General features: G+C 42.3%; 55 non-coding genes and 8 pseudogenes across 55 annotated transcripts; 21 read left to right on the forward strand and 42 right to left on the reverse strand.

Moving 5' to 3' along the window:
* Positions 1-25939: 25939 nt before the first annotated feature.
* LOC135008557 (U1 spliceosomal RNA) lies at positions 25940-26103 on the forward strand. Its single transcript, XR_010208212.1, has one exon. It is a non-coding gene; the product is annotated as a U1 spliceosomal RNA (small nuclear RNA).
* Positions 26104-26255: 152 nt separating this feature from the next.
* On the forward strand, positions 26256-26418 carry LOC135008711 (U1 spliceosomal RNA). The gene has a single exon (XR_010208362.1). It is a non-coding gene; the product is annotated as a U1 spliceosomal RNA (small nuclear RNA).
* Positions 26419-27091: 673 nt separating this feature from the next.
* On the forward strand, positions 27092-27255 carry LOC135008562 (U1 spliceosomal RNA). Its single transcript, XR_010208216.1, has one exon. It is a non-coding gene; the product is annotated as a U1 spliceosomal RNA (small nuclear RNA).
* A 152-nt stretch (positions 27256-27407) lies between these two features.
* On the forward strand, positions 27408-27570 carry LOC135008721 (U1 spliceosomal RNA). Its single transcript, XR_010208370.1, has one exon. It is a non-coding gene; the product is annotated as a U1 spliceosomal RNA (small nuclear RNA).
* Positions 27571-28244: 674 nt separating this feature from the next.
* LOC135008903 (U1 spliceosomal RNA) lies at positions 28245-28408 on the forward strand. Its single transcript, XR_010208506.1, has one exon. It is a non-coding gene; the product is annotated as a U1 spliceosomal RNA (small nuclear RNA).
* A 152-nt stretch (positions 28409-28560) lies between these two features.
* LOC135008829 (U1 spliceosomal RNA) lies at positions 28561-28696 on the forward strand (annotated as a pseudogene).
* Positions 28697-29531: 835 nt separating this feature from the next.
* On the forward strand, positions 29532-29695 carry LOC135008818 (U1 spliceosomal RNA). The gene has a single exon (XR_010208462.1). It is a non-coding gene; the product is annotated as a U1 spliceosomal RNA (small nuclear RNA).
* A 670-nt stretch (positions 29696-30365) lies between these two features.
* Positions 30366-30529, forward strand: LOC135008766 (U1 spliceosomal RNA). The gene has a single exon (XR_010208412.1). It is a non-coding gene; the product is annotated as a U1 spliceosomal RNA (small nuclear RNA).
* A 152-nt stretch (positions 30530-30681) lies between these two features.
* LOC135008877 (U1 spliceosomal RNA) lies at positions 30682-30845 on the forward strand. The gene has a single exon (XR_010208490.1). It is a non-coding gene; the product is annotated as a U1 spliceosomal RNA (small nuclear RNA).
* Positions 30846-33269: 2424 nt separating this feature from the next.
* LOC135008915 (U1 spliceosomal RNA) lies at positions 33270-33433 on the forward strand. Its single transcript, XR_010208517.1, has one exon. It is a non-coding gene; the product is annotated as a U1 spliceosomal RNA (small nuclear RNA).
* A 152-nt stretch (positions 33434-33585) lies between these two features.
* On the forward strand, positions 33586-33748 carry LOC135008722 (U1 spliceosomal RNA). Its single transcript, XR_010208371.1, has one exon. It is a non-coding gene; the product is annotated as a U1 spliceosomal RNA (small nuclear RNA).
* Positions 33749-34422: 674 nt separating this feature from the next.
* LOC135008927 (U1 spliceosomal RNA) lies at positions 34423-34586 on the forward strand. The gene has a single exon (XR_010208528.1). It is a non-coding gene; the product is annotated as a U1 spliceosomal RNA (small nuclear RNA).
* A 152-nt stretch (positions 34587-34738) lies between these two features.
* On the forward strand, positions 34739-34874 carry LOC135008830 (U1 spliceosomal RNA; annotated as a pseudogene).
* A 701-nt stretch (positions 34875-35575) lies between these two features.
* Positions 35576-35739, forward strand: LOC135008662 (U1 spliceosomal RNA). Its single transcript, XR_010208314.1, has one exon. It is a non-coding gene; the product is annotated as a U1 spliceosomal RNA (small nuclear RNA).
* A 152-nt stretch (positions 35740-35891) lies between these two features.
* Positions 35892-36054, forward strand: LOC135008815 (U1 spliceosomal RNA). Its single transcript, XR_010208459.1, has one exon. It is a non-coding gene; the product is annotated as a U1 spliceosomal RNA (small nuclear RNA).
* Positions 36055-36728: 674 nt separating this feature from the next.
* On the forward strand, positions 36729-36892 carry LOC135008632 (U1 spliceosomal RNA). The gene has a single exon (XR_010208285.1). It is a non-coding gene; the product is annotated as a U1 spliceosomal RNA (small nuclear RNA).
* A 151-nt stretch (positions 36893-37043) lies between these two features.
* Positions 37044-37206, forward strand: LOC135008687 (U1 spliceosomal RNA). Its single transcript, XR_010208339.1, has one exon. It is a non-coding gene; the product is annotated as a U1 spliceosomal RNA (small nuclear RNA).
* Positions 37207-37880: 674 nt separating this feature from the next.
* On the forward strand, positions 37881-38044 carry LOC135008563 (U1 spliceosomal RNA). The gene has a single exon (XR_010208217.1). It is a non-coding gene; the product is annotated as a U1 spliceosomal RNA (small nuclear RNA).
* A 152-nt stretch (positions 38045-38196) lies between these two features.
* LOC135008851 (U1 spliceosomal RNA) lies at positions 38197-38359 on the forward strand. Its single transcript, XR_010208476.1, has one exon. It is a non-coding gene; the product is annotated as a U1 spliceosomal RNA (small nuclear RNA).
* An 828-nt stretch (positions 38360-39187) lies between these two features.
* LOC135008730 (U1 spliceosomal RNA) lies at positions 39188-39350 on the reverse strand. Its single transcript, XR_010208379.1, has one exon. It is a non-coding gene; the product is annotated as a U1 spliceosomal RNA (small nuclear RNA).
* A 152-nt stretch (positions 39351-39502) lies between these two features.
* On the reverse strand, positions 39503-39666 carry LOC135008646 (U1 spliceosomal RNA). The gene has a single exon (XR_010208298.1). It is a non-coding gene; the product is annotated as a U1 spliceosomal RNA (small nuclear RNA).
* A 674-nt stretch (positions 39667-40340) lies between these two features.
* Positions 40341-40503, reverse strand: LOC135008712 (U1 spliceosomal RNA). The gene has a single exon (XR_010208363.1). It is a non-coding gene; the product is annotated as a U1 spliceosomal RNA (small nuclear RNA).
* Positions 40504-40645: 142 nt separating this feature from the next.
* On the reverse strand, positions 40646-40809 carry LOC135008641 (U1 spliceosomal RNA). Its single transcript, XR_010208293.1, has one exon. It is a non-coding gene; the product is annotated as a U1 spliceosomal RNA (small nuclear RNA).
* Positions 40810-41483: 674 nt separating this feature from the next.
* Positions 41484-41646, reverse strand: LOC135008839 (U1 spliceosomal RNA). The gene has a single exon (XR_010208466.1). It is a non-coding gene; the product is annotated as a U1 spliceosomal RNA (small nuclear RNA).
* A 152-nt stretch (positions 41647-41798) lies between these two features.
* On the reverse strand, positions 41799-41962 carry LOC135008679 (U1 spliceosomal RNA). Its single transcript, XR_010208331.1, has one exon. It is a non-coding gene; the product is annotated as a U1 spliceosomal RNA (small nuclear RNA).
* Positions 41963-42636: 674 nt separating this feature from the next.
* LOC135008752 (U1 spliceosomal RNA) lies at positions 42637-42799 on the reverse strand. The gene has a single exon (XR_010208399.1). It is a non-coding gene; the product is annotated as a U1 spliceosomal RNA (small nuclear RNA).
* Positions 42800-42951: 152 nt separating this feature from the next.
* On the reverse strand, positions 42952-43115 carry LOC135008640 (U1 spliceosomal RNA). The gene has a single exon (XR_010208292.1). It is a non-coding gene; the product is annotated as a U1 spliceosomal RNA (small nuclear RNA).
* A 698-nt stretch (positions 43116-43813) lies between these two features.
* LOC135008868 (U1 spliceosomal RNA) lies at positions 43814-43949 on the reverse strand (annotated as a pseudogene).
* Positions 43950-44101: 152 nt separating this feature from the next.
* On the reverse strand, positions 44102-44265 carry LOC135008672 (U1 spliceosomal RNA). The gene has a single exon (XR_010208325.1). It is a non-coding gene; the product is annotated as a U1 spliceosomal RNA (small nuclear RNA).
* A 671-nt stretch (positions 44266-44936) lies between these two features.
* On the reverse strand, positions 44937-45099 carry LOC135008807 (U1 spliceosomal RNA). The gene has a single exon (XR_010208453.1). It is a non-coding gene; the product is annotated as a U1 spliceosomal RNA (small nuclear RNA).
* A 152-nt stretch (positions 45100-45251) lies between these two features.
* LOC135008598 (U1 spliceosomal RNA) lies at positions 45252-45415 on the reverse strand. Its single transcript, XR_010208252.1, has one exon. It is a non-coding gene; the product is annotated as a U1 spliceosomal RNA (small nuclear RNA).
* Positions 45416-46089: 674 nt separating this feature from the next.
* On the reverse strand, positions 46090-46252 carry LOC135008739 (U1 spliceosomal RNA). The gene has a single exon (XR_010208388.1). It is a non-coding gene; the product is annotated as a U1 spliceosomal RNA (small nuclear RNA).
* Positions 46253-46404: 152 nt separating this feature from the next.
* Positions 46405-46568, reverse strand: LOC135008586 (U1 spliceosomal RNA). The gene has a single exon (XR_010208240.1). It is a non-coding gene; the product is annotated as a U1 spliceosomal RNA (small nuclear RNA).
* Positions 46569-47266: 698 nt separating this feature from the next.
* LOC135008831 (U1 spliceosomal RNA) lies at positions 47267-47402 on the reverse strand (annotated as a pseudogene).
* Positions 47403-47554: 152 nt separating this feature from the next.
* On the reverse strand, positions 47555-47718 carry LOC135008570 (U1 spliceosomal RNA). The gene has a single exon (XR_010208224.1). It is a non-coding gene; the product is annotated as a U1 spliceosomal RNA (small nuclear RNA).
* A 3239-nt stretch (positions 47719-50957) lies between these two features.
* LOC135008566 (U1 spliceosomal RNA) lies at positions 50958-51121 on the reverse strand. Its single transcript, XR_010208220.1, has one exon. It is a non-coding gene; the product is annotated as a U1 spliceosomal RNA (small nuclear RNA).
* A 670-nt stretch (positions 51122-51791) lies between these two features.
* LOC135008713 (U1 spliceosomal RNA) lies at positions 51792-51954 on the reverse strand. Its single transcript, XR_010208364.1, has one exon. It is a non-coding gene; the product is annotated as a U1 spliceosomal RNA (small nuclear RNA).
* A 142-nt stretch (positions 51955-52096) lies between these two features.
* On the reverse strand, positions 52097-52260 carry LOC135008629 (U1 spliceosomal RNA). Its single transcript, XR_010208281.1, has one exon. It is a non-coding gene; the product is annotated as a U1 spliceosomal RNA (small nuclear RNA).
* Positions 52261-52934: 674 nt separating this feature from the next.
* Positions 52935-53097, reverse strand: LOC135008845 (U1 spliceosomal RNA). The gene has a single exon (XR_010208470.1). It is a non-coding gene; the product is annotated as a U1 spliceosomal RNA (small nuclear RNA).
* Positions 53098-53249: 152 nt separating this feature from the next.
* On the reverse strand, positions 53250-53413 carry LOC135008665 (U1 spliceosomal RNA). The gene has a single exon (XR_010208317.1). It is a non-coding gene; the product is annotated as a U1 spliceosomal RNA (small nuclear RNA).
* Positions 53414-54087: 674 nt separating this feature from the next.
* Positions 54088-54250, reverse strand: LOC135008781 (U1 spliceosomal RNA). The gene has a single exon (XR_010208428.1). It is a non-coding gene; the product is annotated as a U1 spliceosomal RNA (small nuclear RNA).
* A 152-nt stretch (positions 54251-54402) lies between these two features.
* LOC135008680 (U1 spliceosomal RNA) lies at positions 54403-54566 on the reverse strand. Its single transcript, XR_010208332.1, has one exon. It is a non-coding gene; the product is annotated as a U1 spliceosomal RNA (small nuclear RNA).
* A 698-nt stretch (positions 54567-55264) lies between these two features.
* Positions 55265-55401, reverse strand: LOC135008883 (U1 spliceosomal RNA; annotated as a pseudogene).
* A 152-nt stretch (positions 55402-55553) lies between these two features.
* On the reverse strand, positions 55554-55717 carry LOC135008666 (U1 spliceosomal RNA). The gene has a single exon (XR_010208318.1). It is a non-coding gene; the product is annotated as a U1 spliceosomal RNA (small nuclear RNA).
* A 674-nt stretch (positions 55718-56391) lies between these two features.
* Positions 56392-56554, reverse strand: LOC135008808 (U1 spliceosomal RNA). The gene has a single exon (XR_010208454.1). It is a non-coding gene; the product is annotated as a U1 spliceosomal RNA (small nuclear RNA).
* A 152-nt stretch (positions 56555-56706) lies between these two features.
* LOC135008549 (U1 spliceosomal RNA) lies at positions 56707-56870 on the reverse strand. The gene has a single exon (XR_010208204.1). It is a non-coding gene; the product is annotated as a U1 spliceosomal RNA (small nuclear RNA).
* Positions 56871-57544: 674 nt separating this feature from the next.
* Positions 57545-57707, reverse strand: LOC135008740 (U1 spliceosomal RNA). The gene has a single exon (XR_010208389.1). It is a non-coding gene; the product is annotated as a U1 spliceosomal RNA (small nuclear RNA).
* Positions 57708-57859: 152 nt separating this feature from the next.
* On the reverse strand, positions 57860-58023 carry LOC135008667 (U1 spliceosomal RNA). The gene has a single exon (XR_010208319.1). It is a non-coding gene; the product is annotated as a U1 spliceosomal RNA (small nuclear RNA).
* A 674-nt stretch (positions 58024-58697) lies between these two features.
* LOC135008809 (U1 spliceosomal RNA) lies at positions 58698-58860 on the reverse strand. The gene has a single exon (XR_010208455.1). It is a non-coding gene; the product is annotated as a U1 spliceosomal RNA (small nuclear RNA).
* A 152-nt stretch (positions 58861-59012) lies between these two features.
* On the reverse strand, positions 59013-59176 carry LOC135008550 (U1 spliceosomal RNA). The gene has a single exon (XR_010208205.1). It is a non-coding gene; the product is annotated as a U1 spliceosomal RNA (small nuclear RNA).
* A 674-nt stretch (positions 59177-59850) lies between these two features.
* On the reverse strand, positions 59851-60013 carry LOC135008741 (U1 spliceosomal RNA). The gene has a single exon (XR_010208390.1). It is a non-coding gene; the product is annotated as a U1 spliceosomal RNA (small nuclear RNA).
* Positions 60014-60165: 152 nt separating this feature from the next.
* On the reverse strand, positions 60166-60329 carry LOC135008587 (U1 spliceosomal RNA). Its single transcript, XR_010208241.1, has one exon. It is a non-coding gene; the product is annotated as a U1 spliceosomal RNA (small nuclear RNA).
* A 698-nt stretch (positions 60330-61027) lies between these two features.
* On the reverse strand, positions 61028-61163 carry LOC135008859 (U1 spliceosomal RNA; annotated as a pseudogene).
* Positions 61164-61315: 152 nt separating this feature from the next.
* Positions 61316-61479, reverse strand: LOC135008597 (U1 spliceosomal RNA). The gene has a single exon (XR_010208251.1). It is a non-coding gene; the product is annotated as a U1 spliceosomal RNA (small nuclear RNA).
* Positions 61480-64424: 2945 nt separating this feature from the next.
* LOC135008878 (U1 spliceosomal RNA) lies at positions 64425-64588 on the reverse strand. Its single transcript, XR_010208491.1, has one exon. It is a non-coding gene; the product is annotated as a U1 spliceosomal RNA (small nuclear RNA).
* Positions 64589-64739: 151 nt separating this feature from the next.
* LOC135008777 (U1 spliceosomal RNA) lies at positions 64740-64903 on the reverse strand. The gene has a single exon (XR_010208424.1). It is a non-coding gene; the product is annotated as a U1 spliceosomal RNA (small nuclear RNA).
* Positions 64904-65567: 664 nt separating this feature from the next.
* On the reverse strand, positions 65568-65731 carry LOC135008798 (U1 spliceosomal RNA). Its single transcript, XR_010208444.1, has one exon. It is a non-coding gene; the product is annotated as a U1 spliceosomal RNA (small nuclear RNA).
* Positions 65732-65883: 152 nt separating this feature from the next.
* Positions 65884-66047, reverse strand: LOC135008618 (U1 spliceosomal RNA). Its single transcript, XR_010208271.1, has one exon. It is a non-coding gene; the product is annotated as a U1 spliceosomal RNA (small nuclear RNA).
* A 671-nt stretch (positions 66048-66718) lies between these two features.
* LOC135008788 (U1 spliceosomal RNA) lies at positions 66719-66881 on the reverse strand. Its single transcript, XR_010208435.1, has one exon. It is a non-coding gene; the product is annotated as a U1 spliceosomal RNA (small nuclear RNA).
* Positions 66882-67033: 152 nt separating this feature from the next.
* LOC135008605 (U1 spliceosomal RNA) lies at positions 67034-67197 on the reverse strand. The gene has a single exon (XR_010208259.1). It is a non-coding gene; the product is annotated as a U1 spliceosomal RNA (small nuclear RNA).
* A 3761-nt stretch (positions 67198-70958) lies between these two features.
* On the forward strand, positions 70959-71137 carry LOC135008898 (U1 spliceosomal RNA; annotated as a pseudogene).
* A 15245-nt stretch (positions 71138-86382) lies between these two features.
* LOC135008732 (U1 spliceosomal RNA) lies at positions 86383-86545 on the forward strand. Its single transcript, XR_010208381.1, has one exon. It is a non-coding gene; the product is annotated as a U1 spliceosomal RNA (small nuclear RNA).
* A 2083-nt stretch (positions 86546-88628) lies between these two features.
* LOC135008894 (U1 spliceosomal RNA) lies at positions 88629-88807 on the reverse strand (annotated as a pseudogene).
* Positions 88808-137390: the final 48583 nt, after the last annotated feature.

Here is a 137390-nt window from a genome sequence, read left to right on the forward strand (position 1 = left end):
AAACGTTATAGCCCTGAATTTTCCAATGCCTATCTCTTTGCAAAAGAGAGATATCGGCAAGGAAAAACTGTATTGTACCTTTGCATTTTTCTCCCAAACGAAAGACACTAGAATGAAAATTTTAAAGCCTCCTGTTAGTGCTTCATCTACACGTTATAGCCCTGAATTTTCCAATGCCTAGCTCTTTGCAAAAGAGAGATATTGGCAAGGAAAAGCTGTATTGTACCTTTGCATTTTTCTCCCAAACGAAAGACACTAGAATGAAAATTTTAAAGTCTACTGTTAGTGCTTCATCTACACGTTATAGCCCTGAATTTTCCAATGCCTAGCTCTTTGCAAAAGAGAGATATCGGCAAGGAAAAGCTGTATTGTACCTTTGCATTTTTCTCCCAAACGAAAGAAACTAGAATGAAAATTTTAAAGCCTCCTGTTAGTGCTTCATCTACACGTTATAGCCCTGAATTTTCCAATGCCTATCTCTTTGCAAAAGAGAGATATCGGCAAGGAAAAGCTGTATTGTACCTTTGCATTTTTCTCCCAAACGAAGGACACTAGAATGAAAATTTTAAAGCCTCCTGTTAGTGCTTCATCTACACGTTATAGCCCTGAATTTTCCAATGCCTATCTCTTAGCAAAAGAGAGATATCGGCAAGGAAAAGCTGTATTGTACCTTTGCATTTTTCTCCCAAACGAAAGACACTAGAATGAAAATTTTAAAGCCTCCTGTTAGTGCTTCATATACACGTTATAGCCCTGAATTTTCTCATGCCTATCTCTTTGCAAAAGAGAGATATCGGCAAGGAAAAGCTGCATTGTACTTTTACATTTTTCTCCCAAACGAAAGACACTAGAATGAAAATGTTAAAGCCTCCTGTTAGTGCTTCATCTACACGTTATAGCCCTGAATTTTCCAATGCCTATCTCTTTGCAAAAGAGAGATATCGGCAAGGAAAAACTGTATTGTACCTTTGCATTTTTCTCCCAAACGAAAGACACTAGAATGAAAATTTTAAAGCCTCCTGTTAGTGCTTCATCTACACGTTATAGCCCTGAATTTTCCAATGCCTATCTCTTTGCAAAAGAGAGATATCGGCAAGGAAAAGCTGCATTGTACTTTTACATTTTTCTCCCAAACGAAAGACAATAGAATGAAAATTTTAAAGCCTCCTTTTAGTGCTTCATCTACACGTAATAGCCCTGAATTTTCCAATGCCTATCTCTTTGCAAAAGAGAGATATCGGCAAGGAAATGCTGTATTGTACCTTTGCATTTTTCTCCCAAACGAAAGACACTAGAATGAAAATTTTAAAGCCTCCTGTTAGTGCTTCATCTACACGTTATAGCCCTGAATTTTCCAATGCCTAGCTCTTTGCAAAAGAGAGATATTGGCAAGGAAAAGCTGTATTGTACCTTTGCATTTTTCTCCCAAACGAAAGACACTAGAATGAAAATTTTAAAGCCTCCTGTTAGTGCTTCATCTACACGTTATAGCCCTGAATTTTCCAATGCCTATCTCTTTGCAAAAGAGAGATATCGGCAAGGAAAAGCTGTAATGTACCTTTGCATTTTTCTCCCAAACGAAGGACACTAGAATGAAAATTTTAAAGCCTCCTGTTAGTGCTTCATCTACACGTTATAGCCCTGAATTTTCAAATGCCTATCTCTTTGCAAAAGAGAGATATCGGCAAGGAAAAGCTGTATTGTACCTTTGCATTTTTCTCCCAAACGAAAGACACTAGAATGAAAATTTTAAAGCATCCTGTTAGTGCTTCATCTAAACGTTATAGCCCTGAATTTTCCAATGCCTATCTCTTTGCAAAAGAGAGATATCGGCAAGGAAAAACTGTATTGTACCTTTGCATTTTTCTCCCAAACGAAAGACACTAGAATGAAAATTTTAAAGCCTCCTGTTAGTGCTTCATCTACACGTTATAGCCCTGAATTTTCCAATGCCTAGCTCTTTGCAAAAGAGAGATATTGGCAAGGAAAAGCTGTATTGTACCTTTGCATTTTTCTCCCAAACGAAAGACACTAGAATGAAAATTTTAAAGTCTACTGTTAGTGCTTCATCTACACGTTATAGCCCTGAATTTTCCAATGCCTAGCTCTTTGCAAAAGAGAGATATCGGCAAGGAAATGCTGTATTGTACCTTTGCATTTTTCTCCCAAACGAAAGACACTAGAATGAAAATTTTAAAGCCTCCTGTTAGTGCTTCATCTACACGTAATAGCCCTGAATTTTCCAATGCCTAGCTCTTTGCAAAAGAGAGATATCGGCAAGGAAAAGCTGTATTGTACCTTTGCATTTTTCTCCCAAACGAAGGACACTAGAATGAAAATTTTAAAGCCTCCTATTAGTGCTTCATCTACACGTAATAGCCCTGAATTTTCCAATGCCTATCTCTTTGCAAAAGAGAGATATCGGCAAGGAAAAGCTGTATTGTACCTTTGCATTTTTCTCCCAAACGAAGGACACTAGAATGAAAATTTTAAAGCCTCCTATTAGTGCTTCATCTACACGTTATAGCCCTGAATTTTCCAATGCCTATCTCTTTGCAAAAGAGAGATATCGGCAAGGAAAAGCTGTATTGTACCTTTGCATTTTTCTCCCAAACGAAGGACACTAGAGTGAAAATTTTAAAGCCTCCTTTTAGTGCTTCATCTACACGTTATAGCCCTGAATTTTCCAATGCCTATCTCTTTGCAAAAGAGAGATATCGGCAAGGAAAAGCTGCATTGTACTTTTACATTTTTCTCCCAAACGAAAGACACTAGAATGAAAATGTTAAAGCCTCCTGTTAGTGCTTCATCTACACGTTATAGCCCTGAATTTTCCAATGCCTATCTCTTTGCAAAAGAGAGATATCGGCAAGGAAAAACTGTATTGTACCTTTGCATTTTTCTCCCAAACGAAAGACACTAGAATGAAAATTTTAAAGCCTCCTGTTAGTGCTTCATCTACACGTTATAGCCCTGAATTTTCCAATGCCTATCTCTTTGCAAAAGAGAGATATCGGCAAGGAAAAGCTGCATTGTACTTTTACATTTTTCTCCCAAACGAAAGACAGTAGAATGACAATTTTAAAGCCTCCTTTTAGTGCTTCATCTACACGTAATAGCCCTGAATTTTCCAATGCCTATCTCTTTGCAAAAGAGAGATATCGGCAAGGAAATGCTGTATTGTACCTTTGCATTTTTCTCCCAAACGAAAGACACTAGAATGAAAATTTTAAAGCCTCCTGTTAGTGCTTCATCTACACGTTATAGCCCTGAATTTTCCAATGCCTAGCTCTTTGCAAAAGAGAGATATTGGCAAGGAAAAGCTGTATTGTACCTTTGCATTTTTCTCCCAAACGAAAGACACTAGAATGAAAATTTTAAAGCCTCCTGTTAGTGCTTCATCTACACGTTATAGCCCTGAATTTTCCAATGCCTATCTCTTTGCAAAAGAGAGATATCGGCAAGGAAAAGCTGTAATGTACCTTTGCATTTTTCTCCCAAACGAAGGACACTAGAATGAAAATTTTAAAGCCTCCTGTTAGTGCTTCATCTACACGTTATAGCCCTGAATTTTCAAATGCCTATCTCTTTGCAAAAGAGAGATATCGGCAAGGAAAAGCTGTATTGTACCTTTGCATTTTTCTCCCAAACGAAAGACACTAGAATGAAAATTTTAAAGCATCCTGTTAGTGCTTCATCTAAACGTTATAGCCCTGAATTTTCCAATGCCTATCTCTTTGCAAAAGAGAGATATCGGCAAGGAAAAACTGTATTGTACCTTTGCATTTTTCTCCCAAACGAAAGACACTAGAATGAAAATTTTAAAGCCTCCTGTTAGTGCTTCATCTACACGTTATAGCCCTGAATTTTCCAATGCCTAGCTCTTTGCAAAAGAGAGATATTGGCAAGGAAAAGCTGTATTGTACCTTTGCATTTTTCTCCCAAACGAAAGACACTAGAATGAAAATTTTAAAGTCTACTGTTAGTGCTTCATCTACACGTTATAGCCCTGAATTTTCCAATGCCTAGCTCTTTGCAAAAGAGAGATATCGGCAAGGAAAAGCTGTATTGTACCTTTGCATTTTTCTCCCAAACGAAAGACACTAGAATGAAAATTTTAAAGCCTCCTGTTAGTGCTTCATCTACACGTTATAGCCCTGAATTTTCCAATGCCTATCTCTTTGCAAAAGAGAGATATCGGCAAGGAAAAGCTGTATTGTACCTTTGCATTTTTCTCCCAAACGAAGGACACTAGAATGAAAATTTTAAAGCCTCCTATTAGTGCTTCATCTACACGTTATAGCCCTGAATTTTCCAATGCCTATCTCTTTGCAAAAGAGAGATATCGGCAAGGAAAAGCTGTATTGTACCTTTGCATTTTTCTCCCAAACGAAGGACACTAGAATGAAAATTTTAAAGCCTCCTGTTAGTGCTTCATCTACACGTTATAGACCTGAATTTTCCAATGCCTATCTCTTAGCAAAAGAGAGATATCGGCAAGGAAAAGCTGTATTGTACCTTTGCATTTTTCTCCCAAACGAAAGACACTAGAATGAAAATTTTAAAGCCTCCTGTTAGTGCTTCATATACACGTTATAGCCCTGAATTTTCGCATGCCTATCTCTTTGCAAAAGAGAGATATCGGCAAGGAAAAGCAGCATTGTACTTTTACATTTTTCTCCCAAACGAAAGACACTAGAATGAAAATTTTAAAGCCTCCTGTTAGTGCTTCATCTACACGTTATAGCCCTGAATTTTCCAATGCCTATCTCTTTGCAAAAGAGAGATATCGGCAAGGAAAAGCTGCATTGTACTTTTACATTTTTCTCCCAAACGAAAGACACTAGAATGAAAATTTTAAAGCCTCCTTTTAGTGCTTCATCTACACGTAATAGCCCTGAATTTTCCAATGCCTATCTCTTTGCAAAAGAGAGATATCGGCAAGGAAATGCTGTATTGTACCTTTGCATTTTTCTCCCAAACGAAAGACACTAGAATGAAACTTTTAAAGCCTCCTGTTAGTGCTTCATCTACACGTAATAGCCCTGAATTTTCCAATGCCTAGCTCTTTGCAAAAGAGAGATATTGGCAAGGAAAAGCTGTATTGTACCTTTGCATTTTTCTCCCAAACGAAGGACACTAGAATGAAAATTTTAAAGCCTCCTGTTAGTGCTTCATCTACACGTAATAGCCCTGAATTTTCCAATGCCTATCTCTTTGCAAAAGAGAGATATCGGCAAGGAAAAGCAGCATTGTACTTTTGCATTTTTCTCCCAAACGAAAGACACTAGAATGAAAATTTTAAAGCCTCCTATTAGTGCTTCATCTACACGTTATAGCCCTGAATTTTCCAATGCCTAGCTCTTTGCAAAAGAGAGATATCGGCAAGGAAAAGCTGTATTGTACCTTTGCATTTTTCTCCCAAACGAAAGACACTAGAATGAAAATGTTAAAGCCTCCTGTTAGTGCTTCATCTACACGTTATAGCCCTGAATTTTCCAATGCCTATCTCTTTGCAAAAGAGAGATATCGGCAAGGAAAAGCTGTATTGTACCTTTGCATGTTTCTCCCAAACGAAGGACACTAGAATGAAAATTTTAAAGCCTCCTATTAGTGCTTCATCTACACGTTATAGCCCTGAATTTTCCAATGCCTATCTCTTTGCAAAAGAGAGATATCGGCAAGGAAAAGCTGTATTGTACCTTTGCATTTTTCTCCCAAACGAAGGACACTAGAATGAAAATTTTAAAGCCTTCTGTTAGTGCTTCATCTACACGTTATAGCCCTGAATTTTCAAATGCCTATCTCTTTGCAAAAGAGAGATATCGGCAAGGAAAAGCTGTATTGTACCTTTGCATTTTTCTCCCAAACGAAAGACACTAGAATGAAAATTTTAAAGCCTCCTGTTAGTGCTTCATCTACACGTTATAGCCCTGAATTTTCCAATGCCTACCTCTTTGCAAAAGAGAGATATCGGCAAGGAAAAACTGTATTGTACCTTTGCATTTTTCTCCCAAACGAAAGACACTAGAATGAAAATTTTAAAGCCTCCTGTTAGTGCTTCATCTACACGTTATAGCCCTGAATTTTCCAATGCCTAGCTCTTTGCAAAAGAGAGATATTGGCAAGGAAAAGCTGTATTGTACCTTTGCATTTTTCTCCCAAACGAAAGACACTAGAATGAAAATTTTAAAGTCTACTGTTAGTGCTTCATCTACACGTTATAGCCCTGAATTTTCCAATGCCTAGCTCTTTGCAAAAGAGAGATATCGGCAAGGAAAAGCTGTATTGTACCTTTGCATTTTTCTCCCAAACGAAAGACACTAGAATGAAAATTTTAAAGCCTCCTGTTAGTGCTTCATCTACACGTTATAGCCCTGAATTTTCCAATGCCTATCTCTTTGCAAAAGAGAGATATCGGCAAGGAAAAGCTGTATTGTACCTTTGCATTTTTCTCCCAAACGAAGGACACTAGAATGAAAATTTTAAAGCCTCCTATTAGTGCTTCATCTACACGTTATAGCCCTGAATTTTCCAATGCCTATCTCTTTGCAAAAGAGAGATATCGGCAAGGAAAAGCTGTATTGTACCTTTGCATTTTTCTCCCAAACGAAGGACACTAGAGTGAAAATTTTAAAGCCTCCTTTTAGTGCTTCATCTACACGTTATAGCCCTGAATTTTCCAATGCCTATCTCTTAGCAAAAGAGAGATATCGGCAAGGAAAAGCTGTATTGTACCTTTGCATTTTTCTCCCAAACGAAAGACACTAGAATGAAAATTTTAAAGCCTCCTGTTAGTGCTTCATCTACACGTTATAGCCCTGAATTTTCCAATGCCTATCTCTTTGCAAAAGAGAGATATCGGCAAGGAAAAGCTGCATTGTACTTTTACATTTTTCTCCCAAACGAAAGACACTAGAATGAAAATTTTAAAGCCTCCTGTTAGTGCTTCATCTACACGTTATAGCCCTGAATTTTCCAATGCCTATCTCTTTGCAAAAGAGAGATATCGGCAAGGAAAAGCTGCATTGTACTTTTACATTTTTCTCCCAAACGAAAGACACTAGAATGAAAATTTTAAAGCCTCCTTTTAGTGCTTCATCTACACGTAATAGCCCTGAATTTTCCAATGCCTATCTCTTTGCAAAAGAGAGATATCGGCAAGGAAAAGCTGTATTGTACCTTTGCATTTTTCTCCCAAACGAAGGACACTAGAATGAAAATTTTAAAGCCTCCTTTTAGTGCTTCATCTACAGGTTATAGCCCTGAATTTTCCAATGCCTATCTCTTAGCAAAAGAGAGATATCGGCAAGGAAAAGCTGTATTGTACCTTTGCATTTTTCTCCCAAACGAAAGACACTAGAATGAAAATTTTAAAGTCTACTGTTAGTGCTTCATCTACACGTTATAGCCCTGAATTTTCAAATGCCTAGCTCTTTGCAAAAGAGAGATATCGGCAAGGAAAAGCTGTATTGTACCTTTGCATTTTTCTCCCAAACGAAAGACACTAGAATGAAAATTTTAAAGCCTCCTGTTAGTGCTTCATCTACACGTTATAGCCCTGAATTTTCCAATGCCTATCTCTTTGCAAAAGAGAGATATCGGCAAGGAAAAGCTGTATTGTACCTTTGCATTTTTCTCCCAAACGAAAGACACTAGAATGAAAATTTTAAAGCCTCCTGTTAGTGCTTCATCTACACGTTATAGCCCTGAATTTTCCAATGCCTATCTCTTTGCAAAAGAGAGATATCGGCAAGGAAAAGCTGCATTGTACTTTTACATTTTTCTCCCAAACGAAAGACACTAGAATGAAAATTTTAAAGCCTCCTTTTAGTGCTTCATCTACCCGTAATACCCCTGAATTTTCCAATGCCTATCTCTTTGCAAAAGAGAGATATCGGCAAGGAAATGCTGTATTGTACCTTTGCATTTTTCTCCCAAACGAAAGACACTAGAATGAAAATTTTAAAGCCTCCTGTTAGTGCTTCATCTACACGTTATAGCCCTGAATTTTCCAATGCCTATCTCTTTGCAAAAGAGAGATATCGGCAAGGAAAAGCTGTATTGTACCTTTGCATTTTTCTCCCAAACGAAGGACACTAGAATGAAAATTTTAAAGCCTCCTTTTAGTGCTTCATCTACACGTTATAGCCCTGAATTTTCCAATGCCTATCTCTTAACAAAAGAGAGATATCGGCAAGGAAAAGCTGTATTGTACCTTTGCATTTTTCTCCCAAACGAAAGACACTAGAATGAAAATTTTAAAGCCTCCTGTTAGTGCTTCATATACACGTTATAGCCCTGAATATTCCAATGCCTATCTCTTTGCAAAAGAGAGATATCGGCAAGGAAAAGCTGCATTGTACTTTTACATTTTTCTCCCAAACGAAAGACACTAGAATGAAAATTTTAAAGCCTCCTGTTAGTGCTTCATCTACACGTTATAGCCCTGAATTTTCCAATGCCTATCTCTTTGCAAAAGAGAGATATCGGCAAGGAAAAACTGTATTGTACCTTTGCATTTTTCTCCCAAACGAAAGACACTAGAATGAAAATTTTAAAGCCTCCTGTTAGTGCTTCATCTACACGTTATAGCCCTGAATTTTCCAATGCCTAGCTCTTTGCAAAAGAGAGATATCGGCAAGGAAAAGCTGTATTGTACCTTTGCATTTTTCTCCCAAACGAAAGACACTAGAATGAAAATTTTAAAGCCTCCTGTTAGTGCTTCATCTACACGTTATAGCCCTGAATTTTCCAATGCCTATCTCTGCAAAAGAGAGATATCGGCAAGGAAAAGCTGTATTGTACCTTTGCATTTTTCTCCCAAACGAAGGACACTAGAATGAAAATTTTAAAGCCTCCTATTAGTGCTTCATCTACACGTTATAGCCCTGAATTTTCCAATGCCTATCTCTTTGCAAAAGAGAGATATCGGCAAGGAAAAGCTGTATTGTACCTTTGCATTTTTCTCCCAAACGAAGGACACTAGAATGAAAATTTTAAAGCCTCCTGTTAGTGCTTCATCTACACGTTATAGCCCTGAATTTTCCAATGCCTATCTCTTAGCAAAAGAGAGATATCAGCAAGGAAAAGCTGTATTGTACCTTTGCATTTTTCTCCCAAACGAAAGACACTAGAATGAAAATTTTAAAGCCTCCTGTTAGTGCTTCATATACACTTTATAGCCCTGAATTTTCTCATGCCTATCTCTTTGCAAAAGAGAGATATCGGCAAGGAAAAGCTGCATTGTACTTTTACATTTTTCTCCCAAACGAAAGACACTAGAATGAAAATTTTAAAGCCTCCTGTTAGTGCTTCATCTACACGTTATAGCCCTGAATTTTCCAATGCCTATCTCTTTGCAAAAGAGAGATATCGGCAAGGAAAAGCGGCATTGTACTTTTACATTTTTCTCCCAAACGAAAGACACTAGAATGAAAATTTTAAAGCCTCCTTTTAGTGCTTCATCTACACGTAATAGCCCTGAATTTTCCAATGCCTATCTCTTTGCAAAAGAGAGATATCGGCAAGGAAATGCTGTATTGTACCTTTGCATTTTTCTCCCAAACGAAAGACACTAGAATGAAAATTTTAAAGCCTCCTGTTAGTGCTTCATCTACACGTTATAGCCCTGAATTTTCCAATGCCTAGCTCTTTGCAAAAGAGAGATATTGGCAAGGAAAAGCTGTAATGTACCTTTGCATTTTTCTCCCAAACGAAGGACACTAGAATGAAAATTTTAAAGCCTCCTGTTAGTGCTTCATCTACACGTTATAGCCCTGAATTTTCCAATGCCTATCTCTTTGCAAAAGAGAGATATCGGCAAGGAAAAGCAGCATTGTACTTTTGCATTTTTCTCCCAAACGAAAGACACTAGAATGAAAATTTTAAAGCCTCCTATTAGTGCTTCATCTACACGTTATAGCCCTGAATTTTCCAATGCCTAGCTCTTTGCAAAAGAGAGATATCGGCAAGGAAAAGCTGTATTGTACCTTTGCATTTTTCTCCCAAACGAAAGACACTAGAATGAAAATTTTAAAGCCTCCTGTTAGTGCTTCATCTACACGTTATAGCCCTGAATTTTCCAATGCCTATCTCTTTGCAAAAGAGAGATATCGGCAAGGAAAAGCTGTATTGTACCTTTGCATGTTTCTCCCAAACGAAGGACACTAGAATGAAAATTTTAAAGCCTCCTATTAGTGCTTCATCTACACGTTATAGCCCTGAATTTTCCAATGCCTATCTCTTTGCAAAAGAGAGATATCGGCAAGGAAAAGCTGTATTGTACCTTTGCATTTTTCTCCCAAACGAAGGACACTAGAATGAAAATTTTAAAGCCTCCTGTTAGTGCTTCATCTACACGTTATAGCCCTGAATTTTCAAATGCCTATCTCTTTGCAAAAGAGAGATATCGGCAAGGAAAAGCTGTATTGTACCTTTGCATTTTTCTCCCAAACGAAAGACACTAGAATGAAAATTTTAAAGCCTCCTGTTAGTGCTTCATCTACACGTTATAGCCCTGAATTTTCCAATGCCTATCTCTTTGCAAAAGAGAGATATCGGCAAGGAAAAACTGTATTGTACCTTTGCATTTTTCTCCCAAACGAAAGACACTAGAATGAAAATTTTAAAGCCTCCTGTTAGTGCTTCATCTACACGTTATAGCCCTGAATTTTCCAATGCCTAGCTCTTTGCAAAAGAGAGATATTGGCAAGGAAAAGCTGTATTGTACCTTTGCATTTTTCTCCCAAACGAAAGACACTAGAATGAAAATTTTAAAGTCTACTGTTAGTGCTTCATCTACACGTTATAGCCCTGAATTTTCCAATGCCTAGCTCTTTGCAAAAGAGAGATATCGGCAAGGAAAAGCTGTATTGTACCTTTGCATTTTTCTCCCAAACGAAAGACACTAGAATGAAAATTTTAAAGCCTCCTGTTAGTGCTTCATCTACACGTTATAGCCCTGAATTTTCCAATGCCTATCTCTTTGCAAAAGAGAGATATCGGCAAGGAAAAGCTGTATTGTACCTTTGCATTTTTCTCCCAAACGAAGGACACTAGAATGAAAATTTTAAAGCCTCCTGTTAGTGCTTCATCTACACGTTATAGCCCTGAATTTTCCAATGCCTAGCTCTTTGCAAAAGAGAGATATTGGCAAGGAAAAGCTGTAATGTACCTTTGCATTTTTCTCCCAAACGAAGGACACTAGAATGAAAATTTTAAAGCCTCCTGTTAGTGCTTCATCTACACGTTATAGCCCTGAATTTTCCAATGCCTATCTCTTTGCAAAAGAGAGATATCGGCAAGGAAAAGCAGCATTGTACTTTTGCATTTTTCTCCCAAACGAAAGACACTAGAATGAAAATTTTAAAGCCTCCTATTAGTGCTTCATCTACACGTTATAGCCCTGAATTTTCCAATGCCTAGCTCTTTGCAAAAGAGAGATATCGGCAAGGAAAAGCTGTATTGTACCTTTGCATTTTTCTCCCAAACGAAAGACACTAGAATGAAAATTTTAAAGCCTCCTGTTAGTGCTTCATCTACACGTTATAGCCCTGAATTTTCCAATGCCTATCTCTTTGCAAAAGAGAGATATCGGCAAGGAAAAGCTGTATTGTACCTTTGCATGTTTCTCCCAAACGAAGGACACTAGAATGAAAATTTTAAAGCCTCCTATTAGTGCTTCATCTACACGTTATAGCCCTGAATTTTCCAATGCCTATCTCTTTGCAAAAGAGAGATATCGGCAAGGAAAAGCTGTATTGTACCTTTGCATTTTTCTCCCAAACGAAGGACACTAGAATGAAAATTTTAAAGCCTCCTGTTAGTGCTTCATCTACACGTTATAGCCCTGAATTTTCAAATGCCTATCTCTTTGCAAAAGAGAGATATCGGCAAGGAAAAGCTGTATTGTACCTTTGCATTTTTCTCCCAAACGAAAGACACTAGAATGAAAATTTTAAAGCCTCCTGTTAGTGCTTCATCTACACGTTATAGCCCTGAATTTTCCAATGCCTATCTCTTTGCAAAAGAGAGATATCGGCAAGGAAAAACTGTATTGTACCTTTGCATTTTTCTCCCAAACGAAAGACACTAGAATGAAAATTTTAAAGCCTCCTGTTAGTGCTTCATCTACACGTTATAGCCCTGAATTTTCCAATGCCTAGCTCTTTGCAAAAGAGAGATATTGGCAAGGAAAAGCTGTATTGTACCTTTGCATTTTTCTCCCAAACGAAAGACACTAGAATGAAAATTTTAAAGTCTACTGTTAGTGCTTCATCTACACGTTATAGCCCTGAATTTTCCAATGCCTAGCTCTTTGCAAAAGAGAGATATCGGCAAGGAAAAGCTGTATTGTACCTTTGCATTTTTCTCCCAAACGAAAGACACTAGAATGAAAATTTTAAAGCCTCCTGTTAGTGCTTCATCTACACGTTATAGCCCTGAATTTTCCAATGCCTATCTCTTTGCAAAAGAGAGATATCGGCAAGGAAAAGCTGTATTGTACCTTTGCATTTTTCTCCCAAACGAAGGACACTAGAATGAAAATTTTAAAGCCTCCTATTAGTGCTTCATCTACACGTTATAGCCCTGAATTTTCCAATGCCTATCTCTTTGCAAAAGAGAGATATCGGCAAGGAAAAGCTGTATTGTACCTTTGCATTTTTCTCCCAAACGAAGGACACTAGAATGAAAATTTTAAAGCCTCCTTTTAGTGCTTCATCTACACGTTATAGCCCTGAATTTTCCAATGCCTATCTCTTAGCAAAAGAGAGATATCGGCAAGGAAAAGCTGTATTGTACCTTTGCATTTTTCTCCCAAACGAAAGACACTAGAATGAAAATTTTAAAGCCTCCTGTTAGTGCTTCATATACACGTTATAGCCCTGAATTTTCCAATGCCTATCTCTTTGCAAAAGAGAGATATCGGCAAGGAAAAGCTGCATTGTACTTTTACATTTTTCTCCCAAACGAAAGACACTAGAATGAAAATTTTAAAGCCTCCTGTTAGTGCTTCATCTACACGTTATAGCCCTGAATTTTCCAATGGCTATCTCTTTGCAAAAGAGAGATATCGGCAAGGAAAAGCTGCATTGTACTTTTACATTTTTCTCCCAAACGAAAGAAACTAGAATGAAAATTTTAAAGCCTCCTGTTAGTGCTTCATCTACACGTTATAGCCCTGAATTTTCCAATGCCTAGCTCTTTGCAAAAGAGAGATATTGGCAAGGAAAAGCTGTATTGTACCTTTGCATTTTTCTCCCAAACGAAGGACACTAGAATGAAAATTTTAAAGCCTCCTGTTAGTGCTTCATCTACACGTTATAGCCCTGAATTTTCCAATGCCTATCTCTTTGCAAAAGAGAGATATCGGCAAGGAAAAACTGTATTGTACCTTTGCATTTTTCTCCCGAACGAAAGACACTAGAATGAAAATTTTAAAGCCTCCTGTTCAGTGGCGTAAGTTCGTCCCAGTCGCCCGGAGGCATGATACATTTTGGTGCCCCCCTACACATACACACACATACCATATGTAGCTATCCCGCACCCAGGGTGAACAGTAGAAGGGTGCTCAGGTACCTTTCCCAATAGTAATATAGATACACATAGAAAGTGGACGCACTCCAAGTCAGTCATTACAATAAAACAGACACCAGCATACCATTATAGTACACCTACAGTGCTCCCTCACCCACCAGGTCTCCATGGAGATGCTTTGGCGCAGCGGTGTGCCAATATAATTAGTGTTCACTGTAGTATTTTTTTTTTAGGGCAGGGTGCTGATCACGGGGAGGGCACATTTTTCATTCGTGAGAGTAAATTTTTAAGTTAAATGGGCAAACTTAGGTACATACTATAATGCTTGGTGCTCCCATTCCTATGGGCAAAACATGGACAGTGCGCACCGAAGGTGCGCAGCAAAAATCTAGGGGCGTTGTTTCGTGGGGAAGGGGCGTGGCCACATAATAGTGTCAATTCACATTACACCACACGGTAGTGCCCCTAATACACATTGCACCAGTTAGAACCTCCTATACACACTGCGCCAGGTAGAGGCTAGAGCACGTTATACATATTGCGCAAGATAGAGCACATTATACACATTGCGCCAGATAGAGCACATTATACACATTGCGCCAGATAGAGCACATTATACACATTGCGTCAGGTAGGGAGCACTGAGGCACATTGCACCAGGTAGAGAGCACTGAGGAACACTGCACCAGGTAGAGAGCACTGAGGCACACTGCACCAGGTAGAGAGCACTGAGGCACACTGCACCAGGTAGAGAGCACTGAGGCACACTGCACCAGGTAGAGAGCACTGAGGCACACTGCACCAGGTAGAGAGCACTGAGGCACACTGCACCAGGTAGAGAGCACTGAGGCACACTGCACCAGGTAGAGAGCACTGAGGCACACTGCACCAGGTAGAGAGCACTGAGGCACACTGCACCAGGTAGAGAGCACTGAGGCACACTGCACCAGGTAGAGAGCACTGAGGCACACTGCACCAGGTAGAGAGCACTGAGGCACATTGCACCAAATAGAGAGCACTGAGGCACACTGCACCAGGTAGGGAGCACTGAGGCACACTGCACCAGGTAGGGAGCACTGAGGCACACTGCACCAGGTAGGGAGCACTGAGGCACACTGCACCAGGTAGGGAGCACTGAGGCACACTGCACCAGGTAGGGAGCACTCAGGCACACTGCACCAGGTAGGGAGCACTCAGGCACACTGCACCAGGTAGGGAGCACTCAGGCACACTGCACCAGGTAGGGAGCACTCAGGCACACTGCACCAGGTAGGGAGCACTTAGGCACACTGCACCAGGTAGGGAGCACTAATGGCACACTGCACCAGGTAGGGAGCACTGAGGCACACTGCACCAGGTAGAGCACTGAGGCACACTGCACCAGGTAGAGAGCACTGAGGCACACTGCACCAGGTAGAAAGCACTGAGATTAATGTTTACAGCTGCAAAATACTTACAAGGTTAATTTAGCCCAGGGGGACTCTCATGTACGTACCGGGTCCGGCGGCGCACGGCTGGATCCGGCGACGTGGCGGGGTCCGGCAGGCAGCAAACGGCGGGGCGGCAGGGCGCACAAAAACGGGCAAGGCGGGATTCAGCTGTCTAAAAAAGGGGCAGACACCTAGCGTGAACACTAGATATATATTAAAAAAAAGACAAACGCCTCATTCACTTAAACACACGTCTCACTTAAACACACACGCCTCTCACTTACATACACATGCCTCTCACTTACACACACCTCTCACACACGTGCCTCTCACACACACCTCTCACATACACATGCCTCTCACATACACATGCCTCTCACTTACATACACATGCCTCTCACTTATAGGCCCTACACACATAGCGATTTCACTGCACGATATGAACGATCTTGTTCATTAATGAACGAGATTTCGTTCATATCGTGCAGTGTGGAGTCCCCAGCGATGAACGATGCGCGACCCCGCGCTCGTTCATCGCTGGGGCCATGTCGGCTGTGCATGCCGGCCAATATGGACGAGATCGTCCATATTTGCCTGCAAGTCTACGGAGCCGGGTGACGGGGGGAGTGAAGAAACTTCACTCCCCCCGTCACTGCACCCCCGCCGCTGGGTCGCTCGTCGGCCGTCGGGCACCTCGGCGGCGCATCGCCGAGTGTGTAGGGCCCCTTACATACACATGCCTCTCACACACACACACATGCCTCTCACTTGCATAAACATGCCTCCCACTTACATACACATGCCTCCCACTTACATACACATACATGCCTCTCACACACATGCCACTCTCACACACATCACACACACACATGCCTCTTTTACTTGAATGTACAACTTTCCTTAAAAACACACACACCTCACTTAAAAACAAGCACACACAAAACACAGTACTTCCCCCCAAATACACCTCTCCCCCACCCCCCACACAGTGCCTACCTTTGGCTATCATCCAGAGCATGGAGGAGCAGAGAGTTCTGAGCTTCTCTCGGCTGGCTTACTAAGGGCCCGGGAGGAGCTGTGCTCTGGAGCTCCCCCTAGCTGCAGCCAGTGCCATCTCTCTCTACAGGAGGCAGCTTCCGTGTCATTGACACAGCTCCTCCATCTGCAATAGCAGCGCAGTCCTCAGGCTGCGGGAGACAGTGGAGGAGATGCGCCCCCTTGTGGCCAGGAGCCCGGCGGCAGCCGACTCCACTGCCTCCCACAGTTCCGCCCCTGCTCCTGTTAGTGCTTCATCTACACGTTATAGCCCTGAATTTTCCAATGCCTAGCTCTTTGCAAAAGAGAGATATTGGCAAGGAAAAGCTGTATTGTACCTTTGCATTTTTCTCCCAAACGAAAGACACTAGAATGAAAATTTTAAAGTCTACTGTTAGTGCTTCATCTACACGTTATAGCCCTGAATTTTCCAATGCCTATCTCTTTGCAAAAGAGAGATATCGGCAAGGAAAAGCTGTATTGTACCTTTGCATTTTTCTCCCAAACGAAAGACACTAGAATGAAAATTTTAAAGCCTCCTGTTAGTGCTTCATATACACGTTATAGCCCTGAATTTTCCAATGCCTATCTCTTTGCAAAAGAGAGATATCGGCAAGGAAAAGCTGTATTGTACCTTTGCATTTTTCTCCCAAACGAAAGACACTAGAATGAAAATTTTAAAGCCTCCTGTTAGTGCTTCATCTACACGTTATAGCCCTGAATTTTCCAATGCCTATCTCTTTGCAAAAGAGAGATATCGGCAAGGAAAAGCTGTATTGTACCTTTGCATTTTTCTCCCAAACGAAGGACACTAGAATGAAAATTTTAAAACCTCCTATTAGTGCTTCATCTACACGTTATAGCCCTGAATTTTCCAATGCCTATCTCTTTGCAAAAGAGAGATATCGGCAAGGAAAAGCTGTATTGTACCTTTGCATTTTTCTCCCAAACGAAGTACACTAGAATGAAAATGTTAAAGCCTCCTGTTAGTGCTTCATCTACACGTTATAGCCCTGAATTTTCCAATGCCTATCTCTTTGCAAAAGAGAGATATCGGCAAGGAAAAGCTGTATTGTACCTTTGCATTTTTCTCCCAAACGAAAGACACTAGAATGAAAATTTTAAAGCCTCCTGTTAGTGCTTCATCTACACGTTATAGCCCTGCATTTTCCAATGCCTATCTCTTTGCAAAAGAGAGATATCGGCAAGGAAAAGCTGCATTGTACTTTTGCATTTTTCTCCCAAACGAAAGACACTAGAATGAAAATTTTAAAGCCTCCTGTTAGTGCTTCATCTATACGTTATAGCCCTGAATTTTCCAATGCCTATCTCTTTGCAAAAGAGAGATATCGGCAAGGAAAAGCTGTATTGTACCTTTGCATTTTTCTCCCAAACGAAGGACACTAGAATGAAAAATTTAAAGCCTCCTGTTAGTGCTTCATCTACACGTTATAACCCTGAATTTTCCAATGCCTATCTCTTTGCAAAAGAGAGATATCGGCAAGGAAAAGCTGTATTGTACCTTTGCATTTTTCTCCCAAACGAAAGACACTAGAATGAAAATTTTAAAGCCTCCTGTTAGTGCTTCATCTACACGTTATAGCCCTGAATTTTCCAATGCCTATCTCTTTTCAAAAGAGAGATATCGGCAAGGAAAAGATGTATTGTACCTTTGCATTTTTCTCCCAAACGAAGGATACTAGAATGAAAATGTTAAAGCCTCCTATTAGTGCTTCATCTACACGTTATAGCCCTGAATTTTCCAATGCCTATCTCTTTGCAAAAGAGAGATATCGGCAAGGAAAAGTGTATTGTACTTTTGCATTTTTCTCCCAAACGAAAGACACTAGAATGATAATTTTAAAGCCTCCTGTTAGTGCTTCATCTACACGTTATAGCCCTGAATTTTCCAATGCCTATCTCTTTGCAAAAGAGAGATATCGGCAAGGAAAAGCTGTATTGTGCCTTTGCATTTTTCTCCCAAACGAAAGACACTAGAATGAAAATGTTAAAGCCTACTGTTAGTGCTTCATCTACACGTTATAGCCCTGAATTTTCCAATGCCTATCTCTTTGCAAAAGAGAGATATCGGCAAGGAAAAGCTGTATTGTGCCTTTGCATTTTTCTCCCAAACGAAAGACACTAGAATGAAAATGTTAAAGCCTACTGTTAGTGCTTCATCTACACGTTATAGCCCTGAATTTTCCAATGCCTAGCTCTTTGCAAAAGAGAGATATCGGCAAGGAAAAGCTGTATTGTACCTTTGCATTTTTCTCCCAAACGAAAGACACTAGAATGAAAATTTTAAAGCCTCCTGTTAGTGCTTCATCTACACGTTATAGCCCTGAATTTTCCAATGCCTATCTCTTTGCAAAAGAGAGATATCGGCAAGGAAAAGCTGTATTGTACCTTTGCATTTTTCTCCCAAACGAAGGACACTAGAATGAAAATGTTAAATCCTCCTATTAGTGCTTCATCTACACGTTATAGCCCTGAATTTTCCAATGCCTATCTCTTTGCAAAAGAGAGATATCGGCAAGGAAAAACTGTATTGTACCTTTGCATTTTTCTCCCAAACGAAAGACACTAGAATGAAAATTTTAAAGCCTCCTGTTAGTGCTTCATCTACACGTTATAGCCCTGAATTTTCCAATGCCTATCTCTTTGCAAAAGAGAGATATCGGCAAGGAAAAGCTGTATTGTACCTTTGCATTTTTCTCCCAAACGAAAGACACTAGAATGAAAATTTTAAATCCTACTGTTAGTGCTTCATCTACACGTTATAGCCCTGAATTTTCCAATGCCTAGCTCTTTGCAAAAGAGAGATATCGACAAGGAAAAGCTGTATTGTACCTTTGCATTTTTCTCCCAAACGAAAGACACTAGAATGAAAATTTTAAAGCCTCCTGTTAGTGCTTCATCTACACGTTATAGCCCTGAATTTTCCAATGCCTATCTCTTTGCAAAAGAGAGATATCGGCAAGGAAAAGCTGTATTGTACTTTTGCATTTTTCTCCCAAACGAAGGACACTAGAATGAAAATTTTAAAGCCTCCTGTTAGTGCTTCATCTACACGTAATAGCCCTGAATTTTCCAATGCCTATCTCTTTGCAAAAGAGAGATATCGGCAAGGAAATGCTGTATTGTACCTTTGCATTTTTCTCCCAAACGAAAGACACTAGAATGAAAATTTTAAAGCCTCCTGTTAGTGCTTCATCTACACGTTATAGCCCTGCATTTTCCAATGCCTATCTCTTTGCAAAAGAGAGATATCGGCAAGGAAAAGTTGCATTGTACTTTTGCATTTTTCTCCCAAACGAAAGACACTAGAATGAAAATTGTAAAGCCTCCTGTTAGTGCTTCATCTACACGTTATAGCCCTGCATTTTCCAATGCCTATCTCTTTGCAAAAGAGAGATATCGGCAAGGAAAAGCTGTATTGTACCTTTGCATTTTTCTCCCAAACGAAAGACACTAGAATGAAAATGTTAAAGCCTACTGTTAGTGCTTCATCTACACGTTATAGCCCTGAATTTTCCAATGCCTATCTCTTTGCAAAAGAGAGATATCGGCAAGGAAAAGCTGTATTGTACCTTTGCATTTTTCTCCCAAACGAAAGACACTAGAATGAAAATTTTAAAGCCTCCTGTTAGTGCTTCATCTACACGTTATAGCCCTGAATTTTCCAATGCCTAGCTCTTTGCAAAAGAGAGATATCGGCAAGGAAAAGCTGTATTGTACCTTTGCATTTTTCTCCCAAACGAAAGACACTAGAATGAAAATTTTAAAGCCTCCTGTTAGTGCTTCATCTACACGTTATAGCCCTGAATTTTCCAATGCCTATCTCTTTGCAAAAGAGAGATATCGGCAAGGAAAAGCTGTATTGTACCTTTGCATTTTTCTCCGAAACGAAGGACACTAGAATGAAAATTTTAAAGCCTCCTATTAGTGCTTCATCTACACGTTATAGCCCTGAATTTTCCAATGCCTATCTCTTTGCAAAAGAGAGATATCGGCAAGGAAAAGCTGTATTGTACCTTTGCATTTTTCTCCCAAACGAAGTACACTAGAATGAAAATTTTAAAGCCTCCTGTTAGTGCTTCATCTACACGTTATAGCCCTGAATTTTCCAATGCCTATCTCTTTGCAAAAGAGAGATATCGGCAAGGAAATGCTGTATTGTACCTTTGCATTTTTCTCCCAAACGAAAGACACTAGTATGAAAATTTTAAAGCCTCCTGTTAGTGCTTCATCTACACGTTATAGCCCTGCATTTTCCAATGCCTATCTCTTTGCAAAAGAGAGATATCGGCAAGGAAAAGCTGCATTGTACTTTTGCATTTTTCTCCCAAACGAAAGACACTAGAATGAAAATTTTAAAGCCTCCTGTTAGTGCTTCATCTACACGTTATAGCCCTGAATTTTCCAATGCCTAGCTCTTTGCAAAAGAGAGATATTGGCAAGGAAAAGCTGTATTGTACCTTTGCATTTTTCTCCCAAACGAAAGACACTAGAATGAAAATTTTAAAGCCTCCTGTTAGTGCTTCATCTACACGATATAGCCCTGAATTTTCCAATGCCTATCTCTTTGCAAAAGAGAGATATCGGCAAGGAAAAGCTGTATTGTACCTTTGCATTTTTCTCCCAAACGAAGGACACTAGAATGAAAATTTTAAAGCCTCCTGTTAGTGCTTCATCTACACGTTATAGCCCTGAATTTTCCAATGCCTATTTCTTTGCAAAAGAGAGATATCGGCATGGAAAAGCTGTATTGTACCTTTGCATTTTTCTCCCAAACGAAAGACACTAGAATGAAAATTTTAAAGCCTACTGTTAGTGCTTCATCTACACGTTATAGCCCTGAATTTTCCAATGCCTAGCTCTTTGCAAAAGAGAGATATCGGCAAGGAAATGCTGTATTGTACCTTTGCATTTTTCTCCCAAACGAAAGACACTAGAATGAAAATTTTAAAGCCTCCTGTTAGTGCTTCATCTACACGTTATAGCCCTGCATTTTCCAATGCCTATCTCTTTGCAAAAGAGAGATATCGGCAAGGAAAAGTTGCATTGTACTTTTGCATTTTTCTCCCAAACGAAAGACACTAGAATGAAAATTGTAAAGCCTCCTGTTAGTGCTTCATCTACACGTTATAGCCCTGCATTTTCCAATGCCTATCTCTTTGCAAAAGAGAGATATCGGCAAGGAAAAGCTGTATTGTACCTTTGCATTTTTCTCCCAAACGAAAGACACTAGAATGAAAATGTTAAAGCCTACTGTTAGTGCTTCATCTACACGTTATAGCCCTGAATTTTCCAATGCCTATCTCTTTGCAAAAGAGAGATATCGGCAAGGAAAAGCTGTATTGTACCTTTGCATTTTTCTCCCAAACGAAAGACACTAGAATGAAAATTTTAAAGCCTCCTGTTAGTGCTTCATCTACACGTTATAGCCCTGAATTTTCCAATGCCTAGCTCTTTGCAAAAGAGAGATATCGGCAAGGAAAAGCTGTATTGTACCTTTGCATTTTTCTCCCAAACGAAAGACACTAGAATGAAAATTTTAAAGCCTCCTGTTAGTGCTTCATCTACACGTTATAGCCCTGAATTTTCCAATGCCTATCTCTTTGCAAAAGAGAGATATCGGCAAGGAAAAGCTGTATTGTACCTTTGCATTTTTCTCCGAAACGAAGGACACTAGAATGAAAATTTTAAAGCCTCCTATTAGTGCTTCATCTACACGTTATAGCCCTGAATTTTCCAATGCCTATCTCTTTGCAAAAGAGAGATATCGGCAAGGAAAAGCTGTATTGTACCTTTGCATTTTTCTCCCAAACGAAGTACACTAGAATGAAAATTTTAAAGCCTCCTGTTAGTGCTTCATCTACACGTTATAGCCCTGAATTTTCCAATGCCTATCTCTTTGCAAAAGAGAGATATCGGCAAGGAAATGCTGTATTGTACCTTTGCATTTTTCTCCCAAACGAAAGACACTAGTATGAAAATTTTAAAGCCTCCTGTTAGTGCTTCATCTACACGTTATAGCCCTGCATTTTCCAATGCCTATCTCTTTGCAAAAGAGAGATATCGGCAAGGAAAAGCTGCATTGTACTTTTGCATTTTTCTCCCAAACGAAAGACACTAGAATGAAAATTTTAAAGCCTCCTGTTAGTGCTTCATCTACACGTTATAGCCCTGAATTTTCCAATGCCTAGCTCTTTGCAAAAGAGAGATATTGGCAAGGAAAAGCTGTATTGTACCTTTGCATTTTTCTCCCAAACGAAAGACACTAGAATGAAAATTTTAAAGCCTCCTGTTAGTGCTTCATCTACACGATATAGCCCTGAATTTTCCAATGCCTATCTCTTTGCAAAAGAGAGATATCGGCAAGGAAAAGCTGTATTGTACCTTTGCATTTTTCTCCCAAACGAAGGACACTAGAATGAAAATTTTAAAGCCTCCTGTTAGTGCTTCATCTACACGTTATAGCCCTGAATTTTCCAATGCCTATTTCTTTGCAAAAGAGAGATATCGGCATGGAAAAGCTGTATTGTACCTTTGCATTTTTCTCCCAAACGAAAGACACTAGAATGAAAATTTTAAAGCCTACTGTTAGTGCTTCATCTACACGTTATAGCCCTGAATTTTCCAATGCCTAGCTCTTTGCAAAAGAGAGATATCGGCAAGGAAAAGCTGTATTGTACCTTTGCATTTTTCTCCCAAACGAAAGACACTAGAATGAAAATTTTAAAGCCTCCTGTTAGTGCTTCATCTACACGTTATAGCCCTGAATTTTCCAATGCCTATCTCTTTGCAAAAGAGAGATATCGGCAAGGAAAAGCTGTATTGTACCTTTGCTTTTTTCTCCCAAACGAAAGACACTAGAATGAAAATTTTAAAGCCTCCTATTAGTGCTTCATCTACACGTTATAGCCCTGAATTTTCCAATGCCTATCTCTTTGCAAAAGAGAGATATAGGCAAGGAAAAGCTGCATTGTACTTTTGCATTTTTCTCCCAAACGAAAGACACTAGAATGAAAATTTTAAAGCCTCCTGTTAGTGCTTCATCTACACGTTATAGCCCTGAATTTTCCAATGCCTAGCTCTTTGCAAAAGAGAGATATTGGCAAGGAAAAGCTGTATTGTACCTTTGCATTTTTCTCCCAAACGAAAGACACTAGAATGAAAATTTAAAAGCCTCCTGTTAGTGCTTCATGTACGCGGTATAGCCCTGAATTTTCCAATGCCTAGCTCTTTGCAAAAGAGAGATATCGGCAAGGAAAAGCTGTATTGTACCTTTGCATTTTTCTCCCAAACGAAAGACACTAGAATGAAAATTTTAAAGCCTCCTGTTAGTGCTTCATCTACACGTTATAGCCCTGAATTTTCCAATGCCTATCTCTTTGCAAAAGAGAGATATCGGCAAGGAAATGCTGTATTGTACCTTTGCATTTTTCTCCCAAACGAAAGACACTAGAATGAAAATTTTAAAGCCTCCTGTTAGTGCTTCATCTACACGTTATAGCCCTGCATTTTCCAACGCCTATCTCTTTGCAAAAGAGAGATATCGGCAAGGAAAAGCTGCATTGTACTTTTGCATTTTTCTCCCAAACGAAAGACACTAGAATGAAAATTTTAAAGCCTCCTGTTAGTGCTTCATCTACACGTTATTGCCCTGAATTTTCCAATGCCTAGCTCTTTGCAAAAGAGAGATATTGGCAAGGAAAAGCTGTATTGTACCTTTGCATTTTTCTCCCAAACGAAAGACACTAGAATGAAAATTTTAAAGCCTCCTGTTAGTGCTTCATCTACACGTTATAGCCCTGAATTTTCCAATGCCTATCTCTTTGCAAAAGAGAGATATCGGCAAGGAAAAACTGTATTGTACCTTTGCATTTTTCTCCCAAACGAAAGACACTAGAATGAAAATTTTAAAGCCTCCTGTTAGTGCTTCATCTACACGTTATAGCCCTGAATTTTCCAATGCCTATCTCTTTGCAAAAGAGAGATATCGGCAAGGAAAAGCTGTATTGTACCTTTGCATTTTTCTCCCAAACGAAGGACACTAGAATGAAAATTTTAAAGCCTCCTATTAGTGCTTCATCTACACGTTATAGCCCTGAATTTTCCAATGCCTATCTCTTTGCAAAAGAGAGATATCGGCAAGGAAAAGCTGTATTGTACCTTTGCATTTTTCTCCCAAACGAAGTACACTAGAATGAAAATGTTAAAGCCTCCTGTTAGTGCTTCATCTACACGTTATAGCCCTGAATTTTCCAATGCCTATCTCTTTGCAAAAGAGAGATATCGGCAAGGAAAAGCTGTATTGTACCTTTGCATTTTTCTCCCAAACGAAAGACACTAGAATGAAAATTTTAAAGCCTCCTGTTAGTGCTTCATCTACACGTTATAGCCCTGAATTTTCCAATGCCTATCTCTTTGCAAAAGTGAGATATCGGCAAGGAAATGCTGTATTGTACCTTTGCATTTTTCTCCCAAACGAAAGACACTAGAATGAAAATTTTAAAGCCTCCTGTTAGTGCTTCATCTACACGTTATAGCCCTGAATTTTCCAATGCCTATCTCTTTGCAAAAGAGAGATATCGGCAAGGAAAAGCTGCATTGTACTTTTGCATTTTTCTCCCAAACGAAAGACACTAGAATGAAAATTTTAAAGCCTCCTGTTAGTGCTTCATCTACACGTTATAGCCCTGAATTTTCCAATGCCTAGCTCTTTGCAAAAGAGAGATATTGGCAAGGAAAAGCTGTATTGTACCTTTGCATTTTTCTCCCAAACGAAAGACACTAGAATGAAAATTTTAAAGCCTACTGTTAGTGCTTCATCTACACGTTATAGCCCTGAATTTTCCAATGCCTAGCTCTTTGCAAAAGAGAGATATCGGCAAGGAAAAGCTGTATTGTACCTTTGCATTTTTCTCCCAAACGAAAGACACTAGAATGAAAATTTTAAAGCCTCCTGTTAGTGCTTCATCTACACGTTATAGCCCTGAATTTTCCAATGCCTATCTCTTTGCAAAAGAGAGATATCGGCAAGGAAAAGCTGCATTGTACTTTTGCATTTTTCTCCCAAACGAAAGACACTAGAATGAAAATTTTAAAGCCTCCTGTTAGTGCTTCATCTACACGTTATAGCCCTGAATTTTCCAATGCCTAGCTCTTTGCAAAAGAGAGATATTGGCAAGGAAAAGCTGTATTGTACCTTTGCATTTTTCTCCCAAACGAAAGACACTAGAATGAAAATTTAAAAGCCTCCTGTTAGTGCTTCATCTACACGGTATAGCCCTGAATTTTCCAATGCCTAGCTCTTTGCAAAAGAGAGATATCGGCAAGGAAAAGCTGTATTGTACCTTTGCATTTTTCTCCCAAACGAAAGACACTAGAATGCAAACTACAGGTAGTGCTGCAGGGCCCACACCCTTTTACTTGCCTTACAGAGCAGCTCTGGAGCTGTTACAGTGCCCAGCTGCTGCAAGAAATCAGCTTGAATGCTTCAGGGGATGGGGCATGGCCAACATGAGCCCCACACCAAAGGAGGGGGGAGGTGTTTAATGCGAACTAGGGGTCATCCAAGCACTGCAAAAGGCCGCCATGCCCTGCATGCCCCTTTTCTCTTTTCATATGCAGATGAGGGTTCCAGTCAACTTTGGCCCACTGCTTGGATAACATCACCGTATGCAAATCCGTCTGCTGCAGACCTTCCCCCAGGAGTGCTTGTACTAGTTGTTGCATATGGTTTGATATTTGATGGTGCTTCAGTATTAGGCAGCCTTCCGCCCTCCCATGTTCATCTGAAAAGATGTGGTCTCCCTGCAGTTGTTGTCCCCAGATGAGAGTTCACTTGTGCTGCCTCAGTTGAATCTCCTTTACTTGACAGAGATGTGCCTGAGCAGCTGCCCTCACCAGCCCTATCCCAAATCATACTTATTTTGCATAGGAGATACCATGGTCATGAAGATTGTTCTCCAAGGGTGAGGTTCATTCATTGCATTCTGGGTATGCTGACCCCTGTGATTTTCCCAAATGTGGGAAACTCGACTGCATTATTTGTGGTAGTGGGGGACTGTGTTTGTGCTTTCCTCTGGTCAGCTCTGGTAAAAGTCAGATTTCTTTGTCTCAGATCTTCCTCTAGCCTTGTTCTTCTTTCGAGAGTTCCCTTGTGCTGCCTCAGTTGGATCTCTTTCACTTGACAGGGGGGTGCCCGAACAGCGACCCTCCCCAGCTCTAGCCCAACTCCTACTTACCTGCCAGGTGAGATACTATGATCATGAAGGTGCTTCTCCCAGGGCAAGGCTCACCCATTGCACTCTGGGTGTGCTGCCCCTGCGATTTCCCCAAATGTGGGAAACTTGACTGCATAATTTGTGTTTCCCCTGGTCGGCTCTCGTATAATTCAGATCTCTTTGTCTCAGGTCTCTCTCCAGCCTAGTTTGCTGTCTGTTTCCACTTCTCTTTTCTTCAACCGCTCCCTTCTATACCCTTGTGCACTATCCTGACTTCTCCTCCCGTCTGCTAACTTTGTGCCTTCCAATGCACAATGCAAACTACAGGTAGTGCTGCAGGGCCCACACCCTTTTACTTGCCTTACAGAGCAGCTCTGGAGCTGTTACAGTGCCCAGCTGCTGCAAGAAATCAGCTTGAATGCTTCAGGGGATGGGGCATGGCCAACATGAGCCCCACACCAAAGGAGGGTGGAGGTGTTTAATGCGAACTAGGGGTCATCCAAGCACCGCAAAAGGCCGCCATCCCTGCACGCCCCTTTTCTCTTTTCATATGCAGATGAGGGTTGAAGCCAACTTTGACCCACTGCTTGGATGACATCACCGTATGCAAATCCGTCTTCTGCAGAACTTCCCCCAGGAATGCTTGCACTAGTTGTTGCATTTGGTTTGTTGTTTGGGGGTGCTTCAGTATTAGGCAGCCTTCTGCCCTCCCATGTTCATCTGAAAATATGTGTTCTCCCTGCAGTTGTTGTCCCCAGATGAGAGTTCCCTTGTGCTGCCTCAGTTGAATCTCCTTTACTTGACAGAGATGTGCATGAGCAGCGGCCCTCCCCAGCCCTATTCCAAATCATACTTATTTTGCATAGGAGATACCATGGTCATGAAGATTGTTCTCCCAGGGTGAGGTTCATTCATTGCATTTTGGGTATGCTGACCCCTGTGATTTCCCCAAATGTGGGAAACTTGACTGCATTATTTGTGGTAGTGGGGGACTGTGTTTGTGCTTTCCTCTGGTCATCTCTGGTAAAAGTCAGATTTCTTTGTCTCAGATTTTCCTCTAGCCTTGTTCTTCTTTCGAGAGTTCCATTGTGCTGCCTCAGTTGGATCTCCTTCACTTGACAGGGGGGTACCCGAGCAGCGACCCTCCCCAGCTCTAGCCCAACTCCTACTTACCTGCCAGGTGAGATACTATGATCATGAAGGTGCTTCTCCCAGGGCAAGGCTCACCCATTGCACTCTGGGTGTGCTGCCCCTGCGATTTCCCCAAATGTGGGAAACTTGACTGCATAATTTGTGTTTCCCCTGGTCGGCTCTCGTATAATTCAGATCTATTTGTCTCAGGTCTCTCTCCAGCCTAGTTTGCTGTCTGTTTCCACTTCTCTTTTCTTCAGCCGCTCCCTTCTATACCCTTGTGCACTATCCTGACTTCTCCTCCCGTCTGCTTACTTTGTGCCTTCCAATGCACAATGCAAACTACAGGTAGTGCTGCAGGGCCCACACCCTTTTACTTGCCTTACAGAGCAGCTCTGGAGCTGTTACAGTGCCCAGCTGCTGCAAGAAATCAGCTTGAATGCTTCAGGGGATGGGGCATGGCCAACATGAGCCCCACACCAAAGGAGGGGGGAGGTGTTTAATGCGAACTAGGGGTCATCCAAGCACTGCAAAAGGCCGCCATGCCCTGCATGCCCCTTTTCTCTTTTCATATGCAGATGAGGGTTCCAGTCAACTTTGGCCCACTGCTTGGATAACATCACCGTATGCAAATCCGTCTGCTGCAGACCTTCCCCCAGGAGTGCTTGTACTAGTTGTTGCATATGGTTTGATATTTGATGGTGCTTCAGTATTAGGCAGCCTTCCGCCCTCCCATGTTCATCTGAAAAGATGTGGTCTCCCTGCAGTTGTTGTCCCCAGATGAGAGTTCACTTGTGCTGCCTCAGTTGAATCTCCTTTACTTGACAGAGATGTGCCTGAGCAGCTGCCCTCACCAGCCCTATCCCAAATCATACTTATTTTGCATAGGAGATACCATGGTCATGAAGATTGTTCTCCCAGGGTGAGGTTCATTCATTGCATTCTGGGTATGCTGACCCCTGTGATTTTCCCAAATGTGGGAAACTCGACTGCATTATTTGTGGTAGTGGGGGACTGTGTTTGTGCTTTCCTCTGGTCAGCTCTGGTAAAAGTCAGATTTCTTTGTCTCAGATCTTCCTCTAGCCTTGTTCTTCTTTCGAGAGTTCCCTGGTGCTGCCTCAGTTGGATCTCCTTCACTTCACAGGGGGGAACCCGAGCAGCGACCCTCCCCAGCTCTAGCCCAACTCCTACTTACCTGCCAGGTGAGATACTATGATCATGAAGGTGCTTCTCCCAGGGCAAGGCTCAACCATTGCACTCTGGGTGTGCTGCTCCTGCGATTTCCCCAAATGTGGGAAACTTGACTGCATAATTTGTGTTTCCCCTCGTCGGCTCTCGTATAATTCAGATCTCTTTGTCTCAGGTCTCTCTCCAGCCTAGTTTGCTGTCTGTTTCCACTTCTCTTTTCTTCAGCCGCTCCCTTCTATACCCTTGTGCACTATCCTGACTTCTCCTCCCGTCTGCTTACTTTGTGCCTTCCAATGCACAATGCAAACTACAGGTAGTGCTGCAGGGCCCACACCCTTTTACTTGCCTTACAGAGCAGCTCTGGAGCTGTTACAGTGCCCAGCTGCTGCAAGAAATCAGCTTGAATGCTTCAGGGGCTGGGGCATAGCCAACATGAGCCCCACACCAAAGGAGGGTGGAGGTGTTTAATGCAAACTAGGGGTCAGCCAAGCGCCGCAAAAGGCCACCATGCCCTGCACGCCCCTTTTCTCTTTTCATATGCAGACGAGGGTTGAAGCCAACTTTGACCCACTGCTTGGATGACATCACCATATGCAAATCCATCTGCGGCAGGCCTTCCCCCAGGAATGCTTGCACTAGTTGTTGCATTTGGTTTGTTGTTTGGGGGTGCTTCAGTATTAGGCAGCCTTCTGCCCTCCCATGTTCATCTTCAGGGGATGGGGCATGGCCAACATGAGCCCCACACCAAAGGAGGGTGGAGGTGTTTAATGCGAACTAGGGGTCATCCAAGCACCGCAAAAGGCCGCCATGCCCTGCACGCCCCTTTTCTCTTTTCATATGCAGATGAGGGTTGAAGCCAACTTTGACCCACTGCTTGGATGACATCACCGTATGCAAATCCGTCTTCTGCAGAACTTCACTTGACAGGGGGGTGCCCGAGCAGCGACCCTCCCCATCTCTAGCCCAACTCCTACTTACCTGCCAGGTGAGATACTATGATCAGGAAGGTGCTTCTCCCAGGGCAAGGCTCACCCATTGCACTCTGGGTGTGCTGCTCCTACGATTTCCCCAAATGTGGGACACTTGACTGCATAATTTGTGTTTCCTCTAGTCGGCTACTCGTATAATTCAGATCTCTTTGTCTCAGGTCTCTCTCCAGCCTAGTTTGCTGTCTGTTTCCACTTCTCTTTTCTTGAGCCGCTGCCTTCTATGCCCTTGTGCACTCTCCTGACTTCTCCTGTCTGCTTACTTTGTGCCTTCCAACGCACAATGCAAACTACAAGTAGTGCTGCAGGGCCCACACCCTTTTACTTGCCTTTCAGAGCAGCTCTGGAGCTGTTACAGTGCCCAGCTGCTGCAAGAAATCAGCTTGAATGCTTCAGGGGCTGGGGCATAGCCAACATGAGCCCCACACCGACGGAGGGTGGAGGTGTTTAATGCGAACTAAGGGTCATCCAAGCGCCGCAAAAGGCCGCCATGCCCTGCATACCCCTTTTCTCTTTTCATATGCAGATGAGGGTTCCAGCCAACTTTGGCCCACTGCTTGGATGACATCACCGTATGCAAATCCGTCTTCTGCAGACCTTCCCCCAGGAATGCTTGTACTAGTTGTTGCATTTGGTTTGTTGTTTGGGGTGCTTCAGTATTAGGCAGCCTTCAGCTCTCCCATGTTCATCTGAAAATATGTGTTCTCCCTGCAGTTGTTGTCCCCAGATGAGAGTTCCCTTGTGCTGCCTCAGTTGAATCTCCTTTACTTGAAAGAGATGTGCCTGAGCAGCGGCCCTCCCCAGCCCTATCCCAAATCATACTTATTTTGCATAGGAGATACCATGGTCATGAAGATTGTTCTCCCAGGGTGAGGTTCATTCATTGCATTCTGGGTATGCTGACCCCTGTGATTTCCCCAAATGTGGGAAACTCGACTGCATTATTTGTGGTAGTGGGGGACTGTGTTTGTGCTTTCCTCTGGTCAGCTCTGGTAAAAGTCAGATTTCTTTGTCTCAGATCTTCCTCTAGCCTTGTTCTTTTTTTGAGAGTTTCCTTGTGCTGCCTCAGTTGGATCTCCTTCACTTGACAGGGGGGTGCCCGAGCAGCGACCCTCCCCAGCTCAAGCCCAACTCCTACTTACCTGCCAAGTGAGATACTATGATCAGGAAGGTGCTTCTACCAGGGCAAGGCTCACCCATTGCACTCTGGGTGTGCTGCTCCTACGATTTCCCCAAATGTGGGACACTTGACTGCATAATTTGTGTTTCCTCTGGTCGGCTACTCGTATAATTCAGATCTCTTTGTCTCAGGTCTCTCTCCAGCCTAGTTTGCTGTCTGTTTCCACTTCTCTTTTCTTGAGCCCCTGCCTTCTATGCCCTTGTGCACTCTCCTGACTTCTCCTGTCTGCTTACTTTGTGCCTTCCAACGCACAATGCAAACTACAGGTAGTGCTGCAGGGCCAACACCCTTTTACTTGCCTTACAGAGCAGCTCTGGAGCTGTTACAGTGCCCAGCTGCTGCAAGAAATCAGCTTGAATGCTTCAGGGGCTGGGGCATAGCCAACATGAGCAGCAAGATGCAGCACTGGACTATTAGTAATGTACTGTTGTATGCTGAGCACCACAATGCAGCACAAGACAATGAGCAGTGATACTGAGCACTGATGAGGATACTACTGAGAACTGACACTGAGCAGGAGAGACACACTACTAGTATTACTGAGCAGCAATAAGTAACCACTGATACTGGGCACTGATATTGAGATTTCCACTGAGAGAACATAGCCACGTCCTCTCCGCTCTCTCTTCAATGCACGAGTAAAAATGGCGGCAACGCGCAGCTCTTTATATGGAATCCGAATCTCGCGAGAATCCGACAGCGGGATGATGACATTTTCCCTTGTTCAGGTTTTCCGAGTCAGGCGGGAACAACCGAGCCTGCCACGGACCAGTGTAAACCACGTGGAGTTCGTCGGGAATTCGGTTCTCGGAGAACCGAACCCGCTCCTCTATATATACTATATTACTATGTTACTGTAGTATACAGAACACCACAATGCAATGAGCAGTGATAGTGAGCACTGATGAGGATACTAGAACTGACACTGAGCAGCAAGATGCAGCACTGGACTATTAGTAATGTACTGTAGTATGCTGAGCACCACAATGCAGCACAAGACAATGAGCAGTGATACTGAGCACTGATGAGGATACTACTGAGAACTGACACTGAGCAGGAGAGACACACTACTAGTATTACTGAGCAGCAATAAGTAACCACTGATACTGAGCACTGATATTGAGATTTCCACTGAGAGAACATAGCCACGTCCTCTCCGCTCTCTCTTCAATGCACGAGTAAAAATGGCAGCAACGCGCAGCTCTTTATATGGAATCCGAATCTCGCAAGAATCCGACAGCGGGATGATGACATTTTCCCTTGTTCAGGTTTTCCGAGTCAGGCGGGAACAACCGAGCCTGCCTCGGACCAGTGTAAACCACGTGGAGTTCGTGGGGAATTCGGTTCTCGGAGAACCGAACCCGCTCCTCTCTACCTTATACCCATCAATTTTTTTATTTTCAATCTAAGCCCCTGCAGTTTTCTGTAAGCATCTGCTTCGCTATGATGATCAACAAGTCACAAGGGCAAACACTCAGGGCTTGAGGCGTAGATCTTAGGACCAGCTGCTACAAGCATGGCAGAGGTGTCACTATCACTGGTGACACCCAGAAAGGTGGCGAGGGAGATTGTAATGCAGTGCGCGCAGATAAACAGCGCAATGGTAAAAAGGAGGCATGGTTTCATAGGTAGGGGCGTGGCCTGGTGGCCTGAATCTACATTTTGTTGCTCCGGGTGTCCCGGGGGTTGGGGGCTGCACCCGGGGACTAGTGTGTGAGCTGTGCTGGCTCCTGCACAGTGACAGGGCATGGCCACCCAGCATGACGCCTCCCTTCTTGACCATGCTGTAATTGCAGTCGCACTGCAGTTCAGCGTGATCATAAAAAATGGTGTAGGCTCCTGCTGGTGCAGGCTGTAGAGAAAAGCTGCTGTGACCACGCCCCCTGTGTCTCCTCCGTTGCAGACCCCATTTTGAAGCCTTGCCCCCGGACTAAGAGAAAAGTATGCCCTTGCGCACTATCCTGACTTCTCCTCCCGTCTGCTTAATTTGTGCCTTCCAACGCACAATGCGAACAACAGGTGGTGCTGCAGGGCCCACACCCTTTTACTTGCCTTACAGAACAGCTCTGGAGCTGTTACAGTGCCCAGCTGCTGCAAGAAATCAGCTTGAATGCTTCAGGGGATGGGGCATGGCCAACATGAGCCCCACACCAAAGGAGGGTGGGGGTGTTTAATGCGAACTAGGGGTCATCCAAGCACTGCAAAAGGCCGCCATGCCCTGCATGCCCCTTTTCTCTTTTCATATGCAGATGAGGGTTCCAGTCAACTTTGGCCCACTGCTTGGATAACATCACCGTATGCAAATCCGTCTGCTGCAGACCTTCCCCAAGGAGTGCTTGTACTAGTTGTTGCATATTATTTGATATTTGATGGTGCTTCAGTATTAGGCAGCCTTCCGCCCTCCCATGTTCATCTGAAAAGATGTGGTCTCCCTGCAGTTGTTGTCCCCAGATGAGAGTTCCCTTGTGCTGCCTCAGTTGAATCTCCTTTACTTGACAGAGATGTGCCTGAGCAGCGGCCCTCACCAGCCCTATCCCAAATCATACTTATTTTGCATAGGAGATACCATGGTCATGAAGATTGTTCTCCCAGGGTGAGGTTCATTCATTGCATTCTGGGTATGCTGACCCCTGTGATTTTCCCAAATGTGGGAAACTCGACTGCATTATTTGTGGTAGTGGGGGACTGTGTTTGTGCTTTCCTCTGGTCAGCTCTGGTAAAAGTCAGATTTCTTTGTCTCAGATCTTCCTCTAGCCTTGTTCTTCTTTCGAGAGTTCCCTTGTGCTGCCTCAGTTGGATCTCTTTCACTTGACAGGGGGGTGCCCGAACAGCGACCCTCCCCAGCTCTAGCCCAACTCCTACTTACCTGCCAGGTGAGATACTATGATCATGAAGGTGCTTCTCCCAGGGCAAGGCTCACCCATTGCACTCTGGGTGTGCTGCCCCTGCGATTTCCCCAAATGTGGGAAACTTGACTGCATAATTTGTGTTTCCCCTGGTCGGCTCTCGTATAATTCAGATCTATTTGTCTCAGGTCTCTCTCCAGCCTAGTTTGCTGTCTGTTTCCACTTCTCTTTTCTTCAGCCGCTCCCTTCTATACCCTTGTGCACTATCCTGACTTCTCCTCCCGTCTGCTTACTTTGTGCCTTCCAATGCACAATGCAAACTACAGGTAGTGCTGCAGGGCCCACACCCTTTTACTTGCCTTACAGAGCAGCTCTGGAGCTGTTACAGTGCCCAGCTGCTGCAAGAAATCAGCTTGAATGCTTCAGGGGATGGGGCATGGCCAACATGAGCCCCACACCAAAGGAGGGGGGAGGTGTTTAATGCGAACTAGGGGTCATCCAAGCACTGCAAAAGGCCGCCATGCCCTGCATGCCCCTTTTCTCTTTTCATATGCAGATGAGGGTTCCAGTCAACTTTGGCCCACTGCTTGGATAACATCACCGTATGCAAATCCGTCTGCTGCAGACCTTCCCCCAGGAGTGCTTGTACTAGTTGTTGCATATGGTTTGATATTTGATGGTGCTTCAGTATTAGGCAGCCTTCCGCCCTCCCATGTTCATCTGAAAAGATGTGGTCTCCCTGCAGTTGTTGTCCCCAGATGAGAGTTCACTTGTGCTGCCTCAGTTGAATCTCCTTTACTTGACAGAGATGTGCCTGAGCAGCTGCCCTCACAAGCCCTATCCCAAATCATACTTATTTTGCATAGGAGATACCATGGTCATGAAGATTGTTCTCCCAGGGTGAGGTTCATTCATTGCATTCTGGGTATGCTGACCCCTGTGATTTTCCCAAATGTGGGAAACTCGACTGCATTATTTGTGGTAGTGGGGGACTGTGTTTGTGCTTTCCTCTGGTCAGCTCTGGTAAAAGTCAGATTTCTTTGTCTCAGATCTTCCTCTAGCCTTGTTCTTCTTTCGAGAGTTCCCTGGTGCTGCCTCAGTTGGATCTCCTTCACTTCACAGGGGGGAACCCGAGCAGCGACCCTCCCCAGCTCTAGCCCAACTCCTACTTACCTGCCAGGTGAGATACTATGATCATGAAGGTGCTTCTCCCAGGGCAAGGCTCAACCATTGCACTCTGGGTGTGCTGCTCCTGCGATTTCCCCAAATGTGGGAAACTTGACTGCATAATTTGTGTTTCCCCTCGTCGGCTCTCGTATAATTCAGATCTCTTTGTCTCAGGTCTCTCTCCAGCCTAGTTTGCTGTCTGTTTCCACTTCTCTTTTCTTCAGCCGCTCCCTTCTATACCCTTGTGCACTATCCTGACTTCTACTCCCGTCTGCTTACTTTGTGCCTTCCAATGCACAATGCAAACTACAGGTAGTGCTGCAGGGCCCACACCCTTTTACTTGCCTTACAGAGCAGCTCTGGAGCTGTTACAGTGCCCAGCTGCTGCAAGAAATCAGCTTGAATGCTTCAGGGGCTGGGGCATAGCCAACATGAGCCCCACACCAAAGGAGGGTGGAGGTGTTTAATGCAAACTAGGGGTCAGCCAAGCGCCGCAAAAGGCCACCATGCCCTGCACGCCCCTTTTCTCTTTTCATATGCAGACGAGGGTTGAAGCCAACTTTGACCCACTGCTTGGATGACATCACCATATGCAAATCCATCTGCGGCAGGCCTTCCCCCAGGAATGCTTGCACTAGTTGTTGCATTTGGTTTGTTGTTTGGGGGTGCTTCAGTATTAGGCAGCCTTCTGCCCTCCCATGTTCATCTGAAAATATATGTTCTCCCTGCAGTTGTTGTCCCAAGATGAGAGTTCCCTTGTGCTGCCTCAGTTGAATCTCCTTTACTTGACAGAGATGTGCATGAGCAGCGGCCCTCCCCAGCCCTATTCCAAATCATACTTATTTTGCATAGGAGATACCATGGTCATGAAGATTTTTCTCCCAGGGTGAGGTTCATTCATTGCATTTTGGGTATGCTGACCCCTGTGATTTCCCCAAATGTGGGAAACTTGACTGCATTATTTGTGGTAGTGGGAGACTGTGTTTGTGCTTTCCTCTGGTCAGCTCTGGTAAAAGTCAGATTTCTTTGTCTCAGATTTTCCTTTAGCCTTGTTCTTTTTTCGAGAGTTCCCTTGTGCTGCCTCAGTTGGATCTCCTTCACTTTACAGGGGGGTACCCGAGCAGCGACCCTCCCCAGCTCTAGCCCAACTCCTACTTACCTGCCAGGTGAGATACTATGATCATGAAGGTGCTTCTCCCAGGGCAAGGCTCACCCATTGTACTCTGGGTGTGCTGCTCCTGTGATTTCCCCAAATGTGGGAAACTTGACTGCATAATTTGTGTTTCCCCTGGTCGGCTCTCGTATAATTCAGATCTCTTTGTCTCAGGTCTCTCTCCAGCCTAGTTTGCTGTCTGTTTCCACTTCTCTTTTCTTCAGCCGCTCCCTTCTATACCCTTGTGCACTATCCTGACTTCTCCTCCCGTCTGCTTACTTTGTGCCTTCCAATGCACAATGCAAACTACAGGTAGTGCTGCAGGGCCCACACCCTTTTACTTGCCTTACAGAGCAGCTCTGGAGCTGTTACAGTGCCCAGCTGCTGCAAGAAATCAGCTTGAATGCTTCAGGGGATGGGGCATGGCCAACATGAGCCCCACACCAAAGGAGGGTGGAGGTGTTTAATGCGAACTAGGGGTCATCCAAGCACCGCAAAAGGCCGCCATGCCCTGCACGCCCCTTTTCTCTTTTCATATGCAGATGAGGGTTGAAGCCAACTTTGACCCACTGCTTGGATGACATCACCGTATGCAAATCCGTCTTCTGCAGAACTTCCCCCAGGAATGCTTGCACTAGTTGTTGCATTTGGTTTGTTGTTTGGGGGTGCTTCAGTATTAGGCAGCCTTCTGCCCTCCCATGTTCATCTGAAAATATGTGTTCTCCCTGCAGTTGTTGTCCCCAGATGAGAGTTCCCTTGTGCTGCCTCAGTTGAATCTCCTTTACTTGACAGAGATGTGCCTGAGCAGCGGCCCTCCCCAGCTCTATCCCAAATCATACTTATTTTGCATAGGAGATACCATGGTCATGAAGATTATTCTCCCAGGGTGAGGTTCATTCATTGCATTATGGGTATGCTGACCCCTGTGATTTCCCCAAATGTGGGAAACTCGACTGCTTTATTTGTGGTAGTGGGGGACTGTGTTTGTGTTTTCCTCTGGTCAGCTCTGGTAAAAGTCAGATTTCTTTGTTCAGATCTTCCTCTAGCCTTGTTCTTCTTTCGAGAGTTCCCTTGTGCTGCCTCAGTTGGATCTCCTTCACTTGACAGGGGGGTGCCCAAGCAGAGACCCTCCCCAGCTCTAGCCCAACTCCTACTTACCTGCCAGGTGAGATACTATGATCATGAAGGTGCTTCTCCCAGGGCAAGGCTCACCCATTGCACTCTGGGTGTGCTGCCCCTGCGATTTCCCCAAATGTGGGAAACTTGACTGCATAATTTGTGTTTCCCCTGGTCGGCTCTCGTGTAATTCAGATCTCTTTGTCTCAGGTCTCTCTCCAACCTAGTTTGCTGTCTGTTTCCACTTATCTTTTCTTCAGCCGCTCCCTTCTATACCCTTGTGCACTATCCTGACTTCTCCTCCCGTCTGCTTACTTTGTGCCTTCCAATGCACAATGCAAACTACAGGTAGTGCTGCAGGGCCCACACCCTTTTACTTGCCTTACAGAGCAGCTCTGGAGATGTTACAGTGCCCAGCTGCTGCAAGAAATCAGCTTGAATGCTTCAGGGGATGGGGCATGGCCAACATGAGCCCCACACCAAAGGAGGGTGGAGGTGTTTAATGCGAACTAGGGGTCATCCAAGCACCGCAAAAGGCCGCCATGCCCTGCACGCTCCTTTTCTCTTTTCATATGCAGATGAGGGTTGAAGCCAACTTTGACCCACTGCTTGGATGACATCACCGTATGCAAATCCGTCTTCTGCAGAACTTCCCCCAGGAATGCTTGCACTAGTTGTTGCATTTGGTTTGTTGTTTGGGGGTGCTTCAGTATTAGGCAGCCTTCTGCCCTCCCATGTTCATCTGAAAATATGTGTTCTCCCTGCAGTTGTTGTCCCCAGATGAGAGTTCCCTTGTGCTGCCTCAGTTGAATCTCCTTTACTTGACAGAGATGTGCATGAGCAGCGGCCCTCCCCAGCCCTATTCCAAATCATACTTATTTTGCATAGGAGATACCATGGTCATGAAGATTGTTCTCCCAGGGTGAGGTTCATTCATTGCATTTTGGGTATGCTGACCCCTGTGATTTCCCCAAATGTGGGAAACTTGACTGCATTATTTGTGGTAGTGGGGGACTGTGTTTGTGCTTTCCTCTGGTCAGCTCTGGTAAAAGTCAGATTTCTTTGTCTCAGATTTTCCTCTAGCCTTGTTCTTCTTTCGAGAGTTCCCTTGTGCTGCCTCAGTTGGATCTCCTTCAGTTTACAGGGGGGTACCCGAGCAGCGATCCTCCCCAGCTCTAGCCCAACTCCTACTTACCTGCCAGGTGAGATACTATGATCATGAAGGTGCTTCTCCCAGGGCAAGGCTCACCCATTGCACTCTAGGTGTGCTGCTCCTGCGATTTCCCCAAATGTGGGAAACTTGACTGCATAATTTGTGTTTCCCCTGGTCGGCTCTCGTATAATTCAGATCTCTTTGTCTCAGGTCTCTCTCCAGCCTAGTTTGCTGTCTGTTTCCACTTCTCTTTTCTTGAGCCGCTCCCTTCTATGCCCTTGCGCACTATCCTGACTTCTCCTCCTGTCTGCTTACTTTGTGCCTTCCAACGCACAATGCGAACTACAGGTAGTGCTGCAGGGCCCACACCCTTTTACTTGCCTTACAGAGCAGCTCTGGAGCTGTTACAGTGCCCAGCTGCTGCAAGAAATCTGCTTGAATGCTTCAGGGGATGGGACATGGCCAACATGAGCCCCACACCAAAGGAGGGTGGAGCAGAAGGCTGACTAATACTGAAGCACCCCCAAACAACAAACCAAATGCAACAACTAGTGCAAGCATTCCTGGGGGAAGGCCTGCCGCAGATGGATTTGCATATGGTGATGTCATCCAAGCAGTGGGTCAAAGTTGGCTTCAACCCTCGTCTGCATATGAAAACAGAAAAGGGGCGTGCAGGGCATGGTGGCCTTTTGCGGCGCTTGACCGACCCCTAGTTTGCATTAAACACCTCCACCCTCCTTCGGTGTGGGGCTCATGTTGGCTATGCCCCAGCCCCTGAAGCATTCAAGCTGATTTCTTGCAGCAGCTGGGCACTTTAACAGCTCCAGAGCTGCTCTGTAAGGCAAGTAAAAGGGTGTGGGCCCTGCAGCACTACCTGTAGTTTGCATTGTGCATTGGAAGGCACAAAGTAAGCAGACGGGAGGAGAAGTCAGGATAGTGCACAAGGGTATAGAAGGGAGCGGCTGAAGAAAAGAGAAGTGGAAACAGACAGCAAACTAGGCTGGAGAGAGACCTGAGACAAAGAGATCTGAATTATACGAGAGCCGACCAGGGGAAACACAAATTATGCAGTCAAGTTTCCCACATTTGGGGAAATCGCAGGAGCAGCACACCCAGAGTGCAATGGGTGAGCCTTGCCCTGGGAGAAGCACCTTCATGATCATAGTATCTCACCTGGCAGGTAAGTAGGAGTTGGGCTAGAGCTGGGGAGGGTCGCTGCTCGGGTACCCCCCTGTCAAGTGAAGGAGATCCAACTGAGGCAGCACAAGGGAACTCTCGAAAGAAGAACAAGGCAAGAGGAAAATCTGAGACAAAGAAATCTGACTTTTACCAGAGCTGACCAGAGGAAAGCACAAACACAGTCCCCCACTACCACAAATAATGCAGTTGAGTTTCCCACATTTGGGGAAATCACAGGGGTCAGCATACCCAAAATGCAATGAATGAACCTCACCCTGGGAGAACAATCTTCATGACCATGGTATCTCCTATGCAAAATAAGTATGATTTGGAATAGGGCTGGGGAGGGCCGCTGCTCATGCACATCTCTGTCAAGTAAAGGAGATTCAACTGAGGCAGCACAAGGGAACTCTCATCTGGGGACAACAACTGCAGGGAGAACACATATTTTCAGATGAACATGGGAGGGCAGAAGGCTGCCTAATACTGAAGCACCCCCAAACAACAAACCAAATGCAACAACTAGTGCAAGCATTCCTGGGGGAAGTTCTGCAGAAGACGGATTTGCATACGGTGATGTCATACAAGCAGTGGGTCAAAGTTGGCTTCAACCCTCATCTGCATATGAAAAGAGAAAAGGGGCGTGCAGGGCATGGCGGCCTTTTGCGGTGCTTGGATGACCCCTAGTTCGCATTAAACACCTCCACCCTCCTTTGGTGTGGGGCTCATGTTGGCCATGCCCCATCCCCTGAAGCATTCAAGCAGATTTCTTGCAGCAGCTGGGCACTGTAACAGCTCCAGAGCTGCTCTGTAAGGCAAGTAAAAGGGTGTGGGCCCTGCAGCACTACCTGTAGTTTGCATTGTGCATTGGAAGGCACAAAGTAAGCAGACGGGAGGAGAAGTCAGGATAGTGCACAAGGGTATAGAAGGGAGCGGCTGAAGAAAAGAGAAGTGGAAACAGACAGCAAACTAGGCTGGAGAGAGACCTGAGACAAAGAGATCTGAATTATACGAGAGCCGACCAGGGGAAACACAAATTATGCAGTCAAGTTTCCCACATTTGGGGAAATCGCAGGGGCAGCACACCCAGAGTGCAATGGGTGAGCCTTGCCCTGGGAGAAGCACCTTCATGATCATAGTATCTCACCTGGCAGGTAAGTAGGAGTTGGGCTAGAGCTGGGGAGGGTCTCTGCTCGGGCACCCCCCTGTCAAGTGAAGGAGATCCAACTGAGGCAGCACAAGGGAACTCTCAAAAGAAGAACAAGGCTCTGAAACAAAGAAATCTGACTTTTACCAGAGCTGACCAGAGGAAAACACAAACACAGTCCCCCACTACCACAAATAAAGCAGTCGAGTTTCCCACATTTGGGAAAATCACAGGGGTCAGCATACCCAGAATGCAATGAATGAACCTCACCCTGGGAGAATAATCTTCATGACCATGGTATCTCCTATGCAAAATAAGTATGATTTGGGATAGAGCTGGGGAGGGCCGCTGCTCAGGCACATCTCTGTCAAGTTAAGGAGATTCAACTGAGGCAGCACAAGGGAACTCTCATCTAGGGACAACAACTGCAGGGAGAACACATATTTTCAGATGAACATGGGAGGGCAGACGGCTGCCTAATACTGAAGCACCCCCAAACAACAAACCAAATGCAACAACTAGTGCAAGCATTCCTGGGGGAAGGCCTGCCGCAGAGGGATTTGCATATGGTGATGTCATCCAAGCAGTGGGTCAAAGTTGGCTTCAACCCTCGTCTGCATATGAAAAGAGAAAAGGGGCGTGCAGGGCATGGTGGCCTTTTGCGGCGCTTGGCTGACCCCTAGTTTGCATTAAACACCTCCACCCTCCTTTGGTGTGGGGCTCATGTTGGCTATGCCCCAGCCCCTGAAGCATTCAAGCTGATTTCTTGCAGCAGCTGGGCACTGTAACAGCTCCAGAGCTGCTCTGTAAGGCAAGTAAAAGGGTCTGGGCCCTGCAGCACTACCTGTAGATCGCATTGTGCGTTGGAAGGCACAAAGTAAGCAGACAGGAGGAGAAGTCAGGATAGTGCGCAAGGGCATAGAAGGGAGCGGCTCAAGAAAAGAGAAGTGGAAACAGACAGCAAACTAGGCTGGAGAGAGACCTGAGACAAAGAGATCTGAATTATACGAGAGCCGACCAGGGGAAACACAAATTATGCAGTCAAGTTTCCCACATTTAGGGAAATCGCAGGGGCAGCACACCCAGAGTGCAATGGGTGAGCCTTGCCCTGGGAGAAGCACCTTCATAATCATAGTATCTCACCTGGCAGGTAAGTAGGAGTTGGGCTAGAGCTGGGGAGGGTCGCTGTTCGGGCACCCCCCTGTCAAGTGAAAGAGATCCAACTGAGGTAGCACAAGGGAACTCTCGAAAGAAGAACAAGGCTAGAGGAAGATCTGAGACAAAGAAATCTGACTTTTTCCAGAGCTGACCAGAGGAAAGCACAAACACAGTCCCCCACTACCACAAATAATGCTGTCGAGTTTCCCACATTTGGGGAAATCACAGGGGTCAGCATACCCAGAATGCAATGAATGAACCTCACCTTGGGAGAACAATCTTCATGACCATGGTATCGCCTATGCAAAATAAGTATGATTTGGGATAGGGCTGGGGAGGGCCGCTGCTCAGGCACATCTCTGTCAAGTAAAGGAGATTCAACTGAGGCAGCACAAGGGAACTCTCATCTGGGGACAACAACTGCAGGGAGAACATATATTTTCAGATGAACATGGGAGGGCAGAAGGCTGCCTAATACTGAAGCACCCCCAAACAACAAACCAAATGCAACAACTAGTGCAAGCATTCCTGGGGGAAGGCCTGCCGCAGATGGATTTGCATATGGTGATGTCATCCAAGCAGTGGGTCAAAGTTGGCTTCAACCCTCGTCTGCATATGAAAAGAGAAAAGGGGCGTGCAGGGCATGGTGGCCTTTTGCGGCGCTTGGCTGACCCCTAGTTTGCATTAAACACCTCCACCCTCCTTTGGTGTGGGGCTCATGTTGGCTATGCCCCAGCCCCTGAAGCATTCAAGCTGATTTCTTGCAGCAGCTGGGCACTGTAACAGCTCCAGAGCTGCTCTGTAAGGCAAGTAAAAGGGTCTGGGCCCTGCAGCACTACCTGTAGATCGCATTGTGCGTTGGAAGGCACAAAGTAAGCAGACAGGAGGAGAAGTCAGGATAGTGCGCAAGGGCATAGAAGGGAGCGGCTCAAGAAAAGAGAAGTGGAAACAGACAGCAAACTAGGCTGGAGAGAGACCTGAGACAAAGAGATCTGAATTATACGAGAGCCGACCAGGGGAAACACAAATTATGCAGTCAAGTTTCCCACATTTAGGGAAATCGCAGGGGCAGCACACCCAGAGTGCAATGGGTGAGCCTTGCCCTGGGAGAAGCACCTTCATGATCATAGTATCTCACCTGGCAGGTAAGTAGGAGTTGGGCTAGAGCTGGGGAGGGTCGCTGTTCGGGCACCCCCCTGTCAAGTGAAAGAGATCCAACTGAGGCAGCACAAGGGAACTCTCGAAAGAAGAACAAGGCTAGAGGAAGATCTGAGACAAAGAAATCTGACTTTTTCCAGAGCTGACCAGAGGAAAGCACAAACACAGTCCCCCACTACCACAAATAATGCAGTCGAGTTTCCCACATTTGGGGAAATCACAGGGGTCAGCATACCCAGAATGCAATGAATGAACCTCACCTTGGGAGAACAATCTTCATGACCATGGTATCGCCTATGCAAAATAAGTATGATTTGGGATAGGGCTGGGGAGGGCCGCTGCTCAGGCACATCTCTGTCAAGTAAAGGAGATTCAACTGAGGCAGCACAAGGGAACTCTCATCTGGGGACAACAACTGCAGGGAGAACACATATTTTCAGATGAACATGTGAGGGCAGAAGGCTGCCTAATACTGAAGCACCCCCAAACAACAAACCAAATGCAACAACTAGTGCAAGCATTCCTGGGGGAAGGCCTGCAGCAGATGGATTTGCATATGGTGATGTCATCCAAGCAGTGGGTCAAAGTTGGCTTCAACCCTCGTCTGCATATGAAAAGAGAAAAGGGGCGTGCAGGGCATGGCGGCCTTTTGCAGCGCTTGGATGACCCCTAGTTCGCATTACACACCTCCACCCTCCTTCGGTGTGGGGCTCATGTTGGCTATGCCCCAGCCCCTGAAGCATTCAAGCTGATTTCTTGCAGCAGCTGGGCACTGTAACTGCTCCAGAGCTACTCTGTAAGGCAAGTAAAAGGGTGTGGGCCCTGCAGCACTACCTGTAGTTCGCATTGTGCGTTGGAAGGCACGAAGTAAGCAGACGGGAGAAGTCAGGATAGTGCGCAAGGGCATAGAAGGGAGCGGCTCAAGAAAAGAGAAGTGGAAACAGACAGCAAACTAGGCTGGAGAGAGACCTGAGACAAAGAGATCTGAATTATACGAGAGCCGACGAGGGGAAACACAAATTATGCAGTCACGTTTCCCACATTTGGGGAAATCGCAGGAGCAGCACACCCAGAGTGCAATGGTTGAGCCTTGCCCTGGGAGAAGCACCTTCATGATCATAGTATCTCACCTGGCAGGTAAGTAGGAGTTGGGCTAGAGCTGGGGAGGGTCGCTGCTCGGGTTCCCCCCTGTGAAGTGAAGGAGATCCAACTGAGGCAGCACCAGGGAACTCTCGAAAGAAGAACAAGGCTAGAGGAAGATCTGAGACAAAGAAATCTGACTTTTACCAGAGCTGACCAGAGGAAAGCACAAACACAGTCTCCCACTACCACAAATAATGCAGTCAAGTTTCCCACATTTGGGGAAATCACAGGGGTCAGCATACCCAAAATGCAATGAATGAACCTCACCCTGGGAGAAAAATCTTCATGACCATGGTATCTCCAATGCAAAATAAGTATGATTTGGAATAGGGCTGGGGAGGGCCGCTGCTCATGCACATCTCTGTCAAGTAAAGGAGATTCAACTGAGGCAGCACAAGGGAACTCTCATCTTGGGACAACAACTGCAGGGAGAACATATATTTTCAGATGAACATGGGAGGGCAGAGGACTGCCTAATACTGAAGCACCCCCAAACAACAAACCAAATGCAACAACTAGTGCAAGCATTCCTGGGGGAAGGCCTGCCGCAGATGGATTTGCATATGGTGATGTCATCCAAGCAGTGGGTCAAAGTTGGCTTCAACCCTCGTCTGCATATGAAAAGAGAAAAGGGGCGTGCAGGGCATGGTGGCCTTTTGCGGCGCTTGGCTGACCCCTAGTTTGCATTAAACACCTCCACCCTCCTTTGGTGTGGGGCTCATGTTGGCTATGCCCCAGCCCCTGAAGCATTCAAGCTGATTTCTTGCAGCAGCTGGGCACTGTAACAGCTCCAGAGCTGCTCTGTAAGGCAAGTAAAAGGGTGTGGGCCCTGCAGCACTACCTGTAGTTCGCATTGTGCGTTGGAAGGCACAAAGTAAGCAGACAGGAGAAGTCAGGATAGTGCGCAAGGGCATAGAAGTAAGCGGCTCAAGAAAAGAGAAGTGGAAACAGACAGCAAACTAGGCTGGAGAGAGACCTGAGACAAAGAGATCTGAATTATACGAGAGCCGACCAGGGGAAACACAAATTATACAGTCAAGTTTCCCACATTTGGGGAAATCGCAGGAGCAGCACACCCAGAGTGCAATGGGTTAGCCTTGCCCTGGGAGAAGCACCTTCATGATCATAGTATCTCACCTGGCAGGTAAGTAGGAGTTGGGCTAGAGCTGGGGAGGGTCGCTGCTAGGGTACCCCCCTGTAAAGTGAAGGAGATCCAATTAAGGCAGCACAAGGGAACTCTCGAAAGAAGAACAAGGCTAGAGGAAAATCTGAGACAAAGAAATCTGACTTTTACCAGAGCTGACCAGAGGAAAGCACAAACACAGTCCCCCACTACCACAAATAATGCAGTCAAGTTTCCCACATTTGGGGAAATCACAGGGGTCAGCATACCCAAAATGCAATGAATGAACCTCACCCTGGGAGAAAAATCTTCATGACCATGGTATCTCCTATGCAAAATAAGTATGATTTGGAATAGGGCTGGGGAGGGCCGCTGCTCATGCACATCTCTGTCAAGTAAAGGAGATTTAACTGAGGCAGCACAAGGGAACTCTCACCTGGGGACAACAACTGCAGGGAGAACACATATTTTCAGATGAACATGGGAGGGCAGAAGGCTGCCTAATACTGAAGCACCCCCAAACAACAAACCAAATGCAACAACTAGTGCAAGCATTCCTGGGGGAAGTTCTGCAGAAGACGGATTTGCATACGGTGATGTCATCCAAGCAGTGGGTCAAAGTTGGCTTCAACCCTCATCTGCATATGAAAAGAGAAAAGGGGCGTGCAGGGCATGGCGGCCTTTTGCGGTGCTTGGATGACCCCTAGTTCGCATTAAACACCTCCACCCTCCTTTGGTGTGGGGCTCATGTTGGCCATGCCCCATCCCCTGGAGCATTCAAGCTGATTTCTTGCAGCAGCTGGGCACTGTAACAGCTCCAGAGCTGCTCTGTAAGGCAAGTAAAAGGGTGTGGGCCCTGCAGCACTACCTGTAGTTTGCATTGTGCATTGGAAGGCACAAAGTAAGCAGACGGGAGGAGAAGTCAGGATAGTGCACAAGGGTATAGAAGGGAGCGGCTGAAGAAAAGAGAAGTGGAAACAGACAGCAAACTAGGCTGGAGAGAGACCTGAGACAAAGAGATCTGAATTATACGAGAGCCGACCAAGGGAAACACAAATTATGCAGTCAAGTTTCCCACATTTGGGGAAATCGCAGGGGCAGCACACCCAGAGTGCAATGGGTGAGCCTTGCCCTGGGAGAAGCACCTTCATGATCATAGTATCTCACCTGGCAGGTAAGTAGGAGTTGGGCTAGAGCTGGGGAGGGTCGCTGTTCGGGCACCCCCCTGTCAAGTGAAAGAGATCCAACTGAGGCAGCACAAGGGAACTCTCGAAAGAAGAACAAGGCTAGAGGAAGATCTGAGACAAAGAAATCTGACTTTTTCCAGAGCTGGCCAGAGGAAAGCACAAACACAGTCCCCCACTACCACAAATAATGCAGTCGAGTTTCCCACATTTGGGGAAATCACAGGGGTCAGCATACCCAGAATGCAATGAATGAACCTCACCCTGGGAGAACAATCTTCATGACCATGGTATCGCCTATGCAAAATAAGTATGATTTGGGATAGGGCTGGGGAGGGCCGCTGCTCAGGCACATCTCTGTCAAGTAAAGGAGATTCAACTGAGGCAGCACAAGGGAACTCTCATCTGGGGACAACAACTGCAGGGAGAACACATATTTTCAGATGAACATGTGAGGGCAGAAGGCTGCCTAATACTGAAGCACCCCCAAACAACAAACCAAATGCAACAACTAGTGCAAGCATTCCTGGGGGAAGGCCTGCAGCAGATGGATTTGCATATGGTGATGTCATCCAAGCAGTGGGTCAAAGTTGGCTTCAACCCTCGTCTGCATATGAAAAGAGAAAAGGGGCGTGCAGGGCATGGCGGCCTTTTGCAGCGCTTGGATGACCCCTAGTTTGCATTACACACCTCCTCCCTCCTTCGGTGTGGGGCTCATGTTGGCTATGCCCCAGCCCCTGAAGCATTAAAGCTGATTTCTTGCAGCAGCTGGGCACTGTAACTGCTCCAGAGCTACTCTGTAAGGCAAGTAAAAGGGTATGGGCCCTGCAGCACTACCTGTAGTTCGCATTGTGCGTTGGAAGGCACGAAGTAAGCAGACGGGAGAAGTCAGGATAGTGCGCAAGGGCATAGAAGGGAGCGGCTCAAGAAAAGAGAAGTGGAAACAGACAGCAAACTAGGCTGGAGAGAGACCTGAGACAAAGAGATCTGAATTATACGAGAGCCGACGAGGGGAAACACAAATTATGCAGTCAAGTTTCCCACATTTGGGGAAATCGCAGGAGCAGCACACCCAGAGTGCAATGGTTGAGCCTTGCCCTGGGAGAAGCACCTTCATGATCATAGTATCTCACCTGGCAGGTAAGTAGGAGTTGGGCTAGAGCTGGGGAGGGTCGCTGCTCGGGTTCCCCCCTGTGAAGTGAAGGAGATCCAACTGAAGCAGCACCAGGGAACTCTCGAAAGAAGAACAAGGCTAGAGGAAGATCTGAGACAAAGAAATCTGACTTTTACCAGAGCTGACCAGAGGAAAGCACAAACACAGTCCCCCACTACCACAAATAATGCAGTCGAGTTTCCCACATTTGGGAAAATCACAGGGGTCAGCATACCCAGAATGCAATGAATGAACCTAACCCTGGGAGAACAATCTTCATGACCATGGTATCTCCTATGCAAAATAAGTATGATTTGGGATAGGGCTGGTGAGGGCCGCTGCTCAGGCACATCTCTGTCAAGTAAAGGAGATTCAACTGAGGCAGCACAAGGGAACTCTCATCTGGGGACAACAACTGCAGGGAGACCACATCTTTTCAGATGAACATGGGAGGGCGAAGGCTGCCTAATACTGAAGCACCATCAAATATCAAACCATGGCCCTCATTCCGAGTTGATCGCTCGCAAGGCGATTTTAGCAGAGTTACACACGCTAAGCCGCCGCCTACTGGGAGTGAATCTTAGCTTCTTAAAATTGCGACCGATGTATTCGCAATATTGCGATTACAAACTACTTAGCAGTTTCAGAGTAGCTTCAGACTTACTCTGCATCTGCGATCAGTTCAGTGCTTGTCGTTCCTGGTTTGACGTCACAAACACTCCCAGAGTTCGCCCAGACACTCCCCCGTTTCTCCGGCCACTCCTGCGTTTTTTCCGGAAACTGTAGCGTTTTTTCCCACACGCCCATAAAACGGCCTGTTTCCGCCCAGTAACACCCATTTCCTGTCAATCACATTACGATCGCCGGAGCGAAGAAAAATCCGTGAGTAAAAATACTTTCTTCATTGTAAAATTACTTGGCGCAGTCGCAGTGCGAATATTGCGCATGCGTACTAAGCAGAATTTCACTGCGATGCGATGAAATTTACAGAGCGAACGACTCGGAATGAGGGCCCATATGCAACAACTAGTACAAGCACTCCTGGGGGAAGGTCTGCAGCAGACGGATTTGCATACGGTGATGTAAATCCAAGCAGTGGGCCAAAGTTGACTGGAACCCTCATCTGCATATGAAAAGAGAAAAGGGGCATGCAGGGCATGGCGGCCTTTTGCAGTGCTTGGATGACCCCTAGTTCGCATTAAACACCCCCACCCTCCTTTGGTGTGGGGCTCATGTTGGCCATGCCCCATCCCCTGATGCATTCAAGCTGATTTCTTGCAGCAGCTGGGCACTGTAACAGCTCCAGAGCTGTTCTGTAAGGCAAGTAAAAGTGTGTGGGCCCTGCAGCACCACCTGTTGTTCGCATTGTGCGTTGGAAGGCACAAATTAAGCAGACGGGAGGAGAAGTCAGGATAGTGCGCAAGGGCATTCTTTTCTCTTAGTCCGGGGGCAAGGCTTCAAAATGGGGTCTGCAACGGAGGAGACACAGGGGGCGTGGTCACAGCAGCTTTTCTCTACAGTCTGCACCAGCAGGAGCCTACACCATTTTTTATGATCACGCTGAACTGCAGTGCGACTGCAATTACAGCATGGTCAAGAAGGGAGGCGTCATGCTGGGTGGCCATGCCCTGTCACTGTGCAGGAGCCAGCACCGCTCACACACTAGTCCCCGGGTGCAGCCCCCAACCCCCGGGACACCCGGAGCAACAAAATGTAGATTCAGGCCACCAGGCCACGCCCCTACCTATGAAACCATGCCTCCTTTTTACCATTGCGCTGTTTATCTGCGCGCACTGCATTACAATCTCCCTCGCCACCTCTCTGGGTGTCACCAGTGATAGTGACACCTCTGCCATGCTTGTAGCAGCTGGTCCTAAGATCTACGCCTCAAGCCCTGAGTGTTTGCCCTTGTGACTTGTTGATCATCATAGCGAAGCAGATGCTTACAGAAAACTGCAGGGGCTTAGATTGAAAATAAAAACAATTGATGGGTATAAGGTAGAGAGGAGTGGGTACGGTTCTCCGAGAACCGAATTCCCCACGAACTCCACGTGGTTTACATTGGTCCGAGGCAGGCTCGGTTGTTCCTGCCTGACTCGGAAAACCTGAACAAGGGAAAATGTCATCATCCCGCTGTCAGATTCTCGTGAGATTCGGATTCCATATAAAGAGCTGCGCGTTGCTGCCATTTTTACTCGTGCATTGAAGAGAGAGCGGAGAGGACGTGGCTATGTTCTCTCAGTGGAAATCTCAATATCAGTGCTCAGTATCAGTGGTTACTTATTGCTGCTCAGTAATACTAGTAGTGTGTCTCTCCTGCTCAGTGTCAGTTCTCAGTAGTATCCTCATCAGTGCTCAGTATCACTGCTCATTGTCTTGTGCTGCATTGTGGTGCTCAGCATACTACAGTACATTACTAATAGTCCAGTGCTGCATCTTGCTGCTCAGTGTCAGTTCTAGTATCCTCATCAGTGCTCACTATCACTGCTCATTGCATTGTGGTGTTCTGTATACTACAGTAACATAGTAATATAGTATATATAGAGGAGCGGGTTCGGTTCTCCGAGAACCGAATTCCCGACGAACTCCACGTGGTTTACACTGGTCCGAGGCAGGCTCGGTTGTTCCTGCCTGACTCGGAAAACCTGAACAAGGGAAAATGTCATCATCCCGCTGTCGGATTCTCGCGAGATTCGGATTCCATATAAAGAGCTGCGCGTTGCCGCCATTTTTACTCGTGCATTGAAGAGAGAGCGGAGAGGACGTGGCTATGTTCTCTCAGTGGAAATCTCAATATCAGTGCTCAGTATCAGTGGTTACTTATTGCTGCTCAGTAATACTAGTAGTGTGTCTCTCCTGCTCAGTGTCAGTTCTCAGTAGTATCCTCATCAGTGCTCAGTATCACTGCTCATTGTCTTGTGCTGCATTGTGGTGCTCAGCATACTACAGTACATTACTAATAGTCCAGTGCTGCATCTTGCTGCTCAGTGTCAGTTCTAGTATCCTCATCAGTGCTCACTATCACTGCTCATTACATTGTGGTGTTCTGTATACTACAGTAACATAGTAATATAGTAACATATGGTAACATCGTTTTTGAGGTTGAATAGAGGCAAATTGCCCATCGTGTTCAACCTGTTTTAAGTTGTGATGATTCTACATACTTGCTGAATAATGTTTTATGACTAGTTAGCTACTATAACTCATGTTACCCCCGGATTAACCATGTTGATATTTTAAGTATTATAACCTTGGATAGCTTTTTCATTCAGAAATGTATCCATTCCTTTTTTAAATCCAATTACAGAGTCCGCCATTACCACCTTCCCTGGCAGGGAATTCCACATCCTGATTGCCCTAACAGTGAAGATCATAGTATCTCACCTGGCAGGTAAGTAGGAGTTGGGCTAGAGCTGTGGAGGATTGCTGCTCGGGCACCCCCTGTCAAGTGAAGGAGATCCAACTGAGGCAGCACAAGGGAACTCTCGAAAGAAGAACAAGGCTAGAGGAAGATCTGAGACAAAGAAATCTGACTTTTACCAGAGCTGACCAGAGGAAAGCACAAACACAGTCCCCCACTACCACAAATAATGCAGTCGAGTTTCCCACATTTGGGGAAATCACAGGGGTCAGCATACCCAGAGTGCAATGAATGAACCTCACCCTGGGAGAACAATCTTCATGACCATGGTATCTCCTATGCAAAATAAGTATGATTTGGGATAGGGCTGGGGAGGGCCGCTGCTCAGGCACATCTCTGTCAAGTAAAGGAGATTCAACTGAGGCAGCACAAGGGAACTCTCATCTGGGGACAACAACTGCAGGGAGAACACATATTTTCAGATGAACATGGGAGGGCAGAAGGCTGCCTAATACTGAAGCACCCCCAAACAACAAACCAAATGCAACTACTAGTGCAAGCATTCCTGGGGGAAGGCCTGCAGCAGACGGATTTGCATATGGTGATGTCATCCAAGCAGTGGGTCAAAGTTGGCTTCAACCCTCGTCTGCATATGAAAATAAAAAAGGGGTGTGCAGGGCATGGCTGCCTTTTGCGGCGCTTGGATGACCCCTAGTTCGCATTAAACACCTCCACCCTCCTTCGGTGTGGGGCTCATGTTGGCTATGCCCCAGCCCCTGAAGCATTCAAGCTGATTTCTTGCAGCAGCTGGGCACTGTAACAGCTCCAGAGCTGCTCTGTAAAGCAAGTAAAAGGGTGTGGGCCCTGCAGCACTACCTGTAGTTTGCATTGTGCGTTGGAAGGCACAAAGTAAGCAGACGGGGAAGTCAGGATAGTGCACAAGGGCATAGAAGGGAGCGGCTGAAGAAAAGAGAAGTGGAAACAGACAGCAAACTAGGCTGGAGAGAGACCTGAGACAAAGAGATCTGAATTATACGAGAGCCGACCAGGGGAAACACAAATTATGCAGTCAAGTTTCCCACATTTGGGGAAATCGCAGGGGCAGCACACCCAGAGTGCAATGGGTGAGCCTTGCCCTGGGAGAAGCACCTTCATGATCATAGTATCTCACCTGGCAGGTAAGTAGGAGTTGGGCTAGAGCTGGGGAGGGTCTCTGCTCGGGCACCCCCCTGTCAAGTGAAGGAGATCCAACTGAGGCAGCACAAGGGAACTCTCAAAAGAAGAACAAGGCTCTGAAACAAAGAAATCTGACTTTTACCAGAGCTGACCAGAGGAAAACACAAACACAGTCCCCCACTACCACAAATAAAGCAGTCGAGTTTCCCACATTTGGGGAAATCACAGGGGTCAGCATACCCAGAATGCAATGAATGAACCTCACCCTGGGAGAATAATCTTCATGACCATGGTATCTCCTATGCAAAATAAGTATGATTTGGGATAGAGCTGGGGAGGGCCGCTGCTCAGGCACATCTCTGTCAAGTTAAGGAGATTCAACTGAGGCAGCACAAGGGAACTCTCATCTAGGGACAACAACTGCAGGGAGAACACATATTTTCAGATGAACATGGGAGGGCAGAAGGCTGCCTAATACTGAAGCACCACCAAACAACAAACCAAATGCAACAACTAGTGCAAGCATTCCTGGGGGAAGGCCTGCCGCAGATGGATTTGCATATGGTGATGTCATCCAAGCAGTGGGTCAAAGTTGGCTTCAACCCTCGTCTGCATATGAAAACAGAAAAGGGGCGTGCAGGGCATGGTGGCCTTTTGCTGCGCTTGTCTGACCCCTAGTTTGCATTAAACACCTCCACCCTCCTTTGGTGTGGGGCTCATGTTGGCTATGCCCCAGCCCCTGAAGCATTCAAGCTGATTTCTTGCAGCAGCTTGGCACTGCAACAGCTCCAGAGCTGCTCTGTAAGGCAAGTAAAAGGGTGTGGGCCCTGCAGCACTACCTGTAGTTTGCATTGTGCATTGGAAGGCACAAAGTAAGCAGACGGGAGGAGAAGTCAGGATAGTGCACAAGGGTATAGAAGGGAGCGGCTGAAGAAAAGAGAAGTGGAAACAGACAGCAAACTAGGCTGGAGAGAGACCTGAGACAAAGAGATCTGAATTATACGAGAGCCGACCAGGGGAAACACAAATTATGCAGTCAAGTTTCCCACATTTGGGGAAATCGCAGGAGCAGCACACCCAGAGTACAATGGGTGAGCCTTGCCCTTGGAGAAGCACCTTCATGATCATAGTATCTCACCTGGCAGGTAAGTAGGAGTTGGGCTAGAGCTGGGGAGGGTCGCTGCTCGGGCACCCCCCTGTAAAGTGAAGGAGATCCAACTGAGGCAGCACAAGGGAACTCTCGAAAGAAGAACAAGGCTAAAGGAAAATCTGAGACAAAGAAATCTGACTTTTACCAGAGCTGACCAGAGGAAAGCACAAACACAGTCTCCCACTACCACAAATAATGCAGTCAAGTTTCCCACATTTGGGGAAATCACAGGGGTCAGCATACCCAAAATGCAATGAATGAACCTCACCCTGGGAGAAAAATCTTCATGACCATGGTATCTCCTATGCAAAATAAGTATGATTTGGAATAGGGCTGGGGAGGGCCGCTGCTCATGCACATCTCTGTCAAGTAAAGGAGATTCAACTGAGGCAGCACAAGGGAACTCTCATCTTGGGACAACAACTGCAGGGAGAACATATATTTTCAGATGAACATGGGAGGGCAGAAGGCTGCCTAATACTGAAGCACCCCCAAACAACAAACCAAATGCAACAACTAGTGCAAGCATTCCTGGGGGAAGGCCTTCCGCAGAGGGATTTGCATATGGTGATGTCATCCAAGCAGTGGGTCAAAGTTGGCTTCAACCCTCGTCTGCATATGAAAAGAGAAAAGGGGCGTGCAGGGCATGGTGGCCTTTTGCGGCGCTTGGCTGACCCCTAGTTTGCATTAAACACCTCCACCCTCCTTTGGTGTGGGGCTCATGTTGGCTATGCCCCAGCCCCTGAAGCATTCAAGCTGATTTCTTGCAGCAGCTGGGCACTGTAACAGCTCCAGAGCTGCTCTGTAAGGCAAGTAAAAGGGTCTGGGCCCTGCAGCACTACCTGTAGATCGCATTGTGCGTTGGAAGGCACAAAGTAAGCAGACAGGAGGAGAAGTCAGGATAGTGCGCAAGGGCATAGAAGGGAGCGGCTCAAGAAAAGAGAAGTGGAAACAGACAGCAAACTAGGCTGGAGAGAGACCTGAGACAAAGAGATCTGAATTATACGAGAGCCGACCAGGGGAAACACAAATTATGCAGTCAAGTTTCCCACATTTGGGGAAATCGCAGGGGCAGCACACCCAGAGTGCAATGGGTGAGCCTTGCCCTGGGAGAAGCACCTTCATAATCATAGTATCTCACCTGGCAGGTAAGTAGGAGTTGGGCTAGAGCTGGGGAGGGTCGCTGTTCGGGCACCCCCCTGTCAAGTGAAAGAGATCCAACTGAGGTAGCACAAGGGAACTCTCGAAAGAAGAACAAGGCTAGAGGAAGATCTGAGACAAAGAAATCTGACTTTTTCCAGAGCTGACCAGAGGAAAGCACAAACACAGTCCCCCACTACCACAAATAATGCTGTCGAGTTTCCCACATTTGGGGAAATCACAGGGGTCAGCATACCCAGAATGCAATGAATGAACCTCACCTTGGGAGAACAATCTTCATGACCATGGTATCGCCTATGCAAAATAAGTATGATTTGGGATAGGGCTGGGGAGGGCCGCTGCTCAGGCACATCTCTGTCAAGTAAAGGAGATTCAACTGAGGCAGCACAAGGGAACTCTCATCTGGGGACAACAACTGCAGGGAGAACACATATTTTCTGATGAACATGTGAGGGCAGAAGGCTGCCTAATACTGAAGCACCCCCAAACAACAAACCAAATGCAACAACTAGTGCAAGCATTCCTGGGGGAAGGCCTGCAGCAGATGGATTTGCATATGGTGATGTCATCCAAGCAGTGGGTCAAAGTTGGCTTCAACCCTCGTCTGCATATGAAAAGAGAAAAGGGGCGTGCAGGGCATGGCGGCCTTTTGCAGCGCTTGGATGACTCCTAGTTCGCATTACACACCTCCACCCTCCTTCGGTGTGGGGCTCATGTTGGCTATGCCCCAGCCCCTGAAGCATTCAAGCTGATTTCTTGCAGCAGCTGGGCACTGTAACTGCTCCAGAGCTACTCTGTAAGGCAAGTAAAAGGGTGTGGACCCTGCAGCACTACCTGTAGTTCGCATTGTGCGTTGGAAGGCACGAAGTAAGCAGACGGGAGAAGTCAGGATAGTGCGCAAGGGCATAGAAGGGAGCGGCTCAAGAAAAGAGAAGTGGAAACAGACAGCAAACTAGGCTGGAGAGAGACCTGAGACAAAGAGATCTGAATTATACGAGAGCCGACGAGGGGAAACACAAATTATGCAGTGAAGTTTCCCACATTTTGGGGAAATCGCAGGAGCAGCACACCCAGAGTGCAATGGTTGAGCCTTGCCCTGGGAGAAGCACCTTCATGATCATAGTATCTCACCTGGCAGGTAAGTAGGAGTTGGGCTAGAGCTGGGGAGGGTCGCTGCTCGGGTTCCCCCCTGTGAAGTGAAGGAGATCCAACTGAGGCAGCACCAGGGAACTCTTGAAAGAAGAACAAGGCTAGAGGAAGATCTGAGACAAAGAAATCTGACTTTTACCAGAGCTGACCAGAGGAAAGCACAAACACAGTCTCCCACTACCACAAATAATGCAGTCAAGTTTCCCACATTTGGGGAAATCACAGGGGTCAGCATACCCAAAATGCAATGAATGAACCTCACCCTGGGAGAAAAATCTTCATGACCATGGTATCTCCTATGCAAAATAAGTATGATTTGGAATAGGGCTGGGGAGGGCCGCTGCTCATGCACATCTCTGTCAAGTAAAGGAGATTCAACTGAGGCAGCACAAGGGAACTCTCATCTTGGGACAACAACTGCAGGGAGAACATATATTTTCAGATGAACATGGGAGGGCAGAAGACTGCCTAATACTGAAGCACCCCCAAACAACAAACCAAATGCAACAACTAGTGCAAGCATTCCTGGGGGAAGGCCTGCCGCAGATGGATTTGCATATGGTGATGTCATCCAAGCAGTTGGTCAAAGTTGGCTTCAACCCTCGTCTGCATATGAAAAGAGAAAAGGGGCGTGCAGGGCATGGTGGCCTTTTGCGGCGCTTGGCTGACCCCTAGTTTGCATTAAACACCTCCACCCTCCTTTGGTGTGGGGCTCATGTTGGCTATGCCCCAGCCCCTGAAGCATTCAAGCTGATTTCTTGCAGCAGCTGGGCACTGTAACAGCTCCAGAGCTGCTCTGTAAGGCAAGTAAAAGGGTGTGGGCCCTGCAGCACTACCTGTAGTTCGCATTGTGCGTTGGAAGGCACAAAGTAAGCAGACAGGAGGAGAAGTCAGGATAGTGCGCAAGGGCTCAGAAGGGAGCGGCTCAAGAAAAGAGAAGTGGAAACAGACAGCAAACTAGGCTGGAGAGAGACCTGAGACAAAGAGATCTGAATTATACGAGAGCCGACCAGGGGAAACACAAATTATACAGTCAAGTTTCCCACATTTGGGGAAATCGCAGGAGCAGCACACCCAGAGTGCAATGGGTTAGCCTTGCCCTGGGAGAAGCACCTTCATGATCATAGTATCTCACCTGGCAGGTAAGTAGGAGTTGGGCTAGAGCTGGGGAGGGTCGCTGCTCGGGTACCCCCCTGTCAAGTGAAGGAGATCCAACTAAGGCAGCACAAGGGAACTCTCGAAAGAAGAACAAGGCTAGAGGAAAATCTGAGACAAAGAAATCTGACTTTTACCAGAGCTGACCAGAGGAAAGCACAAACACAGTCCCCCACTACCACAAATAATGCAGCTGAGTTTCCCACATTTGGGGAAATCACAGGGGTCAGCATACCCAAAATGCAATGAATGAACCTCACCCTGGGAGAAAAATCTTCATGACCATGGTATCTCCTATGCAAAATAAGTATGATTTGGAATAGGGCTGGGGAGGGCCGCTGCTCATGCACATCTCTGTCAAGTAAAGGAGATTTAACTGAGGCAGCACAAGGGAACTCTCATCTGGGGACAACAACTGCAGGGAGAACACATATTTTCAGATGAACATGGGAGGGCAGAAGGCTGCCTAATACTGAAGCACCCCCAAACAACAAACCAAATGCAACAACTAGTGCAAGCATTCCTGGGGGAAGTTCTGCAGAAGACGGATTTGCATACGGTGATGTCATCCAAGCAGTGGGTCAAAGTTGGCTTCAACCCTCATCTGCATATGAAAAGAGAAAAGGGGCGTGCAGGGCATGGCGGCCTTTTGCGCTGCTTGGATGACCCCTAGTTCGCATTAAACACCTCCACCCTCCTTTGGTGTGGGGCTCATGTTGGCCATGCCCCATCCCCTGAAGCATTCAAGCTGATTTCTTGCAGCAGCTGGGCACTGTAACAGCTCCAGAGCTGCTCTGTAAGGCAAGTAAAAGGGTGTGGGCCCTGCAGCACTACCTGTAGTTTGCATTGTGCATTGGAAGGCACAAAGTAAGCAGACGGGAGGAGAAGTCAGGATAGTGCACAAGGGTATAGAAGGGAGCGGCTGAAGAAAAGAGAAGTGGAAACAGACAGCAAACTAGGCTGGAGAGAGACCTGAGACAAAGAGATCTGAATTATACGAGAGCCGACCAAGGGAAACACAAATTATGCAGTCAAGTTTCCCACATTTGGGGAAATCGCAGGGGCAGCACACCCAGAGTGCAATGGGTGAGCCTTGCCCTGGGAGAAGCACCTTCATGATCATAGTATCTCACCTGGCAGGTAAGTAGGAGTTGGGCTAGAGCTGGGGAGGGTCGCTGTTCGGGCACCCCCCTGTCAAGTGAAAGAGATCCAACTGAGGCAGCACAAGGGAACTCTCGAAAGAAGAACAAGGCTAGAGGAAGATCTGAGACAAAGAAATCTGACTTTTTCCAGAGCTGGCCAGAGGAAAGCACAAACACAGTCTCCCACTACCACAAATAATGCAGTCAAGTTTCCCACATTTGGGGAAATCACAGGGGTCAGCATACCCAAAATGCAATGAATGAACCTCACCCTGGGAGAAAAATCTTCATGACCATGGTATCTCCTATGCAAAATAAGTATGATTTGGAATAGGGCTGGGGAGGGCCGCTGCTCATGCACATCTCTGTCAAGTAAAGGAGATTCAACTGAGGCAGCACAAGGGAACTCTCATCTTGGGACAACAACTGCAGGGAGAACATATATTTTCAGATGAACATGGGAGGGCAGAAGACTGCCTAATACTGAAGCACCCCCAAACAACAAACCAAATGCAACAACTAGTGCAAGCATTCCTGGGGGAAGGCCTGCCGCAGATGGATTTGCATATGGTGATGTCATCCAAGCAGTTGGTCAAAGTTGGCTTCAACCCTCGTCTGCATATGAAAAGAGAAAAGGGGCGTGCAGGGCATGGTGGCCTTTTGCGGCGCTTGGCTGACCCCTAGTTTGCATTAAACACCTCCACCCTCCTTTGGTGTGGGGCTCATGTTGGCTATGCCCCAGCCCCTGAAGCATTCAAGCTGATTTCTTGCAGCAGCTGGGCACTGTAACAGCTCCAGAGCTGCTCTGTAAGGCAAGTAAAAGGGTGTGGGCCCTGCAGCACTACCTGTAGTTCGCATTGTGCGTTGGAAGGCACAAAGTAAGCAGACAGGAGGAGAAGTCAGGATAGTGCGCAAGGGCATAGAAGGGAGCGGCTCAAGAAAAGAGAAGTGGAAACAGACAGCAAACTAGGCTGGAGAGAGACCTGAGACAAAGAGATCTGAATTATACGAGAGCCGACCAGGGGAAACACAAATTATACAGTCAAGTTTCCCACATTTGGGGAAATCGCAGGAGCAGCACACCCAGAGTGCAATGGGTTAGCCTTGCCCTGGGAGAAGCACCTTCATGATCATAGTATCTCACCTGGCAGGTAAGTAGGAGTTGGGCTAGAGCTGGGGAGGGTCGCTGCTCGGGTACCCCCCTGTCAAGTGAAGGAGATCCAACTAAGGCAGCACAAGGGAACTCTCGAAAGAAGAACAAGGCTAGAGGAAAATCTGAGACAAAGAAATCTGACTTTTACCAGAGCTGACCAGAGGAAAGCACAAACACAGTCCCCCACTACCACAAATAATGCAGCTGAGTTTCCCACATTTGGGGAAATCACAGGGGTCAGCATACCCAAAATGCAATGAATGAACCTCACCCTGGGAGAAAAATCTTCATGACCATGGTATCTCCTATGCAAAATAAGTATGATTTGGAATAGGGCTGGGGAGGGCCGCTGCTCATGCACATCTCTGTCAAGTAAAGGAGATTTAACTGAGGCAGCACAAGGGAACTCTCATCTGGGGACAACAACTGCAGGGAGAACACATATTTTCAGATGAACATGGGAGGGCAGAAGGCTGCCTAATACTGAAGCACCCCCAAACAACAAACCAAATGCAACAACTAGTGCAAGCATTCCTGGGGGAAGTTCTGCAGAAGACGGATTTGCATACGGTGATGTCATCCAAGCAGTGGGTCAAAGTTGGCTTCAACCCTCATCTGCATATGAAAAGAGAAAAGGGGCGTGCAGGGCATGGCGGCCTTTTGCGCTGCTTGGATGACCCCTAGTTCGCATTAAACACCTCCACCCTCCTTTGGTGTGGGGCTCATGTTGGCCATGCCCCATCCCCTGAAGCATTCAAGCTGATTTCTTGCAGCAGCTGGGCACTGTAACAGCTCCAGAGCTGCTCTGTAAGGCAAGTAAAAGGGTGTGGGCCCTGCAGCACTACCTGTAGTTTGCATTGTGCATTGGAAGGCACAAAGTAAGCAGACGGGAGGAGAAGTCAGGATAGTGCACAAGGGTATAGAAGGGAGCGGCTGAAGAAAAGAGAAGTGGAAACAGACAGCAAACTAGGCTGGAGAGAGACCTGAGACAAAGAGATCTGAATTATACGAGAGCCGACCAAGGGAAACACAAATTATGCAGTCAAGTTTCCCACATTTGGGGAAATCGCAGGGGCAGCACACCCAGAGTGCAATGGGTGAGCCTTGCCCTGGGAGAAGCACCTTCATGATCATAGTATCTCACCTGGCAGGTAAGTAGGAGTTGGGCTAGAGCTGGGGAGGGTCGCTGTTCGGGCACCCCCCTGTCAAGTGAAAGAGATCCAACTGAGGCAGCACAAGGGAACTCTCGAAAGAAGAACAAGGCTAGAGGAAGATCTGAGACAAAGAAATCTGACTTTTTCCAGAGCTGGCCAGAGGAAAGCACAAACACAGTCCCCCACTACCACAAATAATGCAGTCGAGTTTCCCACATTTGGGGAAATCACAGGGGTCAGCATACCCAGAATGCAATGAATGAACCTCACCCTGGGAGAACAATCTTCATGACCATGGTATCGCCTATGCAAAATAAGTATGATTTGGGATAGGGCTGGGGAGGGCCGCTTCTCAGGCACATCTCTGTCAAGTAAAGGAGATTCAACTGAGGCAGCACAAGGGAACTCTCATCTGGGGACAACAACTGCAGGGAGAACACATATTTTCAGATGAACATGTGAGGGCAGAAGGCTGCCTAATACTGAAGCACCCCCAAACAACAAACCAAATGCAACAACTAGTGCAAGCATTCCTGGGGGAAGGCCTGCAGCAGATGGATTTGCATATGGTGATGTCATCCAAGCAGTGGGTCAAAGTTGGCTTCAACCCTCGTCTGCATATGAAAAGAGAAAAGGGGCGTGCAGGGCATGGCGGCCTTTTGCAGCGCTTGGATGACCCCTAGTTTGCATTACACACCTCCTCCCTCCTTCGGTGTGGGGCTCATGTTGGCTATGCCCCTGCCCCTGAAGCATTCAAGCTGATTTCTTGCAGCAGCTGGGCACTGTAACTGCTCCAGAGCTACTCTGTAAGGCAAGTAAAAGGGTGTGGGCCCTGCAGCACTACCTGTAGTTCGCATTGTGCGTTGGAAGGCACGAAGTAAGCAGACGGGAGAAGTCAGGATAGTGCGCAAGGGCATAGAAGGGAGCGGCTCAAGAAAAGAGAAGTGGAAACAGACAGCAAACTAGGCTGGAGAGAGACCTGAGACAAAGAGATCTGAATTATACGAGAGCCGACGAGGGGAAACACAAATTATGCAGTCAAGTTTCCCACATTTGGGGAAATCGCAAGAGCAGCACACCCAGAGTGCAATGGTTGAGCCTTGCCCTGGGAGAAGCACCTTCATGATCATAGTATCTCACCTGGCAGGTAAGTAGGAGTTGGGCTAGAGCTGGGGAGGGTCGCTGCTCGGGTTCCCCCCTGTGAAGTGAAGGAGATCCAACTGAAGCAGCACCAGGGAACTCTCGAAAGAAGAACAAGGCTAGAGGAAGATCTGAGACAAAGAAATCTGACTTTTACCAGAGCTGACCAGAGGAAAGCACAAACACAGTCCGCCACTACCACAAATAATGCAGTCGAGTTTCCCACATTTGGGAAAATCACAGGGGTCAGCATACCCAGAATGCAATGAATGAACCTCACCCTGGGAGAACAATCTTCATGACCATGGTATCTCCTATGCAAAATAAGTATGATTTGGGATAGGGCTGGTGAGGGCCGCTGCTCAGGCACATCTCTGTCAAGTAAAGGAGATTCAACTGAGGCAGCACAAGGGAACTCTCATCTTGGGACAACAACTGCAGGGAGACCACATCTTTTCAGATGAACATGGGAGGGCGGAAGGCAGCCTAATACTGAAGCACCATCAAATATCAAACCATGGCCCTCATTCCGAGTTGATCGCTCGCAAGGCGATTTTAGCAGAGTTACACACGCTAAGCCGCCGCCTACTGGGAGTGAATCTTAGCTTCTTAAAATTGCGACCGATGTATTCGCAATATTGCGATTACAAACTACTTAGCAGTTTCAGAGTAGCTTCAGACTTACACGGCATCTGCGATCAGTTCAGTGCTTGTCGTTCCTGGTTTGACGTCACAAACACTCCCAGAGTTCGCCCAGACACTCCCCCGTTTCTCCGGCCACTCCTGCGTTTTTTCCGGAAACTGTAGCGTTTTTTCCCACACGCCCATAAAACGGCCTGTTTCCGCCCAGTAACACCCATTTCCTGTCAATCACATTACGATCGCCGGAGCGAAGAAAAAGCCGTGAGTAAAAATACTTTCTTCATTGTAAAATTACTTGGCGCAGTCGCAGTGCGAATATTGCGCATGCGTACTAAGCAGAATTTCACTGCGATGCGATGAAATTTACAGAGCGAACGACTCGGAATGAGGGCCCATATGCAACAACTAGTACAAGCACTCCTGGGGGAAGGTCTGCAGCAGACGGATTTGCATACGGTGATGTAAATCCAAGCAGTGGGCCAAAGTTGACTGGAACCCTCATCTGCATATGAAAAGAGAAAAGGGGCATGCAGGGCATGGCGGCCTTTTGCAGTGCTTGGATGACCCCTAGTTCGCATTAAACACCTCCACCCTCCTTTGGTGTGGGGCTCATGTTGGCCATGCCCCATCCCCTGATGCATTCAAGCTGATTTCTTGCAGCAGCTGGGCACTGTAACAGCTCCAGAGCTGTTCTGTAAGGCAAGTAAAAGGGTGTGGGCCCTGCAGCACCACCTCTTGTTCGCATTGTGCGTTGGAAGGCACAAATTAAGCAGACGGGAGGAGAAGTCAGGATAGTGCGCAAGGGCATTCTTTTCTCTTAGTCCGGGGGCAAGGCTTCAAAATGGGGTCTGCAACGGAGGAGACACAGGGGGCGTGGTCACAGCAGCTTTTCTCTACAGTCTGCACCAGCAGGAGCCTACACCATTTTTTATGATCACGCTGAACTGCAGTGCGACTGCAATTACAGCATGGTCAAGAAGGGAGGCGTCATGCTGGGTGGCCATGCCCTGTCACTGTGCAGGAGCCAGCACCGCTCACACACTAGTCCCCGGGTGCAGCCCCCAACCCCCGGGACACCCGGAGCAACAAAATGTAGATTCAGGCCACCAGGCCACGCCCCTACCTATGAAACCATGCCTCCTTTTTACCATTGCGCTGTTTATCTGCGCGCACTGCATTACAATCTCCCTCGCCACCTCTCTGGGTGTCACCAGTGATAGTGACACCTCTGCCATGCTTGTAGCAGCTGGTCCTAAGATCTACGCCTCAAGCCCTGAGTGTTTGCCCTTGTGACTTGTTGATCATCATAGCGAAGCAGATGCTTACAGAAAACTGCAGGGGCTTAGATTGAAAATAAAAACAATTGATGGGTATAAGGTAGAGAGGAGCGGGTTCGGTTCTCCGAGAACCGAATTCCCCACGAACTCCACGTGGTTTACATTGGTCCGAGGCAGGCTCGGTTGTTCCTGCCTGACTCGGAAAACCTGAACAAGGGAAAATGTCATCATCCCGCTGTCAGATTCTCGTGAGATTCGGATTCCATATAAAGAGCTGCGCGTTGCTGCCATTTTTACTCGTGCATTGAAGAGAGAGCGGAGAGGACGTGGCTATGTTCTCTCAGTGGAAATCTCAATATCAGTGCTCAGTATCAGTGGTTACTTATTGCTGCTCAGTAATACTAGTAGTGTGTCTCTCCTGCTCAGTGTCAGTTCTCAGTAGTATCCTCATCAGTGCTCAGTATCACTGCTCATTGTCTTGTGCTGCATTGTGGTGCTCAGCATACTACAGTACATTACTAATAGTCCAGTGCTGCATCTTGCTGCTCAGTGTCAGTTCTAGTATCCTCATCAGTGCTCACTATCACTGCTCATTGCATTGTGGTGTTCTGTATACTACAGTAACATAGTAATATAGTATATATAGAGGAGCGGGTTCGGTTCTCCGAGAACCGAATTCCCGACGAACTCCACGTGGTTTACACTGGTCCGAGGCAGGCTCGGTTGTTCCCGCCTGACTCGGAAAACCTGAACAAGGGAAAATGTCATCATCCCGCTGTCGGATTCTCGCGAGATTCGGATTCCATATAAAGAGCTGCGCGTTGCCGCCATTTTTACTCGTGCATTGAAGAGAGAGCGGAGAGGACGTGGCTATGTTCTCTCAGTGGAAATCTCAATATCAGTGCCCAGTATCAGTGGTTACTTATTGCTGCTCAGTAATACTAGTAGTGTGTCTCTCCTGCTCAGTGTCAGTTCTCTGTAGTATCCTCATCAGTGCTCAGTATCACTGCTCATTGTCTTGTGCTGCATTGTGGTGCTCAGCATACAACAGTACATTACTAATAGTCCAGTGCTGCATCTTGCTGCTCATGTTGGCTATGCCCCAGCCCCTGAAGCATTCAAGCTGATTTCTTGCAGCAGCTGGGCACTGTAACAGCTCCAGAGCTGCTCTGTAAGGCAAGTAAAAGGGTGTTGGCCCTGCAGCACTACCTGTAGTTTGCATTGTGCGTTGGAAGGCACAAAGTAAGCAGACAGGAGAAGTCAGGAGAGTGCACAAGGGCATAGAAGGCAGGGGCTCAAGAAAAGAGAAGTGGAAACAGACAGCAAACTAGGCTGGAGAGAGACCTGAGACAAAGAGATCTGAATTATACGAGTAGCCGACCAGAGGAAACACAAATTATGCAGTCAAGTGTCCCACATTTGGGGAAATCGTAGGAGCAGCACACCCAGAGTGCAATGGGTGAGCCTTGCCCTGGTAGAAGCACCTTCCTGATCATAGTATCTCACTTGGCAGGTAAGTAGGAGTTGGGCTTGAGCTGGGGAGGGTCGCTGCTCGGATACCCCCCTGTCAAGTGAAGGAGATCCAACTGAGGCAGCACAAGGAAACTCTCGAAAAAAAACAAGGCTAGAGGAAGATCTGAGACAAAGAAATCTGACTTTTACCAGAGCTGACCAGAGGAAAGCACAAACACAGTCCCCCACTACCACAAATAATGCAGTCGAGTTTCCCACATTTGGGGAAATCACAGGGGTCAGCATACCCAGAATGCAATGAATGAACCTCACCCTGGGAGAACAATCTTCATGACCATGGTATCTCCTATGCAAAATAAGTATGATTTGGGATAGGGCTGGGGAGGGCCGCTGCTCAGGCACATCTCTGTCAAGTAAAGGAGATTCAACTGAGGCAGCACAAGGGAACTCTCATCTGGGGACAACAACTGCAGGGAGAACACATATTTTCAGATGAACATGGGAGAGCAGAAGGCTGCCTAATGCACCCCAAACAACAAACCAAATGCAACAACTAGTACAAGCATTCCTGGGGGAAGGTCTGCAGAAGACGGATTTGCATACGGTGATGTCATCCAAGCAGTGGGCCAAAGTTGGCTGGAACCCTCATCTGCATATGAAAAGAGAAAAGGGGTATGCAGGGCATGGCAGCCTTTTGCGGCGCTTGGATGACCCTTAGTTCGCATTAAACATCTTCCCCCCCTGTCGGTGTGGGGCTCATGTTGGCTATGCCCCAGCCCCTGAAGCATTCAAGCTGATTTCTTGCAGCAGCTGGGCACTGTAACAGCTCCAGAGCTGCTCTGAAAGGCAAGTAAAAGGGTGTGGGCCCTGCAGCACTACCTGTAGTTTGCATTGTGCGTTGGAAGGCACAAAGTAAGCAGACAGGAGAAGTCAGGAGAGTGCACAAGGGCATAGAAGGCAGCGGCTCAAGAAAAGAGAAGTGGAAACAGACAGCAAACTAGGCTGGAGAGAGACCTGAGACAAAGAGATCTGAATTATACGAGTAGCCGACTAGAGGAAACACAAATTATGCAGTCAAGTGTCCCACATTTGGGGAAATCGTAGGAGCAGCACACCCAGAGTGCAATGGGTGAGCCTTGCCCTGGGAGAAGCACCTTCATGATCATAGTATCTCACCTGGCAGGTAAGTAGGAGTTGGGCTAGAGATGGGGAGGGTCGCTGCTCGGGCACCCCCCTGTCAAGTGAAGGAGATCCAACTGAGGCAGCACAAGGAAACTCTCGAAAAAAGAACAAGGCTAGAGGAAGATCTGAGACAAAGAAATCTGTCTTTTACCAGAGCTGACCAGAGGAAAGCACAAACACAGTCCCCCACTACCACAATTAATGCAGTCGAGTTTCCCACATTTGGGGAAATCACAGGGGTCAGCATACCCAGAATGCAATGAATGAACCTCACCCTGGGAGAACAATCTTCATGACCATGGAAACTCCTATGCAAAATAAGTATGATTTGGGATAGGGCTGGGGAGGGCCGCTGCTCAGGCACATCTCTGTCAAGTAAAGGAGATTCAACTGAGGCAGCACAAGGGAACTCTCATCTGGGGACAACAACTGCAGGGAGAACACATATTTTCAGATGAACATGGGAGGGCAGAAGGCTGCCTAATACTGAAGCACCCCCAAACAACAAACCAAATGTAACAACTAGTAAAAGCATTCCTGGGAGAAGGTCTGCAGAAGACGGATTTGCATATGGTGATGTCATCCAAGCAGTGGGCCAAAGTTGGCTGGAACCCTCATCTGCATATGAAAAGAGAAAAGGGTTATGCAGGGCATGGCGGCCTTTTGCGGTGCTTGGATGACCCCTAGTTCGCATTAAATACCTCCACCCTCCTTCGGTGTGGGGCTCATGTTGGCTATGCCCCAGCCCCTGAAGCATTCAAGCTGATTTCTTGCAGCAGCTGGGCACTGTAACAGCTCCAGAGCTGCTCTGTACGGCAAGTAAAAGGGTGTGGGCCCTGCAGCACTACCTGTAGTTCGCATTGTGCGTTGGAAGGCACAAAGTAAGCAGACGGGAGAAGTCAGGATAGTGCGCAAGGGCATAGAAGGGAGCGGCTCAAGAAAACAGAAGTGGAAACAGACAGCAAACTAGGCTGGAGAGAGACCTGAGACAAAGAGATCTGAATTATACGAGAGCCGACCAGGGGAAACACAAATTATGCAGTCAAGTTTCCCACATTTGGGGAAATCGCAGGAGCAGCACACCCAGAGTGCAATGGGTGAGCCTTGCCCTGGGAGAAGCACCTTCATGATCATAGTATCTCACCTGGCAGGTATGTAGGAGTTGGGCTAGAGCTGGGGAGGGTCGCTGCTCGGGTACCCCCCTGTCAAGTGAAGGAGATCAAACTGAGGCAGCACAATGGAACTCTCGAAAGAAGAACAAGGCTAGAGGAAGATCTGAGACAAAGAAATCTGACTTTTACCAGAGCTGACAAGAGGAAAACACAAACACAGTGCCCCACTACCACAAATAATGCAGTTGAGTTTCCCACATTTGGGGAAATCACAGGGGTCAGCATACCCAGAATGCAATGAATGAACCTCACCCTGGGAGAACAATCTTTATGACCATGGTATCTCCTATGCAAAATAAGTATGATTTGAGATAGGGCTGGGGAGGGCCGCTGCTCAGGCACATCTCTGTCAAGTAAAGGAGATTCAACTGAGGCAGCACAAGGGAACTCTCATCTGGGGACAACAACTGCCGGGAGAACACATATTTTCAGATGAACATGGGAGGGCAGAAGGCTGCCTAATACTGAAGCACGCCCAAACAACAAACCAAATGCAACAACTAGTACAAGCATTCCTGGGAGAAGGTCTGCAGAAGACGGATTTACATACGGTGATGTCATCCAAGCAGTGGGCCAAAGTTGGCTGGAACCCTCATCTGCATATGTTGAAGATACAATTTGTGAATTGCATTTAACACTATCTCCCTTTCCTGGGGAGAAGATGGTAGGGCCGATTTGAAAAACCGGCGAGGAGGCACCTCTTCGAATTTCAGCTTGTAACCCTGAGAAACAATTTCTATTGCCTAGGGATCCACCTGCGAATGAACCCAGATGTGGCTGAAAACTCGAAGACGTGCCCTCAACTGGGCGGACTCCTTTAGCGGAGCCCCAGCGTCATGCGGTGGATTTTGTAGAGGCCGGGGAGGACTTCTGTTCCTGGGAACTAGCTGTGTTGTGCAGCTTCTTCCCTCTGCCCTTACCTCTGGCAAGAAAGGACGCACCTCGTACTTTCTTGTTTCTCTGTGATCGAAAGGACTGCATTTGATAATGTGGTGCTTTCTTAGGCTGTGAGGGAATATAAGGCAAAAAATTTGATTTACCAGCTGTAGCTGTGGAGACTAGGTCCGAGAGACCTTTCCCAAACAATTCCTCACCCCTGTAAGGTAAAACCTCCATATGCCTTTTTGAGTCGGCATCACCTGTCCATTGCCGGGTCCATAGGACTCGTCTAGCAGAAATCGACATAGCGTTTATTCTAGAACCCAGTAGACTAATGTCACTTTGAGCATCTCTCATATATAGGACAGCATCTTTTATATGCCCTATGGTCAATAACATAGCATCCTTATCTAGGGTCTCAATCTCTGCTGATAAGGTATCTGTCCATGCTGCCACCGCGCTACAACCCCGGCCGACGCAATTGCCGGTCTGAGTAAGGTACCAGAATGTGTGTAAATGGACTTTAGGGTAACCTCCTGCTTGCGGTCAGCAGGGTCCCTGATGGTAGCCGTATCCTGGGATGGCAGCGCTACCTTTTTGGATAAGCGTGTCAATGCTTTATCCACCCTAGGGGAGGATTCCCACCGTATCCTGTCCATTGGCGGGAAAGGATACGCCATAAGAATCCTTTTGGGAATCTGCAGCTTTTTGTCTGGAGATTCCCAAGCTTTTTCACATAATTCGTTCAACTCATGTGAGGGGGGAAAGGTTATCTCAGGTTTCTTTCCCTTATACATGTGTACCCTCGTGTCAGGGACAGGGGACTCTGTGATGTGCAAAACATCTTTTATTGCAATAATCATATATCGAATACATTTAGCCAATTTTGGCTGTAACTTTGCATCATCGTAGTCGACACTGGAGTCAGAATCTGTGTCGGTATCTGTGTCAACTATTTGGGATAGTGGGCGCTTTTGAGACCCCGAAGGTCCCTGCGACATAGGGACAGGCATGGGTTGACTCCCTGACTGTTCCCTAGCTTCAGCTTTGTCTAATCTCTTGTGTAATAAGTTTACATTAGCACTTAAAACATTCCACATAGCCATCCAGTCAGGTGTCGGCGTTGTCGATGGAGACACCACATTAATTTGCTCCTGCTCCTCTCTAGGAGAGCCTTCTACCTCAGACATGTCGACACACGTGTACCGACACACCATACACTCAGGGAATCCTCTTATCTGAGGACAGTTCCCCAACAAGGCCCTTTGGAGAGACAGAGAGAGAGAGTATGCCAGCACACACCCCAGCGCTATATGACCCAGGAAAAAAACACAATAATTTTATGTTTACCCAGTAGCGCTGTATTTCCATATATATATGCGCCTAATTATGTGCCCCCCTCTTCTTTAAGACCCTCTTTCTACCGTGGTATAAGCAGGGGAGAGTCCGTGGAGCTTCCCCTCAGCGGTGCTGTGGAGAAAATGGCGCTGGTGAGTGCTGAGGGAGAAGCCCCACCCCCTCAGCGACGGGCTTCTGTCCCGCTCAAATATAGTAAAAAAATGGCGGGGGCTCTTATATATATATACAGTGCCTAGCTGCATATATATTTATTTTGCCAAAGAGAGGTCTATATTGCTGCCCAGGGCGTCCCCCCTGCGCCCTTCACCCTTACACTGACTGCCGTGTGTGAGGTGTATTGGAGCAATGGAGCACAGCTTTACTGCTGTGCGTTACCTCAGTGAAGATCATGAAGTCTTCCGCCGCCTCTGAAGTCTTCTTTTCTTCTCATACTCACCCGGCTTCTATCTTCCGGCTCTGCGAGGGGGACGGCGGCGCGGCTCTGGGACGGACGGCGAGGGTGAGACCTGCGTACCGATCCCTCTGGAGCTAATGCTGTACAGTAGCCTAAGAAGCAGAGCCTATCAACTCACAGAAGTAGGTGTGCATCTCTCCCCTCCGCCCCTCGATGCAGGGAGTCTGTTGCCAGCAGGCTCCCTGAAAATAAAAAAATCTAACAAATATACTTTCTGTCAGGAAACTCAGGAGAGCTCCCTGAAAAGCACCCAGTCTCCTCTGGGCACAGTAGTAAACTGAGGTCTGGAGGAGGGGCATAGAGGGAGGAGCCAGTGCACACCCAGATCTAAAGTCTTTCTTAAAGTGCCCATGTCTCCTGCGGAGCCCGTCTATCCTTACGGAGTCCCCAGCATCCTCTAGGACGTAAGAGAAAAATTATGCTGGCAGAAAAATCCAATTGAGTGATTAAACAGCTCCAGAGCTGCTCTGTAAGGCAAGTAAAAGGGTGTGGGCCCTGCAGCACTACCTGTAGTTTGCATTGTGCATTGGAAGCCTAGTTTGCTGTCTGTTTCCACTTCTTTTTTCTTGAGCCCCTCCCGTCTATACCCTTGTGCACTATCCTGACTTCTCCTCCCGTCTGCTTACTTTGTGCCTTCCAATGCACAATGCAAACTACAGGTAGTGCTGCAGGGCCCACACCCTTTTACTTGCCTTATAGAGCAGCTCTTGAGCTGTTACAGTGCCCAGCTGCTGCAAGAAATCAGCGTGAATGCTTCAGGGGCTGGGGCATGGCCAACATGAGCCCCACACCGAAGGAGGGTGGGGGTGTTTAATGCGAACTAGGGGTCTCGCACAATGCGAACTACAGGTAGTGCTGCAGGGCCCACACCCTTTTACTTGCCTTACAGAGCAGCTCTGGAGCTGTTACAGTGCCCAGCTGCTGCAAGAAATCAGCTTGAATCCTTCAGGGGCTGGGGCATAGCCAACATGAGCCCCACACCGACGGAGGGTGGAGGTGTTTAATGCGAACTAGGGGTCATCCAAGTGCCGCAAAAGGCCGCCATGCCCTGCACGCCCCTTTTCTCTTTTCATATGCAGACGAGGGTTGAAGCCAACTTTGACCCACTGCTTGGATGACATCGCCATATGCAAATCCATCTGCTGCAGGCCTTCCCCCAGGAATGCTTGCACTAGTTGTTGCATTTGGTTTGTTGTTTGGGGGTGCTTCAGTATTAGGCAGCCTTCTGCCCTCCCATGTTCATCTGAAAATATGTGTTCTCCCTGCAGTTGTTGTCCCCAGATGAGAGTTCCCTTGTGCTGCCTCAGTTGAATCTCCTTTACTTGACAGAGATGTGCCTGAGCAGCGGCCCTCCCCAGCCCTATCCCAAATCATACTTATTTTGCATAGGAGATACCATGGTCATGAAGACTGTTCTCCCAGGGTGCGGTTCATTCGTTGCATTCTGGGTATGCTCACCCCTGTGATTTCCCCAAATGTGGGAAACTCGACTGCATTATTTAATGCGAACTAGGGGTCATCCAAGCACCGCAAAAGGCCGCCATGCCCTGCATACCCCTTTTCTCTTTTCATAAGCAGACGAGGTTTGAAGCCAACTTTGACCCACTGCTTGGATGACATCACTTGCTGCCTTTCCAATGAAGCAAGTTTAATTTAATAATAGGTGAAAAACCATCCCTACAAAGGTGTTAATCAGATACTTGGCTTTGTGGACACTTTTCAGAGCACAAATTTGTTAGCATAAAAATAAAGCCAGAAAATGAAGAGCTGTTTAATCACTCAATTGGATTTTTCTGCCAGCATATTTCTTTTTCTCTGCAACCCACTGCTAAATTGTGCTTCCTAGCTGTTTTTATAAAATCACTGAATCAAATCTAACTCTGATTACATCAGAGAAGGCCAGGTACCCTACACCATAACAGGGGGTTTGAAATTTTGACTTGTCTACTTAAAGATCACCAAAATCTGATAACAAGGTCAATTAAGTCCCTGGGTGGGATTGAACCACCAACCTTTTGGTTAATAGCCTTACACACTAACTGATTGCGCCACAGCGACACTTTGCAAAAGTACATACTGACAAAGGCTAATAAGCATTCATCTAGAACGATTCCTAGAAACATTTTAAAAAGTCAATAATGTGGAGAGTTTTTGTAAGATGTTTCTTCCATCAACCAATGAAGAAACACATTGGTACTTTCCCATGATGAGTGAGTGCTTCAGGATCTTTTGCACTTACATGTGCAGCAGAGTACTGTAATGGAAGCATGCTGGGTCCATAACCCAGAGGTAGGCAGATTGAAACTATCCTCTGCTATATGCATTTTTTTTTGTTAATTAAAGTAATCCAAAACTGGGATTGATATTTTTGCTCTTTTATTTTTACTTAAAGTACAATAACTTTTACCATTTTAATTTGTTTTAATAGTATATTGACAGTATTGTTTTCTTTCAAAAATCCAATTAATTTTCTTTACCCGATTATTAAAATGGTAATTGACAAAAACAAACTACATTGTCACCAGAAGAGCAATACAAAATGTACAAGTGATATATTAAAATCATCTTTCCAGCTTGAATTTCAATGATGCATTGGGGCAACGATTTTGTGAGAAACATCTTCACCCTTAAATAAAGATTTTCTTAATTCCTTACCTGTGTGCTAATTAGATATCACCTTGTTTTCACATTAAACAGACTTCCACATGAGAAAACAGCAAATATGCAGTGGCGTTAATGTTTCCTGGTGTCAACCTGTATTATTTCCGTAGATATTGAAATGAGGATGCATCTTGCTGCCTTTCCAATGAAACAAGTTTAATTTAGTAATAGGTGAAAAACCATCCCTACAAAGATGTTAATCAGATACTTGGCTTTGTGGACACTTTTCAGAGAACAAATTTGTAATCATAAAAATAAAGCCAGAAAATGAAGAGCTGTTTAATCACTCAATTGGATTTTTCTGCCAGCATTTTTCTTTTTCTCTGCAACCCACTGCTAAATTGTGCTTCCTAGCTGTTTTTTTATAAAATCACTTAATCAAATCTAACTCTGATTACATCAGAGAAGGCCAGGTACCCTATACCATAAGAGGGGGTTTGCAATTTTGACTTGTCTACTTAAATATCACCAAAATCTGATCACAAGGTCAATTACGTCCCTGGGTGGGATTGAACCACCAACCTTTTGATAAATAGCTGAACACACTAACCGATTGCGCCACAGAGACACTTTGCAAAAAGCACATACTGACAAAGACTAATAAGCATTCATCTAGAACGTTTCCTAGAAAAACTTTAAAAAGTCAATAATCTGGAGAGTTTTTGTAAGATGTTTCTTCCAGCAACCAATGAAGAAACACATTGGTACTTTCGCATGATGAGTGAGTGCTTCAGGATCTCTTGCACTTACATGTGCAGCAGAGTACTGCAATGGAAGCATGCTGGGCCCATAACCCAGAGGTAGGCAGATTGAAACTATCCTTTGCTATATGATTTTTTTTTTTGTTCATTAAAGTAATCCAAAACTGGGATTGATATTTTAGCTTTTATTTTTACTTAAAGTACAATAACTTTTACCATTTTAATTTGTTTTAATAGTATATTGACAGTATTGTTTTCTTTCAAAAATCCACTTAATTTTCTTTACCCTATTATTAAAATGGTAATTGACAAAAACAAACTACATTGTCACCATAAGAGCAATACAAAATGTACAAGTGATATATTAAAATCATCTTTCCAGCTTGAATTTCAATGATGCATTGGGGCAACGATTTTGTGAGAAACATCTTCACCCTTAAATAAAGATTTTCTTAATTCCTTACCTGTGTGCTAATTAGATATCACCTTGTTTTCACATTAAACAGACTTCCACATGAGAAAGCAGCAAGGATGCAGTGGCGTTAATGTTTCCTGGTGTCAACCTGTATTATTTCAGTAGATATTGAAATGAGGATGCATCTTGCTGCCTTTCCAATGAAGCAAGTTTAATTTAGTAATAGGTGAAAAACCATCCCTACAAATATGTTAATCAGATACTTGGCTTTGTGGACACTTTTCAGAGAACAAATTAGTTAGCATAAAAATAAAGCCAGAAAATGAAGAGCTGTTTAATCACTCAATTGGATTTTTCTGCCAGCATATTTCTTTTTCTCTGCAACCCACTGCCAAATTGAGCTTCCTAGCTGTTTTTATAAAATCACTGAATCAAATCTAACTCTGATTACATCAGAGAAGGCCAGGTACCCTACACCATAACAGGGGGTTTGAAATTTTGACTTGTCTACTTAAAGATCACCAAAATCTGATAACAAGGTCAATTAAGTCCCTGGGTGGGATTGAACAACCAACCTTTTGGTTAATAGCCTTACACACTAACTGATTGCGCCACAGCTACACTTTGCAAAAGTACATACTGACAAAGGCTAATAAGCATTCATCTAGAACGATTCCTAGAAACATTTTAAAAAGTCAATAATGTGGAGAGTTTTTGTAAGATGTTTCTTCCATCAACCAATGAAGAAACACATTGGTACTTTCCCATGATAAGTGAGTGCTTCAGGACCTCTTGCACTTACATGTGCAGCAGAGTACTGTAATGGAAGCATGCTGGGTCCATAACCCAGAGGTAGGCAGATTGAAACTATCCTCTGCTATATGCATTTTTTTTTGTTAATTAAAGTAATCCAAAACTGGGATTGATATTTTTGCTCTTTTATTTTTACTTAAAGTACAATAACTTTTACCATTTTAATTTGTTTTAATAGTATATTGACAGTATTGTTTTCTTTCAAAAATCCACTTAATTTTCTTTACCCGATTATTAAAATGGTAATTGACAAAAACAAACTACATTGTCACCAGAAGAGCAATACAAAATGTACAAGTGATATATTAAAATCATCTTTCCAGCTTGAATTTCAATGATGCATTGGGGCAACGATTTTGTGAGAAACATCTTCACCCTTAAATAAAGATTTTCTTAATTCCTTACCTGTGTGCTAATTAGATATCACCTTGTTTTCACATTAAACAGACTTCCACATGCGAAAGCAGCAAGGATGCAGTGGCGTTAATGTTTCCTGGTGTCAACCTGTATTATTTCAGTAGACATTGAAATGAAGATGCATCTTGCTGCCTTTCCAATGAAGCAAGTTTAATTTAGTAATAGGTGAAAAACCATCCCTACAAAGGTGTTAATCAGAGACTTGGCTTTGTGGACACTTTTCAGAGAACAAATTTGTTAGTATAAAAATAAAGCCAGAAAATGAAGAGCTGTTTAATCACTCAATTGGATTTTTCTGCCAGCATATTTCTTTTTCTCTGCAACCCACTGCTAAATTGTTCTTCCTAGCTGTTTTTATAAAATCACTGAATCAAATCTAACTCTGATTACATTAGAGAAGGCCAGGTACCCTACACCATAACAGGGGGTTTGAAATTTTGACTTGTCTACTTAAAGATCACCAAAATCTGATAACAAGGTCAATTAAGTCCCTTGGTGGGATTGAACCACCAACCTTTTGGTTAATAGCCTTACACACTAACTGATTGCGCCACAGCGACACTTTTCAAAAGAACATACTGACAAAGGCTAATAAGCATTCATCTAGAACGATTCCTAGAAACATTTTAAAAAGTCAATAATGTGGAGAGTTTTTGTAAGATGTTTCTTCCATCAACCAATGAAGAAACACATTGGTACTTTCCCATGATGAGTGAGTGCTTCAGGATCTCTTGCACTTACATGTGCAGCAGAGTACTGTAATGGAAGCATGCTGGGTCCATAACCCAGAGGTAGGCAGATTGAAACTATCCTCTGCTATATGCATTTTTTTTGTTAATTAAAGTAATCCAAAACTGGGATTGATATTTTTGCTCTTTTATTTTTACTTAAAGTACAATAACTTTTACCATTTTAATTTGTTTTAATAGTATATTGACAGTATTGTTTTCTTTCAAAAATCCTATTAATTTTCTTTACCCGATTATTAAAATGGTAATTGACAAAAACAAACTACATTGTCACCAGAAGAGCAATACAAAATGTACAAGTGATATATTAAAATCATCTTTCCAGCTTGAATTTCAATGATGCATTGGGGCAACGATTTTGTGAGAAACATCTTCACCCTTAAATAAAGATGTTCTTAATTCCTTACCTGTGTGCTAATTAGATATCACCTTGTTTTCACATTAAACAGACTTCCACATGAGAAAACAGCAAAGATGCAGTGGCGTTAATGTTTCATGGTGTCAACCTGTATTATTTCCGTAGATATTGAAATGAGGATGCATCTTGCTGCCTTTCCAATGAAGCAAGTTTAATTTAGTAATAGGTGAAAAACCATCCCTACAAAGATGTTAATCAGATACTTGGCTTTGTGGACACTTTTCAGAGAACAAATTTGTTATCATAAAAATAAAGCCAGAAAATGAAGAGCTGTTTAATCACTCAATTGGATTTTTCTGCCAGCATTTTTCTTTTTCTCTGCAACCCACTGCTAAATTGTGCTTCCTAGCTGTTTTTTTATAAAATCACTTAATCAAATCTAACTCTGATTACATCAGAGAAGGCCAGGTACCCTACACCATAAGAGGGGGTTTGCAATTTTGACTTGTCTACTTAAATATTACCAAAATCTGATCACAAGGTCAATTACGTCCCTGGATGGGATTGAACCACCAACCTTTTGATTAATAGCTGAACACACTAACCGATTGCGCCACAGAGACACTTTGCGAAAAGTCCATACTGACAAAGACTAATAAGCATTCATCTAGAACGTTTCCTAGAAAAACTTTAAAAAGTCAATAATCTGGAGAGTTTTTGTAAGATGTTTCTTCCAGCAACCAATGAAGAAACACATTGGTACTTTCGCATGATGAGTGAGTGCTTCAGGATCTCTTGCACTTACATGTGCAGCAGAGTACTGCAATGGAAGCATGCTGGGCCCATAACCCAGAGGTAGGCAGATTGAAACTATCCTTTGCTATATGCATTTTTTTTTTTGTTCATTAAAGTAATCCAAAACTGGGATTGATATTTTAGCTTTTATTTTTACTTAAAGTACAATAACTTTTACCATTTTAATTTGTTTTAATAGTATATTGACAGTATTGTTTTCTTTCAAAAATCCAATTAATTTTCTTTACCCGATTATTAAAATGGTAATTGACAAAAACAAACTACATTGTCACCAGAAGAGCAATACAAAATGTACAAGGGATATATTAAAATCATCTTTCCAGCTTGAATTTCAATGATGCATTGGGGCAACGATTTTGTGAGAAACATCTTCACCCTTAAATAAAGATTTTCTTAATTCCTTACCTGTGTGCTAATTAGATATCACCTTGTTTTCACATTAAACAGACTTCCACATGAGAAAGCAGCAAGGATGCAGTGGCGTTAATGTTTCCTGGTGTCAACCTGTATTATTTCAGTAGATATTGAAATGAGGATGCATCTTGCTGCCTTTCCAATGAAGCAAGTTTAATTTAGTAATAGGTGAAAAACCATCCCTACAAATATGTTAATCAGATACTTGGCTTTGTGGACACTTTTCAGAGAACAAATTCGTTAGCATAAAAATAAAGCCAGAAAATGAAGAGCTGTTTAATCACTCAATTGGATTTTTCTGCCAGCATATTTCTTTTTCTCTGCAACCCACTGCTAAATTGTGCTTCCTAGCTGTTTTTTTTATAAAATCACTTATTCAAATCTAACTCTGATTACATCAGAGTAGGCCAGGTACCCTACACCATAAGAAGGGGGTTTGAAATTTTGACTTGTCTACTTAAAGATCACCAAAATCTGATAACAAGGTCAATTACATCCCTGTGTGGGATTGAACCACCAACCCTTTGATTAATAACCAAACACACTAACAGATTGCGCCACAGAGACACTTTACAAACGTACATACTGACAAAGGCTAATAAGCATTCATCTAGAACGTTTCCTAGAAAAACTTTAAAAAGTCAATAATCTGGAGAGTTTTTGTAAGATGTTTCTTCCATCAACCAACGAAGAAACACATTGGTACTTTCCCATGATGAGTGAGTGCTTCAGGAGCTCTTGCACTTACATGTGCAGCAGAGTACTGCAATGGAAAAATGCTGGGCCCATAACCCAGAGGTAGGCAGATTGAAACTATCCTCTGCTATATGCATTTTTTTTTGTTAATTAAAGTAATCCAAAACTGGGATTGATATTTTTGCTCTTTTATTTTTACTTAAAGTACAATAACTTTTACCATTTTAATTTGTTTTAATAGTATATTGACAGTATTGTTTTCTTTCAAAAATCCACTTAATTTTCTTTACCCTATTATTAAAATGGTAATTGACAAAAACAAACTACATTGTCACCAGAAGAGCAATACAAAATGTACAAGTGATATATTAAAATCATCTTTCCAGCTTGAATTTCAATGATGCATTGGGGCAACGATTTTGTGAGAAACACCTTCACCCTTAAATAAAGATTTTCTTAATTCCTTACCTGTGTGCTAATTAGATATCACCTTGTTTTCACATTAAACAGACTTTCACATGCGAAAACAGCAAATATGCAGTGGCGTTAATGTTTCCTGGTGTCAACCTGTATTATTTCCGTAGATATTGAAATGAGGATGCATCTTGCTGCCTTTCCAATGAAGCAAGTTTAATTTAGTAATAGGTGAAAAACCATCCCTACAAAGATGTTAATCAGATACTTGGCTTTGTGGACACTTTTCAGAGAACAAATTTGTAATCATAAAAATAAAGCCAGAAAATGAAGAGCTGTTTAATCACTCAATTGGATTTTTCTGCCAGCATTTTTCTTTTTCTCTGCAACCCACTGCTAAATTGTGCTTCCTAGCTGTTTTTTTATAAAATCACTTAATCAAATCTAACTCTGATTACATCAGAGAAGGCCAGGTACCCTATACCATAAGAGGGGGTTTGCAATTTTGACTTGTCTACTTAAATATCACCAAAATCTGATCACAAGGTCAATTACGTCCCTGGGTGGGATTGAACCACCAACCTTTTGATAAATAGCTGAACACACTAACCGATTGCGCCACAGAGACACTTTGCAAAAAGCACATACTGACAAAGACTAATAAGCATTCATCTAGAACGTTTCCTAGAAAAACTTTAAAAAGTCAATAATCTGGAGAGTTTTTGTAAGATGTTTCTTCCAGCAACCAATGAAGAAACACATTGGTACTTTCGCATGATGAGTGAGTGCTTCAGGATCTCTTGCACTTACATGTGCAGCAGAGTACTGCAATGGAAGCATGCTGGGCCCATAACCCAGAGGTAGGCAGATTGAAACTATCCTTTGCTATATGAATTTTTTTTTTGTTCATTAAAGTAATCCAAAACTGGGATTGATATTTTAGCTTTTATTTTTACTTAAAGTACAATAACTTTTACCATTTTAATTTGTTTTAATAGTATATTGACAGTATTGTTTTCTTTCAAAAATCCACTTAATTTTCTTTACCCTATTATTAAAATGGTAATTGACAAAAACAAACTACATTGTCACCATAAGAGCAATACAAAATGTACAAGTGATATATTAAAATCATCTTTCCAGCTTGAATTTCAATGATGCATTGGGGCAACGATTTTGTGAGAAACATCTTCACCCTTAAATAAAGATTTTCTTAATTCCTTACCTGTGTGCTAATTAGATATCACCTTGTTTTCACATTAAACAGACTTCCACATGAGAAAGCAGCAAGGATGCAGTGGCGTTAATGTTTCCTGGTGTCAACCTGTATTATTTCAGTAGATATTGAAATGAGGATGCATCTTGCTGCCTTTCCAATGAAGCAAGTTTAATTTAGTAATAGGTGAAAAACCATCCCTACAAATATGTTAATCAGATACTTGGCTTTGTGGACACTTTTCAGAGAACAAATTAGTTAGCATAAAAATAAAGCCAGAAAATGAAGAGCTGTTTAATCACTCAATTGGATTTTTCTGCCAGCATATTTCTTTTTCTCTGCAACCCACTGCCAAATTGTGCTTCCTAGCTGTTTTTATAAAATCACTGAATCAAATCTAACTCTGATTACATCAGAGAAGGCCAGGTACCCTACACCATAACAGGGGGTTTGAAATTTTGACTTGTCTACTTAAAGATCACCAAAATCTGATAACAAGGTCAATTAAGTCCCTGGGTGGGATTGAATAACCAACCTTTTGGTTAATAGCCTTACACACTAACTGATTGCGCCACAGCTACACTTTGCAAAAGTACATACTGACAAAGGCTAATAAGCATTCATCTAGAACGATTCCTAGAAACATTTTAAAAAGTCAATAATGTGGAGAGTTTTTGTAAGATGTTTCTTCCATCAACCAATGAAGAAACACATTGGTACTTTCCCATGATAAGTGAGTGCTTCAGGACCTCTTGCACTTACATGTGCAGCAGAGTACTGTAATGGAAGCATGCTGGGTCCATAACCCAGAGGTAGGCAGATTGAAACTATCCTCTGCTATATGCATTTTTTTTTGTTAATTAAAGTAATCCAAAACTGGGATTGATATTTTTGCTCTTTTATTTTTACTTAAAGTACAATAACTTTTACCATTTTAATTTGTTTTAATAGTATATTGACAGTATTGTTTTCTTTCAAAAATCCACTTAATTTTCTTTACCCGATTATTAAAATGGTAATTGACAAAAACAAACTACATTGTCACCAGAAGAGCAATACAAAATGTACAAGTGATATATTAAAATCATCTTTCCAGCTTGAATTTCAATGATGCATTGGGGCAACGATTTTGTGAGAAACATCTTCACCCTTAAATAAAGATTTTCTTAATTCCTTACCTGTGTGCTAATTAGATATCACCTTGTTTTCATATTAAACAGACTTCCACATGCGAAAGCAGCAAGGATGCAGTGGCGTTAATGTTTCCTGGTGTCAACCTGTATTATTTCAGTAGACATTGAAATGAAGATGCATCTTGCTGCCTTTCCAATGAAGCAAGTTTAATTTAGTAATAGGTGAAAAACCATCCCTACAAAGGTGTTAATCAGAGACTTGGCTTTGTGGACACTTTTCAGAGAACAAATTTGTTAGTATAAAAATAAAGCCAGAAAATGAAGAGCTGTTTAATCACTCAATTGGATTTTTCTGCCAGCATATTTCTTTTTCTCTGCAACCCACTGCTAAATTGTTCTTCCTAGCTGTTTTTATAAAATCACTGAATCAAATCTAACTCTGATTACATCAGAGAAGGCCAGGTACCCTACACCATAATAGGGGGTTTGAAATTTTGACTTGTCTACTTAAAGATCACCAAAATCTGATAACAAGGTCAATTAAGTCCCTTGGTGGGATTGAATCACCAACCTTTTGGTTAATAGCCTTACACACTAACTGATTGCGCCACAGCGACACTTTGCAAAAGAACATACTGACAAAGGCTAATAAGCATTCATCTAGAACGATTCCTAGAAACATTTTAAAAAGTCAATAATGTGGAGAGTTTTTGTAAGATGTTTCTTCCATCAACCAATGAAGAAACACATTGGTACTTTCCCATGATGAGTGAGTGCTTCAGGATCTCTTGCACTTACATGTGCAGCAGAGTACTGTAATGGAAGCATGCTGGGTCCATAACCCAGAGGTAGGCAGATTGAAACTATCCTCTGCTATATGCATTTTTTTTGTTAATTAAAGTAATCCAAAACTGGGATTGATATTTTTGCTCTTTTATTTTTACTTAAAGTACAATAACTTTTACCATTTTAATTTGTTTTAATAGTATATTGACAGTATTGTTTTCTTTCAAAAATCCTATTAATTTTCTTTACCCGATTATTAAAATGGTAATTGACAAAAACAAACTACATTGTCACCAGAAGAGCAATACAAAATGTACAAGTGATATATTAAAATCATCTTTCCAGCTTGAATTTCAATGATGCATTGGGGCAACGATTTTGTGAGAAACATCTTCACCCTTAAATAAAGATGTTCTTAATTCCTTACCTGTGTGCTAATTAGATATCACCTTGTTTTCACATTAAACAGACTTCCACATGAGAAAACAGCAAAGATGCAGTGGCGTTAATGTTTCCTGGTGTCAACCTGTATTATTTCCGTAGATATTGAAATGAGGATGCATCTTGCTGCCTTTCCAATGAAGCAAGTTTAATTTAGTAATAGGTGAAAAACCATCCCTACAAAGATGTTAATCAGATACTTGGCTTTGTGGACACTTTTCAGAGAACAAATTTGTTATCATAAAAATAAAGCCAGAAAATGAAGAGCTGTTTAATCACTCAATTGGATTTTTCTGCCAGCATTTTTCTTTTTCTCTGCAACCCACTGCTAAATTGTGCTTCCTAGCTGTTTTTTTATAAAATCACTTAATGAAATCTAACTCTGATTACATCAGAGAAGGCCAGGTACCCTACACCATAAGAGGGGGTTTGCAATTTTGACTTGTCTACTTAAATATTACCAAAATCTGATCACAAGGTCAATTACGTCCCTGGATGGGATTGAACCACCAACCTTTTGATTAATAGCTGAACACACTAACCGATTGCGCCACAGAGACACTTTGCGAAAAGTACATACTGACAAAGACTAATAAGCATTCATCTAGAACGTTTCCTAGAAAAACTTTAAAAAGTCAATAATCTGGAGAGTTTTTGTAAGATGTTTCTTCCAGCAACCAATGAAGAAACACATTGGTACTTTCGCATGATGAGTGAGTGCTTCAGGATCTCTTGCACTTACATGTGCAGCAGAGTACTGCAATGGAAGCATGCTGGGCCCATAACCCAGAGGTAGGCAGATTGAAACTATCCTTTGCTATATGCATTTTTTTTTTGTTCATTAAAGTAATCCAAAACTGGGATTGATATTTTAGCTTTTATTTTTACTTAAAGTACAATAACTTTTACCATTTTAATTTGTTTTAATAGTATATTGACAGTATTGTTTTCTTTCAAAAATCCAATTAATTTTCTTTACCCGATTATTAAAATGGTAATTGACAAAAACAAACTACATTGTCACCAGAAGAGCAATACAAAATGTACAAGTGATATATTAAAATCATCTTTCCAGCTTGAATTTCAATGATGCATTGGGGCAACGATTTTGTGAGAAACATCTTCACCCTTAAATAAAGATTTTCTTAATTCCTTACCTGTGTGCTAATTAGATATCACCTTGTTTTCACATTAAACAGACTTCCACATGAGAAAGCAGCAATGATGCAGTGGCGTTAATGTTTCCTGGTGTCAACCTGTATTATTTCAGTAGATATTGAAATGAGGATGCATCTTGCTGCCTTTCCAATGAAGCAAGTTTAATTTAGTAATAGGTGAAAAACCATCCCTACAAATATGTTAATCAGATACTTGGCTTTGTGGACACTTTTCAGAGAACAAATTCGTTAGCATAAAAATAAAGCCAGAAAATGAAGAGCTGTTTAATCACTCAATTGGATTTTTCTGCCAGCATATTTCTTTTTCTCTGCAACCCACTGCTAAATTGTGCTTCCTAGCTGTTTTTTTTATAAAATCACTTATTCAAATCTAACTCTGATTACATCAGAGTAGGCCAGGTACCCTACACCATAAGAAGGGGGTTTGAAATTTTGACTTGTCTACTTAAAGATCACCAAAATCTGATAACAAGGTCAATTACATCCCTGGGTGGGATTGAACCACCAACCCTTTGATTAATAACCAAACACACTAACAGATTGCGCCACAGAGACACTTTACAAACGTACATACTGACAAAGGCTAATAAGCATTCATCTAGAACGTTTCCTAGAAAAACTTTAAAAAGTCAATAATCTGGAGAGTTTTTGTAAGATGTTTCTTCCATCAACCAACGAAGAAACACATTGGTACTTTCCCATGATGAGTGAGTGCTTCAGGATCTCTTGCACTTACATGTGCAGCAGAGTACTGCAATGGAAAAATGCTGGGCCCATAACCCAGAGGTAGGCAGATTGAAACTATCCTCTGCTATATGCATTTTTTTTTGTTAATTAAAGTAATCCAAAACTGGGATTGATATTTTTGCTCTTTTATTTTTACTTAAAGTACAATAACTTTTACCATTTTAATTTGTTTTAATAGTATATTGACAGTATTGTTTTCTTTCAAAAATCCACTTAATTTTCTTTACCCTATTATTAAAATGGTAATTGACAAAAACAAACGACATTGTCACCAGAAGAGCAATACAAAATGTACAAGTGATATATTAAAATCATCTTTCCAGCTTGAATTTCAATGATGCATTGGGGCAACGATTTTGTGAGAAACACCTTCACCCTTAAATAAAGATTTTCTTAATTCCTTACCTGTGTGCTAATTAGATATCACCTTGTTTTCACATTAAACAGACTTCCACATGCGAAAGCAGCAAGGATGCAGTGGCGTTAATGTTTCCTGGTGTCAACCTGTATTATTTCAGTAGACATTGAAATGAGGATGCATCTTGCTGCCTTTCCAATGAAGCAAGTTTAATTTAGTAATAGGTGAAAAACCATCCCTACAAAGGTGTTAATCAGAGACTTGGCTTTGTGGACACTTTTCAGAGAACAAATTTGTTAGCATAAAAATAAAGCCAGAAAATGAAGAGCTGTTTAATCACTCAATTGGATTTTTTTGCCAGCATATTTCTTTTTCTCTGCAACCCACTGCTAAATTGTGCTTCCTAGCTGTTTTTATAAAATCACTGAATCAAATCTAACTCTGATTACATCAGAGAAGGCCAGGTACCCTACACCATAACAGGGGGTTTGAAATTTTGACTTGTCTACTTAAAGATCACCAAAATCTGATAACAAGGTCAATTACGTCCCTGGGTGGGATTGAACCACCAACCTTTTGGTTAATAACCATACACACTAACTGATTGCGCCACAGCGACACTTTGCAAAAGTACATACTGACAAAGGCTAATAAGCATATATCTAGAACGTTTCCTAGAAACATTTTAAAAAGTCAATAATGTGGAGAGTTTTTGTAAGATGTTTCTTCCATCAACCAATGAAGAAACACATTGGTACTTTCCCATGATAAGTGAGTGCTTCAGGACCTCTTGCACTTACATGTGCAGCAGAGTACTGTAATGGAAGCATGCTGGGTCCATAACCCAGAGGTAGGCAGATTGAAACTATCCTTTGCTATATGCATTTTTTTTTGTTAATTAAAGTAATCCAAAACTGGGATTGATATTTTTGCTCTTTTATTTTTACTTAAAGTACAATAACTTTTACCATTTTAATTTGTTTTAATAGTATATTGACAGTATTGTTTTCTTTCAAAAATCCAATTAATTTTCTTTACCCTATTATTAAAATGGTAATTGACAAAAACAAACTACATTGTCACCAGAAGAGCAATACAAAATGTACAAGTGATATATTAAAATCATCGTTCCAGCTTGAATTTCAATGATGCATTGGGGCAACGATTTTGTGAGAAACATCTTCACCCTTAAATAAAGATTTTCTTAATTCCTTACCTGTGTGCTAATTAGATATCACCTTGTTTTCACATTAAACAGACTTCCACATGAGAAAGCAGCAAGGATGCAGTGGCGTTAATGTTTCCTGGTGTCAACCTGTATTATTTCTGTAGATATTGAAATGAGGATGCATCTTGCTGCCTTTCCAATGAAGCAAGTTTAATTTAGTAATAGGTGAAAAACCATCCCTACAAAGGTGTTAATCAGAGACTTGGCTTTGTGGACACTTTTCAGAGAACAAATTTGTTAGCATAAAAATAAAGCCAGAAAATGAAGAGCTGTTTAATCACTCAATTGGATTTTTTTGCCAGCATATTTCTTTTTCTCTGCAACCCACTGCTAAATTGTGCTTCCTAGCTGTTTTTATAAAATCACTGAATCAAATCTAACTCTGATTACATCAGAGAAGGCCAGGTACCCTACACCATAAGAGGGGGTTTGAAATTTTGACTTGTCTACATAAAGATCACCAAAATCTGATAACAAGGTCAATTACGTCCCTGGGTGGGATTGAACCACCAACCTTTTGGTTAATAGCCTTACACACTAACTGATTGCGCCACAGCGACACTTTGCAAAAGCATATACTGAAAAAGGCTAATAAGCATTCATCTAGAACGTTTCCTAGAAACATTTTAAAAAGTCAATAATGTGGAGAGTTTTTGTAAGATGTTTCTTCCATCAACCAATGAAGAAACACATTGGTACTTTCCCATGATGAGTGAGTGCTTCAGGATCTCTTGCACATACATGTGCAGCAGAGTACTGTAATGGAAGCATGCTGGGTCCATAACCCAGAGGTAGGCAGATTGAAACTATCCTCTGCTATATGCATTTTTTTTGTTAATTAAAGTAATCCAAAACTGGGATTGACATTTTTGCTCTTTTATTTTTACTTAAAGTACAATAACTTTTACCATTTTAATTTGTTTTAATAGTATATTGACAGTATTGTTTTCTTTCAAAAATTCACTTAATTTTCTTTTCTGTGTGCTAATTAGATATCACCTTGTTTTCACATTAAATAGACTACCACATGAGAAAGCAGCAAGGATGCAGTGGCGTTAATGTTTCCTGGTGGTAGTGGGGGACTGTGTTTGTGCTTTCCTCTGGTCAGCTCTGGTAAAAGTCAGATTTCTTTGTCTCAGATCTTCCTCTAGCCTTGTTCTTCTTTCGAGAGTTCCCTTGTGCTGCCTCAGTTGGATCTCCTTCACTTGACAGGGGCGTACCCGAGCAGCGACCCTCCCCAGCACTAGCCCAACTCCTACTTACCTGCCAGGTGAGATACTATGATCATGAAGGTGCTTCTCCCAGGGCAAGGCTCACCCATTGCACTCTGGGTGTGCTGCTCCTGCGATTTCCCCAAATGTGGGAAACTTGACTGCATAATTTGTGTTTCCCCTGGTCGGCTCTCGTATAATTCAGATCTCTTTGTCTCAGGTCTCTCTCCAGCCTAGTTTGCTGTCTGTTTCCACTTCTCTTTTCTTAAACCGCTCCCTTCTATGCCCTTGCGCACCTTAATTAAATCTAACTCTGATTACGTCAGAGAAGGCCAGGTACCCTACACCATAAGAGGGGGTTTGAAATTTTGACTTGTCTACTTAAAGATCACCAAAATCTGATCACAAGGTCAATTACATCACTGGGTGGGAACCTTTTGGTTAATAGCCCATGTAAGTGCAAGAGATCCTGAAGCACTCACTCATCATGGGAAAGTACCAATGTGTTTCTTACAAAAATTCTCCAGATTATTGACTTTTTAAAGTTTTTCTAGGAAACGTTCTAGATGAATGCTTATTAGCCTTTGTCAGTATGTACTTTCGCAAAGTGTCGCTATGGCGCAATCAGTTAGTGTGTATGGCTATTAACCTAAAGGTTGGTGATTCAATCCCACCCAGGGACGTAATTGACCTTGTTATCAGATTTTGGTGATCTTTAAGTAGACAAGTCAAAATTTCAAACCCCCTCTTATGGTGTAGGGTACCCGGCCTTCTCTGATGTAATCAGAGTTAGATTTGATTAAGTGATTTTATAAAAAACAGCTAGGAAGCACAATTTAGCAGTGGGTTGCAGAGAAAAAAAATTATGCTGGCAGAAAAGTCCAATTGAGTGATTAAACAGCTCTTCATTTTCTGATTTTATGTTTATGCTAACAAATTTGCTCTCTGAAAAGTGTCCACAAAGCCAAGTCTCTGATTAACACCTTTAGTAGGAATGGTTTTTCACCTATTACTGAATTAAACTTGCTTCATTGGAAAGGCAGCAAGATGCATCCTCATTTCAATGTCTACTGAAATAATACAGGTTGACACCAGGAAACATAAACGTCACTGCATCCTTGCTGCTTCCTCAAGGGGAAGTCTGTTTAATGTGAAAACAAGGTGATATCTAATCAGCACACAGGTAAGGAATTAAGAAAATCTTTCTTTATGGGTGAAGATGTTTCTCACAAAATTGTTGCACCAAGGCATCATTGAAATTAAAGCTGGAAAGATGATTTTAATATATCACTTGTATATTTTGTACTGCTCTTCTGGTGACAATGTAGTTTGTTTTTGTCAATTACCATTTTAATAATAGGGTAAAGAAAATTAAGTGGATTTTTGAAAGAAAACAATACTGTCAATATACTATTAAAACAAATTAAAATGGTAAAAGTTATTGTACTTTAAGTAAAAATAAAAGAGCAAAAATATCAATCCCAGTTTTGGATTACTTTAATTAACAAAAAACAATGCATATAGCAGAGGATAGTTTCAATCTGCCTACCTCTGGGTTATGGACCCAGCATGCTTCCATTACAGTACTCTGCTGCACATGTAAGTGCAAGAGATCCTGAAGCACTCACTCATCATGGGAAAGTACCAATGTGTTTCTTCATTGGTTGATGGAAGAAACATCTTACAAAAACTCTCCAGATTATTGACTTTTTAAAGTTTTTCTAGGAAACGTTCTAGATGAATGCTTATTAGCCTTTGTCAGTATGTACTTTCGCAAAGTGTCTCTGAGGCACAAACAGTTAGCGTGTTCAGTTGTTAACCAAAAGGTTGGTGGTTCAATCCCACCTAGGGACGTAATTGACCTTGTTATCAGATTTTGGTGATCTTTAAGTAGACAAGTAAAAATTTCAAACCACCTCTTATGGTGTAGGGAACCTGGCCTTCTCTGATGTAATCAGAGTTAGATTTGATTAAGTGATTTTATAAAAAAAACAGCCACAAAGCACAATTTAGCAGTGGGTTGCAGAGAAAAAGAAATATGCTGGCAGAAAAATCCAATTGAGTGATTAAACAGCTCTTCATTTTCTGGCTTTATTTTTATGCTAACAAATTTGTGCTCTGAAAAGTGTCCACAAAGCCAAGTATCTGATTATCACCTTTGTAGGGATGGTTTTTCACCTATTATTAAATTAAACTTGCTTCATTGGAAAGGCAGCAAGTGATGTCATCCAAGCAGTGGGTCAAGGTTGGCTTCAAACCTCGTCTGCTTATGAAAAGAGAAAAGGGGTATGCAGGGCATGGCGGCCTTTTGCGGTGCTTGGATGACCCCTAGTTCGCATTAAATAATGCAGTCGAGTTTCCCACATTTGGGGAAATCACAGGGGTCAGCATACCCAGAATGCAATGAATGAACCGCACCCTGGGAGAACAGTCTTCATGACCATGGTATCTCCTATGCAAAATAAGTATGATTTGGGATAGGGCTGGGGAGGGCCGCTGCTCAGGCACATCTCTGTCAAGTAAAGGAGATTCAACTGAGGCAGCACAAGGGAACTCTCATCTGGGGACAACAACTGCAGGGAGAACACATATTTTCAGATGAACATGGGAGGGCAGAAGGCTGCCTAATACTGAAGCACCCCCAAACAACAAACCAAATGCAACAACTAGTGCAAGCATTCCTGGGGGAAGGCCTGCAGCAGATGGATTTGCATATGGCGATGTCATCCAAGCAGTGGGTCAAAGTTGGCTTCAACCCTCGTCTGCATATGAAAAGAGAAAAGGGGCGTGCAGGGCATGGCGGCCTTTTGCGGCACTTGGATGACCCCTAGTTCGCATTAAACACCTCCACCCTCCGTCGGTGTGGGGCTCATGTTGGCTATGCCCCAGCCCCTGAAGGATTCAAGCTGATTTCTTGCAGCAGCTGGGCACTGTAACAGCTCCAGAGCTGCTCTGTAATGCAAGTAAAAGGGTGTGGGCCCTGCAGCACTACCTGTAGTTCGCATTGTGCGAGACCCCTAGTTCGCATTAAACACCCCCACCCTCCTTCGGTGTGGGGCTCATGTTGGCCATGCCCCAGCCCCTGAAGCATTCACGCTGATTTCTTGCAGCAGCTGGGCACTGTAACAGCTCAAGAGCTGCTCTGTAAGGCAAGTAAAAGGGTGTGGGCCCTGCAGCACTACCTGTAGTTTGCATTGTGCATTGGAAGGCACAAAGTAAGCAGACGGGAGGAGAAGTCAGGATAGTGCACAAGGGTATAGATGGGAGGGGCTCAAGAAAAAAGAAGTGGAAACAGACAGCAAACTAGGCTTCCAATGCACAATGCAAACTACAGGTAGTGCTGCAGGGCCCACACCCTTTTACTTGCCTTACAGAGCAGCTCTGGAGCTGTTTAATCACTCAATTGGATTTTTCTGCAAGCATAATTTTTCTCTTACGTCCTAGAGGATGCTGGGGACTCCGTAAGGACCATGGGGGATAGACGGGCTCCGCAGGAGACATGGGCACTTTAAGAAAGACTTTAGATCTGGGTGTGCACTGGCTCCTCCCTCTATGCCCCTCCTCCAGACCTCAGTTTACTACTGTGCCCAGAGGAGACTGGGTGCTTTTCAGGGAGCTCTCCTGAGTTTCCTGACAGAAAGTATATTTGTTAGATTTTTTTATTTTCAGGGAGCCTGCTGGCAACAGACTCCCTGCATCGAGGGGCGGAGGGGAGAGATGCACACCTACTTCTGTGAGTTGATAGGCTCTGCTTCTTAGGCTACTGTACAGCATTAGCTCCAGAGGGATCGGTACGCAGGTCTCACCCTCGCCGTCCGTCCCAGAGCCGCGCCGCCGTCCCCCTCGCAGAGCCGGAAGATAGAAGCCGGGTGAGTATGAGAAGAAAAGAAGACTTCAGAGGCGGCGGAAGACTTCATGATCTTCACTGAGGTAACGCACAGCAGTAAAGCTGTGCTCCATTGCTCCCATACACCTCACACACGGCAGTCAGTGTAAGGGTGAAGGGCGCAGGGGGGACGCCCTTGGCAGCAATATAGACCTCTCTTTGGCAAAATAAATATATATGCAGCTAGGCACTGTATATATATATAAGAGCCCCCGCCATTTTTTTACTATATTTGAGCGGGACAGAAGCCCGTCGCTGAGGGGGTGGGGCTTCTCCCTCAGCACTCACCAGCGCCATTTTCTCCACAGCACCGCTGAGGGGAAGCTCCATGGACTCTCCCCTGCTTATACCACGGTAGAAAGAGGGTCTTAAAGAAGAGAGGGCACATAATTAGGCGCATATATATATGGAAATACAGCGCTACTGGGTAAACATAAAATGATTGTGTTTTTTTCCTGGGTCATATAGCGCTGGGGTGTGTGCTGGCATACTTTCTCTCTCTGTCTCTCCAAAGGGCCTTGTTGGGGAACTGTCCTCAGATAAGAGGATTCCCTGAGTGTATGGTGTGTCGGTACACGTGTGTCGACATGTCTGAGGTAGAAGGCTCTCCTAGAGAGGAGCAGGAGCAAATTAATGTGGTGTCTCCATCGACAACGCCGACACCTGACTGGATGGATATGTGGAATGTTTTAAGTGCTAATGTAAACTTATTACACAAGAGATTAGACAAAGCTGAAGCTAGGGAACAGTCAGGGAGTCAACCCATGCCTGTCCCTATGTCGCAGGGACCTTCGGGGTCTCAAAAGCGCCCACTATCCCAAATAGTTGACACAGATACCGACACGGATTCTGACTCCAGTGTCGACTACGATGATGCAAAGTTACAACCAAAATTGGCTAAATGTATTCGATATATGATTATTGCAATAAAAGATGTTTTGCACATCACAGAGTCCCCTGTCCCTGACACGAGGGTACACATGTATAAGGGAAAGAAACCTGAGATAACCTTTCCCCCCTCACATGAGTTGAACGAATTATGTGAAAAAGCTTGGGAATCTCCAGACAAAAAGCTGCAGATTCCCAAAAGGATTCTTATGGCGTATCCTTTCCCGCCAATGGACAGGATACGGTGGGAATCCTCCCCTAGGGTGGATAAAGCATTGACACGCTTATCCAAAAAGGTAGCGCTGCCATCCCAGGATACGGCTACCATCAGGGACCCTGCTGACCGCAAGCAGGAGGTTACCCTAAAGTCCATTTACACACATTCTGGTACCTTACTCAGACCGGCAATTGCGTCGGCCGAGGTTGTAGCGCGGTGGCAGCATGGACAGATACCTTATCAGCAGAGATTGAGACCCTAGATAAGGATGCTATGTTATTGACCATAGGGCATATAAAAGATGCTGTCCTATATATGAGAGATGCTCAAAGTGACATTAGTCTACTGGGTTCTAGAATAAACGCTATGTCGATTTCTGCTAGACGAGTCCTATGGACCCGGCAATGGACAGGTGATGCCGACTCAAAAAGGCATATGGAGGTTTTACCTTACAGGGGTGAGGAATTGTTTGGGGAAGGTCTCTCGGACCTTGTCTCCACAGCTACAGCTGGTAAATCAAATTTTTTGCCTTATATTCCCTCACAGCCTAAGAAAGCACCACATTATCAAATGCAGTCCTTTCGATCACAGAGAAACAAGAAAGTACGAGGTGCGTCCTTTCTTGCCAGAGGTAAGGGCAGAGGGAAGAAGCTGCACAACACAGCAAGTTCCCAGGAACAGAAGTCCTCCCCGGCCTCTACAAAATCCACCGCATGACGCTGGGGCTCCGCTAAAGGAGTCCGCCCAGTTGGGGGCACGTCTTCGAGTTTTCAGCCACATCTGGGTTCATTCGCAGGTGGATCCCTAGGCAATAGAAATTGTTTCTCAGGGTTACAAGCTGAAATTCGAAGAGGTGCCTCCTCGCCGGTTTTTCAAATCGGCCCTACCATCTTCTCCCCAGGAAAGGGAGATAGTGTTAAATGCAATTCACAAATTGTATCTTCAACAGGTGGTGGTCAAGGTTCCCCTGCTTCAACAAGGAAAGGGAAATTATTCGACCCTGTTTGTAGTCCCAAAACCGGACGGTTTGGTCAGACCCATATTAAATTTAAAATCCCTGAACCTATACTTGAAAAGGTTCAAGTTCAAGATGGAATCGCTAAGAGCGGTCATCGCCAGCCTAGAAGGGGGGGATTTTATGATATCTCTGGACATAAAGGATGCATACCTTCATGTACTCATTTATCCACCTCATCAGGCGTACCTAAGATTTGCGGTACAGTATTGTCATTACCAATTTCAGACGTTGCCGTTTGGTCTCTCCAGAATTTTCTCCGAGAATTTTCACCAAGGTAATGACAGAAATTATGGTGCTCCTGCGAAAGCAAGGTGTCACAATTATCCCGTACTTGAACGATCTCCTCATAAAAGCGAGATCAAGAGAGCAGTTGCTGAACAGCGTATAACTTTCATTGAAGGTGTTACAGCAAAACGGCTGGATTCTCAATATCCCGAAGTCGCAGTTGGTTCCTACGACTCGTCTGACTTTGCTTGGGCATTATTCTGGATACGGACCAGAAAAGGGTTTATCTTCCGATAGAAAAGGCCCAGGAACTCATGACTCTGGTCAGGAACCTATTGAAACCAAAACAGGTGTCAGTGCATCACTGCACTCGAGTCCTGGGAATGATGGTGGCATCATACGAGGCCATTCCCTTCGGCAGGTTCCATGCGAGGATCTTGCAATGGGACCTACTGGACAAGTGGTCCGGGTCACATCTACAGATTCATCAGTTGATCACCCTGTCCCCCAGGGCCAGGGTATCTCTCCTGTGGTGGCTGCAGAGTGCTCACCTTCTAGAGGGCCGCAGGTTCGGCATTCAGGACTGGATCCTGGTGACCACGAACGCGAGCCTCCGAGGTTGGGGAGCAGCCACACAGGGAAGAAATTTCCAAGGTCTTTGGTCAAGTCAGGAGACTTGTCTTCACATCAACATCCTGGAGCTAAGGGCCATATACAACGCCCTATGTCAAGCGGAGACCTTACTTCGCGACCAACCAGTTCTGATCCAGTCAGACAACGTCACCGCAGTAGTTCATGTAAACCGCCAAGGCGGCACAAGGAGCAGAGTGGCGATGGCGGAAGCCACCAGAATTCTTCGCTGGGTGGAGAATCATGTAAGCGCACTGTCAGCAGTGTTCATTCCGGGAGTGGACAACTGGGAAGCAGACTTCCTCAGCAGACACGACCTACATCCAGGAGAGTGGGGACTCCATCAGGAAGTCTTCGCACAGATTGCAAGTCGGTGGGGACTGTTCCAGATAGACATGATGGCGTCCCGCCTCAACAAAAAGCTACAGAGGTATTGCACCAGGTCAAGAGACCCTCAGGCAGTAGCTGTTTAAACAGCTCTTCATTTTCTGATTTTATGTTTATGCTAACAAATTTGCTCTCTGAAAAGTGTCCACAAAGCCAAGTCTCTGATTAACACCTTTGTAGGAATGGTTTTTCACCTATTACTGAATTAAACTTGCTTCATTGGAAAGGCAGCAAGATGCATCCTCATTTCAATGTCTACTGAAATAATACAGGTTGACACCAGGAAACATTAACGCCACTGCATCCTTGCTGCTTTCGCATGTGGAAGTCTGTTTAATGTGAAAACAAGGTGATATCTAATTAGCACACAGGTAAGGAATTAAGAAAATCTTTATTTAAGGGTGAAGGTGTTTCTCACAAAATCGTTGCCCCAATGCATCATTGAAATTCAAGCTGGAAAGATGATTTTAATATATCACTTGTACATTTTGTATTGCTCTTCTGGTGACAATGTAGTTTGTTTTTGTCAATTACCATTTTAATAATAGGGTAAAGAAAATTAAGTGGATTTTTGAAAGAAAACAATACTGTCAATATACTATTAAAACAAATTAAAATGGTAAAAGTTATTGTACTTTAAGTAAAAATAAAAGAGCAAAAATATCAATCCCAGTTTTGGATTACTTTAATTAACAAAAAAAAATGCATATAGCAGAGGATAGTTTCAATCTGCCTACCTCTGGGTTATGGGCCCAGCATGTTTCCATTGCAGTACTCTGCTGCACATGTAAGTGCAAGAGATCCTGAAGCACTCACTCATCATGGGAAAGTACCAATGTGTTTCTTCGTTGGTTGATGGAAGAAACATCTTACAAAAACTCTCCAGATTATTGACTTTTTAAAGTTTTTCTAGGAAACGTTCTAGATGAATGCTTATTAGCCTTTGTCAGTATGTATGTTTGTAAAGTGTCTCTGTGGCGCAATTGGTTAGTGTGTTTGGTTATTAATCAAAGGGTTGGTGGTTCAATCCCACCCAGCGATGTAATTGACCTTGTTATCAGATTTTGGTGATCTTTAAGTAGACAAGTCAAAATTTCAAACCCCCTTCTTATGGTGTAGGGTACCTGGCCTACTCTGATGTAATCAGAGTTAGATTTGAATCAGTGATTTTATAAAAAAAACAGCTAGGAAGCACAATTTAGCAGTGGGTTGCAGAGAAAAAGAAATATGCTGGCAGAAAAATCCAATTGAGTGATTAAACAGCTCTTCATTTTCTGGCTTTATTTTTATGCTAACTAATTTGTTCTCTGAAAAGTGTCCACAAAGCCAAGTATCTGATTAACATATTTGTAGGGATGGTTTTTCACCTATTACTAAATTAAACTTGCTTCATTGGAAAGGCAGCAAGATGCATCCTCATTTCAATATCTACTGAAATAATACAGGTTGACACCAGGAAACATTAACGCCACTGCATCCTTGCTGCTTTCTCATGTGGAAGTCTGTTTAATGTGAAAACAAGGTGATATCTAATTAGCACACAGGTAAGGAATTAAGAAAATCTTTATTTAAGGGTGAAGATGTTTCTCACAAAATCGTTGCCCCAATGCATCATTGAAATTCAAGCTGGAAAGATGATTTTAATATATCACTTGTACATTTTGTATTGCTCTTCTGGTGACAATGTAGTTTGTTTTTGTCACTTACCATTTTAATAATCGGGTAAAGAAAATTAATTGGATTTTTGAAAGAAAACAACACTGTCAATATACTATTAAAACAAATTAAAATGGTAAAAGTTATTGTACTTTAAGTAAAAATAAAAGCTAAAATATCAATCCCAGTTTTGGATTACTTTAATGAACAAAAAAAATGCATATAGCAAAGGATAGTATCAATCTGCCTACCTCTGGGTTATGGGCCCAGCATGCTTCCATTGCAGTACTCTGCTGCACATGTAAGTGCAAGAGATCCTGAAGCACTCACTCATCATGGGAAAGTACCAATGTGTTTCTTCATTGGTTGCTGGAAGAAACATCTTACAAAAACTCTCCAGGTTATTGACTTTTTAAAGTTTTTCTAGGAAACGTTCTAGATGAATGCTTATTAGTCTTTGTCAGTATGTACTTTTTGCAAAGTTTCTCTGTGGCGCAATCGGTTAGTGTGTTCAGCTATTAATCAAAAGGTTGGTGGTTCAATCCCATCCAGGGACGTAATTGACCTTGTGATCAAATTTTGGTAATATTTAAGTAGACAAGTCATATAGCAGAGGATAGTTTCAATCTGCCTACCTCTGGGTTATGGACCCAGCATGCTTCCATTACAGTACTCTGCTGCACATGTAAGTGCAAGAGATCCTGAAGCACTCACTCATCATGGGAAAGTACCAATGTGTTTCTTCATTGGTTGATGGAAGAAACATCTTACAAAAACTCTCCAGATTATTGACTATTTAAAGTTTTTATAGGAAACGTTCTAGATGAATGCTTATTAGCCTTTGTCAGTATGTACTTTTGCAAAGTTTCGCTGTGGCGCAATCAGTTAGTGTATACGGCTATTAACCAAAAGGTTGGTGGTTCAATCCCACCCAGGGATGTAATTGAACTTATTATCAGATTTTGTTGATCTTTAAGTAGACAAGTCAAAATTTCGAAAACCCCTGCTATGGTGTAGGGTACCTGGCCTTCTCTGATGTAATCAGAGTTAGATTTGATTCATACTGTTAACTGGGTAGTATATCACAAGTTATACGGTGTGATTGGTGTGGCTGGTATGAATCTTGACCTTGGATTAACAAAAATCCTTTCCTCGTACTGTCCGTCTCCTCTGGGCACAGTTTCTCTAACTGAGGTATGGAGGAGGGGCATAGAGGGAGGAGCCAGTGCACACCCAGATCTAAAGTCTTTCTTAAAGTGCCCATGTCTGCTGCGGAGCCCGTCTATCCCCCATGGTCCTTACGGAGTCCCCATCATCCTCTACGGACTACGAGAAAAAAAAATTACCGGTAGGTTTAAAATGTTATTGTTTTCTCTGCAACCCACTGCTAAATTGTGCTTCCTAGCTGTTTTTTATAAAATCACTTAATTAAATCTAACTCTGATTACGTCAGAGAAGGCCAGGTACCCTACACCATAAGAGGGGGTTTGAAATTTTGACTTGTCTACTTAAAGATCACCAAAATCTGATGACAAGGTCAATTACATCCCTGGGTGGGATTGAACCACCAACCTTTTGGTTAATAGCCCATGTAAGTGCAAGAAATCCTGAAGCACTCACTCATCATGGGAAAGTACCAATGTGTTTCTTACAAAAATTCTCCAGATTATTGACTTTTTAAAGTTTTTCTAGGAAACGTTCTAGATGAATGATTATTAGCCTTTGTCAGTATTGACTTTTGTGGCAAAACTTGGTTTACCCTGCACCAGACTGGTTATAATTGAATGACTAAATCTCAAACAACCAACTAAACAGAAAAAATATATCAAGCCCAAGTGGGCAACTATTCTGACGTTGGAGGTGCTCCCAGGAATAGTGTACCAGATACAGAATGATTTGGTGGGTGTGGAAGAGCCCACATCTTACCAAATAGAAGAAATTCCTATACTTGGAGCACTCTTTTGATGATTAATGATGTGAAAAAGATGAAAACTGTCTATAATTAAAACTTAGCTTTTATTTATCCAATACTCAACTAAAATAAAATAACAGGGGTATATTAGACGTATCAATTACTTATTCCCCTTTTAAACAGTGGTAAAAATATGAATAATTCAAAAAAGAGCAAATATCATCATCTTAAAATTATTTGTATATTTTGCTCAACAATGGATGATAAGAAAAATGATAGTAATCTATCAAACTTATCCAATGAACAGCAGTAATCACAGAAATTAATGACAAAAAATGATAGTAATCTATCAAAAATATCCTGTGAGCAGCAGAGATGATATTGGTGATATAATTAATTACACCTTGCAGAAAAATACTGCTGTGTATGTGAGATCAGCTTCTCCCCATATTTCACAGAGTAAATCTGTGTTTTAACATCTCTTCCATGTTAAAGAGAAAATAATATCCATGTCTGTTAGAGAATACATAGTTACAATTGGGTTTTACTGCAACATTCTGTCTCCAAAATGATTCATTTGTATCTTGAATGAAAAACTGACACATTAGTGTTGTTTGTCAGGTATGTAACAAATGCAAATAAAGAAAAAACAAGATTATGCTGGCATGGATAGTAGAAAATTAGATAGTGACACTCTAGTCTGCTAGTCCCATCTGCTGTCTAACCTCATTCATGAGCGGAGGAAAGATGAGAGTAGGACCGTCGACTGTGTCACAGAAAAAAGATAGAACTGGCACACTGGCTAGAGACCCCAACGTGGTGTTAGATGGGCCCTGATGCTTATGAGCCTTGCAGGGTCCTAAATGCGCCACTTGGGTCTGAGCCAGAGTCCGAAAATGAAATAAAAAGGCCCACAGTAATAGACTAAATCACAATTGTGTTAATAACACTGCATCATTTAACAACATTTATTGTGCAATGAGATTGCACAAAACAGACCTGCTCCTAATAAAAAACATTGCTGTTGCTAGGTAACAATTGATATTATCTTAATAGGCACAAGTTAAAACAAAATCACAGGTGTTTATATCCCCAATAATTGCGCCTTGTTTATTGCCATGTTTTTGTATGCGTTGGTACTTGTTATTTTATCAAAATTACCTGCAGGTAACTGGTCAAGTGTGAGACTGTAACTCTGAGGGCAAAGGATAGTCGGCACTCCAGTTCACTGATCCCATCTGCTGTCTGACCTCATCATTGGAGCGGAGGACAGATGAGAGTGGGATCGTGGGTTGTGCCGTGGAAAGAAAGGCAGCGGACGGCAGCCTGAGAAGCCGTATGTGGTGTTAGGCGGACCCTGTTGCCACTTGCCTTGCAGGGTCCGGATGCGCCACCGGAGACCGGGTGTCTGTCCGTGAAAGTGAAAGTTGACAGGAAGAGAGAGAGTGTGTGGGGAGTGTCGGGTGAGTGAGTCTGACCCGTAGGTTATTGTACATTACCACTCGCGATCTCCCCGAACTCGATGGATCATTGCCGCTCAGCCGTTCTGAATGACTGCTGTTGGTCACGGCTCCTCCTGCAGTGAGGAGTCCGTGCGTGAGGCCGTTAGTTGGACGTACGTTTCACCACCTGGGCTTGCTCACCTGGCAGCCTATGGTGGTGTTCAGATGGTGCATTTAAAAAGGGGATCATCAACCAATCCCTTTCCTGAGTTCTTAATTGCCTAATTATGGCATAGGTTTGTTCAGCGCTTCCATCCACCTGGCTGTGCTTATTCTATTGAAGCTCCATAAGTAATAGTTAATATACGTAGACCACTAATTATGGCATAATTTTTGTTAAACAATTCTATCCACCAGGCAGTGCTTATTCTATTAAACCTCCATAAATGAAAGTTAATATATGTGGATCACAATGGAATCAATTAAAGTAATGTTCAAAGCGTATGGTGTGTTAGATCAAAAATATCGAATAACGGTTTAATTAATAAACAGAATTTTTTTTATGGAGGATAATGGTTAATCAAATCACAGTTATATAAGCTGAAAATCCAACAGAAAAATAAGATTAAAGACAATGTGCGTTTTCTAAACATACATTTAACATAATTAGAATCGACAATATGTTTCAGGAGATTTAAGCTATGACATTCTTAATGCAGAAATTAATTGATTAGTAAGAGGAAATATCTCCTGTGATAATACTAATAATAATAGTGATATCAAAATAAAAGTAATAATCATAATAGGGATAATAGGAAATAATAATAAAAAATAATGAAAATAGATATAAACATGACCGACCTGTTAATCAAAATATGCCAGTGACAGAGGTTGGTGACCCAATCGTCGTAAGTAAGATAAAAGTGACTGTAATTTACTAATTAATAGACGGTTATGATAAATAATAAATAAATAAAACTCTATTTAGAGGAACAAATCTTGTTCTGGAGATGGAAATATTGTGCATTATCCTCGCCGAATATTCATCTTTGATAATATAACCTTAAAGTTTAGGCTTTCCCGCCAAAGTCCGTATAGAGTAAAATTATGCACTGATGAATACGAAGTTGAAATTTGGGGAAATACGGAGGAGAGAAAAATGCAAAATAAATAAAAGTAATAATGATAATAATAAAAAATAATAAATAAGAATAAAAATGAGTATAAATTTGAAAATAATAGTAATAATAATGATAAATGTAAATGGGTATGAGATAGGTATAGATAAGACAATAAATATAACTGTAAAATAAAAATAAATATAAAGAATGTAAAAATAAGAATAAATATAAATATAAAATTAGAAATTAAAAATGAAACATGAAAATTAAGGATTAGAGATTATAAAGATAAATATAAATATAAAAATTTTTTTTTTTTATAAAAGGGGGGTGGGGGGGGCGGGGGTTTGGGAGGGGGGGGGGGGGGAAATGGGTATGGAGGGACCAGGGGGAAAAAAGCGGGGGAGGGGGGGGGGGAGGAAAAGGGAGGGGGGGGGAGGGGGGAAAAAGAGGGGGGAAAGGGGGAGGGGGGGGGGAGGGAAGTGAAAACAAAAGGGGGAGGAGAAAAGGGGGGTGTAATTGAGGGAAGGGAAAATTGGAAGGGGAGGGGGAAGGGATGACAGAATGGGGAAAAAAAGGGTTAAATAATGGGAAATGGGTGACTACAGTGCAGGGGAGGCTTGTTTGGTTGTTGTGTATCATTAGTGTTGGTGCTCTGTATTGTGAATGTTATGAAACCTGATTGTGTAGAAATTGACTGCAGGTGATTAATTTAGGTTCTATGTGTAGGTCTGCTCGAAAAATCATCGAGCAGATGTAATTGTGACCTGATGGTTGTGGTATCAGAGATGAAAAATATGTGAATAAAAGTGACAAAATTGAAAAAAGTGACATTAAACACAAAATTAAAAGTGCACATGTGAGAAAACACAAAACAAATGTTTGTGGGTGATAAAGATGTTACCTTGATAGGTAATGTCAAAAAGTGTACCTAGTTGTTGTTCAAAACGGTCTAAAGAGTGTGTATATTCAAATAATAAGAATACTAGTGAGTACAGAATGTGTAAGAATTATAGAAATAAAAATAATGATAATAATAGAACTGGTGAAAAGTGGGGAGGAAAGGGAAAGGACGGTGAGTCAAGGAGGACACCAAGGGGGGAGTAGGTTAAAAATTGGGGTAATAGTTGTATATTGTTGAAATATACTGGTGATTTAATTTGCTATTGCAATTATTATGTTGATACATCTAATGAAAAGTGGCCTGATACACAGCATGTAATGAAAATAGGTCTTGCAGGCCGGGGTAGCACGAATTTGTTGGAGCCTAAGGAAAGGTTGAGTTAAGAAAGGGGAAAGAGAGAAAGAGAGAGAGCGCATACATTGGCGCCATCGAGATCTAAATGGCGTGTCTCAATATCACATGTAAATAATCATCATAAGAACACCGTATAGTTTATGTGTTCGTTGAGACCTGATGGAGCTAAACTTCCCAATAGGTAGGTCCACTGGCTCTCCTTTTTGAGTAGTTCCTGCATTACATCGCCCCCTCTGATTCCAAGTTTGACCTTTTCCAGGCCAAAAGCTTGCATTCGATGGGTGTTGTCATTATGGTGGAGATGAAAATGTCTGGCCACCGTGGTTATTTGTCGGAAGTTCTGCATATCCCTATCCACGTTTCGGATTGTTCCTGCATGTTCCAAAATCCGTTGTTTAAACATCCGTGTGGTTATTCCCACATATCTTTTGCCACACAGGCACTGTAGGCAATACACCACATTGGTTGTTTTGCAGTTGAAGTAATCGGAGATCCTGTGTTGGTTACCAAATTTGTCTGTGATTTCTTGTGTTGGCTTCATATAGTCACAGGCCCTGCAGGTCCCACAAGGGTATGTGCCTCTTACTGAAGGAGAGACGGAAGGGAGTCGTTGGTAATGACTTTGTACCCAATAGTCCTTTAGGTTGGGTGACCTTCTCCAGCTCATCGAGACCTTGTCTCCCAGGCTAGTTGCTAGGTCTGAGTCAGACAACAGAACATGCCAGTGTTTTTGTATACCTTCTTTAAGTTGTCTCCACTCCTGACAGAAGTCTCCCACAAATCTCAGGTCATCTTGATCCTTCACTTTCTTTTCTTGGAAGATGAGGGAATTCCTAGTTGTTTTCAAAAGGGAGTTCCGTGCCTTTTTAATGGATCTATTGCTGTAGCCTCGTTCCTTGAGACGGGCCGCTACCTCCTCACTTTTGTGTCGGTAGGTTGCCTCATCCGAACAGTTCCTCTTTAATCTTAGGAACTCCCCTTTGGGGATGTTCGCCTCCTGTTAGTGCTTCATCTACACGTTATAGCCCTGAATTTTCCAATGCCTAGCTCTTTGCAAAAGAGAGATATTGGCAAGGAAAAGCTGTATTGTACCTTTGCATTTTTCTCCCAAACGAAAGACACTAGAATGAAAATTTTAAAGCCTCCTGTTAGTGCTTCATCTACACGTTATAGCCCTGAATTTTCCAATGCCTATCTCTTTGCAAAAGAGAGATATCGGCAAGGAAAAGCTGTAATGTACCTTTGCATTTTTCTCCCAAACGAAGGACACTAGAATGAAAATTTTAAAGCCTCCTGTTAGTGCTTCATCTACACGTTATAGCCCTGAATTTTCAAATGCCTATCTCTTTGCAAAAGAGAGATATCGGCAAGGAAAAGCTGTATTGTACCTTTGCATTTTTCTCCCAAACGAAAGACACTAGAATGAAAATTTTAAAGCCTCCTGTTAGTGCTTCATCTAAACGTTATAGCCCTGAATTTTCCAATGCCTATCTCTTTGCAAAAGAGAGATATCGGCAAGGAAAAACTGTATTGTACCTTTGCATTTTTCTCCCAAACGAAAGACACTAGAATGAAAATTTTAAAGCCTCCTGTTAGTGCTTCATCTACACGTTATAGCCCTGAATTTTCCAATGCCTAGCTCTTTGCAAAAGAGAGATATTGGCAAGGAAAAGCTGTATTGTACCTTTGCATTTTTCTCCCAAACGAAAGACACTAGAATGAAAATTTTAAAGTCTACTGTTAGTGCTTCATCTACACGTTATAGCCCTGAATTTTCCAATGCCTAGCTCTTTGCAAAAGAGAGATATCGGCAAGGAAAAGCTGTATTGTACCTTTGCATTTTTCTCCCAAACGAAAGACACTAGAATGAAAATTTTAAAGCCTCCTGTTAGTGCTTCATCTACACGTTATAGCCCTGAATTTTCCAATGCCTATCTCTTTGCAAAAGAGAGATATCGGCAAGGAAAAGCTGTATTGTACCTTTGCATTTTTCTCCCAAACGAAGGACACTAGAATGAAAATTTTAAAGCCTCCTATTAGTGCTTCATCTACACGTTATAGCCCTGAATTTTCCAATGCCTATCTCTTTGCAAAAGAGAGATATCGGCAAGGAAAAGCTGTATTGTACCTTTGCATTTTTCTCCCAAACGAAGGACACTAGAATGAAAATTTTAAAGCCTCCTGTTAGTGCTTCATCTACACGTTATAGCCCTGAATTTTCCAATGCCTATCTCTTAGCAAAAGAGAGATATCGGCAAGGAAAAGCTGTATTGTACCTTTGCATTTTTCTCCCAAACGAAAGACACTAGAATGAAAATTTTAAAGCCTCCTGTTAGTGCTTCATATACACGTTATAGCCCTGAATTTTCTCATGCCTATCTCTTTGCAAAAGAGAGATATCGGCAAGGAAAAGCTGCATTGTACTTTTACATTTTTCTCCCAAACGAAAGACACTAGAATGAAAATTTTAAAGCCTCCTGTTAGTGCTTCATCTACACGTTATAGCCCTGAATTTTCCAATGCCTATCTCTTTGCAAAAGAGAGATATCGGCAAGGAAAAGCTGCATTGTACTTTTACATTTTTCTCCCAAACGAAAGACACTAGAATGAAAATTTTAAAGCCTCCTTTTAGTGCTTCATCTACACGTAATAGCCCTGAATTTTCCAATGCCTATCTCTTTGCAAAAGAGAGATATCGGCAAGGAAATGCTGTATTGTACCTTTGCATTTTTCTCCCAAACGAAAGACACTAGAATGAAAATTTTAAAGCCTCCTGTTAGTGCTTCATCTACACGTAATAGCCCTGAATTTTCCAATGCCTAGCTCTTTGCAAAAGAGAGATATTGGCAAGGAAAAGCTGTATTGTACCTTTGCATTTTTCTCCCAAACGAAGGACACTAGAATGAAAATTTTAAAGCCTCCTGTTAGTGCTTCATCTACACGTAATAGCCCTGAATTTTCCAATGCCTATCTCTTTGCAAAAGAGAGATATCGGCAAGGAAAAGCAGCATTGTACTTTTGCATTTTTCTCCCAAACGAAAGACACTAGAATGAAAATTTTAAAGCCTCCTATTAGTGCTTCATCTACACGTTATAGCCCTGAATTTTCCAATGCCTAGCTCTTTGCAAAAGAGAGATATCGGCAAGGAAAAGCTGTATTGTACCTTTGCATTTTTCTCCCAAACGAAAGACACTAGAATGAAAATGTTAAAGCCTCCTGTTAGTGCTTCATCTACACGTTATAGCCCTGAATTTTCCAATGCCTATCTCTTTGCAAAAGAGAGATATCGGCAAGGAAAAGCTGTATTGTACCTTTGCATGTTTCTCCCAAACGAAGGACACTAGAATGAAAATTTTAAAGCCTCCTATTAGTGCTTCATCTACACGTTATAGCCCTGAATTTTCCAATGCCTATCTCTTTGCAAAAGAGAGATATCGGCAAGGAAAAGCTGTATTGTACCTTTGCATTTTTCTCCCAAACGAAGGACACTAGAATGAAAATTTTAAAGCCTTCTGTTAGTGCTTCATCTACACGTTATAGCCCTGAATTTTCAAATGCCTATCTCTTTGCAAAAGAGAGATATCGGCAAGGAAAAGCTGTATTGTACCTTTGCATTTTTCTCCCAAACGAAAGACACTAGAATGAAAATTTTAAAGCCTCCTGTTAGTGCTTCATCTACACGTTATAGCCCTGAATTTTCCAATGCCTATCTCTTTGCAAAAGAGAGATATCGGCAAGGAAAACTGTATTGTACCTTTGCATTTTTCTCCCAAACGAAAGACACTAGAATGAAAATTTTAAAGCCTCCTGTTAGTGCTTCATCTACACGTTATAGCCCTGAATTTTCCAATGCCTAGCTCTTTGCAAAAGAGAGATATTGGCAAGGAAAAGCTGTATTGTACCTTTGCATTTTTCTCCCAAACGAAAGACACTAGAATGAAAATTTTAAAGTCTACTGTTAGTGCTTCATCTACACGTTATAGCCCTGAATTTTCCAATGCCTAGCTCTTTGCAAAAGAGAGATATCGGCAAGGAAAAGCTGTATTGTACCTTTGCATTTTTCTCCCAAACGAAAGACACTAGAATGAAAATTTTAAAGCCTCCTGTTAGTGCTTCATCTACACGTTATAGCCCTGAATTTTCCAATGCCTATCTCTTTGCAAAAGAGAGATATCGGCAAGGAAAAGCTGTATTGTACCTTTGCATTTTTCTCCCAAACGAAGGACACTAGAATGAAAATTTTAAAGCCTCCTATTAGTGCTTCATCTACACGTTATAGCCCTGAATTTTCCAATGCCTATCTCTTTGCAAAAGAGAGATATCGGCAAGGAAAAGCTGTATTGTACCTTTGCATTTTTCTCCCAAACGAAGGACACTAGAATGAAAATTTTAAAGCCTCCTTTTAGTGCTTCATCTACACGTTATAGCCCTGAATTTTCCAATGCCTATCTCTTAGCAAAAGAGAGATATCGGCAAGGAAAAGCTGTATTGTACCTTTGCATTTTTCTCCCAAACGAAAGACACTAGAATGAAAATTTTAAAGCCTCCTGTTAGTGCTTCATATACACGTTATAGCCCTGAATTTTCCAATGCCTATCTCTTTGCAAAAGAGAGATATCGGCAAGGAAAAGCTGCATTGTACTTTTACATTTTTCTCCCAAACGAAAGACACTAGAATGAAAATTTTAAAGCCTCCTGTTAGTGCTTCATCTACACGTTATAGCCCTGAATTTTCCAATGCCTATCTCTTTGCAAAAGAGAGATATCGGCAAGGAAAAGCTGCATTGTACTTTTACATTTTTCTCCCAAACGAAAGACACTAGAATGAAAATTTTAAAGCCTCCTTTTAGTGCTTCATCTACACGTAATAGCCCTGAATTTTCCAATGCCTATCTCTTTGCAAAAGAGAGATATCGGCAAGGAAAAGCTGTATTGTACCTTTGCATTTTTCTCCCAAACGAAGGACACTAGAATGAAAATTTTAAAGCCTCCTTTTAGTGCTTCATCTACACGTTATAGCCCTGAATTTTCCAATGCCTATCTCTTAGCAAAAGAGAGATATCGGCAAGGAAAAGCTGTATTGTACCTTTGCATTTTTCTCCCAAACGAAAGACACTAGAATGAAAATTTTAAAGTCTTCTGTTAGTGCTTCATCTACACGTTATAGCCCTGAATTTTCAAATGCCTAGCTCTTTGCAAAAGAGAGATATCGGCAAGGAAAAGCTGTATTGTACCTTTGCATTTTTCTCCCAAACGAAAGACACTAGAATGAAAATTTTAAAGCCTCCTGTTAGTGCTTCATCTACACGTTATAGCCCTGAATTTTCCAATGCCTATCTCTTTGCAAAAGAGAGATATCGGCAAGGAAAAGCTGTATTGTACCTTTGCATTTTTCTCCCAAACGAAAGACACTAGAATGAAAATTTTAAAGCCTCCTGTTAGTGCTTCATATACACGTTATAGCCCTGAATTTTCCAATGCCTATCTCTTTGCAAAAGAGAGATATCGGCAAGGAAAAGCTGCATTGTACTTTTACATTTTTCTCCCAAACGAAAGACACTAGAATGAAAATTTTAAAGCCTCCTGTTAGTGCTTCATCTACACGTTATAGCCCTGAATTTTCCAATGCCTATCTCTTTGCAAAAGAGAGATATCGGCAAGGAAAAGCTGCATTGTACTTTTACATTTTTCTCCCAAACGAAAGACACTAGAATGAAAATTTTAAAGCCCCCTTTTAGTGCTTCATCTACACGTAATACCCCTGAATTTTCCAATGCCTATCTCTTTGCAAAAGAGAGATATCGGCAAGGAAATGCTGTATTGTACCTTTGCATTTTTCTCCCAAACGAAAGACACTAGAATGAAAATTTTAAAGCCTCCTGTTAGTGCTTCATCTACACGTTATAGCCCTGAATTTTCCAATGCCTATCTCTTTGCAAAAGAGAGATATCGGCAAGGAAAAGCTGTATTGTACCTTTGCATTTTTCTCCCAAACGAAGGACACTAGAATGAAAATTTTAAAGCCTCCTTTTAGTGCTTCATCTACACGTTATAGCCCTGAATTTTCCAATGCCTATCTCTTAGCAAAAGAGAGATATCGGCAAGGAAAAGCTGTATTGTACCTTTGCATTTTTCTCCCAAACGAAAGACACTAGAATGAAAATTTTAAAGCCTCCTGTTAGTGCTTCATATACACGTTATAGCCCTGAATTTTCCAATGCCTATCTCTTTGCAAAAGAGAGATATCGGCAAGGAAAAGCTGCATTGTACTTTTACATTTTTCTCCCAAATGAAAGACACTAGAATGAAAATTTTAAAGCCTCCTGTTAGTGCTTCATCTACACGTTATAGCCCTGAATTTTCCAATGCCTATCTCTTTGCAAAAGAGAGATATCGGCAAGGAAAAGCTGCATTGTACTTTTACATTTTTCTCCCAAACGAAAGACACTAGAATGAAAATTTTAAAGCCTCCTTTTAGTGCTTCATCTACACGTAATAGCCCTGAATTTTCCAATGCCTATCTCTTTGCAAAAGAGAGATATCGGCAAGGAAATGCTGTATTGTACCTTTGCATTTTTCTCCCAAACGAAAGACACTAGAATGAAAATTTTAAAGCCTCCTGTTAGTGCTTCATCTACACGTTATAGCCCTGAATTTTCCAATGCCTAGCTCTTTGCAAAAGAGAGATATTGGCAAGGAAAAGCTGTATTGTACCTTTGCATTTTTCTCCCAAACGAAGGACACTAGAATGAAAATTTTAAAGCCTCCTGTTAGTGCTTCATCTAAACGTTATAGCCCTGAATTTTCCAATGCCTATCTCTTTGCAAAAGAGAGATATCGGCAAGGAAAAACTGTATTGTACCTTTGCATTTTTCTCCCAAACGAAAGACACTAGAATGAAAATTTTAAAGCCTCCTGTTAGTGCTTCATCTACACGTTATAGCCCTGAATTTTCCAATGCCTAGCTCTTTGCAAAAGAGAGATATCGGCAAGGAAAAGCTGTATTGTACCTTTGCATTTTTCTCCCAAACGAAAGACACTAGAATGAAAATTTTAAAGCCTCCTGTTAGTGCTTCATCTACACGTTATAGCCCTGAATTTTCCAATGCCTATCTCTTTGCAAAAGAGAGATATCGGCAAGGAAAAGCTGTATTGTACCTTTGCATTTTTCTCCCAAACGAAGGACACTAGAATGAAAATTTTAAAGCCTCCTATTAGTGCTTCATCTACACGTTATAGCCCTGAATTTTCCAATGCCTATCTCTTTGCAAAAGAGAGATATCGGCAAGGAAAAGCTGTATTGTACCTTTGCATTTTTCTCCCAAACGAAGGACACTAGAATGAAAATTTTAAAGCCTCCTGTTAGTGCTTCATCTACACGTTATAGCCCAGAATTTTCCAATGCCTATCTCTTAGCAAAAGAGAGATATCGGCAAGGAAAAGCTGTATTGTACCTTTGCATTTTTCTCCCAAACGAAAGACACTAGAATGAAAATTTTAAAGCCTCCTGTTAGTGCTTCATATACACTTTATAGCCCTGAATTTTCTCATGCCTATCTCTTTGCAAAAGAGAGATATCGGCAAGGAAAAGCTGCATTGTACTTTTACATTTTTCTCCCAAACGAAAGACACTAGAATGAAAATTTTAAAGCCTCCTATTAGTGCTTCATCTACACGTTATAGCCCTGAATTTTCCAATGCCTATCTCTTTGCAAAAGAGAGATATCGGCAAGGAAAAGCTGCATTGTACTTTTACATTTTTCTCCCAAACGAAAGACACTAGAATGAAAATTTTAAAGCCTCCTTTTAGTGCTTCATCTACACGTAATAGCCCTGAATTTTCCAATGCCTATCTCTTTGCAAAAGAGAGATATCGGCAAGGAAATGCTGTATTGTACCTTTGCATTTTTCTCCCAAACGAAAGACACTAGAATGAAAATTTTAAAGCCTCCTGTTGGTGCTTCATCTACACGTTATAGCCCTGAATTTTCCAATGCCTAGCTCTTTGCAAAAGAGAGATATTGGCAAGGAAAAGCTGTAATGTACCTTTGCATTTTTCTCCCAAACGAAGGACACTAGAATGAAAATTTTAAAGCCTCCTGTTAGTGCTTCATCTACACGTTATAGCCCTGAATTTTCCAATGCCTATCTCTTTGCAAAAGAGAGATATCGGCAAGGAAAAGCAGCATTGTACTTTTGCATTTTTCTCCCAAACGAAAGACACTAGAATGAAAATGTTAAAGCCTCCTATTAGTGCTTCATCTACACGTTATAGCCCTGAATTTTCCAATGCCTAGCTCTTTGCAAAAGAGAGATATCGGCAAGGAAAAGCTGTATTGTACCTTTGCATTTTTCTCCCAAACGAAAGACACTAGAATGAAAATTTTAAAGCCTCCTGTTAGTGCTTCATCTACACGTTATAGCCCTGAATTTTCCAATGCCTATCTCTTTGCAAAAGAGAGATATCGGCAAGGAAAAGCTGTATTGTACCTTTGCATGTTTCTCCCAAACGAAGGACACTAGAATGAAAATTTTAAAGCCTCCTATTAGTGCTTCATCTACACGTTATAGCCCTGAATTTTCCAATGCCTATCTCTTTGCAAAAGAGAGATATCGGCAAGGAAAAGCTGTATTGTACCTTTGCATTTTTCTCCCAAACGAAGGACACTAGAATGAAAATTTTAAAGCCTCCTGTTAGTGCTTCATCTACACGTTATAGCCCTGAATTTTCAAATGCCTATCTCTTTGCAAAAGAGAGATATCGGCAAGGAAAAGCTGTATTGTACCTTTGCATTTTTCTCCCAAACGAAAGACACTAGAATGAAAATTTTAAAGCCTCCTGTTAGTGCTTCATCTACACGTTATAGCCCTGAATTTTCCAATGCCTATCTCTTTGCAAAAGAGAGATATCGGCAAGGAAAAACTGTATTGTACCTTTGCATTTTTCTCCCAAACGAAGGACACTAGAATGAAAATTTTAAAGCCTCCTATTAGTGCTTCATCTACACGTTATAGCCCTGAATTTTCCAATGCCTATCTCTTTGCAAAAGAGAGATATCGGCAAGGAAAAGCTGCATTGTACTTTTACATTTTTCTCCCAAACGAAAGACACTAGAATGAAAATTTTAAAGCCTCCTTTTAGTGCTTCATCTACACGTAATAGCCCTGAATTTTCCAATGCCTATCTCTTTGCAAAAGAGAGATATCGGCAAGGAAATGCTGTATTGTACCTTTGCATTTTTCTCCCAAACGAGAGACACTAGAATGAAAATTTTAAAGCCTTCTGTTAGTGCTTCATCTACACGTTATAGCCCTGAATTTTCCAATGCCTAGCTCTTTGCAAAAGAGAGATATCGGCAAGGAAAAGCTGTATTGTACCTTTGCATTTTTCTCCCAAACGAAAGACACTAGAATGAAAATTTTAAAGCCTCCTGTTAGTGCTTCATCTACACGTTATAGCCCTGAATTTTCCAATGCCTATCTCTTTGCAAAAGAGAGATATCGGCAAGGAAAAGCTGTATTGTACCTTTGCATTTTTCTCCCAAACGAAGGACACTAGAATGAAAATTTTAAAGCCTCCTATTAGTGCTTCATCTACACGTTATAGCCCTGAATTTTCCAATGCCTATCTCTTTGCAAAAGAGAGATATCGGCAAGGAAAAGCTGTATTGTACCTTTGCATTTTTCTCCCAAACGAAGGACACTAGAATGAAAATTTTAAAGCCTCCTTTTAGTGCTTCATCTACACGTTATAGCCCTGAATTTTCCAATGCCTATCTCTTAGCAAAAGAGAGATATCGGCAAGGAAAAGCTGTATTGTACCTTTGCATTTTTCTCCCAAACGAAAGACACTAGAATGAAAATTTTAAAGCCTCCTGTTAGTGCTTCATATACACGTTATAGCCCTGAATTTTCCAATGCCTATCTCTTTGCAAAAGAGAGATATCGGCAAGGAAAAGCTGCATTGTACTTTTACATTTTTCTCCCAAACGAAAGACACTAGAATGAAAATTTTAAAGCCTCCTGTTAGTGCTTCATCTACACGTTATAGCCCTGAATTTTCCAATGCCTATCTCTTTGCAAAAGAGAGATATCGGCAAGGAAAAGCTGCATTGTACTTTTACATTTTTCTCCCAAACGAAAGACACTAGAATGAAAATTTTAAAGCCTCCTTTTAGTGCTTCATCTACACGTAATAGCCCTGAATTTTCCAATGCCTATCTCTTTGCAAAAGAGAGATATCGGCAAGGAAATGCTGTATTGTACCTTTGCATTTTTCTCCCAAACGAAAGACACTAGAATGAAAATTTTAAAGCCTCCTGTTAGTGCTTCATCTACACGTTATAGCCCTGAATTTTCCAATGCCTAGCTCTTTGCAAAAGAGAGATATTGGCAAGGAAAAGCTGTATTGTACCTTTGCATTTTTCTCCCAAACGAAGGACACTAGAATGAAAATTTTAAAGCCTCCTGTTAGTGCTTCATCTACACGTTATAGCCCTGAATTTTCCAATGCCTATCTCTTTGCAAAAGAGAGATATCGGCAAGGAAAAACTGTATTGTACCTTTGCATTTTTCTCCCGAACGAAAGACACTAGAATGAAAATTTTAAAGCCTCCTGTTAGTGCTTCATCTACACGTTATAGCCCTGAATTTTCCAATGCCTAGCTCTTTGCAAAAGAGAGATATTGGCAAGGCAAAGCTGTATTGTACCTTTGCATTTTTCTCCCAAACGAAAGACACTAGAATGAAAATTTTAAAGCCTCCTGTTAGTGCTTCATCTACACGTTATAGCCCTGAATTTTCCAATGCCTAGCTCTTTGCAAAAGAGAGATATCGGCAAGGAAAAGCTGTATTGTACCTTTGCATTTTTCTCCCAAACGAAAGACACTAGAATGAAAATTTTAAAGCCTCCTGTTAGTGCTTCATCTACACGTTATAGCCCTGAATTTTCCAATGCCTATCTCTTTGCAAAAGAGAGATATCGGCAAGGAAAAGCTGTATTGTACCTTTGCATTTTTCTCCCAAACGAAGGACACTAGAATGAAAATTTTAAAGCCTCCTTTTAGTGCTTCATCTACACGTTATAGCCCTGAATTTTCCAATGCCTATCTCTTAGCAAAAGAGAGATATCGGCAAGGAAAAGCTGTATTGTACCTTTGCATTTTTCTCCCAAACGAAAGACACTAGAATGAAAATTTTAAAGCCTCCTGTTAGTGCTTCATATACACGTTATAGCCCTGAATTTTCCAATGCCTATCTCTTTGCAAAAGAGAGATATCGGCAAGGAAAAGCTGCATTGTACTTTTACATTTTTCTCCCAAACGAAAGACACTAGAATGAAAATTTTAAAGCCTCCTGTTAGTGCTTCATCTACACGTTATAGCCCTGAATTTTCCAATGCCTATCTCTTTGCAAAAGAGAGATATCGGCAAGGAAAAGCTGTATTGTACCTTTGCATTTTTCTCCCAAACGAAAGACACTAGAATGAAAATTTTAAAGCCTCCTGTTAGTGCTTCATCTACACGTTATAGCCCTGAATTTTCCAATGCCTATCTCTTTGCAAAAGAGAGATATCGGCAAGGAAAAGCTGTATTGTACCTTTGCATTTTTCTCCCAAACGAAGGACACTAGAATGAAAATTTTAAAGCCTCCTTTTAGTGCTTCATCTACACGTAATAGCCCTGAATTTTCCAATGCCTATCTCTTTGCAAAAGAGAGATATCGGCAAGGAAATGCTGTATTGTACCTTTGCATTTTTCTCCCAAACGAAAGACACTAGAATGAAAATTTTAAAGCCTCCTGTTAGTGCTTCATCTACACGTTATAGCCCTGAATTTTCCAATGCCTAGCTCTTTGCAAAAGAGAGATATTGGCAAGGAAAAGCTGTATTGTACCTTTGCATTTTTCTCCCAAACGAAGGACACTAGAATGAAAATTTTAAAGCCTCCTGTTAGTGCTTCATCTACACGTTATAGCCCTGAATTTTCCAATGCCTATCTCTTTGCAAAAGAGAGATATCGGCAAGGAAAAACTGTATTGTACCTTTGCATTTTTCTCCCGAACGAAAGACACTAGAATGAAAATTTTAAAGCCTCCTGTTAGTGCTTCATCTACACGTTATAGCCCTGAATTTTCCAATGCCTAGCTCTTTGCAAAAGAGAGATATTGGCAAGGCAAAGCTGTATTGTACCTTTGCATTTTTCTCCCAAACGAAAGACACTAGAATGAAAATTTTAAAGTCTACTGTTAGTGCTTCATCTACACGTTATAGCCCTGAATTTTCCAATGCCTATCTCTTTGCAAAAGAGAGATATCGGCAAGGAAAAGCTGTATTGTACCTTTGCATTTTTCTCCCAAACGAAAGACACTAGAATGAAAATTTTAAAGCCTCCTGTTAGTGCTTCATATACACGTTATAGCCCTGAATTTTCCAATGCCTATCTCTTTGCAAAAGAGAGATATCGGCAAGGAAAAGCTGTATTGTACCTTTGCATTTTTCTCCCAAACGAAAGACACTAGAATGAAAATTTTAAAGCCTCCTGTTAGTGCTTCTTCTACACGTTATAGCCCTGAATTTTCCAATGCCTAGCTCTTTGCAAAAGAGAGATATCGGCAAGGAAAAGCTGTATTGTACCTTTGCATTTTTCTCCCAAACGAAAGACACTAGAATGAAAATTTTAAAGCCTCCTGTTAGTGCTTCATCTACACGTTATAGCCCTGAATTTTCCAATGCCTAGCTCTTTGCAAAAGAGAGATATCGGCAAGGAAAAGCTGTATTGTACCTTTGCATTTTTCTCCCAAACGAAAGACACTAGAATGAAAATTTTAAAGCCTCCTGTTAGTGCTTCATCTACACGTTATAGCCCTGAATTTTCCAATGCCTATCTCTTTGCAAAAGAGAGATATCGGCAAGGAAAAGCTGTATTGTACCTTTGCATTTTTCTCCCAAACGAAGGACACTAGAATGAAAATTTTATAACCTCCTATTAGTGCTTCATCTACACGTTATAGCCCTGAATTTTCCAATGCCTATCTCTTTGCAAAAGAGAGATATCGGCAAGGAAAAGCTGTATTGTACCTTTGCATTTTTCTCCCAAACGAAGTACACTAGAATGAAAATGTTAAAGCCTCCTGTTAGTGCTTCATCTACACGTTATAGCCCTGCATTTTCCAATGCCTATCTCTTTGCAAAAGAGAGATATCGGCAAGGAAAAGCTGCATTGTACTTTTGCATTTTTCTCCCAAACGAAAGACACTAGAATGAAAATTTTAAAGCCTCCTGTTAGTGCTTCATCTACACGTTATAGCCCTGAATTTTCCAATGCCTATCTCTTTGCAAAAGAGAGATATCGGCAAGGAAAAGCTGTATTGTACCTTTGCATTTTTCTCCCAAACGAAGGACACTAGAATGAAAAATTTAAAGCCTCCTGTTAGTGCTTCATCTACACGTTATAGCCCTGAATTTTCCAATGCCTATCTCTTTGCAAAAGAGAGATATCGGCAAGGAAAAGCTGTATTGTACCTTTGCATTTTTCTCCCAAACGAAAGACACTAGAATGAAAATTTTAAAGCCTCCTGTTAGTGCTTCATCTACACGTTATAGCCCTGAATTTTCCAATGCCTATCTCTTTGCAAAAGAGAGATATCGGCAAGGAAAAGCTGTATTGTACCTTTGCATTTTTCTCCCAAACGAAGGACACTAGAATGAAAAATTTAAAGCCTCCTGTTAGTGCTTCATCTACACGTTATAGCCCTGAATTTTCCAATGCCTAGCTCTTTGCAAAAGAGAGATATCGGCAAGGAAAAGCTGTATTGTACCTTTGCATTTTTCTCCCAAACGAAAGACACTAGAATGAAAATTTTAAAGCCTCCTGTTAGTGCTTCATCTACACGTTATAGCCCTGAATTTTCCAATGCCTATCTCTTTGCAAAAGAGAGATATCGGCAAGGAAAAGCTGTATTGTACCTTTGCATTTTTCTCCCAAACGAAAGACACTAGAATGAAAATTTTAAAGTCTTCTGTTAGTGCTTCATCTACACGTTATAGCCCTGAATTTTCAAATGCCTAGCTCTTTGCAAAAGAGAGATATCGGCAAGGAAAAGCTGTATTGTACCTTTGCATTTTTCTCCCAAACGAAAGACACTAGAATGAAAATTTTAAAGCCTCCTGTTAGTGCTTCATCTACACGTTATAGCCCTGAATTTTCCAATGCCTATCTCTTTGCAAAAGAGAGATATCGGCAAGGAAAAGCTGTATTGTACCTTTGCATTTTTCTCCCAAACGAAAGACACTAGAATGAAAATTTTAAAGCCTCCTGTTAGTGCTTCATATACACGTTATAGCCCTGAATTTTCCAATGCCTATCTCTTTGCAAAAGAGAGATATCGGCAAGGAAAAGCTGCATTGTACTTTTACATTTTTCTCCCAAACGAAAGACACTAGAATGAAAATTTTAAAGCCTCCTGTTAGTGCTTCATCTACACGTTATAGCCCTGAATTTTCCAATGCCTATCTCTTTGCAAAAGAGAGATATCGGCAAGGAAAAGCTGCATTGTACTTTTACATTTTTCTCCCAAACGAAAGACACTAGAATGAAAATTTTAAAGCCCCCTTTTAGTGCTTCATCTACACGTAATACCCCTGAATTTTCCAATGCCTATCTCTTTGCAAAAGAGAGATATCGGCAAGGAAATGCTGTATTGTACCTTTGCATTTTTCTCCCAAACGAAAGACACTAGAATGAAAATTTTAAAGCCTCCTGTTAGTGCTTCATCTACACGTTATAGCCCTGAATTTTCCAATGCCTATCTCTTTGCAAAAGAGAGATATCGGCAAGGAAAAGCTGTATTGTACCTTTGCATTTTTCTCCCAAACGAAGGACACTAGAATGAAAATTTTAAAGCCTCCTTTTAGTGCTTCATCTACACGTTATAGCCCTGAATTTTCCAATGCCTATCTCTTAGCAAAAGAGAGATATCGGCAAGGAAAAGCTGTATTGTACCTTTGCATTTTTCTCCCAAACGAAAGACACTAGAATGAAAATTTTAAAGCCTCCTGTTAGTGCTTCATATACACGTTATAGCCCTGAATTTTCCAATGCCTATCTCTTTGCAAAAGAGAGATATCGGCAAGGAAAAGCTGCATTGTACTTTTACATTTTTCTCCCAAATGAAAGACACTAGAATGAAAATTTTAAAGCCTCCTGTTAGTGCTTCATCTACACGTTATAGCCCTGAATTTTCCAATGCCTATCTCTTTGCAAAAGAGAGATATCGGCAAGGAAAAGCTGCATTGTACTTTTACATTTTTCTCCCAAACGAAAGACACTAGAATGAAAATTTTAAAGCCTCCTTTTAGTGCTTCATCTACACGTAATAGCCCTGAATTTTCCAATGCCTATCTCTTTGCAAAAGAGAGATATCGGCAAGGAAATGCTGTATTGTACCTTTGCATTTTTCTCCCAAACGAAAGACACTAGAATGAAAATTTTAAAGCCTCCTGTTAGTGCTTCATCTACACGTTATAGCCCTGAATTTTCCAATGCCTAGCTCTTTGCAAAAGAGAGATATTGGCAAGGAAAAGCTGTATTGTACCTTTGCATTTTTCTCCCAAACGAAGGACACTAGAATGAAAATTTTAAAGCCTCCTGTTAGTGCTTCATCTAAACGTTATAGCCCTGAATTTTCCAATGCCTATCTCTTTGCAAAAGAGAGATATCGGCAAGGAAAAACTGTATTGTACCTTTGCATTTTTCTCCCAAACGAAAGACACTAGAATGAAAATTTTAAAGCCTCCTGTTAGTGCTTCATCTACACGTTATAGCCCTGAATTTTCCAATGCCTAGCTCTTTGCAAAAGAGAGATATCGGCAAGGAAAAGCTGTATTGTACCTTTGCATTTTTCTCCCAAACGAAAGACACTAGAATGAAAATTTTAAAGCCTCCTGTTAGTGCTTCATCTACACGTTATAGCCCTGAATTTTCCAATGCCTATCTCTTTGCAAAAGAGAGATATCGGCAAGGAAAAGCTGTATTGTACCTTTGCATTTTTCTCCCAAACGAAGGACACTAGAATGAAAATTTTAAAGCCTCCTATTAGTGCTTCATCTACACGTTATAGCCCTGAATTTTCCAATGCCTATCTCTTTGCAAAAGAGAGATATCGGCAAGGAAAAGCTGTATTGTACCTTTGCATTTTTCTCCCAAACGAAGGACACTAGAATGAAAATTTTAAAGCCTCCTGTTAGTGCTTCATCTACACGTTATAGCCCAGAATTTTCCAATGCCTATCTCTTAGCAAAAGAGAGATATCGGCAAGGAAAAGCTGTATTGTACCTTTGCATTTTTCTCCCAAACGAAAGACACTAGAATGAAAATTTTAAAGCCTCCTGTTAGTGCTTCATATACACTTTATAGCCCTGAATTTTCTCATGCCTATCTCTTTGCAAAAGAGAGATATCGGCAAGGAAAAGCTGCATTGTACTTTTACATTTTTCTCCCAAACGAAAGACACTAGAATGAAAATTTTAAAGCCTCCTATTAGTGCTTCATCTACACGTTATAGCCCTGAATTTTCCAATGCCTATCTCTTTGCAAAAGAGAGATATCGGCAAGGAAAAGCTGCATTGTACTTTTACATTTTTCTCCCAAACGAAAGACACTAGAATGAAAATTTTAAAGCCTCCTTTTAGTGCTTCATCTACACGTAATACCCCTGAATTTTCCAATGCCTATCTCTTTGCAAAAGAGAGATATCGGCAAGGAAATGCTGTATTGTACCTTTGCATTTTTCTCCCAAACGAAAGACACTAGAATGAAAATTTTAAAGCCTCCTGTTGGTGCTTCATCTACACGTTATAGCCCTGAATTTTCCAATGCCTAGCTCTTTGCAAAAGAGAGATATTGGCAAGGAAAAGCTGTAATGTACCTTTGCATTTTTCTCCCAAACGAAGGACACTAGAATGAAAATTTTAAAGCCTCCTGTTAGTGCTTCATCTACACGTTATAGCCCTGAATTTTCCAATGCCTATCTCTTTGCAAAAGAGAGATATCGGCAAGGAAAAGCAGCATTGTACTTTTGCATTTTTCTCCCAAACGAAAGACACTAGAATGAAAATGTTAAAGCCTCCTATTAGTGCTTCATCTACACGTTATAGCCCTGAATTTTCCAATGCCTAGCTCTTTGCAAAAGAGAGATATCGGCAAGGAAAAGCTGTATTGTACCTTTGCATTTTTCTCCCAAACGAAAGACACTAGAATGAAAATTTTAAAGCCTCCTGTTAGTGCTTCATCTACACGTTATAGCCCTGAATTTTCCAATGCCTATCTCTTTGCAAAAGAGAGATATCGGCAAGGAAAAGCTGTATTGTACCTTTGCATGTTTCTCCCAAACGAAGGACACTAGAATGAAAATTTTAAAGCCTCCTATTAGTGCTTCATCTACACGTTATAGCCCTGAATTTTCCAATGCCTATCTCTTTGCAAAAGAGAGATATCGGCAAGGAAAAGCTGTATTGTACCTTTGCATTTTTCTCCCAAACGAAGGACACTAGAATGAAAATTTTAAAGCCTCCTGTTAGTGCTTCATCTACACGTTATAGCCCTGAATTTTCAAATGCCTATCTCTTTGCAAAAGAGAGATATCGGCAAGGAAAAGCTGTATTGTACCTTTGCATTTTTCTCCCAAACGAAAGACACTAGAATGAAAATTTTAAAGCCTCCTGTTAGTGCTTCATCTACACGTTATAGCCCTGAATTTTCCAATGCCTATCTCTTTGCAAAAGAGAGATATCGGCAAGGAAAAACTGTATTGTACCTTTGCATTTTTCTCCCAAACGAAGGACACTAGAATGAAAATTTTAAAGCCTCCTATTAGTGCTTCATCTACACGTTATAGCCCTGAATTTTCCAATGCCTATCTCTTTGCAAAAGAGAGATATCGGCAAGGAAAAGCTGCATTGTACTTTTACATTTTTCTCCCAAACGAAAGACACTAGAATGAAAATTTTAAAGCCTCCTTTTAGTGCTTCATCTACACGTAATAGCCCTGAATTTTCCAATGCCTATCTCTTTGCAAAAGAGAGATATCGGCAAGGAAATGCTGTATTGTACCTTTGCATTTTTCTCCCAAACGAGAGACACTAGAATGAAAATTTTAAAGCCTTCTGTTAGTGCTTCATCTACACGTTATAGCCCTGAATTTTCCAATGCCTAGCTCTTTGCAAAAGAGAGATATCGGCAAGGAAAAGCTGTATTGTACCTTTGCATTTTTCTCCCAAACGAAAGACACTAGAATGAAAATTTTAAAGCCTCCTGTTAGTGCTTCATCTACACGTTATAGCCCTGAATTTTCCAATGCCTATCTCTTTGCAAAAGAGAGATATCGGCAAGGAAAAGCTGTATTGTACCTTTGCATTTTTCTCCCAAACGAAGGACACTAGAATGAAAATTTTAAAGCCTCCTATTAGTGCTTCATCTACACGTTATAGCCCTGAATTTTCCAATGCCTATCTCTTTGCAAAAGAGAGATATCGGCAAGGAAAAGCTGTATTGTACCTTTGCATTTTTCTCCCAAACGAAGGACACTAGAATGAAAATTTTAAAGCCTCCTTTTAGTGCTTCATCTACACGTTATAGCCCTGAATTTTCCAATGCCTATCTCTTAGCAAAAGAGAGATATCGGCAAGGAAAAGCTGTATTGTACCTTTGCATTTTTCTCCCAAACGAAAGACACTAGAATGAAAATTTTAAAGCCTCCTGTTAGTGCTTCATATACACGTTATAGCCCTGAATTTTCCAATGCCTATCTCTTTGCAAAAGAGAGATATCGGCAAGGAAAAGCTGCATTGTACTTTTACATTTTTCTCCCAAACGAAAGACACTAGAATGAAAATTTTAAAGCCTCCTGTTAGTGCTTCATCTACACGTTATAGCCCTGAATTTTCCAATGCCTATCTCTTTGCAAAAGAGAGATATCGGCAAGGAAAAGCTGCATTGTACTTTTACATTTTTCTCCCAAACGAAAGACACTAGAATGAAAATTTTAAAGCCTCCTTTTAGTGCTTCATCTACACGTAATAGCCCTGAATTTTCCAATGCCTATCTCTTTGCAAAAGAGAGATATCGGCAAGGAAATGCTGTATTGTACCTTTGCATTTTTCTCCCAAACGAAAGACACTAGAATGAAAATTTTAAAGCCTCCTGTTAGTGCTTCATCTACACGTTATAGCCCTGAATTTTCCAATGCCTAGCTCTTTGCAAAAGAGAGATATTGGCAAGGAAAAGCTGTATTGTACCTTTGCATTTTTCTCCCAAACGAAGGACACTAGAATGAAAATTTTAAAGCCTCCTGTTAGTGCTTCATCTACACGTTATAGCCCTGAATTTTCCAATGCCTATCTCTTTGCAAAAGAGAGATATCGGCAAGGAAAAACTGTATTGTACCTTTGCATTTTTCTCCCGAACGAAAGACACTAGAATGAAAATTTTAAAGCCTCCTGTTAGTGCTTCATCTACACGTTATAGCCCTGAATTTTCCAATGCCTAGCTCTTTGCAAAAGAGAGATATTGGCAAGGAAAAGCTGTATTGTACCTTTGCATTTTTCTCCCAAACGAAAGACACTAGAATGAAAATTTTAAAGTCTACTGTTAGTGCTTCATCTACACGTTATAGCCCTGAATTTTCCAATGCCTATCTCTTTGCAAAAGAGAGATATCGGCAAGGAAAAGCTGCATTGTACTTTTACATTTTTCTCCCAAACGAAAGACACTAGAATGAAAATTTTAAAGCCTCCTTTTAGTGCTTCATCTACACGTAATAGCCCTGAATTTTCCAATGCCTATCTCTTTGCAAAAGAGAGATATCGGCAAGGAAAAGCAGCATTGTACTTTTGCATTTTTCTCCCAAACGAAAGACACTAGAATGAAAATTTTAAAGCCTCCTGTTAGTGCTTCATCTACACGTTATAGCCCAGAATTTTCCAATGCCTATCTCTTAGCAAAAGAGAGATATCGGCAAGGAAAAGCTGTATTGTACCTTTGCATTTTTCTCCCAAACGAAAGACACTAGAATGAAAATTTTAAAGCCTCCTGTTAGTGCTTCATATACACTTTATAGCCCTGAATTTTCTCATGCCTATCTCTTTGCAAAAGAGAGATATCGGCAAGGAAAAGCTGCATTGTACTTTTACATTTTTCTCCCAAACGAAAGACACTAGAATGAAAATTTTAAAGCCTCCTATTAGTGCTTCATCTACACGTTATAGCCCTGAATTTTCCAATGCCTATCTCTTTGCAAAAGAGAGATATCGGCAAGGAAAAGCTGCATTGTACTTTTACATTTTTCTCCCAAACGAAAGACACTAGAATGAAAATTTTAAAGCCTCCTTTTAGTGCTTCATCTACACGTAATACCCCTGAATTTTCCAATGCCTATCTCTTTGCAAAAGAGAGATATCGGCAAGGAAATGCTGTATTGTACCTTTGCATTTTTCTCCCAAACGAAAGACACTAGAATTAAAATTTTAAAGCCTCCTGTTGGTGCTTCATCTACACGTTATAGCCCTGAATTTTCCAATGCCTAGCTCTTTGCAAAAGAGAGATATTGGCAAGGAAAAGCTGTAATGTACCTTTGCATTTTTCTCCCAAACGAAGGACACTAGAATGAAAATTTTAAAGCCTCCTGTTAGTGCTTCATCTACACGTTATAGCCCTGAATTTTCCAATGCCTATCTCTTTGCAAAAGAGAGATATCGGCAAGGAAAAGCAGCATTGTACTTTTGCATTTTTCTCCCAAACGAAAGACACTAGAATGAAAATGTTAAAGCCTCCTATTAGTGCTTCATCTACACGTTATAGCCCTGAATTTTCCAATGCCTAGCTCTTTGCAAAAGAGAGATATCGGCAAGGAAAAGCTGTATTGTACCTTTGCATTTTTCTCCCAAACGAAAGACACTAGAATGAAAATTTTAAAGCCTCCTGTTAGTGCTTCATCTACACGTTATAGCCCTGAATTTTCCAATGCCTATCTCTTTGCAAAAGAGAGATATCGGCAAGGAAAAGCTGTATTGTACCTTTGCATGTTTCTCCCAAACGAAGGACACTAGAATGAAAATTTTAAAGCCTCCTATTAGTGCTTCATCTACACGTTATAGCCCTGAATTTTCCAATGCCTATCTCTTTGCAAAAGAGAGATATCGGCAAGGAAAAGCTGTATTGTACCTTTGCATTTTTCTCCCAAACGAAGGACACTAGAATGAAAATTTTAAAGCCTCCTGTTAGTGCTTCATCTACACGTTATAGCCCTGAATTTTCAAATGCCTATCTCTTTGCAAAAGAGAGATATCGGCAAGGAAAAGCTGTATTGTACCTTTGCATTTTTCTCCCAAACGAAAGACACTAGAATGAAAATTTTAAAGCCTCCTGTTAGTGCTTCATCTACACGTTATAGCCCTGAATTTTCCAATGCCTATCTCTTTGCAAAAGAGAGATATCGGCAAGGAAAAACTGTATTGTACCTTTGCATTTTTCTCCCAAACGAAGGACACTAGAATGAAAATTTTAAAGCCTCCTATTAGTGCTTCATCTACACGTTATAGCCCTGAATTTTCCAATGCCTATCTCTTTGCAAAAGAGAGATATCGGCAAGGAAAAGCTGCATTGTACTTTTACATTTTTCTCCCAAACGAAAGACACTAGAATGAAAATTTTAAAGCCTCCTTTTAGTGCTTCATCTACACGTAATAGCCCTGAATTTTCCAATGCCTATCTCTTTGCAAAAGAGAGATATCGGCAAGGAAATGCTGTATTGTACCTTTGCATTTTTCTCCCAAACGAGAGACACTAGAATGAAAATTTTAAAGCCTTCTGTTAGTGCTTCATCTACACGTTATAGCCCTGAATTTTCCAATGCCTAGCTCTTTGCAAAAGAGAGATATCGGCAAGGAAAAGCTGTATTGTACCTTTGCATTTTTCTCCCAAACGAAAGACACTAGAATGAAAATTTTAAAGCCTCCTGTTAGTGCTTCATCTACACGTTATAGCCCTGAATTTTCCAATGCCTATCTCTTTGCAAAAGAGAGATATCGGCAAGGAAAAGCTGTATTGTACCTTTGCATTTTTCTCCCAAACGAAGGACACTAGAATGAAAATTTTAAAGCCTCCTATTAGTGCTTCATCTACACGTTATAGCCCTGAATTTTCCAATGCCTATCTCTTTGCAAAAGAGAGATATCGGCAAGGAAAAGCTGTATTGTACCTTTGCATTTTTCTCCCAAACGAAGGACACTAGAATGAAAATTTTAAAGCCTCCTTTTAGTGCTTCATCTACACGTTATAGCCCTGAATTTTCCAATGCCTATCTCTTAGCAAAAGAGAGATATCGGCAAGGAAAAGCTGTATTGTACCTTTGCATTTTTCTCCCAAACGAAAGACACTAGAATGAAAATTTTAAAGCCTCCTGTTAGTGCTTCATATACACGTTATAGCCCTGAATTTTCCAATGCCTATCTCTTTGCAAAAGAGAGATATCGGCAAGGAAAAGCTGCATTGTACTTTTACATTTTTCTCCCAAACGAAAGACACTAGAATGAAAATTTTAAAGCCTCCTGTTAGTGCTTCATCTACACGTTATAGCCCTGAATTTTCCAATGCCTATCTCTTTGCAAAAGAGAGATATCGGCAAGGAAAAGCTGCATTGTACTTTTACATTTTTCTCCCAAACGAAAGACACTAGAATGAAAATTTTAAAGCCTCCTTTTAGTGCTTCATCTACACGTAATAGCCCTGAATTTTCCAATGCCTATCTCTTTGCAAAAGAGAGATATCGGCAAGGAAATGCTGTATTGTACCTTTGCATTTTTCTCCCAAACGAAAGACACTAGAATGAAAATTTTAAAGCCTCCTGTTAGTGCTTCATCTACACGTTATAGCCCTGAATTTTCCAATGCCTAGCTCTTTGCAAAAGAGAGATATTGGCAAGGAAAAGCTGTATTGTACCTTTGCATTTTTCTCCCAAACGAAGGACACTAGAATGAAAATTTTAAAGCCTCCTGTTAGTGCTTCATCTACACGTTATAGCCCTGAATTTTCCAATGCCTATCTCTTTGCAAAAGAGAGATATCGGCAAGGAAAAACTGTATTGTACCTTTGCATTTTTCTCCCGAACGAAAGACACTAGAATGAAAATTTTAAAGCCTCCTGTTAGTGCTTCATCTACACGTTATAGCCCTGAATTTTCCAATGCCTAGCTCTTTGCAAAAGAGAGATATTGGCAAGGAAAAGCTGTATTGTACCTTTGCATTTTTCTCCCAAACGAAAGACACTAGAATGAAAATTTTAAAGTCTACTGTTAGTGCTTCATCTACACGTTATAGCCCTGAATTTTCCAATGCCTATCTCTTTGCAAAAGAGAGATATCGGCAAGGAAAAGCTGCATTGTACTTTTACATTTTTCTCCCAAACGAAAGACACTAGAATGAAAATTTTAAAGCCTCCTTTTAGTGCTTCATCTACACGTAATAGCCCTGAATTTTCCAATGCCTATCTCTTTGCAAAAGAGAGATATCGGCAAGGAAATGCTGTATTGTACCTTTGCATTTTTCTCCCAAACGAGAGACACTAGAATGAAAATTTTAAAGCCTCCTGTTAGTGCTTCATCTACACGTTATAGCCCTGAATTTTCCAATGCCTAGCTCTTTGCAAAAGAGAGATATCGGCAAGGAAAAGCTGTATTGTACCTTTGCATTTTTCTCCCAAACGAAAGACACTAGAATGAAAATTTTAAAGCCTCCTGTTAGTGCTTCATCTACACGTTATAGCCCTGAATTTTCCATTGCCTATCTCTTTGCAAAAGAGAGATATCGGCAAGGAAAAGCTGTATTGTACCTTTGCATTTTTCTCCCAAACGAAGGACACTAGAATGAAAATTTTAAAGCCTCCTATTAGTGCTTCATCTACACGTTATAGCCCTGAATTTTCCAATGCCTATCTCTTTGCAAAAGAGAGATATCGGCAAGGAAAAGCTGTATTGTACCTTTGCATTTTTCTCCCAAACGAAGGACACTAGAATGAAAATTTTAAAGCCTCCTTTTAGTGCTTCATCTACACGTTATAGCCCTGAATTTTCCAATGCCTATCTCTTAGCAAAAGAGAGATATCGGCAAGGAAAAGCTGTATTGTACCTTTGCATTTTTCTCCCAAACGAAAGACACTAGAATGAAAATTTTAAAGCCTCCTGTTAGTGCTTCATATACACGTTATAGCCCTGAATTTTCCAATGCCTATCTCTTTGCAAAAGAGAGATATCGGCAAGGAAAAGCTGCATTGTACTTTTACATTTTTCTCCCAAACGAAAGACACTAGAATGAAAATTTTAAAGCCTCCTGTTAGTGCTTCATCTACACGTTATAGCCCTGAATTTTCCAATGCCTATCTCTTTGCAAAAGAGAGATATCGGCAAGGAATGCTGCATTGTACTTTTACATTTTTCTCCCAAACGAAAGACACTAGAATGAAAATTTTAAAGCCTCCTTTTAGTGCTTCATCTACACGTAATAGCCCTGAATTTTCCAATGCCTATCTCTTTGCAAAAGAGAGATATCGGCAAGGAAATGCTGTATTGTACCTTTGCATTTTTCTCCCAAACGAAAGACACTAGAATGAAAATTTTAAAGCCTCCTGTTAGTGCTTCATCTACACGTTATAGCCCTGAATTTTCCAATGCCTAGCTCTTTGCAAAAGAGAGATATTGGCAAGGAAAAGCTGTATTGTACCTTTGCATTTTTCTCCCAAACGAAGGACACTAGAATGAAAATTTTAAAGCCTCCTGTTAGTGCTTCATCTACACGTTATAGCCCTGAATTTTCCAATGCCTATCTCTTTGCAAAAGAGAGATATCGGCAAGGAAAAACTGTATTGTACCTTTGCATTTTTCTCCCGAACGAAAGACACTAGAATGAAAATTTTAAAGCCTCCTGTTAGTGCTTCATCTACACGTTATAGCCCTGAATTTTCCAATGCCTAGCTCTTTGCAAAAGAGAGATATTGGCAAGGCAAAGCTGTATTGTACCTTTGCATTTTTCTCCCAAACGAAAGACACTAGAATGAAAATTTTAAAGCCTCCTGTTAGTGCTTCATCTACACGTTATAGCCCTGAATTTTCCAATGCCTAGCTCTTTGCAAAAGAGAGATATCGGCAAGGAAAAGCTGTATTGTACCTTTGCATTTTTCTCCCAAACGAAAGACACTAGAATGAAAATTTTAAAGCCTCCTGTTAGTGCTTCATCTACACGTTATAGCCCTGAATTTTCCAATGCCTATCTCTTTGCAAAAGAGAGATATCGGCAAGGAAAAGCTGTATTGTACCTTTGCATTTTTCTCCCAAACGAAGGACACTAGAATGAAAATTTTAAAGCCTCCTTTTAGTGCTTCATCTACACGTTATAGCCCTGAATTTTCCAATGCCTATCTCTTAGCAAAAGAGAGATATCGGCAAGGAAAAGCTGTATTGTACCTTTGCATTTTTCTCCCAAACGAAAGACACTAGAATGAAAATTTTAAAGCCTCCTGTTAGTGCTTCATATACACGTTATAGCCCTGAATTTTCCAATGCCTATCTCTTTGCAAAAGAGAGATATCGGCAAGGAAAAGCTGCATTGTACTTTTACATTTTTCTCCCAAACGAAAGACACTAGAATGAAAATTTTAAAGCCTCCTGTTAGTGCTTCATCTACACGTTATAGCCCTGAATTTTCCAATGCCTATCTCTTTGCAAAAGAGAGATATCGGCAAGGAAAAGCTGCATTGTACTTTTACATTTTTCTCCCAAACGAAAGACACTAGAATGAAAATTTTAAAGCCTCCTTTTAGTGCTTCATCTACACGTAATAGCCCTGAATTTTCCAATGCCTATCTCTTTGCAAAAGAGAGATATCGGCAAGGAAATGCTGTATTGTACCTTTGCATTTTTCTCCCAAACGAAAGACACTAGAATGAAAATTTTAAAGCCTCCTGTTAGTGCTTCATCTACACGTTATAGCCCTGAATTTTCCAATGCCTAGCTCTTTGCAAAAGAGAGATATTGGCAAGGAAAAGCTGTATTGTACCTTTGCATTTTTCTCCCAAACGAAGGACACTAGAATGAAAATTTTAAAGCCTCCTGTTAGTGCTTCATCTACACGTTATAGCCCTGAATTTTCCAATGCCTATCTCTTTGCAAAAGAGAGATATCGGCAAGGAAAAACTGTATTGTACCTTTGCATTTTTCTCCCGAACGAAAGACACTAGAATGAAAATTTTAAAGCCTCCTGTTAGTGCTTCATCTACACGTTATAGCCCTGAATTTTCCAATGCCTAGCTCTTTGCAAAAGAGAGATATTGGCAAGGCAAAGCTGTATTGTACCTTTGCATTTTTCTCCCAAACGAAAGACACTAGAATGAAAATTTTAAAGTCTACTGTTAGTGCTTCATCTACACGTTATAGCCCTGAATTTTCCAATGCCTATCTCTTTGCAAAAGAGAGATATCGGCAAGGAAAAGCTGTATTGTACCTTTGCATTTTTCTCCCAAACGAAAGACACTAGAATGAAAATTTTAAAGCCTCCTGTTAGTGCTTCATATACACGTTATAGCCCTGAATTTTCCAATGCCTATCTCTTTGCAAAAGAGAGATATCGGCAAGGAAAAGCTGTATTGTACCTTTGCATTTTTCTCCCAAACGAAAGACACTAGAATGAAAATTTTAAAGCCTCCTGTTAGTGCTTCTTCTACACGTTATAGCCCTGAATTTTCCAATGCCTAGCTCTTTGCAAAAGAGAGATATCGGCAAGGAAAAGCTGTATTGTACCTTTGCATTTTTCTCCCAAACGAAAGACACTAGAATGAAAATTTTAAAGCCTCCTGTTAGTGCTTCATCTACACGTTATAGCCCTGAATTTTCCAATGCCTAGCTCTTTGCAAAAGAGAGATATCGGCAAGGAAAAGCTGTATTGTACCTTTGCATTTTTCTCCCAAACGAAAGACACTAGAATGAAAATTTTAAAGCCTCCTGTTAGTGCTTCATCTACACGTTATAGCCCTGAATTTTCCAATGCCTATCTCTTTGCAAAAGAGAGATATCGGCAAGGAAAAGCTGTATTGTACCTTTGCATTTTTCTCCCAAACGAAGGACACTAGAATGAAAATTTTATAACCTCCTATTAGTGCTTCATCTACACGTTATAGCCCTGAATTTTCCAATGCCTATCTCTTTGCAAAAGAGAGATATCGGCAAGGAAAAGCTGTATTGTACCTTTGCATTTTTCTCCCAAACGAAGTACACTAGAATGAAAATGTTAAAGCCTCCTGTTAGTGCTTCATCTACACGTTATAGCCCTGCATTTTCCAATGCCTATCTCTTTGCAAAAGAGAGATATCGGCAAGGAAAAGCTGCATTGTACTTTTGCATTTTTCTCCCAAACGAAAGACACTAGAATGAAAATTTTAAAGCCTCCTGTTAGTGCTTCATCTACACGTTATAGCCCTGAATTTTCCAATGCCTATCTCTTTGCAAAAGAGAGATATCGGCAAGGAAAAGCTGTATTGTACCTTTGCATTTTTCTCCCAAACGAAGGACACTAGAATGAAAAATTTAAAGCCTCCTGTTAGTGCTTCATCTACACGTTATAGCCCTGAATTTTCCAATGCCTATCTCTTTGCAAAAGAGAGATATCGGCAAGGAAAAGCTGTATTGTACCTTTGCATTTTTCTCCCAAACGAAAGACACTAGAATGAAAATTTTAAAGCCTCCTGTTAGTGCTTCATCTACACGTTATAGCCCTGAATTTTCCAATGCCTATCTCTTTGCAAAAGAGAGATATCGGCAAGGAAAAGCTGTATTGTACCTTTGCATTTTTCTCCCAAACGAAGGACACTAGAATGAAAAATTTAAAGCCTCCTGTTAGTGCTTCATCTACACGTTATAGCCCTGAATTTTCCAATGCCTAGCTCTTTGCAAAAGAGAGATATCGGCAAGGAAAAGCTGTATTGTACCTTTGCATTTTTCTCCCAAACGAAAGACACTAGAATGAAAATTTTAAAGCCTCCTGTTAGTGCTTCATCTACACGTTATAGCCCTGAATTTTCCAATGCCTATCTCTTTGCAAAAGAGAGATATCGGCAAGGAAAAGCTGTATTGTACCTTTGCATTTTTCTCCCAAACGAAGGACACTAGAATGAAAATTTTAAAGCCTCCTATTAGTGCTTCATCTACACGTTATAGCCCTGAATTTTCCAATGCCTATCTCTTTGCAAAAGAGAGATATCGGCAAGGAAAAGCTGTATTGTACCTTTGCATTTTTCTCCCAAACGAAGGACACTAGAATGAAAATTTTAAAGCCTCCTGTTAGTGCTTCATCTATACGTTATAGCCCTGAATTTTCAAATGCCTATCTCTTTGCAAAAGAGCAATATCGGCAAGGAAAAGCTGTATTGTACCTTTGCATTTTTCTCCCAAACGAAAGACACTAGAATGAAAATTTTAAAGCCTCCTGTTAGTGCTTCATCTACACGTTATAGCCCTGAATTTTCCAATGCCTATCTCTTTGCAAAAGAGAGATATCGGCAAGGAAAAGCTGTATTGTACCTTTGCATTTTTCTCCCAAACGAAGGACACTAGAATGAAAATGTAAAAGCCTCCTGTTAGTGCTTCATCTACACGTTATAGCCCTGAATTTTCCAATGCCTATCTCTTTGCAAAAGAGAGATATCGGCAAGGAAAAACTGTATTGTACCTTTGCATTTTTCTCCCAAACGAAGGACACTAGAATGAAAATTTTAAAGCCTCCTTTTAGTGCTTCATCTACACGTTATAGCCCTGAATTTTCCAATGCCTAGCTCTTTGCAAAAGAGAGATATTGGCAAGGAAAAGCTGTATTGTACCTTTGCATTTTTCTCCCAAACGAAAGACACTAGAATGAAAATTTTAAAGCCTCCTGTTAGTGCTTCATCTACACGTTATAGCCCTGAATTTTCCAATGCCTAGCTCTTTGCAAAAGAGAGATATCGGCAAGGAAAAGCTGTATTGTACCTTTGCATTTTTCTCCCAAACGAAAGACACTAGAATGAAAATTTTAAAGCCTCCTGTTAGTGCTTCATCTACACGTTATAGCCCTGAATTGTCCAATGCCTAGCTCTTTGCAAAAGAGAGATATTGGCAAGGAAAAGCTGTATTGTACCTTTGCATTTTTCTCCCAAACGAAGGACACTAGAATGAAAATTTTAAAGCCTCCTGTTAGTGCTTCATCTACACGTTATAGCCCTGAATTTTCCAATGCCTATCTCTTTGCAAAAGAGAGATATCGGCAAGGAAAAACTGTATTGTACCTTTGCATTTTTCTCCCAAACGAAAGACACTAGAATGAAAATTTTAAAGCCTCCTGTTAGTGCTTCATCTACACGTTATAGCCCTGAATTTTCCAATGCCTAGCTCTTTGCAAAAGAGAGATATTGGCAAGGAAAAGCTGTATTGTACCTTTGCATTTTTCTCCCAAACGAAAGACACTAGAATGAAAATTTTAAAGCCTCCTGTTAGTGCTTCATCTACACGTTATAGCCCTGAATTTTCCAATGCCTAGCTCTTTGCAAAAGAGAGATATTGGCAAGGAAAAGCTGTATTGTACCTTTGCATTTTTCTCCCAAACGAAAGACACTAGAATGAAAATTTTAAAGCCTCCTGTTAGTGCTTCATCTACACGTTATAGCCCTGAATTTTCCAATGCCTAGCTCTTTGCAAAAGAGAGATATCGGCAAGGAAAAGCTGTATTGTACCTTTGCATTTTTCTCCCAAACGAAAGACACTAGAATGAAAATTTTAAAGCCTCCTGTTAGTGCTTCATCTACACGTTATAGCCCTGAATTGTCCAATGCCTATCTCTTTGCAAAAGAGAGATATCGGCAAGGAAAAGCTGTATTGTACCTTTGCATTTTTCTCCCAAACGAAGGACACTAGAATGAAAATTTTAAAGCCTCCTGTTAGTGCTTCATCTACACGTTATAGCCCTGAATTTTCCAATGCCTAGCTCTTTGCAAAAGAGAGATATTGGCAAGGAAAAGCTGTAATGTACCTTTGCATTTTTCTCCCAAACGAAGGACACTAGAATGAAAATTTTAAAGCCTCCTGTTAGTGCTTCATCTACACGTTATAGCCCTGAATTTTCCAATGCCTATCTCTTTGCAAAAGAGAGATATCGGCAAGGAAAAGCAGCATTGTACTTTTGCATTTTTCTCCCAAACGAAAGACACTAGAATGAAAATTTTAAAGCCTCCTATTAGTGCTTCATCTACACGTTATAGCCCTGAATTTTCCAATGCCTAGCTCTTTGCAAAAGAGAGATATCGGCAAGGAAAAGCTGTATTGTACCTTTGCATTTTTCTCCCAAACGAAAGACACTAGAATGAAAATTTTAAAGCCTCCTGTTAGTGCTTCATCTACACGTTATAGCCCTGAATTTTCCAATGCCTATCTCTTTGCAAAAGAGAGATATCGGCAAGGAAAAGCTGTATTGTACCTTTGCATGTTTCTCCCAAACGAAGGACACTAGAATGAAAATTTTAAAGCCTCCTATTAGTGCTTCATCTACACGTTATAGCCCTGAATTTTCCAATGCCTATCTCTTTGCAAAAGAGAGATATCGGCAAGGAAAAGCTGTATTGTACCTTTGCATTTTTCTCCCAAACGAAGGACACTAGAATGAAAATTTTAAAGCCTCCTGTTAGTGCTTCATCTACACGTTATAGCCCTGAATTTTCAAATGCCTATCTCTTTGCAAAAGAGAGATATCGGCAAGGAAAAGCTGTATTGTACCTTTGCATTTTTCTCTCAAACGAAAGACACTAGAATGAAAATTTTAAAGCCTCCTGTTAGTGCTTCATCTACACGTTATAGCCCTGAATTTTCCAATGCCTATCTCTTTGCAAAAGAGAGATATCGGCAAGGAAAAACTGTATTGTACCTTTGCATTTTTCTCCCAAACGAAGGACACTAGAATGAAAATTTTAAAGCCTCCTATTAGTGCTTCATCTACACGTTATAGCCCTGAATTTTCCAATGCCTATCTCTTTGCAAAAGAGAGATATCGGCAAGGAAAAGCTGCATTGTACTTTTACATTTTTCTCCCAAACGAAAGACACTAGAATGAAAATTTTAAAGCCTCCTTTTAGTGCTTCATCTACACGTAATAGCCCTGAATTTTCCAATGCCTATCTCTTTGCAAAAGAGAGATATCGGCAAGGAAATGCTGTATTGTACCTTTGCATTTTTCTCCCAAACGAGAGACACTAGAATGAAAATTTTAAAGCCTCCTGTTAGTGCTTCATCTACACGTTATAGCCCTGAATTTTCCAATGCCTAGCTCTTTGCAAAAGAGAGATATCGGCAAGGAAAAGCTGTATTGTACCTTTGCATTTTTCTCCCAAACGAAAGACACTAGAATGAAAATTTTAAAGCCTCCTGTTAGTGCTTCATCTACACGTTATAGCCCTGAATTTTCCAATGCCTATCTCTTTGCAAAAGAGAGATATCGGCAAGGAAAAGCTGTATTGTACCTTTGCATTTTTCTCCCAAACGAAGGACACTAGAATGAAAATTTTAAAGCCTCCTATTAGTGCTTCATCTACACGTTATAGCCCTGAATTTTCCAATGCCTATCTCTTTGCAAAAGAGAGATATCGGCAAGGAAAAGCTGTATTGTACCTTTGCATTTTTCTCCCAAACGAAGGACACTAGAATGAAAATTTTAAAGCCTCCTTTTAGTGCTTCATCTACACGTTATAGCCCTGAATTTTCCAATGCCTATCTCTTAGCAAAAGAGAGATATCGGCAAAGAAAAGCTGTATTGTACCTTTGCATTTTTCTCCCAAACGAAAGACACTAGAATGAAAATTTTAAAGCCTCCTGTTAGTGCTTCATATACACGTTATAGCCCTGAATTTTCCAATGCCTATCTCTTTGCAAAAGAGAGATATCGGCAAGGAAAAGCTGCATTGTACTTTTACATTTTTCTCCCAAACGAAAGACACTAGAATGAAAATTTTAAAGCCTCCTGTTAGTGCTTCATCTACACGTTATAGCCCTGAATTTTCCAATGCCTATCTCTTTGCAAAAGAGAGATATCGGCAAGGAAAAGCTGCATTGTACTTTTACATTTTTCTCCCAAACGAAAGACACTAGAATGAAAATTTTAAAGCCTCCTTTTAGTGCTTCATCTACACGTAATAGCCCTGAATTTTCCAATGCCTATCTCTTTGCAAAAGAGAGATATCGGCAAGGAAATGCTGTATTGTACCTTTGCATTTTTCTCCCAAACGAAAGACACTAGAATGAAAATTTTAAAGCCTCCTGTTAGTGCTTCATCTACACGTTATAGCCCTGAATTTTCCAATGCCTTACTCTTTGCAAAAGAGAGATATTGGCAAGTAAAAGCTGTATTGTACCTTTGCATTTTTCTCCCAAACGAAGGACACTAGAATGAAAATTTTAAAGCCTCCTGTTAGTGCTTCATCTACACGTTATAGCCCTGAATTTTCCAATGCCTATCTCTTTGCAAAAGAGAGATATCGGCAAGGAAAAACTGTATTGTACCTTTGCATTTTTCTCCCGAACGAAAGACACTAGAATGAAAATTTTTAAGCCTCCTGTTAGTGCTTCATCTACACGTTATAGCCCTGAATTTTCCAATGCCTAGCTCTTTGCAAAAGAGAGATATTGGCAAGGAAAAGCTGTATTGTACCTTTGCATTTTTCTCCCAAACGAAAGACACTAGAATGAAAATTTTAAAGTCTACTGTTAGTGCTTCATCTACACGTTATAGCCCTGAATTTTCCAATGCCTATCTCTTTGCAAAAGAGAGATATCGGCAAGGAAAAGCTGTATTGTACCTTTGCATTTTTCTCCCAAACGAAAGACACTAGAATGAAAATTTTAAAGCCTCCTGTTAGTGCTTCATCTACACGTTATAGCCCTGAATTTTCCAATGCCTAGCTCTTTGCAAAAGAGAGATATTGGCAAGGAAAAGCTGTATTGTACCTTTGCATTTTTCTCCCAAACGAAAGACACTAGAATGAAAATTTTAAAGTCTACTGTTAGTGCTTCATCTACACGTTATAGCCCTGAATTTTCCAATGCCTATCTCTTTGCAAAAGAGAGATATCGGCAAGGAAAAGCTGTATTGTACCTTTGCATTTTTCTCCCAAACGAAAGACACTAGAATGAAAATTTTAAAGCCTCCTGTTAGTGCTTCATATACACGTTATAGCCCTGAATTTTCCAATGCCTATCTCTTTGCAAAAGAGAGATATCGGCAAGGAAAAGCTGTATTGTACCTTTGCATTTTTCTCCCAAACGAAAGACACTAGAATGAAAATTTTAAAGCCTCCTGTTAGTGCTTCTTCTACACGTTATAGCCCTGAATTTTCCAATGCCTAGCTCTTTGCAAAAGAGAGATATCGGCAAGGAAAAGCTGTATTGTACCTTTGCATTTTTCTCCCAAACGAAAGACACTAGAATGAAAATTTTAAAGCCTCCTGTTAGTGCTTCATCTACACGTTATAGCCCTGAATTTTCCAATGCCTATCTCTTTGCAAAAGAGAGATATCGGCAAGGAAAAGCTGTATTGTACCTTTGCATTTTTCTCCCAAACGAAGGACACTAGAATGAAAATTTTATAACCTCCTATTAGTGCTTCATCTACACGTTATAGCCCTGAATTTTCCAATGCCTATCTCTTTGCAAAAGAGAGATATCGGCAAGGAAAAGCTGTATTGTACCTTTGCATTTTTCTCCCAAACGAAGTACACTAGAATGAAAATGTTAAAGCCTCCTGTTAGTGCTTCATCTACACGTTATAGCCCTGCATTTTCCAATGCCTATCTCTTTGCAAAAGAGAGATATCGGCAAGGAAAAGCTGCATTGTACTTTTGCATTTTTCTCCCAAACGAAAGACACTAGAATGAAAATTTTAAAGCCTCCTGTTAGTGCTTCATCTACACGTTATAGCCCTGAATTTTCCAATGCCTATCTCTTTGCAAAAGAGAGATATCGGCAAGGAAAAGCTGTATTGTACCTTTGCATTTTTCTCCCAAACGAAGGACACTAGAATGAAAAATTTAAAGCCTCCTGTTAGTGCTTCATCTACACGTTATAGCCCTGAATTTTCCAATGCCTATCTCTTTGCAAAAGAGAGATATCGGCAAGGAAAAGCTGTATTGTACCTTTGCATTTTTCTCCCAAACGAAAGACACTAGAATGAAAATTTTAAAGCCTCCTGTTAGTGCTTCATCTACACGTTATAGCCCTGAATTTTCCAATGCCTATCTCTTTGCAAAAGAGAGATATCGGCAAGGAAAAGCTGTATTGTACCTTTGCATTTTTCTCCCAAACGAAGGACACTAGAATGAAAAATTTAAAGCCTCCTGTTAGTGCTTCATCTACACGTTATAGCCCTGAATTTTCCAATGCCTAGCTCTTTGCAAAAGAGAGATATCGGCAAGGAAAAGCTGTATTGTACCTTTGCATTTTTCTCCCAAACGAAAGACACTAGAATGAAAATTTTAAAGCCTCCTGTTAGTGCTTCATCTACACGTTATAGCCCTGAATTTTCCAATGCCTATCTCTTTGCAAAAGAGAGATATCGGCAAGGAAAAGCTGTATTGTACCTTTGCATTTTTCTCCCAAACGAAGGACACTAGAATGAAAATTTTAAAGCCTCCTATTAGTGCTTCATCTACACGTTATAGCCCTGAATTTTCCAATGCCTATCTCTTTGCAAAAGAGAGATATCGGCAAGGAAAAGCTGTATTGTACCTTTGCATTTTTCTCCCAAACGAAGGACACTAGAATGAAAATTTTAAAGCCTCCTGTTAGTGCTTCATCTATACGTTATAGCCCTGAATTTTCAAATGCCTATCTCTTTGCAAAAGAGCAATATCGGCAAGGAAAAGCTGTATTGTACCTTTGCATTTTTCTCCCAAACGAAAGACACTAGAATGAAAATTTTAAAGCCTCCTGTTAGTGCTTCATCTACACGTTATAGCCCTGAATTTTCCAATGCCTATCTCTTTGCAAAAGAGAGATATCGGCAAGGAAAAGCTGTATTGTACCTTTGCATTTTTCTCCCAAACGAAGGACACTAGAATGAAAATGTAAAAGCCTCCTGTTAGTGCTTCATCTACACGGTATAGCCCTGAATTTTCCAATGCCTAGCTCTTTGCAAAAGAGAGATATTGGCAAGGAAAAGCTGTATTGTACCTTTGCATTTTTCTCCTAAACGAAGGACACTAGAATGAAAATTTTAAAGCCTCCTGTTAGTGCTTCATCTACACGTTATAGCCCTGAATTTTCCAATGCCTATCTCTTTGCAAAAGAGAGATATCGGCAAGGAAAAACTGTATTGTACCTTTGCATTTTTCTCCCAAGCGAAAGACACTAGAATGAAAATTTTAAAGCCTCCTGTTAGTTCTTCATCTACACGTTATAGCCCTGAATTTTCCAATGCCTAGCTCTTTGCAAAAGAGAGATATTGGCAAGGAAAAGCTGTATTGTACCTTTGCATTTTTCTCCCAAACGAAAGACACTAGAATGAAAATTTTAAAGCCTCCTGTTAGTGCTTCATCTACACGTTATAGCCCTGAATTTTCCAATGCCTAGCTCTTTGCAAAAGAGAGATATTGGCAAGGAAAAGCTGTATTGTACCTTTGCATTTTTCTCCCAAACGAAAGACACTAGAATGAAAATTTTAAAGCCTCCTGTTAGTGCTTCATCTACACGTTATAGCCCTGAATTTTCCAATGCCTAGCTCTTTGCAAAAGAGAGATATCGGCAAGGAAAAGCTGTATTGTACCTTTGCATTTTTCTCCCAAACGAAAGACACTAGAATGAAAATTTTAAAGCCTCCTGTTAGTGCTTCATCTACACGTTATAGCCCTGAATTGTCCAATGCCTAGCTCTTTGCAAAAGAGAGATATTGGCAAGGAAAAGCTGTATTGTACCTTTGCATTTTTCTCCCAAACGAAGGACACTAGAATGAAAATTTTAAAGCCTCCTGTTAGTGCTTCATCTACACGTTATAGCCCTGAATTTTCCAATGCCTATCTCTTTGCAAAAGAGAGATATCGGCAAGGAAAAACTGTATTGTACCTTTGCATTTTTCTCCCAAACGAAAGACACTAGAATGAAAATTTTAAAGCCTCCTGTTAGTGCTTCATCTACACGTTATAGCCCTGAATTTTCCAATGCCTAGCTCTTTGCAAAAGAGAGATATTGGCAAGGAAAAGCTGTATTGTACCTTTGCATTTTTCTCCCAAACGAAAGACACTAGAATGAAAATTTTAAAGCCTCCTGTTAGTGCTTCATCTACACGTTATAGCCCTGAATTTTCCAATG

Source organism: Pseudophryne corroboree, unplaced genomic scaffold (assembly GCF_028390025.1).
Source record: "Pseudophryne corroboree isolate aPseCor3 unplaced genomic scaffold, aPseCor3.hap2 scaffold_223, whole genome shotgun sequence".
NCBI classification, from domain to species: domain Eukaryota; kingdom Metazoa; phylum Chordata; class Amphibia; order Anura; family Myobatrachidae; genus Pseudophryne; species Pseudophryne corroboree.